Below are 140,765 nucleotides of genomic sequence, written 5' to 3'. Positions count from 1 at the left end.
AATAGCTGGAGATCTCCAATGCGTGTGCCAAGATAGAAGAAGGATAACAAAAAATTATGATGGGCGTTTGAGTAGGAAGATTCTTATCAACACTGCTTCGTGAGTTGTAAATAATTAAACTTATACATTTATTACATATATAGAGAGAGAAAGAGATATAAAATATATTTAGTGACACCAGTTTTTTACGAATTTTAAATTTGGATCATATAATTACGTATAAATGATCATCAATAGTAAAAAATAATTAACGATCACATGTAATTAAAACAACTATTTATTATAATAATAAATAAGTCTTCAAACACACATATTAAAGTATTTCATATTTTTTTAAAAATTACTATGGTTATTTTCCGTACACTACTATAATTAGAAATATAAAATCTTGATTCACGAATGTTCTGAGATATTAATGAAACTTTAAGAAATATTATTTGAAAATTAATGTATTTAACATATGCAATATTTAAAAAATCGTTTTTCTTTTAATTAAAATATTAAATTTTATTTCCCTAATGTTTCACTGTACTTGTTAAGAAGTTATTAATGAAACACAGTCAGTAGTGAATATATAATATGTAATTAATATATAAGAGCCTTATCATCTAAGTGTTAAAAATAATAATTAAAAATTGTATTTTTAATAAATTTAAAATTTTTAAAAAACATTTTAAACAAATACTAATGAATTTTTTATATTATAAAATAAGATGTGCATTTTGCTATGTGAGCATTGAAAGTTACTAAAAAACAACGTGTAGGAATAGTTTATAGAGAGAGAGAGGAGTATGGCAATGGCGGCGGGGAATCTATGTAGGCCGCGTGCCTATAAAGGAGAGGAAAAGAAGCCATTGAAGTGGTCCTTTGGAGTGGAGCGCGTGTTCACAACTTCCCACGTGTTCGTCTTTTTAAATTATTATTTTTTTAAAATAAAAAAGGATTCCTGGAACGAAGCACTGACAGCCGCAACCATTGAAATAGCTTCCGTATACATTAGTCGACGTATGACCTATAAAATCATAATCTACGGGAATGTCACTGTTTCTATTTCTCTGTTGTTGTTTTTTTTTTTTTTTTTTATGAAAACTAATCGGCTTTTTTATTTTTTTTAAATATATCCTCTATTTTGAATTTATTTTTTCACATTAACACCTATTTCATTTACAATACAGACGGAAAAACTCACAAGATTATGTCATATGTTATATTAATCTAATTTTTAAAACTTAATTTAAAAAAAAGAAAGTAAATGTATTTAAAAAATATAACTAACGATTAATTTTTTTTTCTCTTTCTTCCTATCATCAATAAAATTTATTTTTAATATTATTGCTTATTTTGTAATTTTGTATGATTGAATTTAATTTTTAACTACATAAATTTAAAAACACATCAAACTAAACCGAATAGATACATATAAAAAATGGATAAAAAGTATTAATTATTTTTGAATAAATAAATTATTTTAATAATATTAAATGTATAAATGACTCTGTTAATTAATAGTAGTTATTTTTTAGATACACTCATTTTTCTTTTTTTAAATTAAGTTTTTATTGTTAAATTAGTATTACACATTATTTAATTCTATGAGTTTTGTCTATTATGAGACGAAACTTACTAAATGATAACACGTAGCACAATTGCGTATTTTTATCTTTTTTAAAAATAAAATTTAATTTAATTTTTTTTTAAAATTTAATTTTGCCTACATAATAGATAAAACAAGTGTTGATATGATAAAAAAGATCGAAATAGGGGATATATTTTAAAAAATATATTATTTAAAAAACATTAAAAAATAAAAAAGCCAAACTAAACAATAACCAAAAAAGTTACTATCCAAGGTGCCGTTCATTCGTAATTGAATTGTTAGTTAAATACACCCTTTGATTCCTGAAATAATTTTTATGTATTACTAATTTAATTCACTTATTTTCAAATAAATTATTTCATGTATAAATAATGAAAATAGTTAAAATTAATTTGATGATAAGTTATATATATATGATGTTTTAGAAACATAATTTTTACGGCTATGGTATGCAAAATTTTGTCTAGCAAAAATCATTTATCAGATCTAACTGGTAGATATTTATAGTATCAATTGAAGCTTTGTTTTCGTCATAAAAACATATATATTAAAAAAATATAATAATTTTAGTTGTCAAATTATTTTATAATTTAAAAATTACATAGAATGTTGGACATAATTTTTAATTATCAACTATTTCATTATAAAAAAATGCTATTAAGTTTGATAACTTGTCCCAATTTTAAAAGAAATATTAAAAAGGAATTTATAAAATTAAATAAGTGTTATGTATTTGTAAATAAATTAAAAAAAAGATCCTTGATTTGAGGAAAGCATATGAGAGCAGAAATTGTATAACTGGACTCCGCAAAGATAGAATAAGGGTGCGGGCGGAGCAAGACTTGTCTAATATGTTTTTCTTCAGCCACGCTTGGTTTCTTGAATTTTCCTGAAATTCAAACTGAAAGCAAAAATCAATCTTTCGTTGGTGGGACCATATGAAGTGACTTCCAACATCCAAGTCAAGGGCCCCACTGGGACCCATCAAAACCCACGTCGGCACCCTGTCATTCAATTGGTGCCACCTCCTTAGCTTCACACTAGTTACCTATTTTCCCCGTCACATTTCACCCACAACACTGTTCAATAAAACCTCTCCTCACTCTCTGTTCCTTCTGCAATTAATTCATGTTAAGGCACTAATATGTGTGCATTCTCAATCTGCACTTGGTTATATTACGTGGTAAGTTTACTGTTCAAACTTTTTTAAATACACAGATGACTCAATTTTAAGATATTATTTAAGTGATATTAAATCGCTTATTATTTAAATTAACTTCTGTTAGATCTATCAATTTTATTTTCTTTAAGTATATCTAAAAGCATCTAAATTAAGGTCTTACTTTTGAGAAAATTAAACTTCTTGACACTTAAACTAATAAAGGACCATTTGAACTTCCTCGATGTTACGGGGTTGCTGAAACTTAACAAATTACCTTCTTTAGAACAACTTTCCCTCACGTTCCGTTTCGGGTTCTCCTGAGAGACCAAGAAAATTAAGAACGTGGAACCGAGTGGAACCACATGCTGCCCCTGGTCGAAGCCAACTAGACTATGGATAAGGAACGTGCCTGAATTAATTTGAACCACAAATTTTGTATTAAAACATTTGTACTATACGAGAAATTGATAACTTTTTTTCTGAATCTGACACTTAAAGAAGTTTATTTTTATTGAAAATTATATTGTTTTTAATTTATTAAAGTTTATAATATCTTGTATTTTTTTATTAAATTTTATTGTTTATAAGTACTTATTATATGTCAGAAAAATCGAATAAATGATAATATGAAATTTAAATACATATCTATTTCACAATGATAATATATTTCAAGTTGAAATTATTTTAAAAACTTCAAAACAAATAACACATTATGTAAAATATTTCTTAAAAGGCCGCTGGTCGGGCATTCATCAAAACATGGGCAAAAAAGTATGGTGGGAAATGCTATTATGTGGAATAATGGTGTTTACTTAAAAAATTATATATTATTGTCATACCTTTTTTTTATGATTGAATAACTAAGAAAGTTTCATGTTTCAACACACATTTTTAATCTTTTTTCTAAGCATTAAAGTGTTAAGATAATGCGCTAATATAATTTTTGTATTTGGTCTTCATCCTTTTCTCGTTTGTACTACTCCATTAAGTTGGTATGTCCATGGTACATCATTTTCATTGATCATTTATTGCGTGAAGCATTGTGATGAAAGTGGGGTGGAAAAACATGGTTGCAAGGGTTTTTTTTAAAAGGCCTGTCCCTACAGCCACAAGTTGGATGCGTGCAAAGGTTAATTTAATATTGGCGATCTTGATTCCAGCTTCGAATGTCATTGCCTCAAAATATACAGAAACTATTTCCATTCCGTAACCAAAAATGTTCATGCTTGCTTTGTCCTCCTGCTTAAAGTAAAAACACGTTTTGCATTTACTTCATTCTTATCCAAGACAGATCCACCTTTTTTTTCTTGTTGATTAAAGTTTGAAGCTAGGAATAGGATTTGGGTAGGTTTAGGGTTTAGTTACATAAATGGAAGTTTTTAATTCCGAGCATACTCTGCTAATTTAAATCAAAACACTCATTTGACTGCGTATGCAGATGAGATTTAGACTTAGCTTAAAGTTTTAACAAATTCTTAAAAAGAAAAAGAAATGATGGTACGTTTTATAGATTTTGTTAACTTGTTTAAGCATTTATTCATGTATTTATTATATTAAGGTTAGAAAAGTACAAATTTAAACTCTATATATATATACTTATCATGACACTTTCCTGTCCCAATTTACCACCGTAAATAGCGAACTATGATTGTACGCGTGTTGACTGGGAATCTGCATGGAACACATTCTTTTGATGGGGTGTATTCCGTTAATTTTCCTAAATTATGGCAAAAACTGAACCATTTTAATTTAGTTGATGATTGGCTATGGATTAATTAGTTCGTGTTCCTTCTACCTACTTTAGCGTTAAATTAATGAGTGGACCTTCGAAGGCTAATTGCTAGAATGAATTTTTATATACACACGTATGCAATCGTGATTATCAATGAAATGTGTTCCAGTTCCGATCCTTTGCGGTTTCCTTGTAGTATATATTGTTTATTTTATTAATTTTTAATTCAATAAATAATGCAAAATTCCACAACAATTCAACCACAAAAGATAAAAAAATTAATTATTATTATTATTCTGTGTGTTGAGAACTTGAGATAATTGGTCGAGCTAGAATGTATCGTGATTTTAATTTGAAGAGATTTAAAGATTACTTGCTACGACACTAATCATTAGAGATTAGATCAGTGTACTGGTGCTTTGACTAGAAACAAGACCAATGGAAACTATCGCCCATAACTTCAACACAAAACACGCGTCAAGCGATGAATATATATAATTATTATACTTTTAATTATAAAAATTATAAAATAAATTTAAGATGAATTAATTATTAATTTTTTTTATATTTTTTTTCATTAATATCATTAAATATATGTTATCGATTATACTATTTAATATTATAGGTATCTTTAAATATAATATAACTGATTTAATTATTTCTAAAATTTAATATTAGAGTGAGTGTCATTGATTAAATCTGTAGTTTATTAAAGAAAGGGGGAAAAACTTTAAGGTACCTTATTTCCTAACACGTGAATGAGCATTAGAAGTTTTCTCTCTTTATTTTATTCTTGTCGATCAGTATTGTATAGGAAATTTTTTTAGATAATCTAGAATTATGTTGTTTCGGCTATTTACATTATAATTTGTTCTTATAAATTATAAAACTATACGTATGTCATCACGTGATTGGCTTGAGATATATGATGTTAGATCATGAATAAATTTCTTGATGAATAGATTGTTTGAATTATTTATTTATATAACTATACAGTGTAAAAATATTATCTATTTAGCGAATGAGATAAGATTATAAGATAATTATATAGAATATAATATAATAAAATTTTTATTTTATATTTCATATTTGTTGAATAAAAATTATATTAAATATTAGACAAGATAATTTTATAAAATAAACATTTTGAGTGAACGAGGTATTGTATCACTGCTTGCTTACGGCATTAGGTGCAGTGTATTCAGCAGAAATAATTTATTTATTAAATCATGTCGGCTGTGGTTTATTATATGCCTTCGGCTCCGTCGTCGTTTTTAAAAACAAAACTATCCTTCTTGTTGTTTAGGAGTATATGGCCTCGATTGGGTTTCTTATTTAGTTTCGTGTGGCTTGGGAAATTAATTACTAACTCCAGTATTTTTTATAAAAAATAAAAAATTAAATTTTTACAATAAAAATAATAATTAAGTTATTTATATTTTTTATAAATATAAAATTTATTTTAAAAATACCTATCATGTTAAATGTTGTAGTTAGTAATATGTACAATTAATAATATTAATAAAATAAAAATATAAAAAAATTAATAATTAATACTTCTTAAATCTATTATTTATTTTTTATAATAAAAATTAAAAAAATACTCTATTTTATTATAAAAAGAATCAAAGAAAGTATTATTTTATAATATTATATATTTTTATTATGTTAATTTATTTTTTTATTATTTATATATAATTTTATATTAAAAAAAATTAATTAATTATATTTAATCTTTAAAATTTTTAAATCATTAACGTCGAGAGACATTGTTGTACTGTATTTTTTTTATTTATTGAAAATTATATTTCTTAAGAATGTTACAAATTTATTGGATATGTTTTAGATATTATTAAAAACGTTATACACTATATTCCAAAAACATTTTGATTTTATGTATAGTTTAAACTCTTAATATATTATTTTTTTACTTTTTATAATATTGATATATATATATATATATATATATATATATATATATATATATATATATATATATATGACTATTGGCAAGAGTGAGAAAAAATTGAATAATCGAGTAGCAATATTAAAATTAAGCTCTTTATTTTAATCAATAGTCATTATTAATACCTTTCACCTTTCCTAATAATAAATTTATCTTACTTGAAATACATTTATATGTATATAGGGTTAGGATCTTCTTATACTAGTGTAAGAGTTTTTAATTCTTACACTTAATCTGAACATTTCATTTAACTTAAATTTAACATGTTATAATTTATTACTTTATTAACTTTTAAATTTAAGTTAAATAAAATGCTTGGATTAAGTGTAAAAATTTTTATACTTATACTAGTGTAAGAAAATCTTTCCTTATATATATTAAGCAGTGACTTAGATAACTATTTAATATAATAGTAAGTTAATAATTAAAGTTTTGAAAAAATTGACAAGATAAAAATATAACATGAAATAGGTTTAATTTAAAAATTTTATAAGATATAATTATATTTTTTATGACTACAAATTTTGAGTGTAAATATAATGCCCAACCCGAGTCTTAACAAAATAGAATGCCAGAAAGGAAGAAACAAAGGCAGTAACGAAAGGTCGTCTTCTCTTTGCGTTTTTAGTCAACGGATCAAAGAAGGCCTATATACACTACAAGGCCCAAATTCCGGAAGTATACAACAATACCACAGTAGGCCCAACATTAGAGGCCCATGCTGAGCCGAGAAATTCGTTAAATTAGAGGAAATGTTTTTGTCCATAAAACACGTGCGACAAACAGCGATTACACGTGGGAAGTCAAAATGAAAAATATCGCGATATTTGAGACGGAAAAGACATTTTAGCTTAGAAATAAGAACGGGAAGAAGAGTGGCCAATAAGAAGCGTGCACGTGTAGTTACGCGGCGTGCACCGTATGACTTGAGTTCCACGTGATTTAATTGCTTTTTTGGCTAAAAAATGTGGAAATTGGGCGCTTTTGTAAGTTGTCTGATCCATTCAAATATCTACAGTTCCTCAATACTTGATTAGACGTTTTTACCCTCATTCCTTCACAACTTGCCTATCCTAACACGTCATCACCTTTTTCTTTTCCCAATTTACCCTTTGTTCTATTATCTGAAGATTGAGGACGGTACTTACTTGCCCTTCTTAAATGCTCTGAAAATTATAATACTAATAAGAATAGCCATTTTGTGGGGAAAGGAATTCAAAGATAAGGACATAGAAAACACTTCCAACCAAAATAAATACCATCAAATATGTATAATAGAAAGGAATCACCTTGAAGAGTTGTTGCTTCAAGCCTCCAACACGTTGCACGCTTCACAATCAATTATAACCAGACACAAATTCTATATAAATATATTTTTCTTATAACATGATATTGGAATTTTTTTTATTTGTTGCTTTTGAATTATATTTTTTCTTTTTTTTATTTTATAAATTATATTCTAATTAACAACGAAAGAGAAATAATGGTATATAAAATGTTAAAATAATTAATATACTTTAAATAATAGATGAAAAAATAAAGAAAATAAGGGTGCCCATAAAATCCCTGTCATTTTTTTTTAATCTGGTTTTTCATTACAGTTTATTATAACTGTTATTTATTATTCGTTGCAGTTGGGACTTGATACGTTGAACCTGGCGTATTTTATTGCAGGATTGAACTCATCTACCTACCAGGCAACAAGGGTAATAGAGTAAAATCAAACATTACCCAAAAATACAAAAGAGCTTCACATGGCGGGTCAGTAATGTAATTTCACTTTTTCTTCAATTTCTTAAGCTACCCTTTCTCTCCTGCGAACTTTCCCTTCTGAGATCTTATAAAAGGAGTTATGAGCTTCATTCTTCATTTCTTCAAATCTCAAAACACTTTCTTCTCTCGTTCAAACCATTTGATCTCATCATCATCGGCATCCTCTACTCAAACTGTAAGTAACGCTAAATCACTGTAAATATCAATCATCACTCTCTTTAGTTATCAACTTAGAATCTTCCTTTTCTAGATTTATAATTATTTTTTTTCATTTCCACCCGTATATATTATTATTGCCCTATACATAAAAGAGTCGTAAATAAATTGAAGTCGTGATTTTAAGTAGTGCAAAAATAGTTTCATTTTCTGGGCTGTGGTTATTTGATCCTGCAAATGACTACTGGTAGTTCTATTGGAATCTCTACCATGAAGCCTTGTTGTAGAATCCTAAGTTGTTCTAAAAATCCATCGATTTTTGGGTTTTCTCCAACCAAGTTTAATGATTCAAGGGTCCTGGGCATGTTGCCCAGATTACGCCACCCCAATTCAACCCATCGCCATAGATATTATACATGTAATACTCAGATTGTAGGATACATACGTGTGATCAAGCCGAATCGGGGCGATTTTAGTGATTCCGATTCAAATTGGGCTCTTTCTAGGAACTTTAGCTCTAGTTTTGGTGTCAATATTGGTAGTGTTAGGCCTAGGGTTGTATCCTTGATACCGAATGTGGCTTCGGATATTAGAAATCACTCCACATCGGTTGATTCTCATGTTCATGACACAAGCTTTGAGAAGATTTATATTCAAAGCGGCTTGAATGCGAAGCCATTGGTAATTGAAAGAATTGAGACTGATCAAAGTAAATTGGAGGAAGTCTCTGAGGAAAGATGTGACGGGTCAAATGTAAATGTAGATAATTTGAAGGATTTGAGTGAGAGTAAGGTTCAGAAGGAGTTGTCTGAGATTGAAAAGGAAGCTTGGAAGTTGCTTCAAGATGCTGTTGTCACTTACTGTGGGAATCCGGTTGGGACTGTTGCAGCTAATGATCCTGCGGACAAACAACCGCTGAATTATGATCAAGTCTTTATCCGTGATTTTGTTCCATCAGCGCTTGCCTTTCTGCTCAATGGCGAAGGGGAAATTGTCAAGAATTTTCTACTTCACACATTGCAATTGCAGGTATGCTATGCCCTTACCATCAATTAGTTTGTTACTGCATACCTTTATTTGCTTTTCTTCTACAAAATAGTTTCTTCTATAGTTTTATAACATTCTGATCTAGCTTTTGAAAGTAAATGCCCTCATTTCAAATTTAGAACTGTTGGAGACTTGCTTCTGTCAGTTATGCTAATTTATGTACTGCATTGTCAGTTGAAATGGTGTAGTTTAGCTTTGTTGCCACATAATAAATGACAAATGCTCTTGCCTGCCTAGTAATTCGATAGTTTGATAGATTTTACGGATAGATTGTTTCTCCTATTTGAATGAAAGAAAGACTTAATGTGCCTGGTTATCTTTGTTTCTTTTCTCATTTTAATTTGTCCTATGTTAGATGTCACTGCAAAAATGTCTAAATGCTTCTCATCCAATGAACGTATGTCGTTATTTCATCTTAACTTAAGGAAACAAAAAATCCTAACAAGTGCCTCATTAGCTATGCTTTGCTAATGTATATCTCTCAAACAAAACATGTGACCGATGAGTGGAGGGGAAGGAGTATTCTTTAAGGTATTGCAACAAATAATGTTGATGAAGCTGTTTCAGGACTTGAATTAATGGCTCTTGGTGCCCTTATTCCTCATTCAATATTTTTAATTCAAGTTGCTTATGTTTGCCAGAGTTGGGAGAAGACTGTTGACTGCTACAGCCCAGGGCAAGGGTTGATGCCAGCAAGCTTCAAAGTTAGAACTGTGCCTCTTGATGGAAGCAATGAAGCATTTGAGGAAGTTTTGGATCCTGATTTTGGTGAATCAGCCATTGGTCGCGTTGCACCTGTTGATTCAGGTAAGTTATTTATTGTTGTGGAAGCTAATACATTGTTCTATTACATGAATTGTTACCTACATTCTTACTCTCGCAAGATTCTCGTTCACTTTACTTCTTAATTTTTAAATCCTGCTTTGGGCCAAAATTTTAAAGCTTACGATGAATACTTTGCTAACAGGATTATGGTGGATTATATTGTTGAGAGCTTATGGGAAATTAACTGGTGACTATGCTTTGCAAGATAGAGTGGATGTCCAGACAGGGATAAGGCTAATCCTTAAGTTATGTTTAACTGATGGATTTGACATGTTTCCTTCTCTATTAGTCACTGATGGTTCCTGCATGATTGATAGAAGGATGGGCATCCATGGTCACCCTCTTGAGATCCAAGTAAGCTGATTGATCATTATCACTTTATATGTTAGGAATTTGGAATTATCAGTTATTATACTCTTCCAAATGTGTGGGTATTGAAAGGGGAATTCTTTCAATGATAATATGCTTTCCTGCTCTGCATTTGGAGCAGCATTTTCTTTTAGTTTGATTGCTTGTGCAAGAACAAGTCATGTCACTGTTATTCAAGAAAACTTTATTATCTGCCATAGAAGAAACTCTGATTGAGAGTTCTAAAATGTATAAATTTTCCTTTGTTCAGTGTTTAATTTTTATATTATAAGTTAAAACTGATTTATTGTTTTAGAGCTTTCATCACAATTGTGCATTGCTGAATGCTTTCTAATTACTCCATCTTCTTTATACAATTAATTTAAAATGAATTTGGGCTGGTTGAGGCTTCATTGACTGTCTTTAATAACCTTTTTCCCATGTCTCATGGGTGAAGTTTTGCCTATGCATTTGCTATCACTTAGCTTTGTGCTACGTGGTTGATAAGACAAAAGGTGATTTTGGAATTGTTGGTTAGGCATCCTTGTTCAATATTTAGACCAGAGATTCAGAATTGAACTTTAGTTGTCTGCTTAGTGCAATAGCATTGAACAATTGACAATGCATGTAATATTGTCAGAAGAGACTTGGAATGATAACTAAAGCTAGTGGTGTCCTAAAATGGATTAACATTATCTTCATGGATTGGATTCTATCCCGTTTCCCTCTTCTTACATGTTGGATCCTGGGTTTTTGAATATATGATTCTTCGCTTATAAATTTCTGTGTGTGGATTTGAATTGCGTATCTGCAGGCACTATTTTACTCAGCTTTACGCTGCTCTCGTGAGATGCTGATAGTCAATGATGCAACTAAGAACCTGGTGGCTGCTGTTACTAATCGCCTGAGTGCACTCTCCTTTCACATGAGAGAGTATTATTGGGTTGATATGAAGAAGATTAATGAAATTTATCGGTACAAGACAGAAGAGTATTCCACTGATGCTGTCAACAAGTTTAACATCTACCCGGAGCAAATTCCTTCATGGCTAGTAGACTGGATTTCTGAGGAAGGTGGATACTTCATAGGCAATTTGCAACCTGCTCATATGGACTTTAGGTTTTTCACACTCGGAAACCTTTGGTCCATTGTTTCTTCTTTAGGCACCACAAGACAGAACACTGGTATTTTGAATTTAATAGAGGCTAAATGGGATGATATCATTGGTCAAATGCCTCTCAAGATATGTTATCCAGCGCTGGAGGGTGAGGAATGGCGCATAATCACTGGCTGTGATCCCAAAAACACGTAAGGCTCTTTTAAATTTCTTGTTCTTTTTGAAATAGTTGTCATTTTTGCAAAGAGTAATGCAACAGCCACAACCCTTTTGATACAAAAAATCACAATTGTGTCATGCACATCATTGAAACATACGAAAAAGGTTTTGGCTACTGCAGTACTCTTTGTCAAAAGATCTGTTTGCAATGTGCTCCCTTGTCTCTGGTTGGAAGTGACATGCAATAACAATTCCCGGTAAACTGCTTGCAGCCCGTGGTCATATCACAATGGCGGATCTTGGCCAGCACTTCTCTGGCAGGTGAGTTTGATATTTCTTTGGATCATATCATTTTTATGATTAATTATTGTTATTTTTTAATAAAATCAAGTTCCCTTTTTAATATATATATTTTTTAGATTGATAAAGCAATCGAAAGACTATTATATATATCTCCCTCTGCTGAAGAGAAAACGAACCTCATGTCTTCGTCATATTTCTATCTTCTCTTTTATTAGTTATATGCTTATTTTGTCTAAACCCAAGAAGCAATTACTTGCTTTACATTTTTGTGAGTCTTTGGATTTTTTATGAACAAGGCCCCTAATGAGCTGACCCTTGGTATATTTGAACTTCAGTTCACACTAGCATGCATCAAGATGGGAAGGCCTGATTTGGCACAAAAAGCTGTTGATTCAGCAGAAAATAGGATTTCCGTAGATAGATGGCCAGAATATTACGACACGCGAAATGGAAGGTTTATTGGCAAGCAATCACGGTTGATGCAGACATGGACTATTGCTGGTTTCTTGACCTCAAAGATGCTTCTAGAGAATCCAGAGAAGGCCTCCTTGTTGTTCTGGGAAGAGGATTTTGAACTTCTACAGAACTGTGTCTGCATGCTAAGCAAAACTGGTAGAAGGAAGTGTTCCCGTTTTGCTGCAAGGTCTCAAGTTCTTGTTTAATGAGAAGAAGATTCTCCCAATGGTGTCTTGTTCAGTCTCCGAGTAGTGTCACAGTGGCAACTGCAGGGAGGAATATAATTATTGGTGAACTAATTTATTACAATAAATGAGTGACTGACACCATTTAATATGGTGGTGGATGCCACTTTTCAGAACTAATCTGTGAACTAGTTGTCCTATTGTTTGGTGACAACGGCTAACTGTATAACGTAGTTCTGTTGCATTATTCATTTATGCGGGGTAGTTCACTCCACGGAGATAGCTACATGCCCCCTGTTGGCTTTCTACTTGAACTGCATGTGCTATGTTCCCTTCACTGTGTATCAGATTTGAACAGTACCCACATTAACTCTATATATTTTTAAATTTTCTTCAGTGCTTTAGTTAGCAATATATTTTTGTTTTATTTACTTTAATTGGATGTGGTGGATACCTGCATGCCTTTGGATGATCCTCTAGCGAGGAGGTTCCAGATAATTTATTAAAGTTTAATAATTGGCTGGGTCAATTTTTATGAAGAGAAATGACTCATGACGAGCAATGTGAGTAAATGAAATGAAGAGACTAATGTGTCTCATGAAAGTAATCTTAATAACTAGTGACTTTTCTTTAACAAAAATTAATTGGATTAACAACTCCAACAGTGTAAAGGGTATGAAAGAATGGAAGGAAAGGGGAAGAGAAATAGGTTTTCGTTTCAAAAAGGATTACCTCATTTGATTCCGAAGTTTGGTAGGTAGAGAAGGAAAAATGAAGCAACTAAAATTCCTTCATTCCTATTTTTGTTTTTCTTCGAAATTTTTAAGGAAGATTTAAAAAGGAGACAAAATTTTGAGGCTTTGTTTACTTATGCATTCTTTTTATTATTATCTGTAAGGACTATAAGGATGTAATAGGATAGTATTTGTTATATATTTTTTTTCCTCCTTTCACTAATCAAGAAAAAGAACCATCCCTTCTTTTTCCCTTTAACCAAATCAAATAATGGAGCTATCTTTTCTTTCTCCTGTCTCCTTTTTCAACCAAATATAGTGTAACCTTTTTAAGTGACTAATTTGAGTTATATTAAAATTGTTTAAGTTGCTATCCAATAACTTTATAGGAATGAATTTGGTTTCATTTAGTGTATGAATCCCAATATTTACTTACTGTTTAAAATGTGCTTGTGAGAAGTATTTTAAACATGTGTGCTAAAATAACATTAATCATGAGAGCTCTATTTCTTTGCGTATGGAGTGTCTGATATGTGCTTGTTTTCCTTCAATGAATGTTTGTTCTCGTAATCAAATAGGGTAAATATAAAGTAAAAATGTAAACACATCAAAATGAAATCAGTACCTAAATTAATCCTCGAAAGAAACAATAGAGATGCTTACTATTTTAGTTCCTCAAAATTATAAATGTAAAACATTTTAGTAAATAGGACTAAAATAGCCTACATTTATAATTTTTCAGACAGTTAATATTTGAGCTTCATGAGGGAGAGAGATAGAGAGATTATGAGGGATATATATATATATAAGGAATGGATTGATAATTGAACAACAGAAGTGGTAACTGTCCAATAGTACCCATTGTACATGCATCAACAGTAACTTTTCTTAGCCTTGTCAAGTTAACTTGCACCCTATGCAAAAATTGTTAGCACATGAAGGCAAGCATACCACCTCCCAAGGACACCAAAACATAAAAAAGGGGAACAACCATCATCACATATTGGTATTACTACAAACTCTACTTTTTGGTGATTACTCTATTTCTTTGCACTTTCTGAAAAGTTCAATGCGGCTGTCTCCAAGCCTTAGAGAGTATGTGGCCTTCTTGTAATCGGCCCAAGTAAATGATCTGAAGAGAGAGGGCCTCTGGGGTGTAACCATAATTGGTGGAGCAACAATGCAAGCATGCAGTGGTGGAGCCCCAAAATATGCCATTGACATTCTTGATGTGTATGAGTTTGTCATAGCCCTATGTCTCACGCTCACAAATCTTCCATTTGTCATGACCTTAAGACCAACAACACCCACAAAATCAATCACTTCCCTTTTTTGTTCCAACTCTTGTACCAAAGTTCAATGCTAAGTTGTTATCATGCCTCTATTAATTAATTGTTCAACCCATCCCCAGTTCTAAGATTCATTGAATTCTCGTTCTTTCACACACCAAGACAAAATCAATTGCCATTAAACACCAAACTTGATAAATTTATATTTTCTGTTAAATTTTATTGATTTGATCATTAAATCAAATAATACCATCTTACTAATAATATTAACTAAATTTTACATAATTTAATAACAATGAACTACTTATATTTTACATAACATAATATATGATGCAAGAAAATATTAATTTTAAATCTTGTGAAATATCAATCACTTGTAATAAAAGATGTGACGATAAATTCACTTTAAATTTATATAAATTTCATAAATTTATTTTACTCCATAAACATTTTTAATATGAATTGATGACTTTAATAGTGCTGTGACCATATTAGTTTTGAAATAGTAAAATGATATTAAATTTGAGAGAAAAATAGGCGAATATCCCATTATAGGATAAAGCAAGAATCTTTTTTAAATCATTTGTTCCCAAAAAATTTAAGCCAACAGGGGAGTACAATTATCTGATTCATTCAGAACTGAAATGAACTTTTCTGAAATTCAATCCAAAGGCTGCAGTGAAAAAAAAAACAGTCATTCCCATGTCATTTCACTTCACTTCAGTTCCTATCAAAGTTGAGCTTTCTCAGATTTTTTCCCTCTTTCTGCGTAGCACACACAACAGGCCCCCCCACCCACCCCCTTTCAGCTACTTAGCAAAACGAATCAGGCTTGTCCATTGGTGTGGGGGTTTCAAAAATAATAATTTTTTCCATTTATTTTTTTTATCATGTTATTTATAATAATTTTACTTTTTTATTATATTCATTTCCCATTTCATGAAAAAGGGTATAAAAATATCATCACCCTCAACATAAAAATAAACCAAAACATTATAATATACAAGAAAAAACGTAATGATTATAATAAGAACAACATACATACCTCTAGTACATCACCCACGTTAACGTAGAAAGCTGAGGGGTCAGGGTTGACTGGGACCCAGACCCCATCTTGAAGAGAGATTTGAAGGCCACCCACATCGTTGGATCTAAGAATGGTTAAGATCTGAGGGTCAGAATGCTCTCCAAAGGCAACCTTGGTGTAGTTAAAGGGCATGTTGTTGTCCTTGCAATGTGCGTTAATAATAGGCATAGGTGGGTAGTGATTGAGCCTAAGGAGAGAGTCACTGTCGGCATCCCTTATGAATCTGCTGAAAACCCAAGTGTCGGGGACCCCCAGGCCCTCTGCAATTAACTCCAAAATCTCACATGCTAACTTCTTCACTGCCTCAGCGTAAGCACTTAAGGTAGAGCTGCCATGTGCCATCACACAGTAACATATGCTAAATATAACATTTGCTATGCTTCAAACCAAATGCAGTGCTCACAGAAGGAAACCACCTATGGCTAGTGGTGTTTTTCTCCACCAAATATTGACAATTAAGGAACATATAAACTATGACACAACACACTGTACTACTCCCATTTAGCTATTAGCTATTAGCTATTAGCTATAAGCTAGAGCTAGCTGTGAACACATACGTACATATACTCACCCTCTGCTAGTGCCCCTACTCAATCTGGCCCTTTTTCTGTCACACACTAATCGCTGCATCTGCTTCTGCTAATATCGTTTCTAACTTTGGATATTTTGTATGCAAATTAATTACTGCCACTCTTTTTGAAAATTCTTTCCTCGGTTTGTTACTTTATGTGTTTAAAAATACAAACATGCATTTAATACAGATTCATAACTATTTAAACACATCTAAATATATATATATATATATGTTTAATTTCACACACGCTTCTAGTTTTTACTGAATTAAACGTGAGATGTCAATTGAGTTTGTTATTTGCATCATTCAAAATTAACATTATATGTGACGTTGCATTTTTATATATATAAATATTCTAAACATATCTAAAAGAAGAGAGTTTTAATAACATAAACATTTTTCATGTCAATTTGATGATTCAATCTTTGTCCGAAAGACTTTCCTATCAAAATTCAAACATAGTAATTCTTGTGCTTGGACGATAAAAATAAAAAATTGAATTAATCACACTCTCCAATACATTTTTAACATACATTATAATTTATTAAAAATACAAAATATCATATAATTTGATGATTTTCTCTTTTGTTTAAATAAAAAAAATTAAAAGCATGAATTTAATTAAACGTAGCAGTTCAGACTGATGAGTGTTGACATTGACCAGAACTTTCAAGAGGATCTGACATACCGTCCCACCTCTTGGGACTACCTTTCCCCCCACCACAGTCCCATGTGCGACGTGGTTCGTTTCAAATGTCACGTTTCCTAAACTAATTTCTATGGTTCCCATGTCTTTCATTAGAAAAATGTTGGAATGTTTATATTTTAGAGTGATATAGAATGTATATCAAAACCAAAAGGGCAGTAGAAATATTCAAAACACAACCTTCAGGTCTTTGCAAAAATGTTTTATTTTTCAATTAGCGGTTATTTTCATAATTATACAAAAATGTTAAAATGATATTTTACTTTTTTACACTTTTCCCCTCAACTTGCAAACTAATGAACATGTGGAGGCTGCATGCTCAGTAATTCATTAAAAACGATTCAAGAATAATGATGTTTCTAATTCATATTCTTGGAAGCCTTTTTTTTAATCTTTAAATTTCATTATTTATTTTATCTCATACTCCTTTGTCGGACATTTTTTTTATATATGGTTTTTTTTTCAAAATTCAAAAAAATAAAATTTTACAAAATTACAAAATTTTTTAAAAAAAATTATCATCAGCAATTTTTGGCTTAAAAAATGTCATTGACAACTTTTGATATACGTTTTAAATATTTAATTATTTATTAAAAAATTATCATTGACAACTTTTGAAATTTTATCATTTTTTTACATTTTTTATTTTTAAATTTTTATACTGCATCAAAAATCACTAATGGCAATTTTTGAACTTTATATTTATGTAATTTCGCAAAAAAAAATCATATTTTTTTAATTTAAAAAAAACATATAAAAAAAGTAGCTTTTTATGAAAAGTATTGTTAAAATCTGAAGTGATAACACCGTTACTCTAGTTTTAATACTCAGTGTGTGTAGTGAACTTAATAAAACTGAACTTAATAAAACAATTGATGTGAAACTTATAAAGCTCGGTTCATGTATATGTAGTTTTCAATTAAAAAGTCAATGCATCATATATCATTGTTCTAAAACTATATTTTACTGTTCTTTAACCTAAGAAGTAACTAAGAGGGAAAATAAATAGTAATATAACATTTTTTAATTCAAGAAATATGATATTATTGTTCACATAACTACACTAACTTTTCTTACATTTGATGTTATATTTTACACCTGTTTTACTTAAAAATTACACCTATGAATGATTTTATTCTCACTCTTTTAAAATATTTTTTATATAAATAGTTTTTATTCGTTAATTAAATTAATATTAATACTTAAATAAAGAATAATAATAGAAACACTTTTACGTATTAATATATCTCTTTATTATTACATAGATCGTATATATACATGATCACACTTATGAAAGTAATAAAGTTTGGACGAAAGAGAGATTAATATACCCCCAAGTTGAACAGAAGTCAGTATTATCATTATCATTTGTATAGGTTGTCATAAAAAAGTATAAAGAATGTTTTTTGTATATTTAATGGAGATATCTTTTAATTTTAAAAATACGCACATGCAAAAAAATTAATTCAGTCTCATATATGATGTCAATTTCTTTAATGTTCAAATAATAAAATTAAAAAAATATTATTAACAGTTTTCCAGGCATTTCATTCCTAAGGTTATATACTATTCCGCAGATGCAAAAACAAATAGGGAGAAGATAAACTCGTAGCCTAATACAGATTGATCACTAGCAATGTACCATTGTTTAAAGAATGGTTGGCACAGTTCTATCCATTTCCTTGCAAAGGGAAAACGTGGAAACTTTCAAGCGTTTTTATTCTCTCTCCGTTCTTTGCTGGACGGTGAGATACAACTCATAGCTAGGAAGCTTGTTCCAACCTGGTATATATTTATGCATAAATATACGCTGGCAATAACTAACTAGCTTGGTCCGTGACAAAGAAATATCGTGTGTGTGTATATATATATATATATATATATATATATATATATATGTTCACTCGGCAACCTTCAATATGTTTACTCATTTTACTACTTGTATACTGCAGTTCTTGCCTGTCCTATGCCCACCCCCTCACAAAACATAAGCACCCACTATCTCCCTCTCTTTCTGTTTCCATTATTAAGATTCAGGGGCTTGTCTTGATCCAAATCATAATTTAAAGGATAAAATTTAGATGAATGCTCCTCTACAGATCTTCTTCAAACATCCTTGAAAAGGGCATATTTAAGTTTTTTTTTATACTGTAGAAATATTTATTTTTCATTTAAAGCTTTCTGTATAAAATGATTAAATTATTTAAATTACTAAAAATTAATATCATGTATAACATTGTATGTTATTATTTTTATTTCTCAGTTATTTTAAAAAATAACTAGTTAAACAATGAGAACACACCATTACTCAACCAATAAATCTTTCTTTTATGGTCCTACTTGTGGTATTTTTTATTCAAAATCTAACATTTCACCTCAATAATGACAGTCAAATCCAATTATTGAAATTTAAACAACAGTTACGAAGTTAAATATATATTTTAATTAAAAAATAACACTAACGGTGTACCCCCTCCGGTCTAAACTTTGTCATGGGACATTGTTAAATAGTGAATATATAAATGTTAATAGTAAACCAAGCATGCAATGCAATGCAATAAATGTTATTCGGACAGTGACAGATAGAAAAGTACTCATGAGTGCTCATACCTGAAGTCAGAGGATATACTTTTGGATATCTGAGCAATGGAGTGAGTGGTAGCATTGAGAAGAAGGTACTCAACCTCACCCACGTCTCCATTGAACCCTATGTTCTTGGAGCCATATGCAGGTGCAGCCAGTTTCTTCTGTGTCACCGGTTTCCCAAAGAAACTAAACCCTGCCTCTTCAGTTTTGGCTATAGTTTCATTGCTGATACCATGGTTGATCACCTTGAAGAAACCATACTCTTCACATGCTTTCACAATGAGTTTTGTTACCTCCGACCTTTCAGCCTTAAGGTCCACAGTGGGAAGCTCATTGGGTATGATCCTTTCGTTCTTGATTGGGTTTGGGGAAGCCAACACCATCTCTATTCCTATCAGGAATCACAGCAAAGAGTGGATGGGAAAAAATGAAAAAACTTGGGTTGGTTTTGAAGTGTTTTTTTCCCCTTATGTAATAGTATAGAATTTGGAGCTAGATATGTGTTGATACTGAGTTGGTGAATGGTGGGTTATATGAAGAACTTAAGAAAACTAGCGAGAGAGAGCAGTGGAGAAAAGTGTATGCGAAAGATGAAGAAGTGAAGCAATTAGTGTGAATTATGACTTCCAATGATGGGGTATTTATGCAGCAAGAATTGGAGAGAATCTACACGGAGGAAGGAGATTAAAATATTAAATAATAATAACAATAATAATAAAGAGGAGAAGGATATATAAGTTAAACTTTCTTTTTATTTTCTTTTTGTTGTTGAACGGGGGATTGGTGAATTTTGTACTTCAAAATGAAGTACAAGTAGAAAAATTCCCACATAAGAAGGTTGACTTTCTTCACACTATCTTGACTCACGCGAGCCTTTTCTCTTTAGTTAGTATTATCTGACTAATTCTTCTCTTTCATTTACCTTTATTATTGTCTTTCTGACTTACTTCACTTTCACTTGTCCTTCTTTTCCGCACCTACTTTCACGTGCTGCATGATTTTGTTTGCTCAATAAAAATAAATAAAAACATGTTTTGATTCTTTAATTTGATTTAATTTCTTAGATTCTAGTCTTTTATTTTTTATCAAGTTATTGATTTTAGTAATGATACGAACTGTTATCATTGATACAAGAAACAAAATAAATGAAAATAATTAAGAAGATTACAAAATAAAGTAAAACATTAAAATACTAATTTTACTAAAATTTTATCTGATTTCAAATTTTTAACGCATTCCTTATGATAAATTATCAAATTATTTAACACATAAAAAGCTCTCTTCCGTATGAATATAAAGGCAAATACAAAAAAATATGAAATAATCATGTTTCGGCAATAAACGTTTGTCTAATAATCGACCACCTGGAACCCAAATCTTAATGGATAAGAAATTGAATATAATCAAAAGAAAAGCAAAAATAAATTAATAAGTGTCTTCTAGAATCACGCACCTGTTTCTTCCATTCACATTAATTCGTTAACTTCTGTGCTTTTAGAAAACCATGGTGTTTTAGCATTAGCAAATCATCTACACATGCTTTAAATAGGTTTGCTGTTTATGGTCACCCTAATATATATACCCAGGCCAGCTTACAATCCCACATGTCCCTGTCAGGTCTTAGTGTAATTGAGGAGCGAGTACTCACACATCTTCAAAAGGGTCAGGGGAATACCATTTTCAAATTGAAATGTTACACATCATCTTGAAACAATTTAATAGTTTGTTTATACTTCGTTTTCTTCATTACCCTATTTGTACCCCAAATCTGTAAAGCAACTGCATCTTTGCAGATGCAAATATCTTAGCATTTATGATTGGTTCTTCCTCTTTGAATGTTTCTCTCATGGAATTGCCAATTGAGCGTAATGTGACCAGGTGATAGTGAAATATGTATGCAAAGGCCCCTTTTTCAAGTATTGTTAGCAGAGTCATTCTGTCAAAGCTCTTAATATTATCTGTTTAAGCTGATTTATTTTTTAGTCAAAATTTTAAATCAAAACACTTTAATAGAAATTGTTTTCTCAAAATTAATCTTTTCCGAGTACAAATATCATTCTCTTGTTAATGTCAATCTATCTACATTTCGTATGATTAGTGAAACAATTATAATTATGGAAGATAAGCAGTAGTCTTTTTTCCTTTTTCTTCCTTTGACTTATAGCATTGTTGGATTGTATACTAGTTATGTAATATATTAAGCATACTGATGCGATAATATAAAAGAAAAGTACATATGTGATATTGATTATTTGAATTACTTAAATTTAAACTGTATGTTATTTTTTTTATTTGTATGTACATATTCTAAAAATATATTCAAAATATAAAAAAAAAAAGGTATATTTCTTCTATATTACATCAAACATTTTCCTACGTACATAATACACATCGTATACAAGTGATAGATATATTAACTCATCGTATCCCGTAAGTGGAAAAGTTATTTTTAGGATTTAATTTTGGGCATGATCCCCCAGCTCACATATTATAAACAAATATACAATATTTTTAGGACATGTATCTGCTTATTTTTGAATAATCAAGAAACATCATTTTAAATATTATATTAGTTTGGTTGTTCAATCTCAAAAAGAAACATTAGTATGATTCATAGATAAAAGGTTCCATAAAAGAGTGTCACAATCTGTACTTAGAAAGAGAAGTTCGATGCACTGTTTACAAGTGAAATTAAGTATTAATTTCTTATTTTAAGAACAATATTAATGTCACGTATGTCTCTCTACGTGGATAAAATAAGTGTTTGCTCGATCAAATTTTGATATTTCAAAAGGTTTTTGAGGTGTACAGTTAGGTTTATCGAAGAGAACAATAATTGACCAACTGTTACATATAAAAATGCGCTGCAACAACATTATAAAACTAATTATATTAATTAGGAGCATCTAGTCTCCAACATAGACTAAACATACCATACCTTTTGCAAATTTTATTCTAATTTGTTGGTTGACTGTTTAAGAGGTAGGTTTGCTTTTTTCCATGCAGTAGATTATCCCATTCTTCAATGCTAAATGCTATTCGGTTTGGAATACTACAAAACAAAATTGGCATGAGCTTCATACTATTTCCCCAGCATTGGAGAGAAAGTTCGACCTAGCTTCGTGTTCCATGTTCAGGTTAGTGGGTCTGAACTTGGAACTAGATTTAATGCTTATCTTATTTTACGAGTCCGTGTCACATTCTAGTTCCAATTTTCAACTTTCAATTCAACGCCCCACGATTCTTTTTCATAAAGAAATGGTTTATTTTATTTCACTATGGTTGAGTAGGTCTTTTCCCAAGTACATTGCTATTTTGTTAGGGTCTTCCTCCTAGATTATGCTTAAATAATAGGGGTCCAGATGGATCCTCCTTACCCGTCAATTTTTAATACATGCAATGAAGAGTTTTCATTTTTATATGTTTATATAATATTTTTTCTTTTTATATAATATCACTAATCATATTTTTTTAGTTCACTTTATTCTTTTCATATTCCTTACGTAATGAGAATATACCCGTGAATATGTAATACTATATTTTCGTATAAATTATCATTTCACACACATAATTGATCTTCAAAAGGTAAGGATTTACACGAGATGAATAAGAATGTTTTTTCCTATTCAAATTTAACCTGATTAATGCCTAATAATACTGAGATAGAACCGTGTTAATTAAATAATATATCTTAATACTATGCACAGCTAAGTCATATAACTAATTAAGTATAAAATTAAAATTAATATATATTTTAAATAAATAGTATTAATATAAATATAATATTATACGCATAAAAATATTGTTTATCAAATCTTAAAGTATTATTACCAAAAAATAATTACTTAAAGAATAATTTTTTTTGAAAGAAACAGAATATTGGATTAAAAAATCCCACTATAACTTAAACACGTTCTTAAAATATGTCAAAACTGGGTTTGAAAACTTTAACTTCAAAAAATTAATATCAAATCGATGTGAACTGATGGGACAGACTTAGTCTTATATAACCCATTAAAAGAAAGAGAATACACACAATACAAAAGAAAAAATGTATACAGAATTCCTCCCATTTTTTCGTCTTTTGTAATGCCAATATCTTCTAACTTATTTTTGAAATATAAAAAATACTGATAAATTGATATTTTAATATGAAATTAAGAGTTGGAGTAAAAAAATGATAAAATTTAATATTTTTTATGGGTAAATTTTGAGTTTAAAAAAAAAAGAGATTTGAGAAGTTTCAAGCAAGGAAAAATAATAATAAAACTTGTTTAAAAAAATTATTTTGTTCATATAATTTAAACCGTTTATTATTAAACACATTAGTCAATAAAAATGATGATTTAATGGACCGCTAGTAAGCAAAATATTCGTGGTCCAACTTAGGTTATATGTATGATATAATTTTATGCTCATATGTTTGGCTTTCTAATTATCCATGCATGGTGGAAATTACAGATGCATGTATCTGATGCTAGTTTTGACTATGATGTACATATAAAAAAGGGGAACAGGCTCGAACCCTGACCCATTAGTTATTTTAAAATTTTGATTTCGAAATACATTACGGTTGGAAGGCTCATTAATTAACAATAATATTGTTTGGGTGTGGAGATGACCATCCTAGCTATTTTTGGCGTAATAAGAGCCTTTTTTGAATTAAAAATATCAATATCAATTAGTTGGTTGACAGTTGGAATTTTAAATTTAATTAATAAGTACTGTTAATAGTATCGTTCTTTATTATCTCACCTATTTATGAATCAATGTAATGATAATAAATAACAATTTATTAAAATATTAGAGTACATTCCCCTAACCCTCCCCCTCTCCTCTTTATTCATGTTCCGTACAGTTTTCTTATGAAGGACCATGCAACAATCAATCTGAGAGAAATGATATTTTACTGGATCAAACACATTTTCTAGATATAAACTATTCTTTTTTATTTGCTATATGGTTTTTTAAAATCTAATGCTGTATACCCATTTTTTTTTCTGCTTCGGGGATTGGGCCCTTACTGTTTGAAAGTTGAAACTGATATAGAAAGTTGCTTGGGCCCGTTAGGAATTTGTTTTAAGTTTAGGAAACACTCTTCCTCGGATAAAAAAAAAGAGAAAAGAAAGAAAATCACTCTTCCTTTGTTCATTCAACTTTTAATCTTTTACGGCAATTTTTTTTAATTTTTATTCGGAGTGATAATAAACGGGGTGCATTTAAATAAGTGAATTAAGTACTTATCAATATATTCTTATTACTATAGTTTATAAGGTTATAAATTTCTGACTTAATTATAGTTTTGGTCTTATGTGTGATTTTGGTATTCATAATTTTAAGCTGACATTTAGTTCTTTTAATTTTTCAAATGCTCAGATTAAAATTTTCATTCTAAAATCAAGACTTTTATTATATTTTATACATTATTTTTATATTTTAATTTAAATATTATATATATATATATTACTTATTGTATAAATTAATCAAATATCATAATTTTAATAATAAATATAATTTTAGAGTGGAAAACTTAGTTCGCACATTTGAAAAATTAGAAAAATTAAATTATGCAAATAAAACTAAGGAGATCAAAATTGTACATATGTTGAAGTACAGGACTAAAAATTAAACTAAGCCTAAATTTGTGATTTTCAAGAAATTACATTAATATTTTGAAACATCTTTTGGCTTGCTCATCTAAATTGTACTCGTGTGTTAAATGGTCGTGATTAATTTCGATCCTTTCACTAAAGAAGTATGCATAGGAATTGTTTGTGCTAGTTTCAAAGTTGCCCAACATCTTTTCAAACGTTTTCTGAATTCATCCCCAGAAAATTTTAACCCGGTGTATATTACTCCTTACTAATACAAAGATATAATATTAATTCCTAAAAATCACAAATTTTGGTCATATTAGTCCTCAACTATGGAAATTATAGTCTTCGAGAAAAACTAATAAGACGGACATTTGTGATTTTTGAGGAAATGAGATTTTTACATGAAAACCATGGTTAGATGTGTATATGGAGAGATAGACAACAGGGGCAGTAAAATGAAACTTTAATAGTATCGGGTCACACCTCAAACCTGTCTCAAGATTTTGTCTTCTTTAGGCAGCAGTGACCTATCTTGACAGCCATCTCACAGCATGTGTTCGGATGAAAAAGTCTAAGAACAAAACTAACCATAGAGCGTGTACAGAAGTGGAAGCTGTGCTTGTGATTGAATTTGAATTTTCTGATTGCAGCATAGGACAAGTTGCAGAACACTTATACAACAGTTCTATTATTTTTTAAAAACTGTTCAATATTCAATCGAAATTGAGCCATTGAAATTGCAATTATATGCACAGCTCAATTTTTCGTTGAACAAACTAAACAGAATACCGTTACTTCATATCCTTATGAATACTATATTGAATTTGATTTCAAAGTTTGCAAGGCTCCACCAAATCAATCGCTGAGTTTCATACAGCTGAGGTAAAGATTGTGTTCACAAGGACTTTGAAATGAAGCATATATTCAGACCAAGATGAGCCATTTGGAAATTTAATTTCAATGTCAAAACCTAGTTGACTTTACATAGAATAAAACAACAAGCTACCATTTTTTATAGATTTTTGCAACAACCACGGTAGTACAACAATTATATATGAGCTAGACTAAACTAAGCATTAGTCGCAGACGGGACTTCAAATTATTCCTTTTGGCGTTTGGGCAGGGGAAATGACACTCTTTGATGGGGATTCTGCTGCACGTCCATCTTCTCTTCCTGAGATGGGTTTGGATTGGTAGCTTCTTCATCCTCTGTTTCTTCTATAGGTTCTGGGGGCCTTTTGTTTGGCATTGCAAACTGGTAGTTGGGACTGATTAATGTGTCCTGATCATGTGGAAGTGGGATATCAGGTCCTGCTATAGTCTTTGGCAATGGTATCTTGTTGCGGTTTTGAGCCAATTCGAGAAGCACCTGCCAAGTGATTACATTCAACATATTATCTTCCAGGATGATATATTATTGCTTATAGTAACAGTGCAGATGCTATTCGATCACCAAAGAGACAGAGATCCTTTCACGCAAGCAAATATTATCTCTATTGCAGCTCATGATATGGTAGCTAATGAAATGGATCTCAGCAACAGATTTCTACTTTCCAGATAATTTTCAATTAAGTGATAGTCCCACCCCACCAAATGGCAACCTAAGCCATAATTCCCAAAAAACTGATAATTAAAAATTAACACAAGATTACATGCTGCAAGGTAGCAAAAGAACTGCAGTACAGAGAAGTGGGGACATAGAAAGCTAGAGCTCACATGAGAGAAAAGAAGACAAGAATAATTTGCACGTAATTTATTATGTAATCCAGTATGATAATTTAAAAACAAATTAATTGTTTAAAACTATGTAGCACTGGTGCTAGTACCATGGTTGTCGAGCCTGTGATTTAACTCAGAATAGTACATGTTTGCAATTCTAGGTAAAGAAAATCAGTTAACCCTCTTGAAAACTTGTTTTTGCACAAATTTGGGTAGACTTGAGTAAATTTCTAGTTTCACATAAACTCAGTCAGAGTTGCAGTCTACAACATACCCAATAAGCTGCCCCAAAACTTCTGCAAAAAGACTGTGTTTTAGATGCTAGGGCCTTCATTCTAATTTTCCATCATGCATAAGCTGCTCCAGCCTCAAACGAACACTCTCTCACTCTGACAGATCACAAGCTGCCCAGTGCAAACAAAGTTCCTCCATGAAGCAAAATTTCAGTTTGAACCCAGTTCCAGCAACTTCTCCATCTCACAGGCTCACAGAAACTTTCCACTGTCAGGCTCCATCTCCATCTCTACTTTATCATTCTTCCTTAATTATTGTGCAACTCTGTTATTGTTGAATAACGTTTTCAACATTCTAGAAGATTGGAACACACCCACAGTCCCATACCCACTTGGTGCTTTATTTTACCATACAAAATTACAAATGAACTTGCAAGCTTCATTTGTATTAGTTTAAGTAAACTCTTAAGAGCACACGAGTATAGCTATAGCCTAAGAACACTCCACAAGTTTACATATATTCTCAAATTTGACAACCTTGATTAGTACCTTAACTGCATCTGATACAACCTAATTGAACAATTTCAACTCCTTTGGTGGGTTTTACAAATTGCAGTATAGTCTATCTTAGATAAATACAAGCCAAACCTCTCTCATAAACTTCCGCAAGTTGCTTCAAACTATCAACAACAACCAATCATATCACCACTACATGTTTTGTTTTTTTAACTACAAACAAGGTAGAAAATAGAAGCATTATGAAAAAGGCACTGCCTGGAGCAATTTATATCAGAAAAATTACAACCAACCTAAATTCAATAATAAAGAACATAAAACGCAATTAATTTTCCTTTTTTTTTTCAGGACACAAAACAAAACCTAACCATAGGATAAAAAAAAGTCGAATTATTAATATTACCTCACGAGGGGGTGGTTGCGAGAAGCTGAAGTTAACCTTCGATTGAATAGCCAGCTTAACATCGTCACAGTCAATTGCAGACTTTCCCGCATGCTCTGAATACACTTGCGCATCCGTTAACACATCAACGACGTAGCGATACCACAGTTCGAGAAACTTATGTAGAACGCGAGGTTCGTAGTCGTCCACGCCCATTGATTTCAACAAAGACTTGACGATCTTCGCATCCCTTGGCATCGATAACTCGTCATCTTTATCTGCCATGACTGTCCACTGCAAACAAAAGCGTTTATTATTGATTGGAAACGGTTGGAAGAATTTGCAACAGTGAATTATATAGTGTGAAGATGAAGAGGGATAAATTCAGAGCGTACCTGTAAAGTGGCCGGAGTTGCCGTCAACGGTGTTAATTCAAAACCAACAGTGCGACGGAGAAGATGGTGTTTCGGATTGATAGAGGCAAGGGCACAAACACTCTTGCTTTTTATATGGGCCAGGGCCCACGATTATAATGTACTGTAATAGGCCCAAATCAGTCAGCCCTTGTTGACCAAAAAAGAAATCAGCCCTCGATTAGTTGAAAGAAAAAGGCTTCAATTCATTGACCCAATTTAATAATTAATAATTTAATATGATGTAAGATACCCTGGATCAATATGATGTCATTCATACAATTTTTTTTTTATTATTAAATTCGGGGCACAAAATAAACGGTTATAATTTTTTTTTCATAAACTTAACGTAAATTTTCCATTAAATTTGATTTACCAACAATAAAACAAGGTCCCTTGACATTATTAAGGTCAACGTATGTAACATATTTGCAACGTTTAAGTAAGTGATACTACTACATATTTAGTATCTTAACCCAAGGTCCAAGCCAAATCTGCGAAATAATGTATAAAAAACTAAATTACAAATTTAAAAAAAGGTGAAGTTACTGAACCGTACTATCCAAACTCCAACACACTACATGGATAAAGCTCTCGCTCTCAGTGACGATAATCAGAAGACGCCAGTGAAGGAAGCGTTAGCGTGTTAAGTAGATTTCGCTGAATGAAGTGAAGTGGAAGTGGAGATTACGTGCACACTCAATGTTCTGTTTGTTCGTTATGGCTCGAAGAGTTGGTTTTGTTTAGCACTTGGCATTTTTTGCGTTTACGATGACGTTGGTCGGACTTTTCGTTGCCGCCACGAAGCTCGCCGGAGCTCTGGTGACTCTCACCGTAGCCGCCAACGCCTTTTCATTCTCTCGTTTCCGCAACAAAAACCTTCGCCCTTTCCGTTCTCCCATTGACGAGTCCTCTCCCACTGTCGCACTCTTCAACGTCACAGGTAATTTTCTTACAAAATACAATTAGATTCTTTCTCTTTTGTTTCCCATGTTCAAAAAAGCTATCTTTTTCTCTTTTTAATGCAGAAGGAGAAGATGGGTTTTTCTTTGGTTTGGCGACAGCGCCAGCACATGTTGAGGATAGGCTTGACGATGCTTGGATTCAATTTGCTGAACAGAAGAGTGGTGAAGGTGATGGTGAAGAGGGGAAGCAGAGGGTGGATGCTGTGATGGGTTCTGCTGGTGGCGACGGTGGGTCCCACCAGGGTGCGTCATCACAAGTTAACAAGGGGAAGAAGCCTCTTAAGGTTGCGATGGAGGCCATGATTAGAGGCTTTGAGAAGTACATGGAAGTAGAAGGCCAAGAAGGAGAAGAAGAAACCCGTCCTAATGTAACTGCGTGGCATAATGTTCCTTACCCGTAAGCCCTCACATTTTTTATTTTTTTCTTTTAATGTTAATTACTGTTGTTTGGGATGGAAGGTTTTACATTTCTTGTAAATATTCTTTTTTGTAATTTTTAGAATGAAAGGAATAAAATCACGAAACCAAACCTTCCAATAATTTGTTTTTTATTGTTATAAAGTTCACATTATACAAGTCTCTTTATTCAAAATTGAAAATTTTACCCTCCTGTTCCTTTCACTCCTACAACCCACTGTAGTTTTGTAGCAAAATAGAATATTGAAAAATTCCTGGTTTTCAGGGAGGAGAGGTTAAGGTTTTGGTCTGAACCTGATACAGAACTAAAATTGGCCAAGGATACTGGTGTTACTGTTTTCCGAATGGGAATAGATTGGTCAAGAATCATGCCAGTGGAGCCAGTCAACAACCTTAAAGAATCTGTAAGTTGGATGCTGACCTTTCATAATGATGATGAGTTATAGACTTATAGTGCCATTCATCTATAAGCTTTAGTCAATAGCTTCTGTAATGGAGCATATATATATATATATATATATATATATATATATTGAATTTTGGACGGTTTATGTTGAACCTAATCCACCAATTCAACTATAAGTAAGTCATCTATCATTCTTTCTTAGGTTAACTATGCTGCGTTGGAGCGTTATAAGTGGCTCATCAATAGGGTTCGATCAAATGGAATGAAGGTGATGCTCACTCTTTTTCATCACTCACTACCACCCTGGGCTGGTGAGTATGGAGGTTGGAAGCTGGAAAAGACAGTGGATTATTTCATGGACTTTACCAGGTTAATTTTTCCTTCAGTGGTTGTTGTGTGTGTGCCATTTTTACTCTACCTGCTGTGGATGACTCTCAAGTCAGATTAACTGCTGCCATGTGCCAGCCTATCTATAGTTGTAAATGAATGAAGTGTATACATTATGTCTGATAAATATTTATTTTCTTGATTGTGTTGGATGCTTGTGGTTTACTTGAGGACATTTATAGTAGTAACAAAATAAAGTTCTTTCATATGTCAATCTTTTTCCCATCATCATGGCATTTTGCCAAACAGTAGTCCAATTATGGGACTGGATCAATTACTGCAAAATTACATCTTTATCTCGTGTTTGTTCTCTTGAAGACTAGTATATTAACCGGTCATGGCATACCCGTTTCCATTATGTTAAGCTTTTACAAATATATGTCAACAAACAAATACTTCATTCAATGATTTAAATAGAATAATATTGTTTAAAACAGGATTGACCTAAATAGGTTGAGTTCGATGAATATTTCCATAGGATAACAGCAATTTGTTAGTGCAGATTAAGCAATGTGAAGTTTAAATCACACAAGATAGTGAAGCAAGATGTCAGGCTTAAATAGTGGGTGCTGAACCAAATATGCCAAGTAGACTATGGAAATCTTTAGGTTCATTCTAAACAAATTAATGGAACTACATGTTCATGGCTCTGGCCCCCATTACACTTTTTGAAGCTAAAATGTGGTATTTTTTTTGCTTGTCAAAAGAACAATTAAGCAATGCTAAATACTAAGAAAATCATTTAAAGTTAAAAAAAAAAACTGATAGATCAGTGATGAAATGCCTTCCTTTGTGAATTCTCCATCTTGACTCCATTATGATACTATAGTTTCTGATTTTTCTGTCACATTTAACCATCCTTCTGTCTCTTTACCGATGGATACTAACTCATGTGTGAGTATTTTAAAAATACATTTGGGAAAGTATAGAGGTTGTAATTCTTCCTTCTATATATGATTTTCCTTTTCATCCTTGTCTCAAATTAATGTCTAGGCCTATGGAGTTACTCATATTATGATAGTATATTCATGAAATTATTTCTCATATCCTCCCATTCCATGCAGGCTTGTTGTAAACAGTGTATCAGATTTAGTAGACTATTGGGTAACTTTTAATGAGCCCCATGTATTCTGCATGCTAACTTATTGTGCTGGAGCTTGGCCTGGTGGTCACCCTGATATGCTTGAGGCTGCTACTTCTGCACTTCCAACTGGTGTTTTCCAGCAGGCCATGCATTGGATGTCTGTTGCACACTCAAAGGCATATGACTACATCCATGAACTAAGGTGCTTATTTCTCAAAGAAGCTTCAGAATTTGTTGCAATTTTATGTTGGGCATATAGATCATCAGAGCTTTACCAAAATATATATATCATCAGGGACTTGCTCATAGAACTTGAAAATATTTGTACATTCAACAACGTTTTTATAATAATATCTGTCCTCTTTTCCGAGGGTTATCTTTTCTAGGTTTTGGTTAACGGTAAGCTTCAGTCTACATCCATTCTCTGTTTGAGTTTTTGGCTGCTGTATCTTTCTAGCATAACCAATTCTTTCATGCCTTCTCCTCCCTTCACATTTAGTTGGCTAAACATTTAGAGCTTATCACTTTACTTAGTTTCTTTTCTAATTTTATGTTGGTAATTGTCTGAACTATAATAACTTTTTGGCAGTAACTCATTAAATCCAATAGTCGGTGTAGCACATCATGTGTCATTTATGCGACCCTATGGTCTGTTTGATATTGCTGCTGTTTCCCTGGCTAATTCATTGACTCTCTTCCCATACATTGATGGAATATCTGACAAGCTGGACTTTATAGGCATAAACTACTACGGACAGGTTAGCTTTAATAATCTTGATAGTTCACCATCCATGATATCTTGCATATACTCACATGACAATTCTGACATTTATTTCAGGAAGTGGTTTCGGGTGCAGGCCTGAAGCTGGTGGAAAACGATGAGTACAGTGAATCTGGTCGTGGGGTATATCCCGATGGCTTATACCGCATGTTGCTTCAGTTCCATGAAAGATATAAACATCTAAACATCCCCTTCATCATTACTGAAAACGGGGTTTCAGATGAGACAGATTTGATCCGCCGTCCATATCTCTTGGAGCATGTGCTTGCTGTTTATGCTGCCATGACCATGGTTTTGACTATGAATTAATTTTTATCTGCTTAAAATTAAGCTATTCCTTTGTAAACACCAATTTTGTGTTAAACCTTCTTGTAATTGTTCTACAGGGTGTGCCTGTGCTTGGTTATCTGTTCTGGACTATTTCTGATAATTGGGAGTGGGCTGATGGATATGGTCCCAAGTTTGGGCTTGTTGCAGTTGACCGGGCAAATAATCTTGCACGGATCCCTCGCCCTTCATACCATCTATTTTCTAAAGTTTGAACTCCCTCTCTGCACTTGTTTTCCCATGACATTTGTTTTCTTTAATTTTACGTGACACTTCCTATGGGTCTTGGTTGCAGATTGTGACAAGTGGTAAAGTTACTCGTGAAGATCGTGACAGAGCATGGGATGAACTCCAAAGAGCTGCCAAAGAGAAGAAAACAAGGCCATTTTATCGTGCTGTAGATAAACGTCGTTTAATGTATGCAGGTAATTATTTACTCATAATTTCCCCTGGATTTTTAACATTTTGTTTTTAGCTATATCAGCAATGTGCAAAATCGATGATGATATTCCTAGTTCCTATTTTAACTAGAATTCTAAACATTCTTCAATGAATTTAGTTCTGAATGATTCCTTATTGAAGCCCTGTGTGACTGTGTCAGAATTCTATTTTGGGTACCCTATGGATGGAGCAATACTTGACTGCTACGTCTGCTGCAGTCAAGCACTGCCGCTTGCTTTAAGAATGGAATGACTTCCTTTCTATACAACACAACACATTTCCCCCTTTTCAACACAACCAGCACCATTGATGGAATTTTAGCCAAAAACAGTTCCAGGATCTTGTAAGTTAAATGACAATGCAGGGAAAACGTTGTCATCCTCCACATATGAGGATAGAGTTTCAGATGCTTTTACTGTCTTTCAAACCTTTAGAGTGAAGCTTAGTAAGATCTTACCTCCTTGTCAATACAACTGATGTCTTAGCACTGTGTAAACATATTACAAGAAAAATCATTAGTTAGTGCCTTGGACAGCAGTTGCATAGTTAGTAGTACTTTAGTCAAGACCAACCCACAGAATATGAATTCCATTTTTAAGGTCTTTGAATTAAAAGTTCAGAGAGGCTCTGCAAATATTGTCTTTATTATTTTGAGATTAGCTTTAAACCTCAAGTAGATTGCATAAGCTTAAAACTAAGAAAGCCAATCCTGCCCCCTCAATACTGTTTCTAGTCCAAGCAGAACTTATAGAAGTCGTTTGGCTTCTGATTCCTGACCCGAGTGCCTCCCACTGAATTTGGCAGGGGCCAGACCAGGCAAATATACAACACCGTGTGTCAAGGTATACATGGAATAAATTAAAAATGAAAAAAAGAAAATGCTGGGCAAAGTTACCCCATTTGAAACATTTAAAAGATATTTGCAATGGTATGAACATGGTCAGACTTTTTCTTGTCGTGGTTATATGGATTAATGTCTAATAAGTTTTCTTACTTCTCATAACAATTAACAGGTGGACTTGATGAACCTATACAGCGACCTTATATTGAACGAGATTGGCGGTTTGGTCATTATCAGATGGATGGACCCCAAGATCCTTTGAGCCGCTTCTCAAGATTCATTATTCGACCATTCTCCTTTAGAAGGACAACGAAACCACAAAAGAAGAATGCCAAATTAATTCTTCAGCCTCTTGAAACTTAGCAATTGATAACTTGAAATTTTCAATTTCAACAAGAAGATATATTATTAATGTCTCACTGGAAGTATTATGATACCTTCTCGTTGTAAAGCTTATTTATCTCGTTTTTACCAAAATTTCAACGTGTTAAGATTATCACTCCCTGTTAGTAGAATTCCATGCATTGCACCCTGCACATGCACATAGAATGCAAGTCGTTGATTTGTTTTTCGCAGGAACCATGATCTCTTCTTTGCTACGACGTAAGATAAATTAATAGAATGCTCAAATTCACTATAGATGTTCTAAAATGTGCAGCCAAAACGCCAAATGTAAGTTTTCTAATATTAATTAATAAAAAATTACTAAAATAAATTTGAAATAACTAATTATAAATGTAAAGTAAGATGGATAAAACTTAAAAAGATTATGCAACATACAACCCAGAAGCTAAGCTGACTGCAGAACAATTAAACAATCCAATGGAAAAACAAACCCAAAAATCTAAGTTCGAAAAATATGCATAAAAAGCTTTAAAATAAGTTAAAAAGAGTTGTAAGTTATTCTTATAAACTAAAATAAGATTTTAGATTCCGTCAATGTCACTTTTAAAAGAATGTGTTTTTCTTATATATAAAAAAGAATGTATATGATATCAACGTGAAATTAAAGGTGTTAATTTGGGTCCATTTGGGCTACCCATTATGAACCAACAAAATTTTAAATGAAACTGGGCTGGATCAAATTTAATTATGAATTAAATATCTTTTAATCACTGGAATCCCACAAAATTGACGACAACCCAGTAAAGTAAGCTTAGTACACGTGCATAAATATCTTTTGACAAAAAATAAGTACACAAATGTCTTTTACCTTTTATAATAACAATTAAAAAGTAATAATTTTTTAACAGGAAACGACTAGGACTGATTAGTCAACGCATTGATTAAATATTTCATATACTTTAAATTATATGTTTCTCAAGATAATACATACATTTTAAAAAATTAATTTTTAATGCATACTTCAAGATATATAACAAGAAATAAATAAATAATAATATTTTATTAAACGTTATAACATTTAAAGTTATTGTGTGATTTTCAATACATTAGATCATGTAAATTTTATAAAAAAACATAATTATTTATAAGTTCTTATATGTTATTAGATACATGTTGAAAAAACTGCTAAAACTTAGTTATTATGAACAAATAATTTTAGCCCAAATATTTTTATTAAAAAGCTAGAATATAATTGTGAATTAATTAAACTATTAGACAATATACTAATAAGTAAAATTAATAATTAAAAGATATTCTCTTCAAGTGATTTTTTTAAAGTAAATTAAAACTTCCCAAATGACAAATAATTTAAAAGAGATGAAGTAACAATATAAATATTTATGTCCCGTTTTAATGCATCCATTAATAATTAATTTAATCTATTAACTCAAATTTTACCTGACAAATAATAGAAATACTTAACCTTTGGAAAAACTTTCCTGAAGAATTTAGCTAAAAAAACAAGTGAATCAATCCAACGATACAGTGAAATTTTGGTTAGAATAAACTTGTCTATCCACTCATTTCATAAAGATAAGTGTAAAAAAGTTAATGTGATATGATATAATTGATCGAGAAAGGGCCCCTCACGATGACTCAGAAAGGGTAGTGACAAATAAACTTAGCAGTTCTGATAAAATAATAGTTCATCATCGTAGTGCCCACTTATTCTAGTGGATTTTTGTGTGGGTACGGCCGATTCCAAGTGTATATTACCCATTTCTGACAATTCCAAGAGATCTTATTCACTATGGTTACTTAGCACTATAAAAGTGAGACTAATCAATACCATGTTTGGGCCAAAGTTGTCAATTTTAAGTGAAGATATGGGTGTTATTCTGTGTCTCCAGCTCCTATGTTTCTTTCTTTTAACTAGTTCCTTCATTAAAGCATCTGATATAAATGTGGGAACCTATGAATCTGATAGAATAACTAACCTTCCTGGCCAACCTTCAAGCCCTTCAGTTTCACACTTTTCAGGTTACATCACTGTCAATGAAGACTATGGGAGGGCCCTTTTCTACTGGTTCTTTGAAGCTCAATCTGAACCGTCCAAGAAGCCTCTCCTTCTGTGGCTCAATGGAGGTATGTGATTAGTTATTATCAAAGCTTGTCATATGTCAAGCACCATCTCATATTATTATATAGTTTTTATTATATGATTTTATTAGTTCCCTGTAAGATTATAATGATCCAGTTATGCTTATAATATTTCTTTTTATCTTTCTGGGTTTGCTTCTAAAGGACCTGGATGCTCCTCCATTGGGTATGGTGCAGCTGTTGAGGTTGGACCTCTTATAGTCAACAAAAATGGGGAAGGGTTGCATTTCAACCCCTACTCTTGGAATCAAGGTTTATATATTGTTTCATTCTTTAGACTATTTAGTGTGTTGTTTGACTATCTCTTGTTACATACATCCAATTATTACTATGCTACTAAGTATTGCCCAAAGAACAAAAATAAGGGGTGAAAAAAATCAATGCTTTATTTTGCTCACTTGAAAATTTTACACCCCTTGCAGAGGCAAATTTGCTATTTGTGGAGTCCCCAGTTGGAGTTGGATTTTCTTACACTAACACATCTTCTGATCTTACCAGATTAGAGGATAATTTTGTGGGTGAGTTTCTTTTTTCCCTTTACAGAAGATATTTTTTCTGATTTTCTTGATTAACTAAACTCTCCAAATTTTGACTGACTACTTGAATTAGCCGAGGATGCTTACAATTTCTTGGTGAATTGGCTTCAAAGATTCCCACAGTTCAAATCCCGGGACTTTTATATTTCAGGAGAAAGCTATGCTGGTTAGTGTTTAACTTCACTATGAATATGATATCTCTGTCACGTACACTACTATTATAACAACATTTTCCTTGTCCGTATTTTCAAGGCCACTATATCCCTCAGCTTGCAGAGTTAGTCTTTGATCGAAACCAAGACAGAACCAAATACCCCTTTATTAATCTTAAAGGTTTTATTGTAAGTAAATCCTCCGTAACCAAACAAATATATCTGTCACGTACACTCCTATATATAATATTATATATATTTATATCTCCAGGCTGGGAACCCAGAAACTGATGATTACTATGACTATAAAGGCCTGTTGGAATATGCATGGAGCCACGCAGTAATATCTGACCAACAATACGATAAAACAAAGCAAGTATGTGATTTTAAAAAATCGGAATGGTCTAAAGAATGCAATCAGGCCATGAATCTAGTCTTTCAAGATTACTCAGAAATTGATATATACAACATTTATGCCCCTTCATGTCGTCTAAACAACACAGCCTCAAAAGCTGATAATAGTAACAGTAACGGCCCTGAATCATTTACAAAGGTATATATATTAAATGTCACAAATTTATAGATTCTAAATATATAATTCTTGTTCAACACTCTTACGTTAAAGGAAAATTTGCTTCTTGCAGGTGAGAAATGATTATAGAAAAAAGAGAATGAGAATTTTTGGGGGCTATGACCCTTGTTATTCCACATATGCAGAAGAATATTTCAATAGGGTAGATGTTAAGTCATCTTTTCATGCAGATACTAAAAGAGGCACTAACGTAACATGGAAGGTTTGCAAGTAAGCACTAGAATAGTAGAGTTTGTTCCCTTCATTGATCTTCTCTAAGTTTTACTGCTGAATATTAAATATTAATTTCTGTCTCATTTCTTAGTGATTCCATATTGCGGACTTACAACTTCTCTGTTTTTTCGATCCTACCTATCTACACCAAACTCGTCAAGGGTGGCCTTAAGATATGGATTTACAGGTATTTCTTAGCTGTATTCTCTGTTTTCCTCTTTTCTTTGCCTTTAAAAAAGCAATAATGTTAAATTACTACTAAAGAAAGGGAAAAAAAAAAGATTATTACGCAGTCACTAGATATATTAACAGAGAATTGTGTACAACTCACTCCCAATAATTAGCTTTATATATAAACAATGTGCAATGAATGAATGACAGGAGGGAATTATTTGCTTTCGGTGAAAGGGTCACGTACTCATGAGTCATGTGTGTTGTATGCAGGGATTACACTAGACGCCCTTTATCGTGATACCCTTTTTCGAATAATCATTTTAATATCATGACTCGTATTAATTAGTAATTAATATGTATGTTTGTGGTACAGTGGAGATGCTGATGGCAGAGTACCAGTGATAGGAACACGATATTGCGTTGAGGCTCTTGGATTACCTCTCCAATCTAGTTGGCAAACTTGGTACCATGATAATCAGGTTGGCACCCAATATTAACCTCTTCGATTTTCCACAATTTGATGAGTTATATCTTATGATTTTAATTTGTATGTTAATAAAATTAACAATGTAGGTTGGAGGAAGGATAGTTGAATATGAAGGGTTGACATATGTTACTGTGAGAGGAGCTGGTCACTTGGTGCCACTCAACAAACCCAGTGAGGCTCTCTCACTTATTCATTCTTTCCTAACAGGCGAGCATCTTCCTAGTCGTGGATAATCAATCACCAGTGCTATGTTCTTGGGCCACCATTTTGGGTTAGCAATTTTTCTAAATATAAATAACTAAAACCCACTGCGTCAATATTAATGAATGAAAAACAATGCAAAAAATCTGTGTCCATGAAATGGACTAGTTTGTTTCTCATACATATCGTTGTTTAGCAATATTTACAATAATATAGTAAAATGCGTTGATCTTATGATATATCCCACGAATAAATATCAGTCTCATATTTGTAGGTATATCAATCTTCATTGTATATATTTGTGGTAACGAGTATTTGTGAATTGTGAATATCCATTATCTTATTAAAAATATAAAGAAAACTCGAGAAATAGCATTCATGGAAAAATCTTAGAAATATTCTATTAGAAGTTGATGAGATTAAACTTCATTTGTTGAATATTTTAATTAAATGTTTATTCAATATTTTTAAAAAATAATAAATTGTGTCATAAATTTAATTATAAAATTTATTAAAATAAATTTAAAAAAACTTATTTTTATAAGTTATACTGAGAAGTTTATTGAAATAAGTTTTAAAAAAATTATAAAAATCATAAGCTATTTTCATAAAGTATACCTGACCCCTTTTAAACAAACTCTTAATTAGTTAAATATTAAATCAAGGTTAAAACAAGAACAAAGACTTGTTTGCTTTATAATTGAAAAACGAATTCTGAGATTATTTATGTACATACATATTTCAATTATATTTAATAATTTAAAATTAATTTTGTTAAAATCAATTGTACTTAACCTTAAATCAAACGACCACTAAAAACTTTAATGAAAATCATATTTGTGTATAATTTTTGTCACATTTGATTCTAATTTTTTTGGCAAAGCGATTTTCTCACTTAATTATATAGTTTCCATAGTCAAGTTAAAAGTTGCTCCTCTTATAAAGTTCTAATATAACTGCTAATGAAGAAAACATTATATTAAGTTGTTAACGCTTAAGAAGCTTAGCAGCATTAATTTGCTGTTTCGAATCTCCATTTTGTGATAAAGCGAGATGCATTTTTAGGCCCTTTACCTTTGTCAGAGAAATACATATAAAGCGAGATTGATTGAACCACAAGCTTTACCTTGTGATTAACGTATCGTCTCCATCATATGTAAATGTTCCTTTCAAACACAAACACGATTCTAAAGTCTAGATGATGACCCTTTCCCCCGTCTCACGTATGCCATGCAAAAGAAAGGCACGCACTTCTATTCCAATATGATTCCGTGAAGAATTTGGAAAGAGACAATAAGCACTTATTGGCATATTCTGAACGAAACAAACATTGCATAGCATATTCTCTTTCTGGTACCTCATCTTTCCCAGAGGTCCACTAATTTTGTGAAACTACGACCAATAAATCATTAAAAAAATATATACAAGTACATCAATTAATTAATTCCATCAGCGTAATCAGACCCTGATGAATAATCCATCATATGCAAATAGATTTTTTTTTCATTTATTATTATTGTTATTTTATTTATGAGCTAATTACAATTTGATCATCCTCCACCACTTCTCTTCCTTTGCTTCTTCCTTTCCTTCTCTCCCTGCCTTGAACAATGACACTGGAAAAGACATAGACAAGCCAACTATAGACTTGAAGGTAATCACAGGTCCTTCTGGTTGACCCTTAACATAAATCTCATTCAAGGTGAACCAAACCAAAAAGTCCCTTGCTTTGACCCCAGTGAGATTCTTGATCTTGTTTGGCTCAACATAAGCAGTGACCACTGAATCATAGCATACAAGAATGTTATCAAACCTGTGCTCTCTCTTCTTCTGGAGCTTCAGCCAAACAAAGCCTATGTCCTTGACATACCCACATTCTTCAATGTCTTGTATGTTTAGTAACCCATCTGGTAGACCAATTTCTGCCAGCAACAAAGAGAATTTTTCCCTGCAAACTTGGTCTCCATAATACACCTCTGCTTTGGACTTCAATTCCTCTGTTACCAGAGGCATTGCTTGTGCTTTGTGCATGGTATCAAGCGAAGGTGGTGATGTTTTTGAAAGACCTCTATTTAAACTGTGAGAGAAGTTGTATTTCAATATTAAATAGAACGGGTGGTGCTTATAGAAGCTTATAAATAATGGGTCTATATAGTGGTTATTGAAGGAGCTTGGGCATAAAAAAGTGGATATATAAATTTTGAGGCCTTCACCACTTTGGCCTAAATCAAGTTTTTTAATACCTGAAATATGCGACCAATACGATCGCGTATTAGGTGTCACTAATATTTTATGATAAGACCAAACAGTTTACGCTTCATTTCTTACCGAACGGTCTTGAGATATATGGGCCGAGGAATATTTCTAAATTCGCATATCTTCTTAATAATAGTTTTATAATTTCTTAATACAAAATATATTTTTATCCTTTTTATATTTTTTAAGTTTTTTAATATTTTATTTTTATTAATGATTTTTTTGTTAAGTATTTAAACTATTATTTAAATTATAAATATCTTGTAATTTGGGGGTATGTAAACAGTTAATCCATTTTAACAGACCCAAATTCATTGGTTTTTTGGGATGATTAAATATCTTTTTACTTTTTTTTGTGCTATTGTTTCACCCAAAACATCACCTGCTATCTACAAAAATAAAATAAAATAAAATTGCTTTATATGTATTTCTCTGAAATGCCAAACTCGGAAGTTTGTTATTGATTTGTAAGAAAGATAAAAAGGAAGACGTTTAAAAAGTAAATACTAAAAAAATAAGCAAAATAGAAAGAATATATAAATAGAATATTAAAAAAAATTCAATTCAATGGTTTAATTTATGCTCTTATGTATCTTCTCATGTTAGTGAAGAACTTCAAATTACGTGATTTTTAGAAAATAACTATTGATTGGTTTATTTTAATCAAATATGTAAATTTAATATGAAAATTTAGACTTTTATCTTAATTTAGTCGTCTTACAAGAATAATATAACGTCATGTTTAAATTATTATTTGTTTAAAACATAGTTAAAAATGGAACAAAAATTAAAACCGTGTCTTAAATAAAATATAATATTAGTAAATTGTTAAGACTAAATTAATGCTTTTGATTTATATTCAATTTAATTGTTATAAAAATATGAAAAGCTAGGAGCACTTAGTTGTTGTAGTTAAAGTGACGTGAGAAATCACAGATTAAAAGGTTATCATAGCTAAATACACCCTTCTTTATTATTATTATTATTATTATTATTATTATTATTATTTCATAATATGTTTACATTATTTTTATACTTGCTATTGTTTTTATATAAAATTATTCACAAGTTGCAACTCCAGAATTTAAGGTGTATTGAATAATCATGTTTTAAGTTTGTTTTGATAAATTTCATCATATAATTTATTAAGTTGAGTTAAAATTTGTAAATTAATTTTATAAATTAATTAAACATTGATTGAAGCACTTAAATAGTAAAATTAGTTTAAATAAATTTCGTATGAGTTATTTTAATCACATCATTTAATGAATGCTTCCTTGCATCGGAATTCTAGCACGCCCATGTCTCCAAAGTTGAAGCTGAGTACAATCCAAGTACAATATTGTATTTTTCTTATTTCATGTGGACAAGAAAAGAAAAATACAATATTGTGTTTCTCAATTAAACTGGGAAACTTTATTTAAGATTAATACCTTATATTTTTAATGCTCATAACCTTCTTATTTAAGATTAAAAATAATAAAATAACATTATAGAATATTTATATTTGATATTCTAATTATTTTTTTACAAAATATAACAATATTTCATTACAATAATAATAAAAATAATCTAGAATATTTGCGTTTAATAAAAATGTAATTATATTTCATATTTTTTTGTTGCAGTAATTATATTTAGGAAAAAAATTATTACTAGAAGTTGGGCCCAGGCCCATAGATACGAGAAAAGACAATATTCCCAACGTTGCCTTTATAAATATGACACAAATGTGACACAACAACGCACTTTTCTATTTGTCGCACTTTCTCACACGAAGTTTCGTTGCCGGGCCTTCCTTATTGGCTGTCATTGATGAAAGGCCTTTATCACTGCCACTAAGATGTGATCTTTCATGTAATCTTGGCTCCAATCAATCATTTTTGTAAACTGGCTCTCAGGCCTTTATCACTGCTACGTCTCTTCCTCTTATTTTTAATCTTGTTCTTTGAAAATTTGTTTTTCATCGATTTTGCGTGTTTAAAGTTTAAAACGGGTTTCTTGTTTTGAGGCAATTTATCACTTCTACTACGCCTCTTCTTTTCATTCTTGATTATTCAAGAAGCTGTTGAACAGGGTATACAAATGCGTTTGAAGTTTAGGACCGGGTTTCTTGTTTTGAGGCAAATAAATTCTCCCTCGATTTTTAATCTTGTTCTTTGAATTTTTTTTTTTGATTAATTTCAAGTGATTTAAAACCGGATTTCTTGTCTTGAGTCAATTTATCACTGCTACGTCCCGTCTTTTCATTCTTGATTATTCAAGAACTCGTCGAACAGGGTATACAAACCCAATAAGGTTGATAACGTGCTTCTTTGAAATGAATTTTCGTTCATCATAAAGAAGATGTCATTGTTGACCCTATGTCCGAATGCAGATTCATCATAAAAAAGATGGTATTGTTGACCCTATGTCCGAATGCAGCATGAATCGTGTTCCTTATTCATTATATATAATTTGGATGGTTTGATGGCCCTAGGGCCTCTTTGAAATGAGTTTAAATTCATCGTATGAAAAAAAGATGTTTCGTTGAGCCTACTGACCCTATGTCGGAATCATGCAGGATGAATCATGTTACTTATTCATTATCCATAATCTGGATGGTTTGATGACCCTAAGGTCTCTTTGAAAATAGTTTTCATTCATTATCTGAGAAAAGATGTTATTGTTGACCCTAGTGACGGATTGCGGGATGAAATCGTATTTCCAATAAATGTCATTGATGAATTTAATAGAGTCTGTTGTGTTCGTCATTCGTGATTTTAAACCCATGATGATCCTAAATTTAACTCCAACATGAATTTTTGTTCTTAGTGGGAAAATTGGATGGTATGCACCTGATGGAATTGCCAAATTGCAGTATGACTTTATTGTTCATGGTGTAAATTTAGGATGGTACGACGGAGCCCTACTGACCCTGTAGCAAGATAAATTCTTTCTTTTTAGCAGAATTTTAATTGATTTCATGTGACCAATGTCTAAAACGTGTTTCCAGTTTTTGAGGCAATTTATGCTTTTTCTTTCGTAATGAGAATTCTCTGAACCCAGATTTTGGAATGTATTTTAGATTATTGCTAGATATATTGTTGGGTTACAATTTTTCTCATTCTTGATTGTTCCAGAAAGTGCTGACTTGTCTAATAGGGTACAGTGCCCTAGAAGTTTGATCTTGTTTGTGTAAAAGGAATAATGAAGATGCTGCTGTGAGATGAGTTTTTTAATCGTCTGACAAACAATGCTATTTTTGAACCTTAATGACAATAAATTGGACTGCAAGATCAAATACTTGTTCCAAGAGATGCCTACTTGACCCTATATATAAAACTTGGATGGTATGATACTCTAAATGCAATTTCAATATGATTTTTTTGTTCACAGTGTGAAAATTGTGATGGCATGAACCTAAATGGAGTTGTCCAATGGCAGTTTGAATTTTTCATCCACAGTACTATTCTGAAATGATATGTTGGAGCCTTAATGACCCTACTGCAAGATAAATTCTTTTTATTAAAATTTTAAATGCATGTTGGATGCCTTGATGATCATTAAAGGAAAGTTAAGTGTGAAATCTTATTCATGATGCAAAACCTGAGTGCTATGCGGCAGAAATTTCAAAGATGAATTTTATTGGTACTGTAAAACTGAGACATGCACCCTAAATAGAACTGCAATATAAATTCATTATTCATTGTGGACATAATATTATGTTTGATCCTAAATGCATTTCCAATATAAAACCTTGATGGTATCCAAAATGCAATTCCAATATGAATTTGCATTCTAGATTTTTGTCCAAGTTAAGTATATTTAACATAGCCCTATGAAATTTCGTGTTATAAAACGTGCACGGTTTGATGACACTAAATGCAATTCCAATATGAATCTTTATTCTTAGCGGGAAATTTGGGATGGTATGTACCTAAATGGAATTGCCAAATTGCAGTGAGTTTTTATTCGTAGTGTAAATTTGGGATGGTATGTTGTACCCTTAATGACCTAATGCAAGATAAATTCTCTTTTACCAAATGTTAAATGCCGATAGATGCCTTGATGATCATTAAAGGAATTTTCTGTGTGAAATCTTATTTATGATGTAAAACCTGAATGCTATGCCGGAGCTATTTCAAAATGAACTGTTAAACTAAACTTGGGGATGATATGCAGCTTATAAAGAACTGCAACGTGAATTCTTTGTGGCATGATTGACCCTAAAATGATCCTTGATTGGGTAGGAGATGGTTCTTTTGTTCAGTGGTTTTGTATTGAAGTGGGGATGCCTGGAAGACTCTCAAGAAAACTTGGATACAGATTCTTTATTGATGATAACAATCTGGATGATATTGATCCTCTGTTGCTCCAAATGCATTCTTCAAGTTCACAATGCAAATTTGAGGCAATTGCCACATTTGGTGGATATATGATTATTTGGTTTATGATAACTTTAAAGTGAACCAAGTGTGGTTTCTGGACATTATTGCAGTTTCATTACACCTAAAAAATTTATTCACTTATTGTTCTACCTGAAGGTTTTCATAATACAGCTTCTGCATACAAGTCAAGGTGCAGATGCTGAGAATGTGTGGTGTGGCAGATAATTGTAGTGATGCTTATGATATCCCTTCCTTCAATGTCCTATCACAAGAGCAATTGCTGTCGCTGAAGGAGAATTTAATTAGATTTCCACAGTAGTGCCCAATAAATATTTCTGTGAATGCTTCTATATGCTTATTATGGATATTACATTGCTTATTTAAATAAAAAATACCTTCAAACTTGTTTTCCTGATTTACATGAATAATCTGTTGTTGATCAACAGGGTTGAAAGGCAATTGGTGTCGTTATGCCTTTTTGGGATAAACACAGTTCAAGACAAGACAAGGTTATGATATCCAATTGCAACTTGGCTAAGTATACAGCACTGCAGTTCATCTCATTGTTGGCTATATTATTGTTATTATTATTTGCGGAAGAGATAAAAATTTTAAATTAGAATTATTCTGACAGATGGATGCTGATGAGAACTTGTAGGTACCTGGGCAATGAGCCCTCTGTCATAGGTTACCGTGCAATGAGGCCTCTGTTCTGTGACACGGACGGAAGAGACTCCATATTTCACAAGATTTTCGGTGATTCCTGGTTCGTCAATTACCAGAATTCACATTCATGGAAAGACTTACGCTTTTTTGGGTGCTGTCAATGCTTTGTTGGATGACAATTCAACAAATGACCATCAAGGCCTCACCCTCATGTTTACGAGTGAATCCTTGCTCGCATAAATGGAATAAGCATCAAGTTCTATTGCTGATACCCTTTTATGGCTATATGAACTTCATCATCAATTTTTTTTTTCCTGCACAGGAGCAAATTAAGCATTCTCTAATGTCAATAATTTTCCTCCATGTTCCTGTCATGCTTAACCTTGTTATCTGTTCTTTTGATGAGTAAATTTTTTTAGAGTTATATAATGAGAAAATGATAGATCTGTTGAATCCAAATCAAGGAAACCTACAGGTCCATTGGGAATGTAAGCACGCGTTGTATTTATAATTTAATCAACCCTGTATTGTTTACTATCACTAAAATACTGTTTTTATGCATTTGAGAGTGAGCAGGCAATTGTTTGAGTAGAGTTCTCATTGTACTGGTATGGAACACAAGCAAATTGTAATACCTGGACCTGTCAAATTCTGTGTTTGAGTAGAGTCCATTGAGTAGAGTTTTTGCCCAAGTTGCTTATCTTGAATGCCTGTCAAATTCATTATGCGTCTATGAAATGAATTATTTATTCATAATTTGAAATATGATGATAAATCAGTCACCGGGATCAAATCGTATTTCCAATATATGTAATTGATGAATTTAATGCAGTCTGTCGTCTTCGTTATTCATGATATAAAACCCACCAGACAGTACTGATGATCCTAAATGTAATTCCAATATGAATTTTTGTTCTTAATGGGAAAAATTAGATGGTATGCACCTAATGGAATTGACCAATTGCAGTACGACTTTATTGTTCATGGTGTAAATTTGGGATGGTAGATGGAGCCCTACTGACCCTGTTGCAAGATAACTGTTTCTTTTTTCACAGAATTTTAATTGATTTCATGGGACCAATGTTTACAATTTTTCTCATTCTTGATTGTTCACGAGAGTGCTGACTTGTCAATAGGTACATATGCCCTAGAAGTTTGATCTTGTTTGTGTAAATGGAATAATGAAGATGCCGCTGTGAGATGAGTTTTTTAATCATCATCTGGCAAAAATGCTATTTTGGAACCTTAATGACAATAAATTTGACTACAAGATCAAATGTTACTTGACCCCCTAGTGGACACTACAGTGTAAACTCTTTGTTATATAAAACTTGGATGGTATGATACTCAAAATGCAATTTCAGTATGATTTTTTTGTTCATAATGTGAAAATTGTGATGGTATGAGAACCTAAATGGAGTTGTCCAACAGCAGTTTGGATTTTTCATTCACAGTATTATTCTGAAATGATATGTTGGAGCCTTAATGACCCTAATGCAGATAAATTATTTTTATTAAAATTTTAAATGCATATTGGATGCCTTGATGATCATTACATCAAAGGAAACTTAAGTGTGAAATCTTATTCATGATGCAAAGCCCAAGTGCTGTGCTGGAGAAATTTCAAAATGAATTTTATTGGTACTGTAAAACTGGGACATGCACCTTGATTAGAACTGCAATATAATTCATTATTCATTGCGTACATAATATTTTGTTTGACCCTAAATGCATTTCTAATATTAAACGTGGATGGTATAATTACCCCAAATGCAATTCAAATACAAATTTATGCTCTATATTTTTGCCTATATTTAACTCCTATCGAATTTATTGTGGGGTTACCCTTTGTCTCATCCATGGTTATTCAAGAATGCGCACAGGCTACTTGAATAGGGTATTCAAAACCAAGAAGGTTGATCTTGTAACCAGAAAAGTGCAGATGCCGCCGTGGAATGAATTCTTTATTCATCATCTGCAAAAGGATGGAATCATTGAGCTAATGACCCTGAATTGGACAGCTCGATGAAATCCTATTTCGAAGAGATGTCTATGAATCTAACGCACTCTACTGTGTTCCTTTTTTATATATAAAAACCTGGATGGTATAGTTATCCTAATTGCAATTCAAATATGAATTTGTATTCTAGATTTTTGTCAAGGTTCCTATATTTAACGGCTACTGAATTTATAGTTGGGTTACCCTTCTTCCCATTCTTGATTATTCAAGAATATGCAGGCCAGATGAATAGTGTATTCAAAACCAAGAAAGTTGATCTTGATTGTGTAATTGGAAAAGTGAAGATGCCTTTTTGAAATGAATTCTTTATTCGTCATGCGAAATAAGATGCTAATCAGATAGCTGGATGAATTCCTATTTCCAAGGGGTGGCTTGATGAATCTAATGGAATCTATAGTGTTCGTTATTCATGCTACAAATCCCAGACGGTATGATGATCCTAAATGTAATTCCAATTTGAATTTTTGTTCTTAATGGGAAAATTGGGATGGTACGCACCTAATGGAATTGCCAAATTGCAGCATGACTTTATTGTTCATGGTGTAAATTTGGGATGGTATAATGGAGCCTTAAAGACCCTGCTGCAAGATAAATCCCTTTTTACAAAATTTGATGCCTTGTCGATTATTAAAGGAAACTTAATTGTGAAATCTTATTCATGATGTAAAACCTATATGCTATGCTGTAAGAAATTTGAAAATGAATTTTACTGGTACTTTAAATCTGGCACATGCACCCTAAATAGAACTGCAATATAAATTCAATACTCATTGTATAAATGATATTGTGTTTGATCCCAAATGCATTTCCAATATAAAACCTGGACGGTATGATGACCCTAAATGCAATTCTAATATGAATTTGTGGTCTAGATTATTTTTTTTTCCAAGTTGAGTATATTAAACCTGCATGTTTTGATGACCCCAAATGCAATTTCAATATGCGTTTTTGTTCTTAACAGGAAATTTTTGGTTATTATGTACCTAAATGGAATTGACAAATTGCAGTGTTAGATTTTGTTCGTAGTGTAAATATGGGATGGTATGTTGTAGCCTTAACGACGCAAGATAAATTCTCTTTTACCAAATTTTAAATGCTGATAGATGCCTTGATTATCATTAAAGGAATTTTCAGTGTGAAATCATATTTATGATGTAAAAGCTGAATGCTATGCCGAGCTATTTCAAAATGAACTTCTATTACTAAGCTTGGGGAAGATATGCAGCGTGTATAGAACTGCAACGTGAATTCTTTGTGGCATAATTGACCCTAAAATGATCCTTAATTGAGTAGATGATTCTTTTGTTCAATGGTTTAATTTTGAAGTGGAATGCCTGGAGGACTCTCAAGGAAACTTGGATACGAATTCTTTATTGATGATAACAATCTGGATGGTATTGATCCTCTGTTGCTCCAAATGCATTTTTCAAGTTTGCAATGCAAGATTGAGGCAGTTGCCACATTTGGGGGATATATGATAATTTGGTTTGTGATAACTTTGAAGTGAACCAAGTGTCTTGCAGGTCTCTGAACATTATTGCTTTTGCATTACATCTAAAAAATTTATTCAATTATTGTTCTGTCGAAAGATTTTCATAATACAGCTTCTGCATACAAGTCAAGGTGCAGATGCTGAGAATGTGTGGCAGATAATGTTAGTGATGCTTATGATATCCCTTCATTCAATGTCCTATCACAAGAGCAATGGCTGAAGGAGAATTTAATTAGATTTCCACAGCAGGGGCCAATAAAGATTTCTGTGTATGCTTCTGTGTGCTTATGGATGTTACCTTGCTTATTTAAATAAAAAATTGCCTTCAAACTTGTTTTGCTGATTTACATGAATAAAATGTTGATCAACAAGGTTGAAAGGCAATTGGTGTCGTGAGTGTCAAGTTTGACGTGTAAAAGGAAGATTGCATTCTTGGCAATGCAGATTATGCTACCAGATGAGAATATGCCTTTTTCGTATGAACACAGTTCAAGACAAGGTTATGATGTCCAATTGCAACTTGGCTAAGTATCTGCAGTTCATCGTGTTCATTGTTGGTATTATTGTTATTATTATTTGCACAAGAGATCAAAATTTGTGATCTGCACCTGTTGTGATATTTCAAACTTGCAAAATCAAAACATTTGGTTACATTGAAACTTTGTTTTATTTTCTTCCTTCATTTGACATAGAATATTGTCTCAGGAACACTTGGCATATCCAATGCTTATAATGGGACCAAACTATTTATTAATCTTGATTTAACTGAAGCTGTTGGTTATAGGGAAAAGTATGTTTCCTTTTCTTTTTTAAATTTCCTTATTAGTGTTCTTTTTTGGGTAGGTTGTGGTCATAAAAGTTTCTTCTTTATGTTTTCTTATTTTTTATGGTTTAGATTAACGTCAGTGACAATGTGGTAAGTCAAGTCCTGAGTAAGATGTCAACGCATACATCAACTTGTTTGCAAGAAGATTAGTTTCAGACTGAAAGAATGGTTAATATCTAAAGTTGTGGCGGCAACAAATGTATGTAATTTATTTTATTTAAATACTTAACTATTGATCATCTATTAGGTTGATTCAATTTTTATTTTAAAGAGAGTTATTGTGTTAGAATAAAAAGCTGCTTTGAATGAATTAAATACATTATTTTTTATCTGCTATTAAATTTTTATATTATTTTTCTTTTGCTCGGTAAAATTAGATTTCATATATAACATTAGTAGAATTTTTTTCAAAGGTGAAATTGTTGATAAATAAATAGATAATTTTTTTCAATGAAAGTAAGAAGAATGGATTCATCGAGAGGTTCCTCCCTCGTTGTCTTGGGTATCAACAATTCTATGATTCAAATTCAAATTTTGACTGTCTAATTTTGTTGAATCATTCTAAATTACTGTCGTAATTCTTTTTCTCTAATTAATTTTTCCTTAACTTTCCTGTTTTTGTACATCTTCGATGACTACATACTTTCAATCCTTTTGTATTTCCTTCTATCCACTAACCATGGCACAGTGGATTAAAATCTCCATATTGACATAGTCATAAAAATTCATTCACAGTAAGCATGGTGTTCAATCATAGAAATTGCTTGATCCTATTGCCAGTTGTCTACCTTTGCATCACATATTGGGTTTTAAAGAATGGAGAACTTCATAAATGTGAGACCTGAAAAAAAAGAAAAGAATGGAGAGATATTTTCTATAGTAAGCCATTTTTTACTGAATTCTTACTTTTTTAATATTTAATTAGATTAAATTAACGACATAATTTAAAAGGATAATATGAAATAACAGATAAGAATAGTAAAAAGAAAAACATATTAGATGTGATGCTTCAAAAAACTTTTTAAAAATGGAAATAAACATGCCTAATGTTTTTCTTTTCCTAATTTCATTACCATATGTTATAAATCAGAAAGTATTAACTTGATCATAATGTTATCTTTAAAATTATTGATTTTTCAAAATATTGGAGTATTTAGTTGTTTTGTGTGTACAGATTAACGGTATATAACAAGCATGGTGGATTAAAATCTCCATATTGACTTGGTCAAAAAAAATTCAATCATATGTAAGCATGTTGTTCAATCATAGAAATTACTTGATCCTATTACCAATTGTCTACCTTTGCATCACATGTTGGGTTTTAAAAAATGATCCAAATTATGTTGGGTTTAAAAGCAATTCCGCAAAAGTTTTTATTGGGTCTTAGAAAACTTGATCTTTTGAATAAATGGAATAAAACGATGTGTATATAAAAAATTTTCAACAATAAACTTATTTATCGCATTTAAATATGCAATTTGAGTTAGATTCAGATTAAATCAGATAAAAAATTAAAAAAATATTTTTATTTATTTAAACAGAATGCTTTTAGAATAAAAGTTTTTTATATTATCAATTAGTTGTCAACTATTATATTATTAAAAAATATTGTTTATAATAATGATTTAAAAAATATACTTACCATAACCATCACAGTTTAAAAAATATTGTTCTGCATCGTTGTGCTTCCACCACTCCAACGATAACAATCACAGTGGATAAGCATCAGATCTAGGTAAGCTTTTCTCCAATTCTCATTCGCGAGTCCTTCGTCTTCATATCTTCATTGCGCAATTTTCTTCATCATTCCGTTAATAATATTTCTTTCTGCGAATCGTATTTTCTTTCTTTCGTAGTTCGATTTTTACCTGGTTTGATAGGGATTTTATGCTGACTAGTTGCTTTTTCTCAGTTAATTTGTAGTTTCAAATTCACTCTGAATGTGTTTATGAAGTTTAAGACTGTTCAGTTTGTGGTTATCGATTCGATTCAATTTGAGAAGCTGAACTGGTTTTGGCATTCTATCAGAAGTTCTGTAGCTTGTAATTAGCCGCCATTGACTTGGTTTCAAATTAAGAGGTTGAGTTATATTTCGCATAATCGCGTGTTGAATTAAATTAATAATTTCTCGTCAAATACTACCTCTAAATAAATTTTGCGTCTCGTGTTGAAGTTTGAACATCAATGTTTGTGCAAATAACATAAAATGTACATAGCATGATGTTAGATCTGGATTCTCAATGTTTAGCATTGAACTGCACGTTTTGAACGACTATATAATCTCAGTCCCCAACCTTAATCGTGGTTGGGGTTTGCAATAGCAACTGTGTTTAATTTAGAGTAAAAGGATATTTTGATCTTTGGAAATGTACTTCACTTGCGATTTAGTCCCTAATTCAAATTATTTGTATGGTTCAGTTTGTGAATCGTTCAAACTTGTTCCATCTGAGCCCCTACAAGGTATATAAAAAGTAGAATGTAAAATAACTTTGGAACAATTGAATTAGAAGTTATAACTTAATTTATATCAAGGAATAAATAGTGAGCAAGGTACATTTTGAGGGAGCAAAAGTGCATTTGAGAGGTCTAACAATTTTTATATGCGGTGTTCTGTCTTTTTTATTTGGTTTTTTTGCATAGTTTAGAAGTTTTACTTGAATACCACTTAGCTGAACTTTTACCTTTATGTGAGTGAGTGTTTGTGTGTGTGATACTTGTTAGTTGTTAATGACTCTACTTAGGTAATAAATTGGAATCCAAAACTTTGAGGTCCAATCGCATCAGCTCATACCCCCTTTGAAACTATTTGTTGTTAAGGCAGAACAACAGTTATGGACATTTCATGTCTATTTAAAAACCTAACAACATGATTTATTTATTTACTTAAAATCATTCGATTCTATTTCCCTTTACAGGATTATATCATCAAAGTAGATATTATGGGTAGGCCTTCTGAGTCAGGCTCATCAGAGAAGAAATCAAGCGATGGCATGAATGATTTACTGACTTTTAATGCTGAAAATATTCAAAACAACATGAAAATTATATATTACAGGTTTGTTTTGTCAACAGATATATTTAATACTATATTGAATACATTAAATTAGTTAGGAGCATTATATTTGGGATGGACATAGTGTCAGGGAGTCCCTTTCTTTATCTACCAGTTCCACACATCTACTTACAGAGAGAGAAGAGAATCCAAAATTATTTGAGGTATGGAGGTAGGGATTTGAGTATGAATGGCAGGAATGATTCTGAATGCAAATGGTCACCACTCACTAGTATGCATGATATATATATATATATATATATATATATATATATATATGCAGAGAATTCTTATAGAAGACTAGGGGAAGTAGCGGATTTTTTTTCATTTTAAAAGAAACTGTTTATTTAAGGTTCACCTTCAAAATATTTCCTTTGTCTCTGTTGCAGCCGAACATTTTTGTCTATAATTGGTGGAGTTGTTGCTGGAATTTTGGGGTTCACAAGCTTGAAAGGGTTTGTCTTTTACTTCTTTCTCATGGCACTTACTTCACTTGGGATTATAGCCAAAGCCAGATTTTCGATCCACTCATACTTTGACTCCTGGAATAGAGTATTACTGGATGGCTTCCTAGGTGGTCTAATGGTAGGTTCTCTTTTCCTTTTTCATATATATATTTTTTCCTTTGGACATGATTTGTGTATGACAGTGACATACATCTTTTGTTTGATAAAACAAGAAAGTTTGTTAGATAAGAAAAGTAGATACGTACACAAGCAGGGGAAAAAAAGATTAAGTCCCCAAAATGTGTTTGAACCTTGAGTGTTGCAGAAAATTAGGATGGGAAACTGATGCAGGGAAGCAAGACAAAATATGCTTGGAGAGAATATCCCCCACTCTGTGGCCTATGATCCCCTCCGAATCTAACTCTTCTTTAAGGATATTAGAGTAAAAGATTACCAACCTATTCAGCAATCCCAACCATACCAATTTGTCCGGCGTTGCCCAAAACAACACTTCAATTTCTATGGTCATCTAGAATTCAGCAACTACATTAACACAATGACTTTATTTGTTTGAGATTCAAAATAATAGCTTAAACGGTCATATAGGAGGATAGCATCTTCAATGCCTAAAAAATGAAGACTGAGTGATCTTCTCTGGACATTATTTTATTCTGTGGTCTTAATCTTAACAGTTGTTTGATTTGGTTATTACTTGTCAAATAAAGAAATTTGCTATTGATTTTGTTGTAAATTTATTTTTTGATTACCTAATCGTGTTTGTGTCTTCTTCATCACACAGTATTCTAACTTCCTTCTTTATCCCCTGCAGTCATTCGTGCTGTTTTGGACGTATCCTTCTCTTTTACATAACTAACTTGGTAAAGTATGACAGCTAATTCACTTTATTCAACGCCATAAATCCGTTGCAAATAAAATACTTATACCTATCTATGACTATCATTTAAGAGTAATTAAGTTTTTCCAAAATTTCAACGAAATTGCATCCATAAATGTATACAATTTGGGGCTAACTAGGATTTTGAATACAAATACTAAATTCAGGGGTAGTTAATAAATGGTGGAAATAATTTTGTGATGCTCTTGAGCAGCCATTGTCAAGCGAAAACCTCTTCTAAAGTATGAAAGTAAAGATATATTTACCTTTAAATTTTAGCAGGTTACGATGCACTTGCATTTATATCAACAATGAATACTTCGTAATTTTCTCACTCTTTTTTGGGTCCAAGTTATTTACTCACTTCAACAACTCCTTTTCCACTTAGACTTTACAGCTACGGCTGTCTGGACTTTAGTGGGCCTTTCTTTTTACACCCACATACATTATTTCCGAAAATTTAAATTTCTGAAATACTCTTGAAATTAAATGTCAGAAGTCATGGGAATGTATTAAATTTTAGAAGTGATTATAAATTATTTGAAATTTAATTTCTGAAATAACCAAAAAAGACTAAAACTTAAGGGAGTGCAAATAGAAAAAAAGGGTGGCGACAAGTAATTCCTAACTGTAGTTGCTCCAAATTAGTGAAATCCTACTAAAATACAGCATATTAAAATTTAACGTGTTAGATTTATCTCGTCCTGAATCCTTGCTTTTATTTTATGCTTCTTTGACAAAATAAAGATTTGCGTACGACATTGTTCATATATTTTGACGGAGAAGCGTCTATGCAGAAGACAATTGTTGGCTTCTGTTGCTGCTTGCCAGAGTGCATTTACTACATCTAGTTACTAGTTACTAGATACCAGTAATTATGTTTACTGTTTTAATCTTTGTAAGCTCTACTTATCTTAGTTTATGTATCATCTGAAATAATTTAATCTCTGGTGTGAACCAATGTGTTCTCTAATTGGTCTCTAAGACTCTTGAAGCTTGTTATGTGAGATAGGATGATAGATTGCAATTTTCTAAACTTATTTTGTTAGTATGCTTGATATTACTTAATTAAATTAAAGCCTTCCTTGCAGCTTTCTACGACGAAGCTTCTGGTTGATGTGCGATAATAGTTGTGCAAATATCAAGGAAAGATCGCTCCCCGGTACCACTAATCATTTTTTTTCCCAAGATTCCACCTTCCATTTTGTTATCATCTATCTAAAACTAGCTCCTTTAAACGAGTTTACTCAGAAAATATTTTTTTTATCATTAATTGATAATTTAAGAATGATTTTTTAAATTTGAGTCAAATTTCTGTTTCTTTTTATTTTATAATTACTGTTTCAAAACTTTCATAAATTCAAAAAAATAATTAAAATATACGTATAATATGCATATTGTTTATACTATTACTCAATATCAGTAAAAATTGTTAACATATAATAATTCTTTTGAAAGTCAACTGTAGTATTTTAATTAATTGAAAATGTAATTTTACATTAAAACTGCATTAAAATCAAATTCATCATCTGGATCTTCCATACATTTTGTACATTCTTACTATTTAAAATGAACATCTCTTTGACCCTCAATGTGCATGCATGTTTTAGATCACTTTGATGCCTAAATTTGCATTTATTAAACAACGAATATAACCAAGTCTCTTATGTTTCAAAAGACAGGATTAACATCCTTTGTTTTGTTAGAACCATAAGTATTTGGTGTATTATATGTATGGTTGTTCAGTCAGCAGCAATAACTTGTCCCATCTCCCGACATAAGGCAGGAACAAATGTAAGCTTGAATTTTCCACTAGCCAAAAAAAAAATTAGAAGTTAATAACCGCATGCATAATTCTAAAGCCTAGAAGCATGTTTAGTCTCCTTTCAAAAGAAAACCACTACTTGACCCAGTTGAACTGCTGAAGCAGTTTATCCATCAAATGGCAGTTTCTATAGTAACAGTTCCAATGGAGTACAGCAGCTAAAAATACCACGAACTAACTGACATAATGGTAGATGATATTACAAGCACGATTATTTTACAACACAACAAAATATTTCTTAACAAAAAACTGAGGTTGCATGATATTTTAAAGAGAAAAAAAGGATGCCATCCCCTCTTATCTATACAATAACTTGCAGCTATTAGCCTATTAGAATTTACTTTTTTTTTTTTTTTTTTGGGTGGAAGTGGGTTGGAGGGAGCAGAAGTTTACTTCTGTAACTTGGAAAAAAGTGATGAATGCAACTTTCAGTAAAGACTTGCCTAGACAAACCAAGTGTAGCAGCTGCCCAGTATCTTCAGTGTCCACAGGCAACTATCATAGAAGCTTGTAACAATATATACATGCTTAAATTCTCAAACCTGCATATTTATGACTATTTTAGATTTTGATAAATGTATAATGCAAAAAATACAAATATAAAACGATAAATTAAAAATGTTTTGCAAAAGTAGGTGCACCTCATTTATACTTTCAGCGTAGCTTCCTAATTTTCCATGAAATATTTCTACCCATTATATACTCAAATTGTCCCATACAACACCAGATGCGCCACAATTATTCATTTGGGCAAACATGCATATAGCTTTCTTTCTTACCAGACTCATTATAATCTATGTGACCATTATGTTTACATGTAAGGAATCCGAATGCCCATATCTTGCGTGTATTCATTCATACACGTTTGTACTTATGTGTTGTGTATGGAGGCAAGTAAGAACTTAAAAGAGTTGACACCAAATTGCTTCAATAGTATAATGTAAGGACAATTAACTGACTCAGACCAGATCAAGTTATCTTAATAACACTTACCAATATTGGAGGTATCCTAAGGAAGATGAAGGACAAAGAATATAAAACAACTGAGATTGTTGATGCTGTGATTAAATTATATGTAAGACGCTTGTTGTCTTTGCTGGGCACAAATGCAATTTTTAGTGTATTTGTCAGCTCAAAGAGCCTATAAGATATCTGCAAGAATGTTAAATTGAGAATCAATCGACATGAAAAATCTCAATTCCGTCTAGTTTTTTTTTTTGTTTTTCACTTACTGCAACATATATGACAGTAGTAAGGAGGAAGTTCAACATCGGGTAGCCTGGGATCAAGGAAAGCAACAATTTGGGTTGACCATCTGGAACACCTGACCTAAAATCAGCAAATGACATAAAAGGAAAGAATTAATTTATTCCCATAAAAAATAATTACACGCATACATAATTGACATCAAGCATGCAAGTTGTTTTGCACAGATGCAAGTTAAGCATTTTTCCCTTTTGACATTCAGTAACAATAAAAATTTAAAACTGAAAAGCTACCAAGTTTTAGTAAAATTTGACACCCCTCAGTAATCATCCAACAGGTGAAATCCTCATTCCCCCATTTATAGTGCAAAGCATATTTCTTGTTATCATGTAAGTACAAATTCGAAATCTTATGGTATGGTAAATTGATATAAATGAAATTATTCATAAGTTATATACACAACAAAGAAACTTTCAGAAATTCAACTCCCTGCCCCGAAAAAAAAAACAAGTGAAATGCTTTACAGCCCCTAAACCCAAAACTTAAATCATAACCCTCATCCTAGGAATCCAATATGCATCAGGAAACTAAGATTGTATTATATTTTATTTTTAAAAACAGAAAACTGTTTTTAAAACAGAAATAAACACCCTCTAACTACTTATGCACTAAACACCGCTCAACTTGTAAGGATGAAAATGCATGATATCTGCTAAAACATCAATAAATGCTAAAAAGCAGGATATCAGCTTGTGAGTACCTTAACCAGATATGGATCTGGGAGATGTAAGTCTCCAGTGTAATCTTCCCAAGCCATCTAACAGAAAGTAGAAGCATTAGAGAAATAATTCACAAATTGCCAGCCTTAAAACAAAGTAAAGGAAGTGACAAATACTTGACATTATTTAGCAATAAACTAACTCATTAAATATGAATGCATGTCCATGTGTGTTTTGAGTGTGTCTGTGTGTGAGAGAGAGGAACAGAGAGACAGAAAGAGAGATGAGTAAAATACAAAGAAAACTTACGCAAAAAGGGTCAATGTATAGCTACGAAAACTTTGTGTAACATTCCGCAGGCATATGTAAACCCTGTTAAATTAAAAAGTGGCACATTAATAACTAGAAAGGTCTTGAATATCTCTCATCAAGGCCCCAAAAAAGGAAGAAAAAAAGGATATATTAAGGAAAGTTGGACATACGTTATGGGAATCCACGAGGTATAAGGATGGTATTTATTGTATGTAAGCTTGTCCAGCTTGTATATGTATTCAAACCATAAATAACCCACCTAGAAATTAATTCAAATGCTCAGGGCCATAAAACAATACAAATCAAAGATATTCTAATATAATAATCCTGTTTAAAAGCATAATACCAGTGAAAATATCAGCACAACAGCTGCTTTAATTGATATTCTGCGCTTGATTTCTGCTTCCTCCAATTTCTCCATCCATCGTTCAACCTATATGATGCCATGTGACAGCCATTAAGATACTCAACTTAGGAAAAAGATAGAAAAGAGAGAGATCAGCCATATTCTCCCACTTCATAATTATCACTCAATCCCAGAGAGGATGGATCTAAATGTCAACTATTTCAAAAACATAAAATGAGAAACTTACAGTTGGGTGATAATAAGCATAAATCATTCCAATTATCCATATGTAGCGATCAAGCCCTGAGCGAAAATGCCATTCATGCAAGCGGGAAAAATGTGATTTTGAAGGATCTGGGTCCGTATAACCTGCACATTTAGAGAAACATTCCAGTGAACATGATCTGCAGTGCTTTCAGTTGTGAAGTCAAATATCATAAATGCTACTAACCGAGCACGAAAGTAAAAGGACTCCAAACCCATTCAAAGACTCCAGGAATCTCCCATATTAAGATAACAACCAAGAAGCAGGCAATGATTTTTACAGCAATGACCGACCCAATCTCATTGTACTTGTTGAGAATACCAAGTGCCCCATAAACCATAAGAGTGAAAAGAGTGTGCATAGGGCAGATGTAGTATAACATGTAACTGTTGTTAAGTACAATACAACAGAAAAATACAAAGAAATTAAGCCGCCACATCATCTGCTCAACCAGAAAAGGTAAGGAAGATGTTACTGTTAGTAGAGGCCAAATATTACAACTTTTTATAGTTATAGGAAATGGCATACCTGAGCGAATCTTGCTAGACTGAAATCTTTACGGACATAATAATATGAGAAGTTCCCAAATCCAGTCATCCAAACATATGCAGCAATGAATAAACGGATTGCATTGTAGATTTCAGATGCAGCAAAGTAATGGTACATCAAAAACAAAACCTGTTACAGATGTCAAATAATAGAAATATGGAATGTTATAATTTGAAGAATTTACAATATTAAATGTAAGTACAGTAAGAGTTCAGTAATCAGAAGATCTGATGAAAAATCTAGACCAAAACTGAATTGTGCTTCCTTAACATTAAATGTATTAATTCTGGGTCTGAACTAGCATAATTCAGGAGTTACAGAGACAGTCCATCATAAAATGATGAGACTAATTCAGTAATGTCAACCAAAAAAGTGACCAACCTGCATCCAGCCTTTCCATTCTTCAGTCTGGTGCCTATTTAAGTAAAGGATGGATTTCCCAGACAACGGTGACTTGTCATGATGTATCTTAAAGGAAGTCATTGCCGAAACTATGATGAGAAGAAAATACAGAAATATGAAGAGATCCCTGTTGTAACTCTGCAAAAACAGACAATTGTTGACCAAAAATAATATCACTAATGCATAGTACCATATGAAAAAGCAAAATTTGCAAAGAAATGCTACTGCTTTCATGCATAAAGCAGACACAATATGGATACTAAATTTTTCAAACCAACGAGTCAACAACCATTAACATAGGGTATTTGCTGAGGTGTTATTCCTGGGTCATTTTTCTCCGAGTCCCCCCCTGAATGATTGAGTTCAATCATTTGTCATTAATTCTTTCAGAAAAATGGTTCAACCTTGTTATGATTTTCCTTATTTCACATGAACCACCCCTCTATTTCAAAAACATGAAAATTCAGGGGAATGTGTGTAAGTTTTCAAAATAGAGGGAGCTTAAAAAAAAATCAGGAAAATACAGAAGATTGGAATTAGAGTGTTTATACTACTACCTTCCACTTTTCAGCTAATTATGTTTATTTTCATCATGCAAAAATAGAGTGATCAATTTTTATTTTCTTCTCCTGTTATATCTTTTCCCACATGACTTTAGTAAATGGGTTTCCAATATTTAGCAAGTATTGTGACAAAAATGCAAATAATTACTGCAATCTTTTCCTTGTAACTGTTCGAAAACCTAATATAGGAAAACCATGTGAGGTTGCCTATCATGGCTACAGAAACAAAAGAAATAAGAAATGCCTCAAAAGATGCAATTTCATCAAAACACTATGAAGATAACAGTCGGGATAAAGCTAAACAGCCATGCCAATGTGCTGCACTATCTCCTTGCTGAATCGACTACCCAATCACAAAATAATTGTCAGTTATTTAATGAAATGCAAAGAGGATGTAACCTGATGAAATTATCAACCTTTTTAGATGAGCCAAATAGATCCGTACGGTCGCAAAGATAAAAATAAGCCAAAAGGAGACCAAATTCAGACCTGTAACAGAGAAAGGGCAAAGGAAATGAAAGTCAACAGTTTGATCTGCATATACAAATAATTTTCTCGTATCATATAAATCACTTACATTGCTCTAAGTGTCAAACGGTTTTCAATAAGGAAAAACTCATCCATCAAAAGGAATCTGAGGAAATAATGAAAAGACCAAGTACGTTAGTCTAGGTTTAAGCAAAGACAGAACCATAGAAACATAATTTAAGCAAACGCAAACATATGCAGCATGAATCACTAACCGGATAATTGATGATGATGCAGTTAAGCTTTGAGCTTTTGGGGATCCTGACTGTACAGCTCCCTCTAATAAAGTCGCTGTGTCTTCATCTTTAACGACATTACTGCCCATTTCAACTAAGTTAATGTCCGAGTGCCTACTAGAAAAGAACAAGCTTTCATAAGAAATAGTGGCAACACCACTAAATTAGTATAAAGTAACATACTAAAATTTCTACAAGAACCGTCCAACAAGAATCCTCTCTCCCAAAAGACTTAACTCCACTTCTAAATTAGCTCATTCACAATCGGATTACGAAAATTTCTATTCTAAACTATAGAAGAAAAAAAAGAAAATAAAAGTTGCATAACAGTAGTGGACATAACAATATTAAAAAATTTATATATTGCAAACTATATGGATGTAAATCTATAGTGGCTAACTACTCAACTCAACACCTCAACGGTTAAACACGGCAACTATAACTGATTAACTATCTCAAAATTCGCTGCCGCTACACTGCCAGAAAATGCAAACATTCTACCAGCAAGCACAAATTAAAATTCACGCCGCAAAAGAATAATCAATCGAACTTACACTTTAGTGACATGAATTTTCCGATACTCCAATATCTCCGAATATATCCATGCCACAATGACCGGAATGATCCCGAGCAAGAACGAGACCTGCAACGATCAAAAACAGAAAAAATTAAAAATCAGTTACTCGCACCGAGCACAAACACAAACGCGTCAAATTCCACAGTTGAAATACGCAGAACTTAGTAAAACACGAATCGGTGCAAGATCTGAGAGCTCAAGAGCTCGAACAAAAAGGTACCTGACCGGGAGTTAAAGGACTGAAGAGAATCATTTTGAGAAAGCTCAAGAGGGAGAAGAACCACAAAGAACCACAACGCAATTCCGATGCAACGGAAGTCAGAGGAACTGAAGCAGCATTTGAAGAAGAGAGCAATTCGACGCTGATCCGCGACGAGATCTGGTGAAGAAGAAGAAGAATGAACCTAATTTTGCGAGAGAGAAAGAAAGTCACAATGTGAATGAAAATGAGGATAAATTTGTGTAATGAAAATGCTGGTTGTGACTGGGTTCGTATATAGAAAGAAGAATGCAGTGACGGTGAGAGATGCAAGTAGAACTCACTGTGCTTCTGTGTTGGAGGTGCAGAAAACCAGTGCCACCTAGAGAGAGACGCACGTCATAATTCTTATTGTTTCTTTTTCCGTTTTATAAAATATAAATAATGAAAATGCCATTTCCTCTAAAGAATTTATCATAATCGCGGCAGCGAGTGTGAGAGATGGTATAATTGGATGCATCTTTTTTTAAAAATAAACAAATTAAAGTGAAAAATAAATTAAATATTTCATAAGTTTAACTCATTAAAATTAAAGCAAATTTATATTTATATTTTCGCGTTTAGACTGTTGCATTGCAAAAGATAAAATAAAATAGAAGACGATTTTGACTTCTGCTCTTTTGTTTACTCACGCGCTTCGTTGTACTGTTAGAAAAAGTAGTACATGTAAGTAACGACCGACAATTTAATTTAATTTCTTTAATCTGGATTTAATTATTCTCTTATCTCGCAGTGGTTCAAGTTGAATTCCATTATTCTCCCCCTCATAACATATAATGGGATGGGAAAATCTAAAGGTTATTTTAGTCATTGGATGCTCGATGGTGCAACACACCTGCCCAACCGTGGAGATCGTGTCCTGCACCAGTTTCACCGACACTAGTCCTTCTGTTTTAAAATTATAAAATTAATTCTATAGGTTTAGTCCTATTAACGATACTAATTAACTAAAATAATTGATTTTTAATTTTTAAAAAGTAAGAGAGATTATAAGAAAATAGTTTATAGGAAAGTGAACAAAGAAAAAAATAAAAGAGAATATATATTAATTTCTGTTATTTTTAAAAATAAGTATAATTAATTAGTATTATTAATTATTGAAAATTAAAAAATTCCATCAGATAGAAATTTTGATTTTTTATATTTTTACAAATTTTATTTTAGTTATTTCAAATTTAAAAAATTACTAACAATATACTTTTTAAACAGTTTTTATTATTGATTAAAATTTACTAAAATTTTTGGATTATTTTGTGTATATTATTTAAAAGGTTAAAAATAAAAAATATATTAATAAATAACTTTCAATAAGTTGAATATATTATTTAGAATACTTTTTTATAAGCTAATTTTTAGAGGTCACAAACTCTCTTTAATTTTTTTATTAAATAATTTTCTAACTTATTAATAAAAATATTTATTTTGTAAATTAAATAATTTTAAAATTTATTTTATTTATAAAAAAGTAACCAATCGCCATTATCAAAAAAATTAATAATCAATCACAAAAATCGCGTTGGAAAACCTCTTCTGCTCTGCCCTTTTTCTGGAAGTTTCTAATAATTCTCTTCTGTGAAACAGAATGCAAACGATAACATCAAACGGCGTCCGCTCTTCTCAGTCCCCGTGAAAATTATATTCACAATGTTTTAAATCTTAATTGACTAACAGCATGCTTATTCCCTTTCCGCAAATGTGTATTGAGAAGATAGAATAAATTGTTTAATTCGCAAAGACTTGCTAAAATAAAAGCCTTACTAACTATCGTTGGAATATTAATCAAAGAACTACAACCAATTTTTTTTATTAAAAGTTGTATTAGACTATTTAAGATTACAAGGAACTTAAAATAATAACATTTTTAATAAAAAAATTATGATTTCCTAATCAATGTTCTAAGAATAATGATTAAAAATTACCAACAAAAATCCCCATTTTAAAGTATCTCAAAATCTGACAAACATATGCTAACCCAATCCAAATCCCACAACCGAAATGATGCATGTAAATAACTGTAAGTTAAAAATAAAATTCTACAATATATACTTGTCAAAAATAGCTAATAAATTTGCTGAACTTTTTTCTTAAAAAAATTGTTAGTTGAAAATTGTGAAAACCTCTAATTCTAAAATACAGTTGACGATAAACGAGGCATGTTTTCTGTAATTGAAATAAAGAGGCACAAGGGCCGAAAGACAAGCACCGACATGGCCTAAAAACCAAGTGCTAACAATTCCTCTCTGAGAAATATACTCGTCAAAAACCCAAGAATTTCACCTTAGTTGGTCGGTTCCTTCCGGTCGCAACTCCGTTAACCAGAGGCCATATTGAGCTTCCCTATCTTTTACTGTCACTACGCGTTATCTCCAGCTGTCCTGACATGAGATTCGACTAGTATTTGATTGTAAATTGTAATGAAATGCCATCAAATTTTCTTTTCCGATTAGTTTAATTCATCAGGCAATTAATTCAATTCAACTTTCCGTGGCCAAAATAAGAGCAACAAATAATAATAATAATAATAATAATAATAAAACATCAACAAAAAAAGACATGGCATCCCTTGATATATATATATATATATATACATTTGGCGGTGCCTTGGACGGACAAAAAAAGATTTGAGCAAGAAATGGTAAGCAACGCAATTAATCCATAATTTCATTCGGGTATATTGGCTTGCTTTCTGAACTGTCATAAATTATGAATGAGCTTTTCTTATGGCAGGTACGACTCACGGTACCTTTTCCAGATGTATGAATGGTTTCACCCTCCCTACAGTTGAAACTCATCAAGGCAAGACTAAAATACCTAGCACATAGTTTTAGCTAAAAAAGGGGGTATATTTTCTATTTGTAGTAGACCCAATATATCATGAACAATGGGGAATTCATTTTTTGGGTGCCTCAAAAAAAAAAAGTGTAATACTCGAGTGGATCCAGCATGCACAGGTCCAAGAGACACGAAGCACCCATCAACATGCAATAGCAACACACGAGTACAATAGTATTGTAGTAAAATGACCATGCAAAGCCAGAGGAAATCTGCCAACAATTTTAGAGTGTATCATATACTAATGCATAAAATCTACAGATCAACAAAGTACTTAGAAGATAAAAGTGTGCAAATTTTGTTCTACCAAATGTTTTCACCCATTATAGACTACGCATCAAGCAGACGAAAATAATAAGCCTAATAATGTTGCACCATTATATTACAAGAGAGAATGAAACAAAGTCCCTGAACCTACTTATCCTTTCTTTGAAATGTGTTTAAAAGACAGAGAGCGCTATGTTGACCTGTGGTTGACTAGTTTTGAGTCCTTAAGCAAAGAATGGACCTAACTCTATCGCTTAGAGGGTCTCTCATCCCCTTCTCCTCCATCATCATCATCTGAATCATCTTTATCTGACCTCTTTCTTTTTGGTGGATCCTCAGCCTTCTCATTATCCTCGTCATCATCACCTTCATCTTCCTCATCATCGTCAACACCTAATGGGCTGTCATGTTCCACCGTTCCCAAATCCTCCTACAAGTTGTGTGCCAAAGTAATTCAAACACAGGAAGACATAGCAAAATAGAAAATTAAATTTGAAGCTGGATAACAACACAAAAATGGAGGAATACAACAGATACAGATAACAAAAATTAATCAAATGCTTCTTCATTTTCATTCTCACTTAAAGACGACAGATAACCTCTTAAGTGCAACGTGTCCTTTAGCTCTTTTCGCTGAAACCTTAAATTTTATTCTACCTCACTGTTTCTCAACCCTCTCACCAAACCATAAAGCTTGAAATGCTGAGAAATCAAAGTAATATAAACCATGCCAATAAAAGACCCGATTATTCATACAATGCACATTCCAAGTGAACAGGATTTCATTGTTTGCCACATATGGTTGGCATCAATAAGACAACAAGAATCAGGGAGAGTTTTGTCACATTCATTGATCTTCCCTGTTTCGAACAACATTGATTTCCATGAAAAAAATTACGTACTCTAGAAAGAAAAAAAATAAGATAACAAGAACGTATCCGCAATGTATAAAAAAAGGGAATTATCAAAGATCAAACACTAATGTGTACTAAAAGAATTGAGCAATTTCATGATATTAATATATTAAATGTAAAATAGAGTAAATTTTATTGGATGTCTATAATCTTCAAGTAAATTCAAAAGCGATATATCAATTAATAATTAAGAAAATTCAGTTGAACTCTCCTATCTCCTTTTTAAACCAGTACCAACCGTACAGATGCACATAATTCTGAAACAGAATTTTGGTCAGACCAAATATCACGAGGGAAAAGGACATTTGAGCAAGGAGAATCTAAGCCCCTCTCATTACAATAGGAAGAAGAAAAAAGCATATGAGGATGTAACATCAAACAATTATCACTCTTACAAACAGGTTCTATAACCTATAGTTCAGAAAAATAAGAATTAAAGCAGAAAAAGACTCAGAAAGCCGCAAGGTCTTAAGAAATTCGTAAATGACTAAATGAACAAGTTAGAAAACAATCCCTAGGTCCGAGCATGAAACATAATCAAAATGAAAAAAAAAATGGAAATCGAACGAATCAGGTGAAAATTGATAAGTAAAAATCATAAACAATCTATAATCCATATCTTCAAAGCATCCAAAACAGTAAAAAATCCAGCAAATTAGGGATTTGATCAGCAAATCCGAGTAACTACCTCTTCCCCTTGCTTCTCCAACTCCTCCCTCTCTTCTTCTTCTTCTTCTTCTTCTTCATCGTCGTCGTCGTCGTTATCATCGTCGTCAGGATCACCCCCGAGCTCTCCGTCGCCTCTTTCTTCTTCTCCGTCTTCCTCGTCGTCCTCGGCGTCGCCGCCGCCGCCGCCAGGAGCATCATCTTCGCAATTGTGGTCTTCCTCGCCGTCATTGTCGAGTTCTTCGTCGTCGTCTACTTCATCTTCGGAGTCATATTCGTGGTCGTCGTCCTCCTCCTCGCTCAAAAAGATGACCTCGTTTTCCTCCACGTTCTCCTTCAATTGCTCCATGGCCTTCATCTAGGAATCCAAATATCACAGCACTTTCTCCGCGAGAATTCAAAATTCCGCGTTCCTCAATGGGGAAAATATCAATCGAAAATCGAGCACGGGAGAATAGAGTAGACAGCAAAGTTACCAGCCTCTTCCCTTCGCTTCCCCCAGGTGCTCTGCAACACTGATCTGAGCCGTTGATTTGTGAATTCACACAGATCAATGACGTGGCATTCAATCGAACGGTTGATGTAAAAGCATTTGCGTTTCAGCGGAGATAGCGTGACTGTGCCTTGCGGCGCTCGGTACCCCTATTTTTGCAGTCACGTGTGTCACGTGCCACTGAAGTGGGCGAATTAAGGGTTAGGTTTTTCTGTTCCGGATTCTTGATTTCTACCCGCGCCATGTTCAAATTTCAATTTGTGTTATCCATTTCTGCCTTACTTTAAAAACAACAATCATAATAACTCAATTAAATTGTTTTCATGTTTAGTTAAATCCAATTTTAATTTTAACATTCAATTTCCTATCGCCTTAGGTCTTAAATATGTGGATTTTATTTGTACGAATATACCTAATGCTGATGTAATTGTGTGCTTAGTAATACTTTTTCTTCTTTAAATTTTTTATGCTATAAAATTTATCTATATTTATAATAGAAAAAAAATCTCATTTATGTATTTATAGATGCTTACTTGTCTCATTCTACTAATTTAAGCTTAGTTTAAAGTTATTTTTAATGAGTTTAAATTTCAAAATGTAAGTTTAGTGTACATTTGAGGATTGGTTTGAATTATTATTCAGGTTGTCTTAATAAGTTTAATATCTTATATCTCTTTAAATTTTCTATACACTTTTTAAATATATATTAATAATAAATCACTTTACTTAAAAAATAGTATTTTATCTTGATATTATTTATTAGGTGAGATTTGGACTATAACTATTATATTTATCTTGATAATAAATCACTTTACTTAATAATAAATCACCACACGTATTATATTTATCTTGATATTATTTATTTTGGACTATAACTAATAAGATATAATTTTTATAGACAATGCTATGTGTCAAAACTTGTCAACGAGTCCCCCTTTTATATTAGGTGAGATTTGTATCACTGCCATGTAGCATAGCATAATATTTGTATTGCTCATTGGAGATGTAAAATTATTTGAGACATTAACACGTGTGGTGATCACACACATTATGGAAGCTTGACACGTATTATGATTTCATGAATCTCGTCTTGTAATACCGTTTTTTTTTTAACAAAAAACGAGCATTGAGAAATCACTCCAGAAAAATTAAATTTTAATAAAAAGTTTATAAAAAATAAAAAAAGCCTATGATCCCTTGGCCCACATACCGAATAGTACAACAATCAAAATCACGAATGAGTCTTGTTTTTTCACATCACGGCTCAATCAAAAACAACTCTTCATGAGTGTAACGGTTCTAATGAATGACACACGTAAACAGTTTTACTCTTCAACAACTTATCCCCTTCCGCATGTGAGCTTCTTTGTTACGAGCTGATTGATACTCCTATTTCAGTGGCTTGTATACAGTTTTCTAATATTGTAGGCAGAAAGCAACGCAAACCAGGGCCTAGCGCTGCCTAGGGCATTACACCAGACCCTCTTCGGCCAACTTCAGCACCAATCAACCCTAGACTCCACTATAACCAAATTAAAACCTAATTATCATTAAACTATTTTTAAATTGAATTATGTATAATTTAAACTTCTGATTCTGTTAAATAATTAAATATATCTATTTTTAAAAGTATGCAAAAAAAAACTTTTATTAATTTTCTTTTAATTTAAACTTTCATTATTTTTTGCACCCTCAGTTTTAAAGTATGTTTGGAAAGAAAATTTTGAAAAAGTAAGAAAGAGATTACATATTTCAAAATTTAAATTTAAATAATTATATATTATTGATAATAACAAATACATAATTAATATATTAAATTTATATCAATATATTAATTTATATGTTTTATTTTTAAAAAAATATTAATTTTAAATATATTTATTTAAAATATAAAATTTACTTTTTCCTCTTCCTTCTTTTAAAATTTCTCTTCTCAAACAACCTCTTAGATTTTTAACGATGAAAACAAAACAAGAAATAATTTAAAGAAATAAAAACAAAAGTACAATAAAATTTTAAAAGAAATGAGATTATTATTTAAATAAATCAATTGAATTTTTATTTTGAAAAAAAAAATTGATATTTTAATTGATTAATTTTACATAAAACATAATTTAATCAATTTATTTATAAAATTAAATAAATCATAATGATTTTTTAAAATTAGATAAAAAAATTCGGCTAAAGAGCAAATTTGCTAAAATGTATAAATATTTTAACTCAATTAACTTAAAAAAAACATAATTCAAGTTAAATGGATCAAGAACGTAATTAATCCCAAAATTTAAATGCCTCACCCCTTTTCAGTAAAAGACGGCAGAAAAACATTTTCCAATTACAGTGTACACAATGGACACAAAAATGGGGAAATTAATTTCGTGCGCGCACAAAAAAGATGAGTTATGTACGACAGGCAATCAGTACTCACAAGTCCAACATATGATTGCATGAAGGACCAAGAATAACAATACACTTCATAACATTTTTTTACCCCAAAAATATACATTCTTTCAAATACATTTTTTGTTAAAAAGAACTTTATTATTAACTAAAACTTATTAAAAACATGAATCTTACTTCTAATCTATTTATTTTTATTCATACTTCTATAATTTTAATAAATTTCAACTAATAATATATATATATATATATATATATATATATATATAAAATATGTTAAGAAGTCTCCTACTAACACTCTTCTTGCATGGGTTGCCATCATCATGTAAGAAACAAAAAACGGTTATGCAAAATCAGAGGAGATCTACCAACAATTTCAGGGTAAGAAATAGTAATGCACAAGATCTTCCGACCTAGAAAGTACTTAGAAGATAAAATTCAAGAGTGCAAAATTTGTTCTACCACATGTTTTAATAATCCACTGTTGACTATGCACCGACCTGACAAAACTAGCAAACCTAATAACACTTCACCATAAATATAAATATAAATATAAATACAACAGAGCAAGAAACAATTCCACGAACCTAATTATCCTTTCTGTGAAATTTGTTTAAGGACATAGAGTGAGATTTTGACCTATGGTTGAGTAGATAGATCCCCAACCAAAGAATGGATCAATTCATAATTCTATCGCTTAGAGGGTCTCTCATCGTCTTCTCCTCCATCATCATCATCTGAATCATCTTTATCTGACCTCTTTCGTTTAGGTGGAACCTCAGCCTTATCATCATCCTCATCATCTTCACCTTCATCTTCCTCCTCACCATTCTCCTCCGGTTCAAAATCACTCGATGCTTCCTCCTCCTCAGCAGTGCCTAAAGGGCGCACAAGGTATTCTGTTCCCAAATCCTCCTAAAAGTTTTTTGTGTCAGAGTAGTTCAAATGCCAAAAGACATAGTAGCAAAATAGAAATATACTTACAAGAGAATGACCTAAATACAATAATGGAGCAACACATTAGATGCAGATAACTAAAATGAATGTCCCCTGTCTTCATTTTCAAACTCGCTTGCGTAATGCAATTAAAGATGACCAATTATGTAAGACTGGTCGAGTTCTTTTGACAGAGACTCAAATTAATTATCAAACCCCACATCATAAGACAGAGTTGCTGAAAATCCAAGCAATCCAAACGATGCCAATAAAGGACCCAGTCCATTCATTATAACAAGTGAACAGGATTTTTGTTTGTTTACCCCAGATGGTTAGCATCAATGATACAACAAGAACAAATCACAAAGCAAGATAAAATATAAATGAACTATAAAAGATCAAACAAAGAAGAATACCAAACAATTGAGCATACATAAAAAAAGAGTAAAGTTTCTTGGGCTCAAAAAGTGAATTCAAAAGTGTGCTACTACTTAATGAATAAGAAGATTCAGATGAACTAAGATATGGCCTCTCCTCTCTCCTTTTTCAGTCGGTACTAATCGTACTGATGCACGTAAGTCTGAAACAGAAAGAAAAATAGATAGCTGTAACATCACTGAACATTTGTTCCCGCAAACAGATTTACTATTACTGTAACCTATTATGATCTAAAAAGGGGGGAAAGTCAGAGAAAGCTGCAAGGTCTTCAAAAATAATCATAAACGGTTAAATGAACATGCTAGAAAATACCCTAGCGTAGAACATATTAAAAATTTCATACAAAAAATAAAAAGCGAAATCAAACGAATCAAGTGAAATTCTATAAACAAAATATAACAAACAAAACAATCAAGAATCCATATTTGTGAAGCCTCCAAAACTGAAACAATTTCTGCAAATTAGGGATTTAACAAATCTGAGTAAACTACCTCTTCGTCGTGCTCCTCCTCCTCCTCCTCCTCTTCGTCGTCGTCGTCGTCATCGTCGTTATCATCGTCGTCAGGATCACCACCGCGCTCACCATCACCTCCTTGCTCTTCTTCGTCCTCGTCCTCATCTTCGTCGTCACCGCCGGCAGGAGCATCATCCTCGTCTTCATCGTCGTCGTCGTCTTCGTCGTCTTCGTCTTCGTCCTCGTCGTCGTCTTCATCATCTTCTCCATCTTCTACTTCATCCTCGGATTCATATTCATCGTCGTCTTCACTCAAAACCGTGACCTCGTTTTCCTCAATCTGCTCCTTCAATTCGTCGGTGGCCTTCATCTTCGAATCCAAATGACGCAGCACTTTCTCCTCCAGATTCCGAAAACGGGGAAAAAATCGATCGAAAATCGAGCACGGAGAATAGCGAAGACAGTGATGTTAGCATGCTCTTCGCCTCGTTCTCCCAGTTGCTCTGCAGCACTCATCTGAGCCGTCGATACATGAGTTCACACGGATCGATGACGTGGCAATCGATCGGACGGTCAATGTAAAAAGTTTTGCATACCAACGGAGACATTGTGATTGAGCATTGCGGCGCTCGCTGCTCACAATATTTCACAGTCACGTGTGTCACGTGCTGCTGAAGCGAGCGGATCCAGAATTAGGGTTTTCTTTTCTAGCCTCATCTCCGGAGCTTTGATTCCTCCGGATCCGGACCCGCCAACCCAAGTTTTCTGTTGCCAAAAATTAATTCGGGTGGACTAATTATTATTACTATTATTATTATTATTATAAATTTATATATAATATAAAAATATAATATCAATTCTTAGGATTGAATTAAAACGATTATTATTGAATAATTTATATTTTAAAAATATATTTATTATATTAAAAATGTTTTTAAATAAAAAAAACTACTTTAAAATAAATCTTGAAGATTAAATATTAACAAAAATATATTTTATGAAAATAATCTTATTTGAAATTTTTTTATAGAAAGTAATTACATTTGAGTTAAAAATATTTTTATCATAACAATTTTAATTCTCAAAGTACAAATTTTTTTACATGAAAGTATTGAACTCAAACGCATAGATAAATATGTGAATTTATTTAAAATGAAAAAAAATTAAAAAAAATACACACGTGTATAAGTCTCACATTTAAATATAAAAATTGTAATTTATGATAATCAGATTAAAATCACGATATAGTTATAAAAGATACACTTCTTAATTTTTAGTTATACAAATATTTAAAATAGTGTAAAGAGTTTAACCTACCGGGCTCATTTTAGACAAATTTAAAAAGTCAATGCTTAATTATATTTACTTGATTTATTTTTTAAAAATATGCAATTTAGCGTATGCTTTGATATATGTATTTAATTTCTTTTACTATTAAAAAATATAAAAGATATTACAATATTTACTCATATTATATCATAAGTTGTGCTCATTTTTGGAGAAAGTGTCGCGAAATTTAAAATGTTTGATAATTTTCTTGTGAATTCTGAATTTTATTGTTCTCATTCCTGATTATTTTACTGTATAATATACCAACAATTAAATATTATTCCATTAATTAATGTGAACTGATTTTCCTGTATAATATATGAAAATATTCCTTTATAAAATTATATATTAAATATATTTAAAATTTAATATATATGCTTGATTATCTTTCATGCCTTTTGATCTATACTTTTCGTATTAATGAATGATTGGTTAAAACAGTATATACTTAATTATGACTAATAAAAAGTGTTAAATTAAAAACTCATTTGAAAAAAGTATTATATAGACTAATCTTAAATTAATCATACACTGAATATTTTTTAGTCCAATATCTATACTTTATAAGTTTGGTTAGGAAAAACCTCACTGGCCAGTTCTAGCCTATTGTGAAAATTCAAGGGAGACATGTCACGTTCTCGTAATTCATGGACCGTAGAAGTCCTTTTTCCTAAAGCTAAGCAACATGTTTGCTTTATTGCATATTATATCACATAATCGATCATCCTAATCCTATCCCACATTCACTTACCAGAAGACTTTGAAAGAACTATACAGTCAGATAACATACAAGTAAATGCAAGGATATGACAGTTTCGTGTGTGCAGAAAACGCATAATGCATCAGAAGTGCAAGGAAAGAACCCCTCTGTGTGCACCAATTCCATTTTTGCAACCATTCTTCCTATGGCTGTATAGATCAAAAGTTATCGATCATGGAGTTGAGGGGGGAAATGCACCCCCTCCACTTTTTATAAACCCTTTTAATTTTAATAAACTACTATTAATAATATAATTTTTTAATATTTTGCATTCCGTAAATTTTATGTTTTTGCATTCTTTATAATTTTTGCACCGCTTTATCTTAGAGTTCTGATCAGCTATTGGCTGTCTACTTAATGATCCAAGCAAATATCAAATACAATATATATAATTTACTAAAGTTTCATTTGGGAGTTTGGAGAAAAAAAAAATTAAAAGAAAAAGGAAATTAAATTCTCTGATGTTTAATTTAAAGTAAAAGAGAGTTTAAATATATAAATGATATTATTGGCTTTTATATTTTTTTCAAAAATTATAAAAATTAAAAAAATTTCTTCTAAAAATTAATATTTTTAAAAATTAATATATTTTAAAACTATCAGTTTAAAAATTATATTTATATTTTATATAAATTTTTTAAAAAATATCACTCTAAAAATTAATATATTTTAAAAAATTAATTTATTGTTATTTTTTTTAAAAATAATTTTTTATTTTTTAAATTAACATCACACTTTTTTAAAAATATTTATTTTGTTCCTATTTCATTCATATAATAATTAATATGAAAAAATATTCTAATAGATTAAAAAATTTCTAAAATGGAAGAACTCACATGATTAAATTTAAAAGAATTTTGAGAGGTTTAGAAAAATTTTATGACTATTTTTTAAAAATTAATTAACTTTTAAACAGCAAATAAAATTCTTTAATCTATCTTTTTTTCTTTTAAATATAACTCTTAAACATATTTTAAATTTTTTGGATTGTCTAACTATTTTTTTTTGTTTGTTTAAAAACTTCAATGCAACTTAGTGTAAGGATTTCATATTTATGCATGTAATTAAAAACAAAGCCAAAAAATATGATGGCAATAATGGCATCTTGCTGTCTTCGCTCGAGCATGAGATACGCAACCATAAATTTTATGTTTCAGCACTTTCCTTTGTAATAAAATAGTGCTAATTGCATCTCATCGAGTACGAGCCAATCATCGTATGCAAATACAGCCGCAAACTAACACTGTGGACAATTTTAATTAAAAGAAATTGTATTTATATTGCACATTTGTATAATTTTTTATACAATAAGAAGATATATAAAAATTAAAGGAAAAATGTTATAAAAAGCATTAAATACCTTCACTTGTGCATATAAAAATTAAGATAGTGGAAGAGAAAACTCATGGAGTGAGTTTATTAATTTAATTTTTCAGCAAAGTTAGTAATAAATTGTATTGATTAATATATATATTATTTTAGACGTTGTTAAAATTACTTTTAATTAATAATTATAATTTATATTTTATTAGAATAGAATCAAATTCGCTTAAATCTACTTTTCATACAAATTAAATTAGGATCTTTGTCATTACTTGTGATACAATATGCATGTTGAGCTGCTATAAATTAAAAATTGCAAGGTCCTCATAGAACGGTGGGTATTGAAGCACTTAAAGCAAGCTTGAATGGAGAGAATAATTTTAAAAGATCATAGTTGCACATTCTTAATTTTAAGTTATACTAATCTAATTCATATAAAAGGTTGTTACTGCCTCTGTTTTTTTTACACTTTAATTACTGTAATTTTTTATTTTGTTATTATCTTACAAAATTAATAAATATTTAACATTTTATTTATAATTTTTTTATAATTATTATTTATTTGATAAAAGCATTAAACAAGAAATTTTTAATATAATAAAAATTTTAATAATAATTTTTTATAAAATTCAAACCTTACATCACAGATAAAAAAATAACAAATGTACTAGTTTAAAAAACCATTTATATATGTTGAAAAGAATAATATTAGTAGCATATTTATAAATATTATCTAAAATTTATTAAAAAATAAAAAATATAAGAAAAAATGTTAAATTATAAGTAAAAAATATATATAACATACTTTAGATTATTATGAATAAGAAAGAGTAAAATCTACGTTATCCTTATAGTTTTTAATAAAATTTATTGATAATTAAGAATATATTAAAAAAGATGTTAAAAAGTTTATTATTAATATTTTATGTTAAAAAACGTATATTAATCTTTATTAACCTTCTTTTAACATATTTATATTTAGAATTTATTTATTTTGTCAAAGTTAACTTTTAGTAATTACGCATTTTTACTTGATCTTTTAATAATTAATTGTCACTTTTTTTCTCTCTCTCTCTCTCTCTCTCCGTGATCTTTTCCTTCATTTTGTATTTAACATCCCATGGTTGATAAATTGTTAATAGCCCTCTTCCATTGGCGAAAAGTAAAGGGAGACGGGGTCTATTCATCTGATCCTATCTATAAATTGGCCTAGCACAGCATTCCATTCTTTAAAACAAAGTCGTCATATCATATAACTCATTACTTCTACTACCTACCATATATCATTGATCTCTTTCAACTATTAACAATGACAAACTTGAAGCCCCTAATTCTTAGCTTCTTTCTTCAAACAATTCTTCTTATGATTTCAACACCAGGAAGCCACTGCAGAACCTTGTTGCCAAATGATGAAAAAACGATAGAGAACACTTGCAAGAAAACACCCAACTACAGTGTTTGCCTTCAATCTCTAAAGGCAAACCCTGGAAGCTCTGGTGCTGATGTTAATGGGTTGGCTCAAATCATGGTCAAAGTGATGAAAGCAAAAGCAAACGATGGGTTAAAAAAAATCCATGAGCTACAAAGGTTGGGAGCAGGACCGACGCAAAGGAAAGCCTTGAGTTCTTGTGCTGACAAATACAAAGCAATTTTAATAGCTGATATTCCACAAGCCACTGAAGCTCTGCAAAAAGGTGACCCCAAATTTGCTGAAGATGGGGCAAATGATGCTGCTAATGAGGCTACTTACTGTGAGAGTGACTTCTCTGGGAAATCGCCCCTCACCAGTCAGAACAATGCTATGCATGCTGTTTCAGCTGTTACTGCAGCTATTGTTAGACAATTGCTCTAGTTGATCAAATCTATGCTTGGGTTAATTAATAAGTTGGTGTTATGTATGAATGCTATTAATCAGTACTTTAATGTAGTTATAAAATGTTGCATGAAAAGAAAGAGTAACGCCATATTTTCTTATAATATTTCTTTTAAAAATTTTGTCGGATTTATTACTGTCAATTTTTAGTGTTAGAATTTAAATATTTAAAGGGAGTAAATTTTTATTAAAATTTATTTGTTATATATATATTTCAAATATTTTTTTTTATTTTTAAATACTTAAATTCAGTTCTAAAATTTGAAGTAAATATTTTAAATATTTAATAAAATAAACAAAAAGTAAATATTCTTAATATTTTAAAAAATAAAATTTATAACAAGATTTAGAATTACGGGTATGTAAAATCCAATCCATTCTCGCGAATTTCCAAAACATTTAATTTGTATAGACACAAAATATACTTCCCTGTAGCTTATAGTTTTCATAAATAACAATGAAAATTTTATGTTCCAAAATGAAGTGGGCTATTATGATCCTTACAAAAATTTGGATTTTTCCCTTCATTCATTATAAGAGAAAGACAGGAAGCTACGTTTTAAGAAGAACTTTATCCTTTCGTGTATTATAAAAAAATAAAAATGAAGAGAGACCTATGTTTATCCTTTTTCAATTATTGGTAATTGGAAGCAGGTATGGATAGGCATAGGCCGCATAACCGATGTTTTGTTCTTCTCCTTTCCCCTCTCACTAATGCCTGTCTCATTCTTCTTTACAAATGGTGGGGTTGAAAGAAGTGATATTGTGATAAGATCAAGTGAACCAAAATAATCTTTGGATTGTTTTGTCCTTTTCTGGTGTTCGTTGCTTTTTAGGCTGCAGATTGCGTTTTATTAACATCTAAGCACAACTCTTCACCATAGCATCTATTGGCCAGTGATCATTTAGTCACACTAAAGCGACACGACCCCTGAAGAAGCTTTTACATGAGCCTTACTACTTGGGCATTAAATTTGGCTACATTATGCAGCCATTTCATTTTTAACTGTTTTTCCAATTTTCACCAGCCAAAATCATGTTAGACAACAATGTTTATAACTAAAGAATTAATTCTCACACTCTTATTTTTAATCCAAAAATTATATTTAAATAAAAATATATAATTCAAGCTAAGTTATATTCTCTGTTATAAAATCTGTATTCGATTAAATTCACGGCAAGCCATGTACACAAGTCACTCATAAAAGAATGTCCCTTGTGCAAGCTGTGAGGTTACGTGACTCGTCTTGTGAGTTGTGATTAGGAGAATGTCCATTTTTTGGACCAAAAATCAAATATAATATTAGCAATTAAGCATTCATTACTCACGTAGGCACGACAGCGAAGCTGGGACCAATCATGCTGTTAAACTGTCCATTCATATGTAAAAAGGAAGTTTTTTACTTGTAAACAAATAGGAATGGCTAATCATTATTTAATCAAAATTATTAAATATTTTTTTATATTTAAGATAATATATATTTAATATTTAATTTATAAAATGATAATACATATTAAAATTTTGTTAAGATATATGAAAGCTCAAACAAACAGCACCAACCATACAAGATAGTTTTGTAGAAGACTAACTAATCAGATCAATGACCAAATTAACTGTTAAAATAGTTAGTCTAATTCCTGAATTTGATAGTTATTAGTAAATTTACTTTCTAATACTTGACTCCAGATTGACTAGTATTCGTCAAAATGGCAGGTCCTAATATCAAAGATTGAAATGAACAATTATTTTTCAATTTTAAAAGCTAATTATTTTGTTCCTTATTTCAAAAACCAACTTTAACAATACTCGTAATTTTGAAAATTAGATAATATATGAACCTTTTTACTCATATTTCAAAATGCATGCATACCCCTCCAAAAAAATTTTGCAGTGTGTAATACTATGGTGGTTCCACCAAAACAACACTTACAAATTTGCAAAAAATAAAAATTCACTTGACTACATTTGAGTGATTGGAACCATATACCACTCAATAATCTCTCTCCCTACCTTACGAAAATGCTATAATTAACCAAAACAAATGCATATTTTCAGCTCCCTAAGCAAGATAAAGCTAACCCGGGGCCAGAAACAGAATCACTTTCTTGCACGGCACAATATCTGGCACAGCTTCTGAACTATAAAAAGTCTCAACAAAATTTTCAGTTCCCTACTTGTATTATATTATTTTCTTTCTCATTCTCTAAAACATGAGAAACTCGAAGCCGTTATCTCTCATCTTCTGCACTCTACTTTTCGCCACAATTTCAACCCCAGTAAGTAACCACAAAATTATCCCTCAAAAGGAGACCAATCTGATAGAAGAAACTTGCAAGCAAACACCCCATCATGACCTCTGCGTTCAATACCTCTTATCTGACCCGCGTAGTTCCAATGCAGATGTCACAGGGTTAGCACTAATCATGGTTAACGTAATCAAAGCCAAAGCAGACAATGCCTTGGACAAAATCCACCAACTGCTTCAGGAAGGATCTGAAACTGATCAAAAGGAAGCACTTATTTTGTGTGCTGGTCGATACAAAGCAATTCTGGAAGCTGATGTGCCGCAAGCTGTTGCAGCTTTGCAGAAAGGGGACCCAAAGTTTGCAGAAGATGGTGCAAATGATGCTGTTGTTGAAGCCACCTCTTGTGAGAATAGCTTCTCTGGGAAATCACCACTCACTTATCACAACAATGCTAGGCATGATGCTGCAGCCACAACTGCGGCTATTGTTAGACAATTGCTCTAGTTACTCAAAGGGATTTATTTATGCAATTTAATGTTTATATGTTATTATTTATGTGACGTTTAATAAAAGTGCTATTAAGTTAACGTGTCATTGAAATGTAAAATCGTGCACTCTCGTTGTATCGGGTTTCTGAAACACGTATTGTTGGCAGTGCTCTGTTCAAAATTTTCAACCCTATTTTCCCATGTCCTTTCTCTGTTTTTGTTTTCTATTTTTGCTATTCAATTATTGGAAAGTCGTTGGCAGCATTTAGGTATGTGATTTATGATAGGAGGGGAGTATTTAGCTATGGGCCTTTAGCATCCTTCTCTTGTCAAAATTAGAGTTTGATCTAGATAATTTTTAATGTTAACTTTTATGGTGTACATTGACAGGTTAATATTAAATTTATAAATAAAAAATAGCATCAAAAGTATGAAAAAGTAAATTTAATTGTTGGTTTTAAAAATTATTATTCAATTTAATCATGAGACTGGTATAACTGCGAGCTATGCACAAGATTATAAAATGAAAGCATGACAAAAAAAATAAAAATAAATAGTATCTAGAATTAAAAATAAACAAAAATTAATTAAACGAGCATAAAATATTTATCTATTTTAAAAATTAAAATTAAGTACAAATACATATCGTCAAGAATTTTATAATCAACAAGATTAAAATTAATTTTGTAAATACGTAAGTAAGAATGATATAAAATAAAATTATGCAATTAAAGAGTCCCAATAAATTTTAATTTCTCAGCTTTTCATTTAATAATAAAATAAAAAAAATATTTTTTTAGTAAATCAACTTTTCATATTAAATAAACAAACTAATTAATCACATTTTAAAATATTAAGAAATCATATATATATATATATATCAACAAGATGCGTTTACAAATTGAATGAACGATAAATGCAATTTATGCAACCAAACACTCGCATGAAATTCGGACTTATCACATCACTCAATAAACAGATAAAACACAAATTTTAATAAATCAGTTTTCAACACTAAATAAAAGAAAGAGACAATCTTATTGTAAAATATAAAAAAAAAACCAGATATGTTTGATTTAACTAGTACTTTTTTTTACACTCCATCGGTATTATTAAAATTAATATTTTTTAGATAAATAATTAAAACATATTATATGACTATTTTTAAATTTAATAAAATTCAAATATTTTTAAAAAGGAATAATTTTTTAATAATAATAAATATTTTATAATGTTAAATAATATTAAAAATAAGGAAAATTGAAAATACAAAATAATATTAAATTAAAATCAATATATAATTTAGAATTTGTTTGGCATAGTTAAAAACTTATCTTTAAAAATATTTTTGTTTGAAAATATTTCTAAACACATTCTTATTTAAAAATACAAGAAAAAATAATTTCATTCAAAGATTAATACTCATAAATAATATGACAAATTAATATATATAAATATACTACAAATAAAAAGATAATTAAAAAATAGTCAAAATTAAAATAAATTTAAATATTGTCATGTATAGTCAAATAGTTGCATGAAACTTCAACTTGTCTTAACATTGTACCCACCTCTCATTTAATAACTACCATTACAAAACAAATAAAAAAAACACTAAATTGATTTTTAATACTAAATAAACGAGAAAATAATATTATTTTAATATAAAAAATTATATATATATATATATCATGTAAAAACTATAATTTAAAAATAACAATAAATTAAATGCATGTAATAATGTTTTTCTTAAAATAATATAAAAAATACCATAATTTATTACATTAATTTTTCTTAACGTTTGTTGAACAATAAAATATAATAATTTAAGATATTGTAATATTTTATTTTATTCTAATAATTCAAATTCTTACTTTGCGAAGGTAATGAGTCAAGAATTTTTAGAATTTAATTTTTTTTCATTATTTTTGCTCATACTTTATAGTATTTTTAATATTTTATATAATTTCAATAATTTTTATTAAAAAATTTATATAAATTATCTTTTTGAAAATTAATTTATGTAAAATTTGTTTACTTATTTTATATGTTATAATTTTAATTTTTATACATACTTTTTTATTATAATTTATTCTAAAAGTAAAATTTAATGGTAAAAAAATGAAAAAATAATTAGAATCTAATATTAATACTGTAATAATATTTGTACACGTGAATATTTTTTAATTTTTGATCTATATTATTATTGAAAAGTTAATAAATTAATTTTTTTGAAATTATATTAATTTTAATAAAAAATATTTTTATCATTTAAATAGAATTTATATATTATTTTTATTTATTTATTTATTTCAAACATTAAATAAAATAATATTATTTTAATATATATTAAATATAATATGAAGTAAAAGTTTAACATTCTCTTTTATTATTGTCTCTTAATCTAACTCATGTTTTATATTTTTTATTCTATCATATTTACTGTGTCGTAAACGTTATCTTATATGGTCAAAGAGTCATACAAAACTCTTAACTTATGTCATCTCTCATACTTTTTCATTTAATATTCACAATTAAATTATTATAAAAAAGTTAAAATATTTAAGTAAATATTTACAGTAAAATTTTATTGAAATAAAATATTTATTACATTTTTATAACTTTAATATAATAAATATTTTTTTAATAATTTTTTTATATTCTTAAATTCAGTACTAAATTTAAGATTAAAAAAATTAAAAAAATACAATTCGAAAATAGCTATAAATTAAATAAATATTAAATACTATTTCACATGGTCAAAGAGTCAAACGAAACTCCAATTTATCACGTTATTAAACAAATTTCTCATTTAATATCCATTATTATAAAATAAATGAAACATGAAAAGTTTAGTAAATTATTTTTCGACATCAAGTAAATGAAAAATCAACGTTTCTTTAAAATATAAAAAAAGAACGTCAACTATATATGTTATATTAAATATATTAATTACACTAAATATAAAAAATATAAATTTAAAGAGTTATAGATTAAATCAACAGTAAATGCTATTTAATGTGGTCAAAGGATCATATAAAACTCTAACTTCTTAGTCAATCTAATTAATCTCTTATTTAATAACCACTATTAAAAAAATAAAACATAAAAAATTAATAAAATATCTTTTAGCACTAAATAATAAAATAATTAACATTATTCTAAAATATAAAAATCACATTATATATATATATATATATATATATAACAATTTTATTAACATTATTAAGGTTGATTTTAAATATCTATAGATAATGACTTTTTATTTAAAAATATAATATTTATTATTATTTTATTTTATTAAGATAATAAATAGTTTTTTTCTGTAAAAGTTTAATCTTATTTTTTCCATAAAAGTTTGATCAAGTTAACTTATAATTAATGTTAATTTCAGGACTAAATTGATTTTTACTTATTTTTCCCCTTAATTTTGTTAACTAATTGTGGGTTAGAAAATTATTTTGGTTTGTCGAACCTCTAGAAAGTAGAAATGGAAAGGCTCATCGAACCGACAAAATTTATGGATACTGGTTCGTCCTTTTGTTTCTGTCGTTTAATACCCGTTTAGGTTGGAATGACCTCACAGAGTTTAAGGACGTTTGGTTCAATTTCCAAGTAGGGGACCCTTTGGCAGCAGCTATTGGTGAGGGACGATCCTTCGTTTGGAACCTCGACAAGCTTTCCCATTTTGTCTTTTCCTGTGATCCCAACCACAAGATGCGAATCAAATTATATAAAATTGATTCGCTTTGGAGAGCCAAGTAATTGTCAAGTTAAAAAGAATTACCAACTAATATACAATTTTTAATCATTTAAACCAATTGTTTTAAGATTTAAAATGCATTCCATATTTAAAAGTAATTCTTAATAGGTCCTCTTTTGTCACTGATTTGATTCAGGCTACGAGCAGTGGGGAAAATGTTCAAGCATGTCGGCATAAAAGCAATTAAAAAGTGTTCAATGGCAATATAGAGGGTACAGAAAGAATGATGCTATGCTTGTTATTAATAACAAGACAGTTGATAACTGTGACTCTTTGAATTGAAGCTGTGCTAATTATGGTTGCTGTTAGTGTGTCTTTGTGCAAGGATATATCGATGGCAATGCCTTGATCTTTATAGAAAACAAGATAGGGGTAGCACATGTAATCATCAAGATCTTGTCTTCAATGAACGTAATCTCAGTTATGTCCTGTGCTCCCTCTTTTCTTTGATTCCCAAGGAAAGGGTTAATGAACTACATCATCTCGAAAGATCTCTAATTTGTCATCTTACAGGGGTGGCAGTGGGAACACAGAGGAAGATGTGGCACTGTTGGGAACAAAAAAGCCAGCTGAAACAAGATGTCCGTGATACAAGGAGGATTAACCTTAACATCAATGTGTTGACGCAATTGCATTGGCACTTGTAGCCCATGTTTACAAAAAGCAAACAAACAACACACCTGTGACAATTATTATATCTGAAAAGACCACAGGAAACTATCGAGTTTATTTATTTAATTTTTTTAAAACTTTTGTGAGATTTAATTTGTTTTTAATTTTTTATTTTAGTCTATAGTTTATCTAAATTCATTACTTTTGATCTCTGTTGATGGTATAGTTTCACTAAAAATTAAGATGTGATAAAATATTAATTAACCAGGCATCGTTAAAAGATAATTGAAACAATTTTTAAAAAATTAAAATTAAAATACACCCATGTAAAGGGTCCCATGAATTTTTATTTTTTTCAATTAGTAGCAAACAAATCTCAATTTTTCAACTCAATCAACGAGCAAATTAACCTCACTACCCTTAAATAGCAGCCAAGAAAGAACCTTGGTCATTCACTCCCCTACCAATCACAAGAGAAAATGAGGATGAGCTCACTCTCCGTGTCCTCTTTTGCAGTCCATATTCTTCTTCTATCCTGTGTTCTTTTCACACCTACTCAATCCTCTGATGGGAGTGAAAATGAGGATTTGATAGACCAAATATGCAAAAAGACACCCTTTTATGACCTCTGCAGTTCAATCTTACATTCAAATCCTTCAACCCCCAAAGATGATCCAAAGGGCATGGCACTCATAATGGTGAACGACATTCTGGCAAATGCTACTGACACACTGAGTTATATTGAAGAGTTGATCAAGCAAACCACAGACCGACAATTGGAGCAACAATTGGCGTTCTGTGCTGAGTCTTACGTTCCAATTGTGAAATACATTCTCCCACAAGCTGCTGATGCCATAAGACAAGGTCAATTTGGGTTTGCCAGTTACAACATATTTTATGCTGAGAAGGAAGTAACTTCTTGTGACAAGAAATTCTCTGGCTCAACTCAGTCACCAATAAGTGATAGAAATAGCATTATGCAGAAGCTCGTGGACGTGGCTGCAGCCATAGTTAAACTATTATTGAATGGCTGATTTTTTCCCCTCCCCTTTCTACCCTAATTATTATTAGTGCTCTAATTCTTGTTCCATAAATAATTGCTCTTAGTTAGATGCTTGGGTTTGTATACAAATTCTAATGTGATATAATTATGGGTACTTTAAAGCTGCTGTATACATATAAACCATACTTTTTCTTACAACTTTTGTTGTCTTTTATGAGCCTGGTTTCCCTTTAAATCAAAATAGATTATTCGACGATTATGTATTTAGTCTTTCAATCAACTTTTTCTAATAAAATAAAATTTGTTAATTTTAATCTTTATAACTGAATTTAAACACTAAAAATAAAAAAAATTAAAGATGAAACATGTTAATGTTATAATTCTGAAGTTTTTGTCCCTTCACCTAGTTATATTAGACAACCTACGGCACCTAGGACTACGAATATGTTTGTCATGGATTTGACCATGGGCCAAGATCTTGGTTTTCTACAGTGCTACCCTTTTATCCTCCTATTGTTGCGATACCATAGGATAGGATAGCATAGTCTCATAATTATGTTAGCAAAATGAAATTGGAGTAAGAAAAGTGGGTCTGGAACTGCAAACATTGCTGAATTGCGTTTCACTGATCCAGAACTTTCTTTCGTTACGGAATGGAAACTGAAGTGTTATGTTATAGACATCCAATTCCTATCTGATGAAGATTGGTTTGTCAACATTTTCTTAATTTTGTTTGTCGGATCAGTGATAGATTGAAGCAGTCACATGTGAGATCACATGCCTAGCTATTCCTTAACATGCACAATAGTCGGTAGAGTCCAAATTGGAATGATGGCTTCTCTGCCGAAACTTGCAAGAGCCACACCTGTCTTTCAAGTGCAAATATATGCATTGTTTTCATGGCTCGTAAGAGATGGAATGAAATGGGTTCACCATGATGGAATTTGTCCCTTCCCCTTTTCTTCAATTATCTTATTTTTCTTCTTACAAATGGAGTGAAAATTTATTATGTTTTGTCATAATGTATTTAAATAATATATCAGTGATTTAATTTTATTATATTTCACTCGTCATTTTCAAAACGCAACTAATGTCCCATGCCTTACTGTTTTTGTCTGAACAAGGAGAATTTCTCTTCAGAGAAAAGGATAAGTCCCTTTCATCGACCATGTGTTAGAATAGAAATATTGCACAATATAAATAAAATAAAATGTTTTGTGAAAACAAAATTGGGACAACAATTTTTTAAAAATTTTAGGATATATTTTTGAGGTGTGTGTATAAAACAATGATTCTTAACATATCATGTAGTATTAATTTTTAATATTTAAATAATATAATATTTAGAGATGAGTTTCAAAAGAAAATATATTAATATATTTATTTTAAAAATAAAAAATTTAATGATTTAATTTAAATTTGTTAAATGCATTTATCTTTAATTTATAGTTTAAAATTTTAATATTAATAGTTTATTTTAAATTTTATTATTATAAACTAATAATTGATACCTTTACAACTACATCAATATTAACATATTACTACATTTATTTTTACAATAATAAATATTAATAGTTTAATTCAAATCACTTGAATATATTTATCTTTAATTTACAGTTTTAAATTTTAATATTAATGGTTTACTTTAAATTTTATTATTAGAAACTGATAATTAATACTTTTACAACTACATTAATATTAATAAACTGATATATTTATTTTTACAATAATAAATATTAATAGTTTAATTCAAATTTGTTAAATATTTATAATTTTAAATTTTAATATTAATAGTTTACTTTATTATTAGAAACTAATAATTGATGCATTCATAGTTGTATTAATATTAACATATTAATACATTTATTTTTACAATAATAAATATTAATGGTTTAATTTAAATCAGTTGAATGCATTTATCTCTAATTTGTAGTTTTAAATTTTAATATTAATAGTTTACTTTGAGTTTTATAGAAAAATTTACTTTCATAACTGCATTAATATTAACATATTAATGCATTTAATCTTACAATAATAAATATGAATAGTTTAATTCAAATCACTTAAATGCATTTATCCTCTAATTTGTACTTTTAAATTTTAATATTAATGGTTTACTTAAAATTTTATTATTAAAAACTAATAATTAATACCTTCACAACTGCATTAATATTAATATATTAATGTATTTATTCTTGCAATAATAAATATTAATAGTTTAATTCAAATCAGCTAAATACATTTATCTTTAATTTACAGTTTTAAATTTTAATACTAATGTTTTACTTTAAATTTTATTATTAGAAACTGATAGTTGATACCTGATTAGTGAAGAATAATAGAATGAATAAATAATAGAATGAATGAATAAGAATTAAAGAGTTTATATATTCGAAAAGTCATGTAATAATAGAATAAATAAGAATTAATATAGGTTTGTATATTCGAAAAGGTGCAATATTTAAGTTAATTTTGAATTTTAATATTAATGGTTTATTATTTTTACAATATTTAAGGCATTTTTCAGTTTTAATATTAATTTTTATTTTAGATTTTATTATTAGAAACTAATAACTAATAGAATTAATATGAATTTATATATTTGAAAGGTTATGCATGTTACATTTTAAAATGTAACATGAATAATTAATCTTTATCTTTATATTCTTATATATATAAAAGTAGATGGATTTTGGAGAAAAATTTGCCTTCACAACTGCATTAGTATTAAAAAATTAATGCATTTATTCTTACAATAATAAATATTAATAGTTCAATTTAAGCCAGTTGAATGCATTTATCTCTAATTTGCAAATTTGAATATATTAATGGTTTACTTTGAGTTTTAGAGAAAAATTTACATTCACAATTGCATTAATATTAACATATTAGTGCATTTATTCTTACAATAATAAATATTAACGGTTTAATTTAAATCAGTTAAAGCATTTATCTATAATTTGCAGCTTTAAATTTTAATATTAATGATTTACTTTAAATTTTATTATTAGAAACTGATAATTAATACATTCACAATTGCATAAATATTAATATACTAATGCATTTATTCTTATAATAATAAACATTAATGGTTTAATTTAAATCAAATAAATGCATTTATCTCTAATTTGCAGTTTTAAATTTTAATATTAATGATTTATTTTAAATTTTATTATTAGAAACTGATAATTGATACTTGATTAATGAAGAATAATGGAATGATTGAATACAGATTAATGGGTTTATATATTCAAAAAGTCATGAAACAATAGAATAAATAAGAATTAACATGAGTTTATATATTTGAAAGGTGCAACGTGTAAGGTCTTTTTAAATTTTAATATTAATGGTTAATCATTCATGTAATGTTTAAAACAATTTTGAATTTTAATATTAATATTTATTTTAAATTTTATTATTAGAAATTGATAACTAATAGAATTAATATAGGTTTATAAATTTATAAGTTTATGCATGTTACATTTTAAAATGTAAAATAAATAATCAAATGCTTTTAATATTGTAAATACAGTTATATGGACAGACGTAAACTATTTAAAAGTAAGAAACAAAATCTATTTTATTTGATATATATATATATATATATATATATATATATATATATATATATAAAGAAAAATACATGTTATTTGTTTGAAATAATATTATTCCAAAATGGTACTTACTATTTCAATGTTTTCTGAAATACGACATGAGAAAGTTGATTTGAGGATAATGATTCAAATAATTCATTTGTGATTTTCTTTTGAGTTTATAAATAAAAGTCAAGTCAATAACATGTAGATGATTTTGGTCGATGAAAAGTTGAAGCTGTTTTAGATTTTTTTAGTTGAAGTGTATAACAACATATCTTAGTTTTGATTCCACGACGATGCAAATTTCACACTTCAAAATTTCTTAATACTATTATATCATTCGATCTTTTACACATGAGTTGAAGTTGAAGATTTGTGTTTCTATTATATTATTAAGAAATATAAATCAATCTTCTGGCGCGTGCAATGAAACTTAATTAGTAATTATATCCTTGAAGCTAAGATTATTTCTAGAAACAATATTAGTCAAAAGGTATTCATACCAAGATTATTTTTGACTCTTTCATATAGTAGGACACCTTTTAAGTTTCAAAAAAGACAATTTTCAATTGTTCTTTCTTTTGCAATAACAAAAAAAAAAAATCAATCAAGGTCAATCTCTTAAGTATGTTGGGAGGGATGACAATAAGTAAGGTATCCGATGAGCATCTACAAAATTTACCCAGAATATGTAGAGTATTTACTCGCTACATAGGTACGGATATAGGTGTGGGTAAAAACTTGCAAATTTTAATGGGGACGGGTGCGATATCGGTATCTAAGTACTCACCCCGTCCCATACCCGCATATATATATTTGTGTGTGTGTATGTTTTAATTTTGTTTTACAACTATGTATTGAATTTTTATATTATTATACTACTTATGTGAAGTTATATAAAATTAATATAAAATATATTTAATAATAAAGTAAACCAAAAAAATTATTTTGGTTAATATTTTTAATAGAAAAATTTATTTATTATTTTATATCATTTAATTAGGCTAATAAAATTTAATTATTACATAATTAATATGAGATTGACTTTTTAAAAAAAATATTATTTATATATGACACACATATAAAATAATTTTCACACAAATATTTTTGTTAATAAAATTATATTAATATTTAAATCATAAAATGAATGATAAATAATAAACATATTGTAAATATTTTATAAATTTTATAATCACCTACTATTACTGTAAATTTATTATTTATTGATAATATTTAAATTTTATTTTTATATTTTAATTTAAAATAATATTTTCTTATACAACATGTGCATTACATGCACAACTATTAAATCTAAATAATACTATTCTTACTATTTATTTACGTTCAAAGAAGTTTTTGAAAATATATAAAATATAAAAAATTATTGTTAATTCTTATTTATTAATTTTTTCTTCAGATAAAAAAGTATAATTTTTTTTATATACACATATTTCTTTATTATAAAATTTTATTGTGGCCATTTATTTTTTATTAAAATTCTTTCTTTTAAATTTATATACATTATAAATATTTAATTCATTAAAATAATTTTTCAAAAATTTATATTTTTGAGAAAATACTTTTTTATAGTACATGAGTTAAAAATACTAGTATTAATATATATATATATATATATATATATTGTTTTTTAAATTTATTATTATATTATTTTTTTAAAACGCAGGTATAAAGATGGGTACTATAGTACCTTACCTATTGCCATTCTTAAGATTTTCCTTCCAAAACTATTTTTTTCTCGTAGTCAATTATATCTAGTAGTCTTTAAAGTAACCATTCAAAAGAAATTAAAGATCTTTATACAAGATTGTGATTGAAAAAGTACAAAAACTCTTATAAATGTAGTGTACAAATAAATCTTTTAAAATTCAAATTAAGTTTATTATAAAAATAAAAACTTTATTTTTTAATTAATGCCAATATAATTTTTTTTATAAAGTTATATATTATAATTTTTTGTTTTAAATAATTAATATTTTTATTGATAATAATATTAGTATATACTAATTAATTTTAAACTTTAAAATAATTTAAAATTATCATACAAATTTTATAAAATATTTTTTATTTTATAATTAATAATTATAATATTATATTATTACATAATAACTTATCCGTTCGATGCACGGGTGACCTTACTAGTTTACATAAGAACAATAAGATAGGAGGGATGGAGAAACTAAATTTCAGAGGGTCACAGGAAAGGGGAAAAGTGAATTACATAAAGTGAATTACATAAACCAATATTGTTCATTTGAAATGACACTAATCAAAGTGAGTAACGATTTTCAGCTTTTGTTTTTAAAGAACAGTACTTTATAATAATGCTTAAAAATAATAATAACTATGTAATTGTTTTCACAAAAAGGTATAAGTGTTAAAAAAAATTAATACTTCTCTTAATAGTTTTAAAAAAATTTCTATTAATTTGTCAGTGGGTAATTAATTAAACAAAATTTCTCCTAATATATAGGTCACAGTGTGATTCTAACGAAAATATTTTTCTCCATTTAGTTAACTTTACCTCTTTTTCTCATGATTATAGCATTTACGTGGTACTTTTTAATCTAATTTGATCCACGTAAGCGTGCCGTCTCTCTAATGGTGATTTCTCCGTTTGGCGCTTTGTGTGTCAGCGTTTTTTGTTTTTACATTCAGCTTTCTTCCAACTTGCAAGGGGTATTATACAGTAAAACATATGGTTTTTGTGTTTGGTTAGCTTGGTTAGTGAGTTTGATACAATCTTCTTTCTTCCAAATGCGTGAGTTAATAAATTTGATGAATAATTAATTCTACAAGTACATAATTCACTTTGTTGCTATTGTATTATCACTTCCTCAATCAAATGAATTTCAGCTCCCTCTTGAATGCTCTTGTCATGTCTCCCAACAAATGTCAATTTCAACCTATGTTTCATGAATAATCATAGAAAGACACGCTACAAAATCATAGGAATGGCATTACTTTCTCCCTCACAATTGGAAAAAATTATATTCATACACTTAGTTAGTTGTATACACCTGATGAGAGCTAAAAAGGGAAAAAGTCAAAGATTACCATGGGTAATGTAAGAGAAGGATAGAGAGAAAATAGAGGTAGTGTAGAAGTGTAAGAATATCACAAATCATACTTCATACACAATGATCAGGTGATTACAGATGGTTGCAGAGCTTCAAAAGCAAAATCTCCTTCAACGAGTGTATGCAACAGGCAGTTGCTGAGGAACACCACTATAACCAACACAACTAAGGCAATTTAACTCACCCTATCATTGAACAATTTACATACATACAGAGGATAATAAATTGCCCAACACAAAGTCACGTTAAAATGAAATACATTAATATATGAAAGACAAGAAAAAGAGCTTTCTAAAGAAGAAGATGGGGCACAATACCATATGACACTGACAATGGCATTCTTCTTGTCATTTTTTCTGCATTATTAACCTGAATCTCTTCTCAGTCTTACACCAGTGACTTTCCTTACAATTCTGCAAGGTACCATCAAGTAAAAATAATGATATTACAAGGTTGCCACACTAGTGTTAAATTCTTTATGAATGATATAGAAAAAGAAAGAAATGTGCTGAGAAAAGAGGTTCGATGAACAATGTGCATCTCAACTTACTTGTGAGATTCTAAACCGGGTGAATTTGAGTCAGTGGAAGATGGATTGAGTTGGTGTTGAACATCAATGAGACCACCCTCTGCTCCTCCTGCAGCCACAGGAGATCCTTGGAAACTTACCACTGAACTTTTTCCGGATGACATACCTGTAAAGAGAACATCTTGAAAGTGAAGACCACTTGGAGTGCATTGTTCTCATGAATTCGATTCCCATATTGCATATTAGGTAACTTTATACCAAAAACATTGGATGATTGATTCATAATATAAAGGGAATTTGTAGACCATAAAATAAAAGACAGAGTGTTCTCAAATACGGGTGAAACATAATCAGATAACTGGAAATAGAGTAATCAGAACATTTTGATGGCCATCTTGTATGCTAGAAAAGTGTATACACAAGAAATAGGTGATTTATTATAATGCCAATTGTTTTACACATCAAAGAGGAAATAAAGGGCAAATGCAGCTGTTTGATTCCAATTATCCATCAAGGGAATGGAAAACGGTGATCATGATTCTCTCAGTTGTTAGTTGGGAAAGTTGAATCATTATTTAAATCTAAATAACCAGATTGAACCACGAGGAGTCAAATATAAAGAGAAAATATTTGGGCTGGTTGGCAGCACCAAATACTGAGTGAACATACATACATGATATTAGAAAAATGGAAGGGACTGAGTAGTCTTGAAAACTTTGATTAACAGTAAAATTCCTTGATATCGTCTTTAAATAATAAATAATAATTGGACTGTGTTCATTATTTGAAAGTACTGTGTTTTAAAGTTTTTTTTTTTTTTTTGTTTGTATTTTCCTTTTTCCTTTTCCCTATTCATAGTAAAATTGTTCCATAGCTTGACTTTCCAACCTATAATTGAATAAAGAACCATAACTATCATTAAATTATGAACAGAAATTTAACATGGTGAAATTCATGGGATAATACTTAACAAATATAAACTTCAATTATCTCTAGACTCTAGTTTATAAATACTGATGTGAAGAACTATATTCAATATGTAGGCTTTACAAAAAAGATGATTTTTGATGAATTCACCAAACATAATACTGAAGTAATAATCATGCAATTTGGTGGCCTAGCTCAGAAAATAAGACCAATATGCATAGGAGGCAATGAAATTGCAGAATCCAAAGGTAGCAAAAGAATACCCAACCCAACCATGAACCATTAACAACACTTCCATCAATTATATCATTTGAGCAGAAGATTAGAAAAGAATATGCATATGCACATTAAAAGTTACTTTTATTACAAATATTACCTTGGAGTATTATCACAATACAGAAGACGACAGTGAAAACCATGGCAAACATGCTGCTACTAGAAGAAGAAGAAGCTTTAGCAGCTTTCATCTTCTTCAAGGCTTTCATGCGCTCTATCCTTGCACGCTTTAACACGGCAAGTTCAGTAATCTCCCTGATTAGCTTTTGGTCAGCTGCATCCAATGATGGAGCTCGTGGTGGCCTTGGAGGTTTTGGAGCTTTTTTATTACTGGACTTTTTACGTTTCTCCTTTACTATGGTATTCTCTTCATATTCCACTGAGTCTTGCCCCAACAACTTGTTTGTCACTTTCACCATGTCCATTGAAACTACAGTTAAATTTGACTCATCATAGTATACACAAGCCACTTGTTTTGTATTACCTGGACTAGATACATTCCTTGAATCATCTTCAATTACTACCAACCCACTTTCAAGATCAACTTCATCACCCTCATCCTTGACACTTCTATGATCCATCTCAAAGACACAAAACTAATCCAACTTCTCCTTGCTTGTTACCCTACCCTACAAAATTAGAACAACCCAAAAATGTCTTATAAATTGCCTCCAGGAACTAAATCTTTGAACTCAATCCATAAACCAAAATCACTTTCTTCAAAAAAGAATGTAATCCCAGGATTGGACTGGCCCTGTACGATAACAAGAAACAAAATTCAATCAGTAACACAAAACTAAAATTCTTAAAATGGTCTTCTTCTAATTAGTAAAACCGCTTGGTACTAAGAATTAGTAAATACCCAATAGCATATATAGTTACATAGCAGCCACATATGATGAACCATGAAATAAAGATAACTGGGCACCCATGAAATTGGAGAAAGACATAAACTTTGAAACTAGCTTGAGGTAGCCATTGTGATAATAAAAAGGAACATTGAAGTGGAAAGTGAATAGCTTGAGGGAAAGAGAAGGAACCCAAGATCCGATGAGAGACAAAGAACATAAAAGATGGATTTCACAGCGTTACCGGGAAACTACCTCACTGCAAATCTAATTAAAATTTAAAATCTCTTTCTTTTTTTGCACTGCCAATGCCAAATCCATGTGGTGTCTTAAAAAAGAACAGCATATTTATAGTACAGAGCGAAAAAACTAGGAAAGGAAGGAGCAAAGCAGAGCCGCGCCGACAGTTGGCAACACTGCATTTTCACTCCTTTAACTCATTATTTTTGTTTTAATTTTCTCTTTTTTCTGAACCTTTTTCAAATTTGTCACGTGTGTTTGTTTTTCCATCATTAACACTATTTTTATTTTCAGTAATGCTATTTTGCAAGAAATAATTGTTACAAAAGTGAGCTGAAAAGTGATAACAAATTAACGATGGTTTCATGTAAAAAGATGCTTACGATAATTACATGTTCTATCTATGTTTTTAACCAATCGAATTCATATTGTATATCTTATATGAACGATGTTTTCTTTTACTGTTTTTTCTTATCTAAACGATGGTACTTATTTTTATTTTTCGATATTTCTTCACCGACACTTTTTTTTTGGATATTTAATTATGGAGTTGTGAATATTAATGAACAAGGGATAGGCAAATAAATGAATGTGCTCCCCAATTATATTTGATATCAAATCTTTTTTCTTTTTTTATTTTATTCTTAAGTCAGTTTCATTTATTTATGGTACTAAAATGATATGATTCTTTTACATAATCTTATCGTATAGAAGTTTCACAAAAAAGATTCATCCTCAACATAAACTAATACTCTTTATATATAAAAAGAAATCGGCATTATAAGGTATTCTAAAATTTAGAAGGAAAAAGAAAAGCATTCATTATATCAGATTTACTCATATGTTTTATTGATTATTTAATTTTAGAATGGGAAGAACTTATATTTGAAAAACGTGTTTTACGCCCCCACCCTCCCACGCGTCTTCATCAATTAGTAAATAATTATTCATAAAGATTGACATAATAAATATTAATTCATAAACAACCCAATGTTATTCTAATGCACTGAAGTATCAGTGAATGGTTCAAGTCTATTTCTGTTGACAATGAATTGATCTATTTATTAAAGTATCTTAATTATTGATTCGGCAACCGTAATATGGGGTGCCTTTACTCTTTACTCTTTTGGTTGCAGGATCAGACATAAGTGGTAGAATGTGCACTAACTTTCCATGTAGTACAAGAGTTTAACGTAGCCAATCATTTTTCCTTGTGTATTTTTATTAGTTTTAATTTTTAGAATAGATTTAAGTATTTTAAAATAATAATTTTTAATTGTTTAAAGAATATTGTAAAATTTGAGGTTAATGTTTTTTATTTTGATTTCTTAAGAAATTGGTTCCGCCGATTCATGAATCATGAACCGAAAGTCCGAACCACATGACAAATGGGTGGGTAGGACCAGTTCACCAAACTAAGTGAGAGGTGTCCCAGAAATATTATGATTCCTCACAATAATGGTTACCACTATTCAATGCTCAGAACTATGCTTTGCTGGGGACATTTGTTTCTTTCCACTCTCTACGTTCTTTTCTCTGCTCAATGAACACAATTTTACCCCTTAGAATATCAACTCCTCCTACTTCCTCATCAATCACAATTTATTTTTCAATTCATTTGTAATTTCAGAACCGGTTGAAAGATTTCAAATGTAACTTGTACACATAACTTTTTAGTTTATTTTAACAAATTTTGTAACTAAAGTAATTTTAAAAATATATGTGAAAAGATTATTTAATAAATCATTAATTGTTATTTATCTGAATTCTAAATACAACTTTAATCTAATTGGACCTTTATTGAACAGGTTCATTATTTAAATACAAAATTATTATTTCAAAATTAAAAGAGTATCTCAGTTCAATTATACAGTTTTGCATGTAGAGTATAAAGAAATGTATCTATATTGCACTTATATGGTTTCTTTTAAATGTAGTAGTGATCATTCATTGATTTGTAGCTGGAAATATTGTCCCCTTTTATTCCTTCAGAAAAGCTTATAAAGCAACTTTGTATTTTAAAAGGATCAATTATGATGAGATTGACATTTGTCTACCACTACTATTGATTTCATCAAATGGACATTTGAACAATAAACATTGCTCCTCTATGAAAGATGGTTTGCAGAATAATTATATAAGCAATTCATTGACTCAACAAGATAAATTTCAAGCAAGTGAAAAACAGAAGGAATAAAAGCGATAGCAATATGAAGAAAATTAATAGATGACGAACTTGGTTGACCCTCGCTCACCCCTCCTCTTTCTAAAGTGCGAAGGAAACATCAATTCCGAACTATCTCTCTATATCGTATGCTGTTTTTTGTTCTCTTGAAAGATATCCTTTGTCACCACCAAGAACTGAAATATGAAAGGGATTTTTATATTTATTTTTTCCAAATCTTTTTTTCAAAATTTTTCTCTCTTTAAAATTTTTCAGCACATTCTTAGTTGCTCCTTTTTCCTGTCAATCTATTCTTCACTCGTTTTATATCTCTTAATCAAGTGTAAAACAACTATTCCCAATATATAAAAGAACCAAAATTATATTATTTTAAAAAAATAATTTAAAGAAAATTTATTTATAAAATGAAAAAAAAGGAATTGCCGTTAATGTATGCAAAGATTGAATTTGATGTCTATCGTTAATAATCGTTTGACTTGGTGGCATGAAACTCTTTTGCATAACCACATGCAGTTTGTGCCCACATCTAATAACTATGTTATAAAAGCACGTAAGCCACCACATTAACACATTCCTAACATTACCACTAAAATTGCCATAGCCCTACAAGGCTTCTTAAAGAGGTTTCAAAGAACTATTTATCGACCACCACACTAATCTTATTCTGCCATCCATTTAAATTCCCGAGTTCTCTCAATATTAAAATCCCTTATTAAGGTAGATTAAACTTTATTTATTTATTTTTCATTCATTTAGATTTTTTTTATCTCCTTTTCATTTAGATTTTTATTTTTATAATTTCTATTATTGTACACATGTCCTTACCATTTCATTTCATTAGTTAGAAATGTGATCCAAACTCGATGTAACAGTGAGTAGTGAGTGACTATTGGGACAATGGCCAATATGTTTAAGAAACATGCGGAGGGGTTGAAATAGATTAAGGGAGCATTTTGAAGAAATTATATAGAGGTTATAAAAATAATTTATAATTTTAGAAGCTCTTTTTAATTTATTTTAATAATTTTTTTAGTATAAGTTTTAGGAATAAATTATTTTTAATTCATTTCAAAAGAAATTTATGAGATAAATAATCACATTAAAATAACTCATTAGAAAAATGATTAAGTTGTATTTCTAAACATTTTTTAAAGAGAAAAAAAAAGATATAATTTATCCAAAAATTCAGCCGGCAGTAGCTGTCGATCAAAAATAGATCTTTTAAGCCAAACCGCTAAAAACTTAATATTCATTTCTCAAATTTAATAAATCGTTCGCGTAAAATTCTTTATATTATCTAATCATAGCAACTGAGTTTCAACACAGTTTTCATGATAACGCGTCAAGTATCTTTCCATTACAAAAGATGACTTCAATGCTGTTCGGCAAAATCATTATTAGTTTTCTACTTTTCATTGGATTGACTAACATATCGAAAACAACTTACAATAAAATTAAGGTACCATTTAATCTTACTCCAAATGAAATTGCATTTGGTCTGTATTAAGATCTTACATTAAAGAAAAAACTGTTTAAGCCATAATCAAGGAAGCAGATCAAAGAACTATCCTAAAACTTGAAGATGGCAGCACCGCTTGATGGCTTGGAAGCAAATACATAAAGGCCAAGATCATTCTTCTTAATAACGCCCTTGTCTATTCTAGACTGGTAGAAACATTCCTGCAATAGATAAAGAATTCATCATTGATAACTTGTTATTTTCAAATTTCCAATGATTAAATATGATTTTTTTATATATATACATGATTACATAGGGTTGTTAAATATTAGTATATGATAGCAAACCTTCAAATTAAGGATAAATTGTGGGACCGTGCTCTCTTTCACCAAAGCAACAGCACAGCCACCCCATCCAGCTCCAGTAAGCCTTGCTCCAAGAGCACCATTGTCACGACAAATTTTTACAAGTTCTTCTAATTCTGGACAGCTGATTTCATAAATAATGGAAAATAAAATATCAATTTTATGTGATGAGAAAGGAAAATACAGTTTACATTAATTATTCTTCATTCTGTTACTCTAAGGATTGAAAAGCTCGCATGACAAATCATGCTTTATAAACGAATTCTAGCGAGAATCCAACAATTGAAAATGCACACATTTGTATGTCAATACCTGCATTCATATAAAACGCTGCAGCTACGATGGCTCTCGTTCATAAGGTCACCAAGTTTCTTTAGTATCTCGTCGTCACTGAAAAAATTTAGTTCAAATAAACGAAACGTATAACCTACTTATGAAAGAATCACAAAATATGCAAACTAATGGATTAGTCCTCGAAGCATATTCCACTACTAAGAATCATATTAGAAGATTTTCAGAGTGGTCCTCATCCAATTTACATATCCAAGCTAGGTATGTATTGTAGCTAGATGTGGAAGAATAATGTTTCAATGTCTTACAGTCACATTCAAACGGAAAGCTCATAAGCCAAGCATATAATGGCAATATATTTCAAGAAGCACAGTAGCAAAGCCACGTGTTTCTGAGTTAAATGTCTTCATGTGAAAAATGAAATAGCGGCATGCCCCTGCACCCGATAAAATATAAATGTTCAACCAGACTTTCAAGTTTCATTCATCTTTAAATGAAATTTCCTTGGGTGATTGGCTTTTATCTTTATACACACAAACTATTACTCAATCAATTCTTCTAGAAGCTATCCTGGCTTTCAAGCAATAAAGAAATGTTCATGACAATTACATTGCAAACAAACAGCATAAATGCATAGCAATATATGATAGATCCAAAAGGCTCACCTTAGATTTGAGGCTACGACATCCTTAAAAGCATGTACCCTCTTGGCTTCTGAATACACATGAGCAGCTCTCTAGAAATAAATGTGTCAAAATTAAATAACACTATTAATACTAAGGGAAATGCACGTTGGAAATGGTGAAATCCAAAAGCACAGGAAACTTTTAGATTTGAGTATGTCATTCATGAAATCTTTTCCAACTAAATGATATAAATCAATAGATACTAACACTATCCGATCAGCAATTGTTAAGGAAATTCAGAAACAAAACGCATAAAGAATACCATTGAAAACAGCAAGCTAAGCAAATTACTATAAAAGTTTATATTCAAAACGTAACATTTATAACTCCACTACTGGGCTAAAATCCAGTTCCAGAGAAATGAACACTAAATCAGCAGTAGTTTCTAACTGGTACAGAAGTACAGAATGAAAAAGAACAACTAAAACCACTTAAAATTAAAAATGAAAAATTTTGAGCCAAACTGAAAATAAATAATATATTCAGATCCTAATATGGTTATTCAAATGGGAGTAACTTTACTAATGGGGGTTAAAAAAATAACCTGATGTAATTTGTATTCCTTTGCAACTTTTAGGACTTCTAAATAAGCTGCATTATTGCTCAAAAATGAAGTTAGCTTTTCCCCAATAACTTCTTCTATTTCTTCAGCTGTATATGCTTCTTCCTTCAAATACTCCTGTACCAAAATTAAAGTTTTTAAAACAGAAAAAAAGGCTTGAAATTTTTATGAATGTGGAAAAATAAAAATATTAAAAAATATATTAATTCATATAAATTGAAGGCTAATTTTAAGGATAAACATGTACCCGGTAAAATTACCTTTACAGCAAGGACAGGATCAGATGAGTTATGAATACCAGCAAACGATACACATAAACCTTCAACATCAGACAGTGTGTTCACTTTTGATATTGCCTCTTTTGGATCCATTCCTAGCTTTATTGCAAGCACAATCTGTAAAATTTCACCATAGTACTTTGAGTTAATAAATATAATTGACAAACCAAAAGGACATTGCTCCAGAAATTGTGATTACAAATTAACACTAATAGGGTTGAGATGTACTCACAGAAGCCAAACGGCATTCAACAACCCTGTTATTATAATTTGTGGCAGCGGTAACAGCCTTCTGAGACTCTGCCAAAGAATGAGCTATCACAAAAGTCCCACCAACAGGAAGTTGCACATCTGTTGCACGAATTGGGTTGAAATCAATCAGCTCTGCAAACCCAGTTTTGGCCATGACAGAGATTGCCTGTCAAGTAAAAAAAAAGGCAAGTCCAGAAAAATGTCAGAATGTCCCATGAAGAGTAACACTCATTTGATTCACCCATTCAATAAAAAGCTATAATATACCATCTGGGTTTACTGGACCCCAAAACAACTCATTGTGAACATCTAGTGCTGTATAGACTATAGAACTTGGGCAAAATTCATACTATGTAGAATTGGAAAATGAAACCAAATAAGAGATAGTGGGAATATCTTTGACATGGTTTAATTCTGAATGATGGATTACAACAACACCATATGTGTACACAGATGCTCAATTGTTCAACTAAGACCTTATACTTTCACAGTTAGTTAAAAACAAAATTGGTCAATCAGCTCTTGCTGTATTGTAGTAGTTATGAAGGCCATCTCATAGAGAGGTGATGTGATGGAAAAGACCATACTTGGATATCATTGGGACGCAGGTATGCAAGAATTAAAATAGAAAATATCTGTAATGAAAGAAGTGCAAAACCTGATCCATTCCACCAGCTTGTGTCCCAACATGTTTTTCGCATTCACATGTAACTTGTGCAATTTCTTTCTGTCAACAATATTTGATAATGTATGTCAGAAGCAGAATAAAAAGTAAATATGAAATCAAAAAACAATAAAATATTTTCCAAAACAAATGCATTCATTCAATAAAACAAATATCTTAAAGGTAGACCTTTGGGAAGTTCACATCAAAAGCAGCCATAATAGCAATCGTGGAAGAACAAACAAATGCCGCTGAGCTTGATAGTCCAGAACCTGTAAAGAAAATAAATATTGCCATTTTAATTTAGCCCTATTGACAAACATAACCATCATCTCTAATAGAGAACCAAAGATAATGATCAACATTCACTTAAGAGGTAAATTCGCATAGCATTAGCTGCACAATTCTAATTCAAAACTAATGCACACACCTGTTGGCACTGTTCCATCAACAAGAACATCAAGTCCAACAGGTGCTCCAACATCCACTCCTTTCAGTTTTGCGTAGTCATAGAAACCTTTGTACCTACAGAAATTGTAGTGTAAGTTAAAAAAACAATGCAACCAGTCTTCCTCGTTCACCCAAAAAAGAAAAAAACAGATCTCTCTATAAGCTTCTTCATTCATATATACCATATCATTTTAAATTTCACACTCTAGATTATAAATACATCATTAAAATTTTAAATAAACCCCGCAAGCATTTCTTTTTATAATTTAAAATTGAAAAGTAGCAAGTATGCACATTAATCTAGGACTACTAGTTCAAACGACATACAAATACAGTCTGCATTATCTTGGTAGTGTAAGCAAGATTCGTTAAAGAGAACAAAGCACACAGCTACATACACGATACATCTTACTACGCTTGCAATTATACCTAGAATAAACTGAGAAAATTACGAGAGAAATATGAAAATAAACTCACCCACAAATAAAATAATGGCCCCATCTGTGATTCTTCAAGTCAATTTCCTGCATTGATGAACAAACTGTTACATTAACAAAAAAGAATAGTCTTAGATACTTATTCAAAACACAAACACACGTAGACACGGATTTGAAGATCCACCTGGTCAGGATCAGCTGGATAAGTACAAACGGAATATTTTTCATCATTTACGTTAGCGATCCGAAGAACTTTTTCTGCTTCATTTTTCCTAATCGCCACTATCGTATCTTGCCGAATAGCCATAGGCAACACCGAATATCCCTCATAGTCAATGTGCTCCCCAATCAAGTTCACTCTCCCTGCACCGCAAAATCAAATAATAATAATAATTAATTTATCATTATCATCGTTCAACACCGCAAAACAATTACATGATTTGCCATTTCTATCATTAAAATCAACAATCCAAGTATCTAACCATAGCATACACATTCTCATACTAAAACTTTCAATTAAGATAAAAATAAAACCATATAGTAATATGAAATTCAAAGAGACAGGGAGAGAGAGACCTGGTGAACGAGCGAAGACTTGAGGAGGATGAGAGAAGATTTCGAGGAATTTGGATTTGAAGTTATCGAAACGAAGCTGAGCTTCTTCGAGCGCAGAACCTCCTCCATACACAGGCTCCAGGTTGTCGTAAATCGGGATCGGAAGTTCTTCGTGCTTCGCCATTTCCCACTTTCACAATTCACCTATGCAATCTCTTTCTCGAAGCTCGTTCTCTCACGGAAACCGTAACGAAAACAGAGTTTTATTATATATCCTTTAATTTTGTAATTATTATCGCAATAAAAAGAGGAATGTTTTCAACTTTATTGGGAGTGTTGATGATGTGATTGTGCTTACACCAGATTCAACTTTATTTCGATTCTGAACTATGATGATCAACTTATGCGTGGCCGTAACTTGTCTCATCTGAGTTTATACAATTTCCTTTTAACCTTTAAATTTTTATTTGCATAGTTTATTTAGATTTTAATTATATATACTTGATTGACATTACCTGATCCGCTTAATCAGGAACTGTCAAAAAAGATTCTCGAATTACTTGGCAATACATTTCAGCTAAAAACTCGTTTAACTTTAAGATATATCCATTATCAATCTTAATAAAAAAAATCAATCCTTTGATCTTTTGAATTTTAAATAAAAGTTTTAGATATAAAAAAGAAAAGAAAGTAACATGATTAAAAAGTTAAATTCCAAAATTAATATTATTAAATTAAAAAGTAACAATTAAAAAAATTACTCTTACAATACTCTTAAATTTGAAAGTAGATTAAATACTTTATCTAAATTATATTGATATATTAAAAAATATTTATATATTTTTTAAATACATTACTAACTTTATCATTAAAATAAATAGTTATAATTATTTTCTATATACAAAAACATAAAATATTTTCTTATTTTTTAAAATACCGTAAAATTTACCTTTAAAAAATATCGGCGTAACTAATTGAAACAAAAGATTTTAATTTTAAATTTTGAGCATAAAAATTTATTAAAATCAATAAATAAATTTTATCCATTTTAAACATTATTTTTATAAATTCAAATTATACCTTCTAATCCAGTTTACTAAAATCTGTTACTTGCGTTGTATCAATACAAATGGATCGGATTTTGTAAGTTATAATTTAAAATGTATCGTTTTGATTGTACTATTTTGCAAAATATTAATGCAAATAACTATGAACGAAATTTAATTCCATGACTAAATAATTAATGCAGATGTTTAAAATCTAGGGCCAAATAATGTTAATGCAACACACGTGACCTATTACACCACAACTACATATTAATTATAATATTCTTAGTCTTTTAATTATTATAAATACTCACAGCATAAAGTTTAATCAATCCGACCGAGAATTTACTAATTAAACTAATAATTTAACTACTTAATACCCCGACTAAATCAATTATCATGCCAATAATTATTAGCACTTACCTCAACTCTGTTAGAGTGTTCAAAATTTGTGGGTTTTCATTTAGAAGTAAAGATGGCACGTGTTGACCGCAGATCATTACTGAGTTTTATCTTGATTCGTGATCTACAAAATAATTAATCAATTATACATTATCACTTTATAAATCTTCCAAAGCTTTCATGTGGGGGCCATAAAAGAGTTTCAAGATTGCCTCAATTATTGTTTGAATAATTCATGCACAGTATTTGTCACTGTTTTTAAATTCCTCCGTTATTATAATGAAAAGTTGTGTGATTAGTATACGGCGTTATCATTATTTTTTCGATAATTACAACTCTATTTTAACTATTTTAAATTAATATAATTATTATAAAAATTATTCTATTATAAATAAATAAATATAATAAATATTTTTAAAGAATTATTATTATTAATTATCAAAATTTAAAACTAAACATTTTTGTTTCGAGTCCATTAAAGCATTATCGTTTTGTTTCTGTACATATCCAGGCAGAAGCAGAACAGTGAATCGGCCACGCCAGCTACATTTGAGGCTTTTGGATATACATTGGTATAAAGCCAAATGTAAAGCGGTCGATAATTTAATGATTTTTTTTTTGGGCGAGTTAAATTTAGAAGTTTGCAAAATAAATAAATAAAAAAATCTATCAATCGAACAACTTAATCAATTGGTAAATGATTTGTAGTCTTAAAAGGAAATTTTTATCCCTTATAATAATTTCATTCGACTCAAATGATACCGTCTTTAAAAAAAGATAATTGTAGTTTAAATAAAAATAAATAAATATCTCTTATAGATTAACCACTTATCCCATCAAAACACTTGTATACATTAGCAAAAAAAATGCATTTGTATACAAAAATTTTGCTTTATATTTTTTTCTTAGGTAGATATGATTGTAATATTTTTTTCATTAATACAGTCAACTATGTCTATCCCATGACTCTTATTCCATCGCTAAGACTCGGTCAACCTTAATAATTCTTAATTAAGTAAAAAAAAAATTATACCCTTATCTAATTAACAAATTAATGAGATAAATAGAACTTCGAATTTTGGAGATCAATTAAAGTTCTAAAATTTTAACCAATTATTTAATAAACAAACTTATTAGACCTTCATGTTTTTCTTTATTAATTATCTTGCACGATTAATAATAATAATAATAATAATAATAACAATAATAATAATTATTATTATTATTATTACTACTACTACATGATCATTGACTAATAGTGAAATTATAATGAATTATTAACGTAACAAAATAATTCATGTAAAGATAAAAGCATAAAATAGAAAAGATATATATAAGTGAAATCAAATGACTCATTTATAAATGATATATACGATTATCATAATTCATGACAGATGGAGAACCCACATAAAGATTTGAAATACAGAATAACTAGTACAGATACAATAATCTGGCCCAATTTCATTATATGGAGTTATCTAAAAAACTATTCCCAATTATATATTTCTAAAAAGTTCATACACGCGTATGGATGTGGCAAAGCCTCTCAGAACCATTTATCGCACGAGACAAAATTACTTGAGATCTCTGGCAAAGCAAATATTCAAGTCATTAATAGTTATTATCAGTCCAAAAACAAGTTGCAGCAAAACCAAGTAATCTGGGCAATTAGTGCAAAAATATAAACGAACAGAACCTAGAGCGATTGGTGCTGACAGCATATGTGAAATAAACTGGTTGATTAATTAGGTGTCAAGGTTGTATACATGTACCAAATGAAAGTCAAGGTCCTATACAAAGATCCAACTCTGATGCAGTCCAACTTGCGAGAAATCACATCATAAGCCGAACCTATCAACCTCCTCATCTTCATCCTGATCTATAGCATCTTCCTCTTCGGTATATATCCCCAAATCATCATCATCATCATCCATTTCCTCATCCTCTTCAACTTCATCTTCCTCATCCATCATGCTTTTACTTTTACTTGTTTCTTCGTCCTTCAAACCAGTGCTCAAGACTACAGTTTCTCCACCAGATTTCTCCATGTCCCTCCTCAGTTTATCCATGTTCTCCCTCCTGCGGTTTTCTTCTAAGCGTTGCTTCTCTTCACGTCTTTTGTCAAGATCAGCCCTAAACATTGAATAATACAATGAAGTTAATTGCTTAGTCATTTTGAATATCCCGCTATTCTAAATCAATAGTAACATAATACTGAAGCTAACAAATAAAAAATCTGTCGAGCTCAGACAATACTTGTAGTTTTCCATGTATTCCTCTGCACTGGATTCAACAGCCTTAAAGAAGGCTTCAATTCCTGCACCAGAAACTGCTGACACTCCAACTGATTTTAAATTGTTGTAGAATTCATCTAGCACAAGAGAAAGGCTCTGAGTTAAAGTTGACGTGTACGAGTGATCTGAACTAACTGCTGCTTGGAATACTTCAAAGTCCTCCATCCACTAGATACACAATAAATTTAACAAAAAGAATAAATAGAAAAATGGTGCAAGCTATGGAAATATGACAGACCATATACATTCAGCAGACAGGGAAAATAGTGGAGAAAAATAAAACCATCAATGAACAGAAATCAGGCTACAAATAGAGTATCCCTAAGGCTCATTATATTTCTGTGCGCTGAAGCAACGAGATTCAGCTTAAATATGCAAAGGAAGAAGCCCATAATGGCAAAAGGTTAAATCTTTCGATACAAGAAAATTTCCAAAATGAAAGGGAAAATTAATAATAATCTCCATTAATATTTCTGTCCATTTCACTCAAATCTCTCAATTTATAATACGTATTGGCCTTAATTTCAATTTCTTCAATTGAAAGCAAATGGTAAGCATCACTAAAAATAAGCCCTTTTGGTTAGTGTTTACTGTTTAGGGATGCTAGTGAAGTCATTGACATTCAATAGAAAAGAGATACCAATAAACATGCCAAAGTGATAAAACCTTCAAAAGAGAACAATCATATCCAACTCTTTATAGGACAATGATTCCATGGACTTGAATGTCATCTTTTCTGGTCTTGAGAGATCTTCTAATGTGAAGTCAATTCTCATCATAGATACAGTCCACATGTCATTATTTTTCACTCTTAAAGTAGCTAATCAAACCAACACATCATTTGTAATAAAAGTAAACACATTAAAATTCACCAGAAATAAACAATACCTCCAAGGCAAACTGATGTTGTGCTACATCAACCTTGTTGAATGCCAAGATAAGAGGCAACCTTGTCTTATAGAGGATACTACAAGCATAAAGCATGTTGCTCATGAAAGTGGTGGGATTTTCCGAACGAGGTGTATCAACTACATAGGTGACTACAGTGGGAAATGTGGATGCAAAAGCTTCTGTAATGATAGCACCAGAAGCAGACCAGGTGAATATCTCAATCTGACCAGGGGTATCCACAAGAACGTAGTCAAGTTGATCTGCTCGTCTCTCAATAACAGAAATTACCTGAAAACAAGGTGCGAAAATGAGCCGCTGATCACATACACAACACGATCCCAACCAAAAACATAAAATATAATATCAAAAACATAAGATCAAACCAGGTCAAGGAAAGCTCCTCAGTCCTCACCACAAAAATAAAAAATATAGTGGGGATCATACATTGCCATCATTAGTAAGAGTAAGACATGTCACAGATCACAATAGTTTCCGAGTTAAATAAGCAAACCTTACCTCATCAAACTTGGTAGCAAACAAGTTCAACGAAGTCAAGATTCCGCCATTAGGGCCAAGGTTGAATTGCTTCATGACTTCTTTGTACTTAACAGTGTCTCTTATATCAATGTTAGCGGCATATGGGAGTGTCAAGACAGCGGGGTCGAGATTCATCACGTAGCCCCTAATGTTTGACAAATGCGTATGGCAAACCAACCTATGAAGGAGTGTTGTTTTCCCGCTCCCTAAACACTCAAACGAGGCTTATTCTGAGTCTTTATTCGTCAAGCAAAGAATCAAAATGAAAAATCCAAGTTCCTAAGTCCAATTTCCAACACTTAGCAAATTACCTGCCATTCCTACAACTATAATGATAACCGGTTTTCTTCTGAAGTTAGGCGATCCATTCCCAGACGACGATCCTTCAATATGCAGTTTGTTCATATTCTCTGCCAGCTCCTCCTTTTCTTTGTCTTTTGCCTTCAGAACCAAACCAAAGAATAAGCATAGAAGATTCAAAACTTCAAACTAAATTCACACAATCGAAAGAAAAACACTGCTAGGGTTAATCCTTTATAGAATAACAACAATTTAACCATCCCGTGAGCCTACTACAGCATAGTCGTGTGAAGTCAACAACACGACCTAACTGTGAACTTCCCGTTAAGCCGTTGATTTGGTTTTCTCTTTCACTTTATCTCGTTCATTAAATCGAACAGAACAACAAAAAAAAAAGAGAGAGAGTAGAAAGAGAGAAGCGTGTTTGGAGAGGGTACTTACTTGAGCACCGGAATCCATTTGCATAGGCCCCGCCACATTCTTGGAACCGCTATCCGAATCCATTTCCGATAGAAGAAGCTTTTTCTGCGACGGTTGTGTGGGAAAAGTGTGAGCTCAACTACGGTGAGAACAGAGAGAGGCTTTGTATTGTTGAAGCAGCAATTGCCAATTACCTAAGCGAGGGTTTTGTGTGCGTTGTTATAGCGAACGGTGCCGTTCAAGGTGGGAAAAATAAATCACAATCCATGTCGAATCGGGTCGAGTCTAGCCATACGGTTTTACCCGACGATGAGTTTGGTCGGATTCGTGACCCCCATAATGTGAACGGCTTTGCGTTTTGACCTTGGGCGCTAACATTAAAATATATTTGGTGAATATTAAGATATAAATTGAAAGTGAAAATTTAAGACTTTTTCTTTTTTTTAACTCCAAGGGTTTATTTGGTAGTATAAAATCTTATTATATCTTTAAACATTGAGACACTTTGTGTTATTTTACTTGAAAAAACATCAATAAGCATCTTTAAGATTATCACTAAATAACATTTTGTTACGTTGTCGAAATAATATGACTTTTACATCACTGTCATAAGTTGAAAAAATTAATAACTAGGAATGGTCTTGAAGTAGGATGAGCGTGAGTGATATTTTTCCGTGTCTATCGTTTTATCAATAAATATTTGTAAATACTAAAAAACTGAAATTTCTAAAAAATATATAATATAATATAACATCATATTATATGATTTGATTAACTGTATATATCATTTGTTTTCAATTTAATCTTTAGAGTTAAAAAATTAATAGTTAAATCCGTATACATGTTTATTATTTTTAATTTAATTTTTATCATAAATTGTCTTCTAACGTTGTATTGGATTACATGACTCGTATATATATATAAAGACTTGTATATATTACTGGTGTGTAGAAAGATTAAATAGGACTTAATTCTTGTTTAAATGACATATTTTTTTTAAGCAAATAAGGTAGAAAGATAAATATATTTTAATTATTAAATTAAGTCAATTAATGTTTGCTTGAGTAAAAATAGACCACAAATGAAAATTTTAATTAAATGAAGAACAAATTGAAATTAACTAAAACACGTATAAATTTGATTGCAGATTTTTTACATAATGTTAAATTAAAAATGGAAGATATACGTGGAGATTAAATCATATTTTTATCTCTTTTAATAGTTATCACATAAATAAAATTAAATATAAATTTTATAAGCAAGACGTTTAAAAATAAATGTATATACACATCGGCTTAGACTAATTTTTTCAATTGCGAACTTAATATAAACGTGAGTCAAGTTTATAAATAGGTTAAATTTAAACTAAAATATTATATATATAATTTTATATTGATAATGTATTAAATTTAAACTAAAAATTGACAATATAAAATGTCTTCTTTTATCAATCTATAACTATTGTTTGGGTTTCTTTCTATCAGAGATTGGGTTGGTTTATGGTTGATCCTTAGAGAATGGGATGATTGTTAATTTCTGAAAAGATTTTTTACTTTTAAATTACCGAAATCTGTCTCAATATGCTATTCAGTTTTTTGTTGGAGAAGTTTTGAATGAACCTGTAGCTTCTTTTGTTTTTCAAGGTAGATAGAATTGGGATAAAATTCACCAGGTCCTTCCTCCTGCTATCATGTTTTCAATCAAATCAGTCTATTCTCTTATTGTTGGTCAATACTTAAGTGGACAAACTAGTAATCATATTTTTAAACTTGTTTGGGATTGGGAGGGTCTCCCAAAAATTAATATTTTTCTTTGAAAAGTTGCTCATGGTAAGCTTTTGACTAATGAAAAAAGATATAGTCGCAAAATGTCTTCTTCTCCTTTGTATACTAGGTGTTATGAAACTCCCGAGACAGCTGTTCATATTCTCAGAGATTGTAATTGTGCCTCTCAAATATGGAACAAATTTATTCTTCCTGATCAATGGTCTTATTTTTTTAGTCTTGGTTTTGATAACTGGCTGAAGTTTAATTTATCCAGTAGCCAGTTTACCTTATTTTCATCATGGAGTAAATTGTTTTGTATAATCAATTGGAATCTTTGGTGTAATAGAAACTGTGATTTTTCAAAATTCTCCCTTATCCTATGATGCTTTGTTAAACAAAATAATTAATGCTTTTGACTATATGGTTCTTTGTGACAAGGGCAACCAAAAATCATATTGGTGATGGTTTGGAACCTAGAAGTCTTGTTAAGTGGATTCCTCCTCTAAGGGACTAATTCAAATTGAACCCTGATGGAGCTTTTCTTTTTTCTAGTGGTAGTTCTAGCTGCGGGGGTTTGCTGTGTGACCATAAGGGAACCTTTCTGGCTGAGTTTTATAAGGTGCTCCCTCTTTGTTCTCCTATTGCTGCAGAATTTTGAGAAATTTATTGGGGTCTTGAGAGTGTTGTTTCTTGGAATATCAATGTAATATGTGTTGAATGTTATTCTAAAGATGCTATTTTCTTAGTAACTAATGTTTAAAGTAGTGATCATTCGTTATTTTTTATCATTGATAAAATTAGGAACATTTTTAGGAGATTTAAGTTTGTTAGGCTAAACCATATTTTAAGAGAAGTCAACCATTATGCTGATTGGTTGGCTAAACATGAGTCTGGATGATATATCTTGTTTTACTAGGCTCTCTCTTTCCTTGATTCCCTTCTAATACTGGATTCTTTAAGAGTTTCTTGACTTAAAGTGTTTACTTAGACTTTTGTGTTTTTTTGAACTTTTTGTCCTGTTTAGTATAAAAAAAAATATTACTGTTAAATATTATAAATATAGCTAATATTCAAAGTATTATTTGAGTTTAATGAAATAAATTATCCCATCCTCTTTAAATTCCACTAGATCATCATTGTTAAAAAATTATAATAAAAAATATACAACTCGATTACAATAATTTATATTACCACTATATTAATTCACTTCAGAATAAAACTATACATGCCATTGCCCAAAAAATAAAAGAAAAGAGCTTTAAACAATAACAGTGGTGGTGCTTTCACCCTTGTCCTGCAGTACAAACATATATACGGTCATGCTTAAGAAAAAATACGTGCCTATATAGCTCACGAGATGCAGAGCCGTGAAAATATACGAAAACCCAAAAATTAATCATCCCAAGTTCTTGACAATAAAAATTAAGTCGAATTTGGATGGTTTGGCTGAAGCAAAATGTTAACAATTGATACAGCAATAGCACATAGATTTTGCACGTATCGGTTAGTATCCCTCAAAGCAAAAGTAGTGGGATTTCTTCAACTTGTTATTGCACGATTGAGCTTGGATACCCGCAGCATAAGCCTTCTGTTTTACAACCTTATAATCACCTTTATCCATAGCATTTAGAGCCTCTTGTAAATCTATTTTTACTATAATCTTGTATGAAGCAATGCAACCTTCTAATGACTTTTTTTGCTCAAGGTCCTTGGTTTGCACATAAACCTTTTGCATGCTTTTTAGTGTAACAGATGCATTGGCATTGACAATTTCAAGGGTTAAGCGAGCAAATCCAGCAACATCTGCTTTTGATCTATGATGAATTGCTGATCGTAAAGTCATAACGCAAAGGTGATAATGAGGTGATTGACGACATATTTGCTCCAATAGACTAGTGTGTGAGAGGGTGGATTGAATTGATGGGGTGAAAAAAGCTAACCAAGTGGCCAGTTGAAAAATAATTATAGTTGAAAAACTTGAAATCATCATGTTCCTCAGATTTGCCTCAAGAACACCGAAGAAGACAATCCAATCGAATCAATCAATGATTATGCAATGTTCGATAATGGGCTTTATCATGGGAATGACACCATCGGTTTAAATTTCGTATCATTTTTAGGAAACATCTTGAAGCTTTCCTTTCTATTCTTTATTCGGGTGAGAGTGTGGTTCAAAATAATTATAGATAGTTTCATGTACGTATTATGGTCCCAAAAAATAAAATGAAAATGCAATTTTATTTTCATGGACTTTCTGTTTTGAGTCAATAAAAGGCTGTGTATACAATTAATTTTCTCTCTAAAAACATGCAATGCAGTTTTTTTTATTATTATTAACAACATGTATATATTTTTTTCAAATGAATTCCCGTGTAAGAAGAAAAAAGAACGAATATTCAATGTAAGGAGAAAAAATTAATAAATAAAAGTAAAGATAAAGGCACAGAAGAACCTCAATAAATTTCGACACTTAAATCACACTGTAACCAAGTGCCAAATCCAATTTTATTTACATTCTGAGCAAGTTACGAGCAAAATTGATCTGTATATAAATGATTTTCTTAAATAATATAATTCAAAGCAAGTTATGTACTATAATTTATTATAAATAAAATTTATTTTAATGATTGCCATGGAAAATTAGCAGCAATACTTGATACTTAATCCTCTTAACGTACGGTAATTAGACCGTTTGTAATTTATAGATACCTAATAAGTTTTTCAGATACTATACAAATATTTTTAACTTCAAATAAATGTTAAAATCTATAAATAAAAATATAAGAAAAATATTATTGTTAAATAACGCATTATATTTTTTTTATAAAAATAAAGAAATTACGTAAGTTTTATCTTGATATTTATTACATTAGGATGGACGGGCTTAATTGTTACATTTTATCGTATTTAGATGGTAGCTCAACTCACTTAATGCTGATCGTATCATAATCTGTTTAAAAACGAAGGGTGGTGGAACAATATAAGAATATGAAAAATTCCATCAGTAATGCAATATAAAGTTTTAAATGTTTTTTAAGTAATTTTTACGATTCTTTAAAAAATATACATTATATATTTTTATATGTAAAATAATTATTAATTTTATATTAAATATATATAATAGATAGTAATAATAAATAATTTATTTTAAAAATATAAATATTTTTTAATTTTTAAAATATTAAATAAATTACAATCATAAAATTTAAAAAATATATAATATCTTTTTAAGTTTAATAATATCATTATAAATACATTTTTTAAATAAAGAATATAGTTTCCAATAGGAATTTAAAAAGAAAAAATTAAGGATGGGGAAAATGGTGAAACGACATGTGATTGACAAATGACAATAAAAGGGCCAAAGATAAGAAGAGGTGGGTGGGCTGGCCCAGTAGTAAATATGGCTCCTCTTTCTCTCACACAAACACAAAATCAAACACGGGTCAAGTCGTCTCGTCCTTCCTTTCTTCGTCTTCGTCTCATTCGTTATTTATTAATTAATAATTATTAATTAAGAATTTATGATTGTTTGTATGTCTAGCAATTAGCATAGCATCGTAGCCAGAAAGTGCGTCATTCCACCGGAGCAAAGCAAAACATCACAACACTCACTAGCACTCCCCACTCAGTGTTTCAAGGTTAGGGTTTCACAGTGTTAGCAAAACTGGATAGGCACAGAGGAGAACGCTATGGCAGCAACAACAACAACAATGAGTTTCACAACAACAATAACTATCGTCAGCCCAATAGGGGTCACTCTCGCTTCTCGGATTCTCCCATGAACTACCACAACAATCGCCGGAGCCCCGCCGCCTTCCGCTCCGGCGCCGCCCCTCACAACCGTGCCTTCGATAGTCCTCCGCGTCGTTCTCCTCCCAGGGTTGGAGGCTTTCGCGCAGAGGGCCCTGGGGAATTCGGATTCGACGGTCACCAGCCACTGCCACTGTCTGGTCAGAAACGAGGGTTTCCTTTCTCCGGACGCGGTGGTTCGCCCGGTGAGTTATTGTTCTTGTGTTTACCTGGTTTGTTTGGTTTGCTATGTTGTTGTTAGTGAATCGCGAATGATGAATATAGGGTTTTCCTCTTTTCATTTGAAACGCACTTCAATTGCTGCTGCTGATGTTTTGTGCTATTTGTGACTTGTTGGAATGACTATTGCTTTTAGGGTTGCTTGAGCATGGACATTTTTAATTCGGGGTTTGCTTTCAATTTTTGCATTGGAGGCTTTGGCGTTGCCATGGGGATTTTGTTGAGCATATAACTTTTTTGTGCGTAGGAATAAGGGTTTAGGAGTGCTAATTTATTAGGTTAACATTCAGGTATTTTACAATGCTGGTCCTGGCATTTGCTTCTGTAGGAAGTGTTTATTTTTGTAGGTGGGGAGATAGAGCAGCATTGTTTGTTGGTTATGTTACTTTATAATTTTCTTCAAAGGGAGCCGGAGAATATGTCGTGATTGACTTGTGTTAGTCTAAAGTTGCAACTAGTGGGTGGGATAAGGCTTGGTGATGGTTGTATGTTTCGTCTTGCAATCTTTGGTTTTTTCAGTTTCTGTTGTGGTTTCACTTATAGCAACTGTAAAATAGAAATGAATAACATTTTCCCCTTTCAGATCGTTTTGATGGTGGAAATTTTGCCAAACTTTTTGTTGGATCTGTTCCTCGAACCGCCACTGAAGAAGATGTAAGTTCAATTGTCTAATGATTTATATTTATTCCATAACGTGAAAGGATATGAACTGTAGTGTAATCTGGCATTTAGTGACTGAGTATATTGTTACAATTGTTTGATGCCAGATTCGCCCTTTGTTTGAGGAGCATGGAAATGTGATTGAGGTTGCCCTCATCAAAGATAGAAAGACAGGACAGCATCAAGGTATTTCTGATTCTTATATTCTGAGATTATTTTGATTCATATACATTTTATTTCAGGTCCTTAGAGAGGCTGATGGTAGAGAAAATAAGCTCATCATCATCTCAGTTTCTTTTTGCAACAAGTTCAGACTTGTTGGTTGCGTACACCCTTTTTTCCCCGTCTTGTCGTGCCTGAAGGAGCTACAACATGTAAACCTGTATGCTGCACTTTGTATAGCAGATGGGATCTTGGAAGACCAAAAAGATCCTGCTCTTGCAATTGTAGCTGCAGCAGTGGGGGCATTACCCAACAGTTGATTGTAGTCGGAGTGTTGGTTGCCATAGCTGTAGATTTTTTATGTCAAAAATTTTGAAGTCTATTATTGTACAAAGGGAACAGAAGAAAAACTTGGATTGTTACATTTTGATGGTGTTAATCATAATGTATTTCAAGAGGTTTAATGTTTCTCATGTTTTGGTGAAATAAGTGTTTGTTGAATGAATGGCTTGGAATGACATATACTGGTTTCGATTTGATGAAATGGTATGGGTCTAAAGTTGAGTTAAAAAACATGGATGATGATTGATAGTAGTAGCGATGTTTGTTGGAATTCATACTTCATTAGATACCTTATGAATGGCAGACCTGTTGGTGACACAATTGATGGCTGATCATTTGTGATTCCTTATGTAAAATCTAGGCAAGTCATTTTAGTGCTATTGCCATGCTTATTTAATGGATTTGATGTTCCTATACAATTTGGTTTTGTAATGGTGCTTGTTGAAAAGAGTGATTTTACTTCTGTGATGTGATCATAGATAGGTCTGTGGTTACGTATAATGGTGCAGCCCTCTCAAATATATTTTAGAAGCCATGTTCTTTTGAAATTGTAAATGCAGTGGTTTGGGAAAGCAACAGTGATGGTCATATTTATAATTTAATGTGAAGTTGAGGCATTGGATAGGTATTTCCATGTTTTACTGGATCTACTGCCAACTGCTCCATCTTACTTTTAGTGGCTATCCAAAAGCTCATCATGGAAAAATGGATTCTCCATGACTGAAATATTGTGTAGTGTTGTGCTTCTACCCTTTTTATGCACATGGGGTGAGTATATCTGTTGCAGTTTTGTGGATGTATACAACATGGCGGCTTTAGTCAAGCCTCTACCCACTTGTAGTTTTACCATGAGTAACTATTGTTAATTGTCAGTTTTTCTCTTCTTTGTGGAAGTAGAAACCCACAGAGGAAATGATGTCAAACTCTGCTAGGGGACGTGAAATGTGGGGTTTATTCGCTTAAAGACAGCAGTTATTGATTATGTTCTAGTTATTTATTGATAATTGCAACTGTGGCTGTAGTAACTTGTTAGCTACCCCATTGTATCATAAACCAGTGTGGTACTGGTCATTGACATAGAAATTCAAGCAGCTTTTGGTTTCATGCCATTCTTTGTTTGTGTGGATGAATTGCACACGACAGAATTCTTCATAATACAATAAGATCCTACCTCTCGTGGTGTGAATCATCTGAATAGAATGTGTATGCAACTTATATGTGGAACCAAAGTTTTAGTTCCTGAAATTCTAATGCATTAAATCAATTTGGTCTACTACTGGCAGCTGTGTTTAGAAATGTTTGTGAGAAACATAGAATCAAGTATGCTCTAATAAGATTATTGTGGAACTATATGCAATCTCTTGATATTTGGATTTTTGGGCCATCCAACTTTGATGCTTTATGAACAACAACCAGGTGTTCCAATATAATCTGGTTGCTTTTTTGTCCCTTTATGTATTTTTTTAGCTTCTTGCTGCTCCCAAATAGTTGTTACAATGCACACAAGAAGAATCAATCTCATTTGTTTGATGAATGATGAATAGAGACTATGAGAGGCATTACTTTTTACAGTTACTGTGTCACCCATTGTATGGGTTTGTAATGTTAAAGTATTTTTAAACAAGAAAAGTCTTGACATAGAATACATTCTGACAATTGAGTTTTTTGCTCTGTCCTTTCTCTGCCTGTGGATCTAGTTTTATTGATATCTATCTATGGGAGGGGGGGGGTGTTATTTTAATGGAACTGCCATAAAACATCTTTGTTATGCAGGTTGTTGTTTTATAAAATATGCTACCTCAGAAGAAGCTGATCAGGCAATTAGAGCATTGCACAATCAACATACTCTTCCTGGAGTGAGTTGTTGTGCTTCTGAATTCTAAATAAGAAAAAATGATTAGTAATTTTCTGACACGTGTTATTATTTAGGGTGTTGGTCCAGTCCAAGTGCGGTATGCTGATGGTGAACGGGAACGCCTTGGTAACTACTTGTATTTACTGACTCTGATAGGCTAAAATATTTATCAGAGTTGTAATTCTTCCCTCTTTAGAAATTAAAATGTATTGGGAATTATCTGTTAATCTTGTGCGTGTAGGAACCTAATAAAATTAGATGAAATGTTTGAAACATCTTTTTCACATGTGTAAGCTTGTGTCTTAGTTTATCATTTAAAGTTTAGGTGAAGTTTATCATTTAAAGTTTAGGTGCACTATACTTGTCCCTTTTATTAAATTTATTCATATGCTCTAAACCTCCTGTCTATGGTAGTAGTCAACTTATTATTTTTCCAAAATATATTTAAAGCTGATAGTAAAGTTTACATTTCAGTTAGAACAGCTAATTCGTTGATGAGAAAAAAAAAGAGAGCTTACAATACCATTTCCATCTGAACATGCTCTGAAGCTGGTTTTTTTTTTTTTTTTTTGAAAATTGGGTTGTTCTAGGTTAAAAATTTGTGCCTGGATGTGCTTTTGTATTTAGGAGTGCATGATTGTTGTTAGTCATCTGACTATCTGAACTGACTTTCATGTTTGTGAAAATTAATTTATATGATAGGTGCAGTTGAGTACAAATTATTTGTGGGCTCCCTGAACAAACAGGCGACAGTAAAAGAAGTTGAGGAAGTATGTTGCTTGCTGCAATCAGACTTTACACTAGAGACTGTTATTTTCTGTGGGACAAAAAAAGTTTTATGTTGTCTTGCAAAAGGGAAACTTTGCCATGGGAACTGATGTCTGTGATACCTCTAAATATTGAATTTCTCTGCAGTATTATGTTATGCTTGCGATTATTATTAACTCGGAACTAATTGATGGTGTCTCTTGCATCAGATTTTCTCAAACTATGGGCGGGTTGAAGATGTTTATCTTATGCGTGATGACAAGAAGCAAAGCCGTGGTATGTTTCCTACCTTTATGAGATATAAGCTGCAAACTGGGTTGGGGTGGGTGGAACCTCAGGGGTGAGAGGCTGGTTTCTGTGGTTCTCCGGTTTCAGTTGTTCTTGAGGAAATTATGAATTGGTTGGTACACTGAAAGCTATTGTTTTTACCTGTTTCCTTCAATGTTTGGAGGCATCATAATTTTTCATTCTAGTCTTTCTTTCTTTCTTTTATGTATGTGTGCTTGTGTTTGATGGCAAATTGGCAATACTGAATGGATAATATTTTGCCTTATTTTGGTTGAAGGATGTGGTTTTGTTAAATACTCGCATAGAGACATGGCACTGGCAGCTATTAATGCGCTTAATGGAATCTATACAATGAGAGTAAGAAAGACATTTTTTCTTCTTTCAATAATTATCCTTATAAAAGCTTTCTAGTTATTACCTTGTATTTTGCTGCATAGGGTTGTGAGCAACCACTAATTGTCCGGTTTGCTGATCCTAAGAGACCTCGTCAAGGAGATTCCAGGTTTGCCCTTGTTAATTGATAAACCTGAAGCATAAAAGTCCATTGTAATGTTAATTAATTAAATAAAGCATGGAGCTACGAACTGTTTAAAGAAATTGACTTGTGACCACTGATATGAATATGGAACCAACCCTGGGCAAGAAGTATTTTTCAGTTGGCAATTTGAATTTGAACAATAGCTCTCTTATATTAGCTTTCTTTGGTCTGGTTAGCTCACGTTTTAAGATGGCACGTTTCTAATGGAGGAGAGATCAAAAACAAATTTAGTATTGGTTGTAAACGTTGTCAAAAGGGCATTTTTCCTTGATCCTGATCTTTTATACCTTCAACAAGTTGTTTATTCTTTGCTTTAATCTATATATTTTTTGTTCCTTTGGGGTGAAAGGAAGGAATTTCTTTCATTTTGAACTTAAATTGCATAAAGAACTTCTACCTATTAATATTCTTGACATATGTACACAATGAAAATCAGCTGCTGTGTGGTCACAAAAATACACAATTTGCTGATACCAAACTGTTCTGACAATTTACCTTTTTTGTCATGTTATGATTCAAATGAATGTTATGCATCTATCAACAACTAATTTTTGAAATTATGTTTGGCTTTTATTAGGGGTCTTGCATTTGGAGGTCCAGGATTTGGTCCTAGATTTGATGCACCTGGCACAAGGTATGTTCCCATCTTCATTTCTTCCTTCTACCTTTTGAATGGTTCCTCTATTCAATTTTTGTCATGGTACTAGGACTTATTACAATGGTTTCTTCTGTAATTCCTTTTTGCAGACTTCCATCCAATATTACTGATCCTATCGGTGATCGTATGCCTCCCCATAATACTTGGCGTCCAATGCATCCCCCGAATATGGGACCATCTTCTAATGCTGGTCTTCATGGAATGGGACCACCATTGCTTCCAAGATCTGGTGACATGGCTTTGCCTATAAATGCAGTAAGTATAAATTTGATTTACGCTAAATCAATGTGAAATGCCTCCCCTGCCCCCCCTTTTCATTTTAATGTGTTTCTGAATTTTCATTCACTGTGGTACTACTGATTTCCTTACTGCTAATTGTTAGCACTCAGTAGACTACCATGAAGTTTGGCCAAGTAGGGATGAACATCATTATTTTTGGTTGTTAACTAATTTAATAGAATGAGTGATAAAAAACAATAAATTTGAATTTGTGTAGACATTGATGTAATCCTGCACACGCACATTATTCATTGAAGTCCTTCAATTTAAATCTTTCTGTGGCCATCTTCTTGATTTTTTGCAATATTCTTGGCAGTTAAGTCATTTCCTGTCTTTTTAAAATACTAAAACTGCACTGTCTTATTGCCTTTTTTCTTTTTTGGTAATAATTGGAATCAATTGAGTTAAAAAGTCCACTGGTTCAAAGGATGGGAGCCTCACACGTTAGGCAGCCCTTTTTTTATTTAATAGAATTGACTCAGTTATCAGCTGCTTCAAGACACTCTTCTTCATGACAAAGGGAAGGGGTCAATTTTTTTTGTAATTTACCAGAAATGATTCTTCGGTACTTTTTCCTTTTTGTGAAGGTACCGGTTGATCTTAGCAATTAGTGTTTGACCTACATCAGTGTAAAGTACACCAATTCATACACAGTCAATAATTTTTAAATTTTATATAAAATGTGATTTGTATCATTGGGATAAGTTGATCTCTCTCCTGTCCCCTTAGTTCCCTCTCTCTCTCTCTCTCTCTCTCTATATATATATATATATATATATATATATATATATAAGGCATTTTAAGTGAGAGGTGTTAATAATGGCCATTGGCAAGAGAGAGAAGAAAGTAGATAGTGGGGTAGCAACATCAAATCTAAACTCTTTATTTTGATCCAATGGTCATTATTAATGCCTCTCACCTCTCATAATAATAAACTCCTCCCATTTAAAATACTCCCTATATATATATTAGATTCCACTAAACTCCTCCCATTTAAAATACTCCCTATATATATATATATATATATATATTAGATTCCACTAAATTGGGGATGGGACCTATTAAATAGGGATGAGAACAGCATCCATTAATGGGAGTCACTTGTACGTAACTGAATAATAGTGTGTTGGAAAGGAAAGAGTGTGTTGTTAGCATTAATCTTATAAGATATTTGAATTTGAATTAAATCAAACCCATGAAAAGTTATTGCTCCCTAATTGCTGGTTATATGCAATTGTTTTATGTGGTAATATTCCTCCTTAGTTTTAATTAATTTATTTTTCAAGTATTTTGCCGTCCATGACATCCATTGATTATACTGTGCTTAAACAACTATAGGGTGGTCCTATGACTGGCTTGGGAGGCCCCCTTGATGGCCGTTTTCAAATTCACTCTCTGTCATCAATGCCACAGCAGGTATATATTGACTATTGATATTCTCAGCATAAAATTGAACTTAATTAATAATATGAGAAATGCTAGCAATGTACTCTTTCAAACACATTAGTATTAGTTGAAAATTATTGGGAATTACAAAATCATGTAGGTCTCTACCCCTACTTAATCCTCCTTATGATTGGATGATTCCCAATAAATTTCAGCCAATAGTTGGCATTTTTTTAAAAAAAGGGTTATAGGATATGTAGTTAGCATTCCTCATTAATAATTAAGCTTCACTGCCTTTCTGTTAACTTCAAACATATTACTAAATTTATGACTTTCAGAATTTCAACCAGCCTATGCCACAAATTCCACCAGTCAATCAACAAAGATCACCATTGCAGAAACCTATTCAATCATCTCAGGAATTGCCACCTTCGCACCAGTTGTATCCTCAAGCACCGATGCCCTATCCACAAACGTCAACACTTTCATCTCTTAGGCAGCATGGTCAGCCACAACTTCCCCTCTCTGCTGGTCCTCTTACTTCTCAGCCAGTACATGGAATAAGTGGGCAATTTCCAACTTCTCAGCCCCAAACTCAGCAGAGTACTTTCTCTGCTGCAATTCCTCAGACCCCTCTTGATACCAACATGCAATCAAGTACTGCATTGACTACTCCAAATCAACAGCAAGTTCCTCCCTCTGTGCAGCAGCAGCCACTTCAACCTCTTCAGCAGTCCCCTTCTCAATTAGCTCAGATGTTGTCACAACAAACACAGACTTTACAGGCAAGTTTTCATTCATCTCAGCAGGCATTCTCCCAGCTTCAACAACAGTTACAGATGATGCAACCTTCTAGTCAAGCATTAGCACTGCAGCAAAATGCAGAAGCTACTAAAAAGCAGGTATTTTTAGTTAAAAGTTTTGCCTCAAATTAGCTGTTTCCATTCTATCAGTCATTCAACATCTTGTCTATTGTGAGGTTACGATTGAACATTGGTATTCTTGCTTAATTTGCTTTGATCAGACTGATCTCTAAAGCATGGTTCAAATAAGTTATACAACAAGAAATTTTCTTGATATTTTCAAATTTTCCATGAGTTGTATTCTTTGAATTGAATTTTTGATTTGACAATACTTAGGTTTTCTCGTGTCTACTCGAACTGGTTGTAGACATTTAAGCTGTTTAATTTTCTAGTGGTGCTAGCTAGGATGTAGAATGTATTATTTTTCATCAGTGGATGCTTTCATAATAATGATTATGTGCTAAATTTTTATTCTTGTAGTCTCAATGGGCTAGAACTGTGGCTCAGGCAGCAGTCAGCACTCATGCAGCTGTACCTGCTGCAGATGTGCCTTCATCCACACCTGCCAGTGCTACTAGTACCTTACCAGCAATAAGTCAGAACATGGTTCTTGCTAAATGTAATTGGACAGAGCATATATCTCCTGAGGGCTTCAAGTACTACTATAACAGTGTCACTGGTGAAAGTCGGGTAAGAATTATTTTAGTTGCCATTATTCAGTATTTTTATTTTATTTGTAGAACTAATGTTTGGTGGAACCTGTAGTGGGAGAAACCTGAGGAGTTGACATTATATGAACAGCAAAAGCAACAGCAAAGGTCTTCAGTGCAGCAATCTCAAACTCAGTCACAACCTTCATTACTACCTGCCCAGCAAGTTGCACAAATCCAACAGGTTCAGCCTCAAAGTCATCTACAAGGGCAGGTTCTCCATCATCAACAAATACAGCAGCCTTTGTCTTCTTCAGTAAGCATCTCTTTTGCATATGGACATCCTTCCTTTTGGCATCAAGATTATTTTATGTTACTGACTTTCCTTTTTACTGTTTTAATTCCAGGCATATGGAGTTGCAGGTCATCAAAGTGCTCAGGTAAATGCTAAATCCTTGTCAAAACTTGCTTAACAACTGTAAAAGTGCTGTATGATGTGCCTCATGGTCATGGTTTATACATGTAGCCCCTGTTGCTCTTTGAATTGTCAATGTTAAGTGGCTCATTTTTGTTTGTGTACATCTGAAAGTTGTTTGGCTTTTCAGGAAATTGGTTATAAACAGTTACATGCATCGGTTATTTCTGCTGGTGATCCTGGACGGTATTCTCAGGTAGTTATTAAGTTACACTTCACACCTTTCATTTATTTTATTATTCTCCTTCGGTCTAATATTATTTCCTAAATCCATTTCAGGGTATTCATTCTACACAAGAGTTGATTTGGAAAAATTAAACTGCAGGTTCCAGTTTAAACTCACTCGAATATTCCCTCCCTGAATACTCTGCGCACAAACTACACAAGTTGTATTTTTTTGTTGTCATCTTGCTTTTTTTTTCTGTCTTCTGTAACGGGATAAAAGATATTGGTTCAGAGTAATGCATATGAATTGTTTTGTACTTTGAATCTAGATAGTATATCACATGTTATCATTACTTTGGGTTTGTTGTGGATGTTTGAAAGAGATGAACTTGTCAGACTATGTGTTTCTACTTTCCTCCATTTACTATTTTTATAATTTCACTGCTAACATATGGTATCCTTTTTCACCTCCAGGAGTTTAAACTTTGATGGGTTGAGCCTGAGGTGACACAGATGTTGCAGCTTTTAAATGGCTGAGGAACAGAATCTGTTGTCTAATGCTTAAAGGTAGGGGACCACCACCTTCATTTTGATCCTAGGTGACATGTAACACTTTATTTGCATTCACGAGTTATTATGGTCCTCATTGTTGAGGTTTGACTATCACTTGCTCGCTCAGCACTAAGGATGTCGGATTCAATATACATGGCAAGGAAATGACGTACCCAGATCGTCCTGTAACATAAACTTTGTTTTTAATATAAATTTTTAAGTAAACCATTAATATTAGAGATAAAACTTGTTAGGTGCTTGTGTTGTTAGGTTTCCTAATAGAAACATAACGGTTATTATATTTTATACTTCAACATTGAGGACTTGGAGGAGGATTGGCAATAAATAACGACCTATGTTTTTATTGAAATAAAAAAAAAAAAAAAAAAAAGGCATCTAAAGAACTTGCCGGTTTTGTTCTAATTTTAGTATTTAGTACGACCTGCTGAAAATCTGTGACAGCGGTGATAATGCCTTTTGCGTACTAGTGGCCCTTATCGGTGCTAACAAGAATTTAACTAAAGTTCGATTCAAGTAATAACTAATACTTTTCCCCTAGTGCAACATAATTCTTCATAATAATTCACTAGCATTTAACTAATGCTTTTACGTAGGATAATAACAACCTGAGAATTATAATTATTTATACTTAAAATAAAAGGTTAAAATTTGTTAATAGTTCGGCAGTCCCTACGAATCTGGCCTTTACTTTGTGTAAGTGATCCCAAGCTTCCCATTTTCAACATTGAATACTTGAAGTCCTCAAAGAAAGCGAATGGGTTGTCTACATAGGTTTCAACAATCTGTCGTGTCTGATCATTCCCATTAACGAGAGTCTGATCTGATGGGAGCAATCCCTCCCCGGAAAGAAGATTAACGAAGTATTGATTATCAAACGTAGCTGGCGTAGCCAGGTCAAGGTGTGCAACTGTGTTGCTATTGTCTTGTCCTGAGCATAACTGTTGCAATGAAGTGATGAAATCAATATTAGCATTAGGACTATCTGAGTCGCTACTTCTCTGTAAACGAGAGCTAAATGTTTTGCAGCGTGCTTTTCCTATTGTGTGAGCACCTGAAAATAAGGGGAAAAGGGTAAAAAAATTGCAATTATAATATTGTTTCCAACTCATGGGAAAGATCTCTATTAGCATGTCAATAACAAATTGTAAAGATGATTAACCTGAGAGAGCGACCATATCTTTAAGTGTAAGGCCTACACTCTGGAACTTAGCGACGAGAACATCCACAGTGGAGTTTGGGCCTGGGATGTTATTATTTGCTCCTTCCTTACTAGCAGTCATACCATCTTTCCTTCCCATTTTCACCTCCCAAATTGGACCTCCGGACTGTTCATTATGCTTCATCATAGTCAGAATAATTGGAAATAATACATATATAAGGAGTCAATTTACACTATACAAACTATAAATGAACGGTCCTTATTATGTCAGTAATTATATATTTGAAAAATATTATTTAAATTTTCTTTTGATCTTAATTATTTAAATAAGATCTAATGATATATATTCATTATCCTCATTTCTTACTATAATCAAGTATTTTTATTTGAGTATATATAAGAAATTACTCAGTGAGAATATTATTATTGTTAGAACAATGAATTTATTAAAATCTTTTCAAATGGTCAAGATTAAATGAATAACACAATATTTTTAAGTGATCACTACTAATTAATTTTTAGTATTGAGCATAAATATATAGTTATATGATCTAGATTTATATTAAAATAGAAATTATTTTCACTAGATATATTTCTTCTACACATATAGCGAAAATAGTTTTCATTCTTCTAAGTATGTAATAATTATAAATTTAGACTGTATAATCATATACATGAATGTTGAATATTAAATGTTAGTTGTTACAAAATTACTTAAAAAAACATCGTTTTTATTTATCACAATAATTAAATGTTCTAATTTGAGTAATTTCACACATGTATATATGTCTAGAGATGGGGAAAGAGAGATTGGGTAGGAGAGGAATGAGGGTCTGGACAAGAAGGCAGCAGTGACAGACCAGAAGAACTGAATCTCGGGCAGCAGCTGCCAGTATGTCAGCACAAGAGACAGTCTGTGGACAGACTAATTCTAGTTCTGATTTTATTTTGTCGATTACTTCAAATCCTCTGAGTGAATTCAAGTTTGGACCTGCACTTTTCTCACCTACAAACTCCTCTGTGTCATCTAGCAATACTGAAGCATCACAACCCTGAAAATGGCCACCAAAAATATAATACAAATCATGAGATTTTCACAACAAATTAAATAAGATATAATTAATATGTGCAGGCAACTAATGTCTTGCATTGACAAAGCAGTCATGAAAATGTAGCCTAAGCAGTGAAGCTGCCATTCTCGAGTCTTCAGACACTGCTTGCTCCACCCAAGAGAAGATTATGGCCTCAGCTTCAGGGCAAGTGTATTGGTATATGCCTGTCCCTAATGGGCACCCACTATCATCTCCATAGGCTTCATTCAAGGTATTTGCAGATGTTGGAGTGAGCTTGAGTACAACTAGACACAATAATACCAATTGCATGGCCATATTTAGGTATAGTAACTATTCCTTGTGATAGTATCTTGTGAATAATATGGAATGTTTATTGAATTGGAATGCTGAACGCTTCTCTTCTATATATAGGAACTTAGTGGTAGGACGCAGTCAAGGATAAGAAGTGGTTAGCAAGTGTGATCACCTAATGCCATGTGCCTTTGCATTCCGTTTAGATTCTTTCCTCTGCTACAGGTATCAAGTGAAGTGGCAGTAAAGTTCAGTTACTATTATATGACCCAGTCCTCATTCAAGATTAAAAGTTTCAGTTCACCGTGTCTCTGTTATTTAAACTAAATTACTGATCTCTCTACTTTGATAGTTGTTAATTTTCGACAATGTCAATTGAGAAATATCCTTAATTCATAAAAAAGAAAAGGCATTCAAAGTAGCTTCAGTACATTTTTCTCTCTTTCATTTTTTGTTTTTGAAGTTTGTGGCTGAAATGAAAATATCACTATTGTATGATGATGCTATTGGCAGCAAGACAATTCGATCATTAGCTCCAAATCCACTTGGATTAAGGGAGAACATAGAGGAAAAGATCTCTCCTTATGTCTTGCCGTGTTTTATGGCCAGAAATTCTATAGAAAGAAACAAAGTTACGTTGGAAAGTTAAATCAAGTACACCAGGCATATAACACATGATGCTGATTCATTAATCTTGGAATAATGATGGTCGTACACTCAAAAAGAAGAGAATGAAAGAGAAAAAAAAGAAAAAAAAAGTAATAAATTATGTGAAAAGAGAGAAAGAAAGATATAAGCCTTGGTTGGTTAACGGATAAGTTTTTTAAGAAAAAAATTAATATTAAAAATAAGTAAAACTTTTCTTATAAGTTAAAAATAATTTATTTTTTTTAAATTTTAAAAAAGAAAATAAAAATAAAATTTAAAAATATAAATTAATTTTAACTTATAAAACATAATAGAAAGAATTTTATTCATTTTTTAAATTATTTTAAGCTCACTCAATAAATATAATTATTATTAATTTTGAATTACGAACACCTTTTAATGAAAAAGAGCTAAGTTACACTCATTTTACACTTGTACATGTAATTGCAAGTAATAGTATATGATAAAAAAAAGAAAGAGAGAAGATTTAATAGGACATGTGATAATAAAAATAAGAAAAAAAATAAAAAAGATAAAATAACTGTAAATAAAGTGGTAAAAATCATCATTCTTAATGTTGTATTGAAATTTGTCACCAAAAAATTATTATATTGAAGAAGAGTTTGATGAATTTCTTATTATATTCTATTTCAATGACCCACACAGCTCATTTTAGGAAGATATGAATGTTTGTGATAGGACATGTCATGACAAACAAAAATGAGAAAATTCTTTACTTAAAATAAATGTTAAAAAAAATAAAAAAATGATAGATTATTATGAAATTGTCAAATAATTCCTTAATCCACTTTTTATATAATAAAATATAATTTTTTTTATTCGATTTAATCCGAACTTGATTGAGTTGCGCACTTAAACGTTGTGAATGAGTTTATTGCACTTGAATGTGATGGGTGAGTCTACCACTAAATTTTTTTTGTATATATAAAAACTTAAATTCGAGAGCTTACTTAAGTGATATTGAGTCACTTATCACTCCGACCAATTTTAAAAGTGAAGATATTTCATATTATATTCATTCTTTTAAAGACACGTAATTTTATTATTATTTAATAATAATTTTTTAAAAACTTATTTTTATTGTTTTCTTTTTTCTTTATATGTTAGTTTTTTCTAAATGTTATATTTTAAAATAACTATTTTTAAAAATTACTTGATGTGAAAATTTTATATCTGAAATTTTATTTATTTATAAATTATTTTAATTTGTTAAAAATTTAACCTTTTCTTCCTGAATAAGGGCTATTTTTATTGTTCATGCATTTGTATTAATTGTGTATATTTCCTTTATTATTTTTATTTTTTCTTGTAATTTATATTTGAAAATTTTATACAAATTAATAAAACACGAGTACAATGCACACGAAATGCTTGTTAATTAGTTTCATAGTTACTGTAAAACTCTAATTTTAAAATTAATTTTTTTTATTCAATCTTTCTTCCCTTCAAAACTCCTTAAATTATTTAAATATGAATTCAATATTAAAAGCCCGATCATAGTCGAAGTCATTAAGCTTACCCAAAACAAGTACATCTAATAATAAATAACCAGAAGGATAGATTCAGAGCTTTAAATAGTGCATTTCTTAATGAAGATTTGAAGAATAATTAGACAGTAAATAATTAGACGTCGTAAATAAAGAGTAATACCCGAAGATGTTATGACCATCACACATGTTAATTCCGTCCTTAATATACACTGAAGATGTTAATTCTTTATATCTAAAACATCTTCTATGTAATGACATATCAAAGATTTTATGCACCAAAATATTCTAATGATTCAGAATCATCGATCTTTGTCTAATTTCTTGCTAGAAACTGATGGGTGATCCGTTCCCCCCCCCCCCCCCTCTTGTTTGGGCCTTTTTATTTCAGAATCATAGTTAGATAAAGTGACTATGAAGCTTGAAAAGTTGAAGAGTTTTCCATCAAGAAGTTAACCAACACTTTGGTTGCCACATTTTAACACGCACTGCTTTTGTCCGACATATTCCTAAACTTGCAAAACAAGTAAGGAATAAAGAAATTGTTGAAAGAAAAACTCACCGGAGTTTTCCACCGATTCTGAAACTTATCTTAATGGGTGTGTCATTTAATAAAAGATAAGGCTACTCAATTATATACATCAATTTAGAATGTAAAGTAAATATTGTTTCCACGCAAACTAAATGCGTTAATTGCATATATGGTGTGGCATTTAATTAGTGGCTACAGAATGAGTAACTCTTTCTACTGGACTTTGGATTCAGATGCCTCCAACGAATCATATGGGTTGTATGCAAATGACTTGACCTCTCACTTCCTTGATTCGATTTCTCTGAAGCATCAAATTAATTGGCACTCCAACAGTTGGATTACAAGTAGATACGACTTTTCTGTTGCCTTTTGCAATTCGATAACATAAAGTTTAATGGCTGGAAAGTTTAGGAATACCAAAAAAAAGTCATGCTCCATATGGCTATAATTTATATCGGATAACATTTTCTTCATTGCTTCGAGTAGAGAATATTCACTAACCAGCGACAGGGTGGGAAAATGTGTAAAGCTTCATCACATCGAATTTCTTTTCATTTTATTTAAGTGGTTACTTTCTATTTTCTTCTTCCTTATCTATTTGTGTTCATATGACTACTTGCATGCCAATTACGAAAAGGTTTTACATTGTAGTTGCTTTAACGTTACATTGAGATAAGTAATATTGTACGAAGAAAAACGTTTAATTGTACAAAATTTTTAATGTACGAAAATGAAGAAAATTGTCATACTATACCATGGCATATTCGTCAAGTGGTTAACATTACATTACTGTTGTATGAAATTGGGAGTAATCAAATGAACCAGATCGATATAATCGTAATTGTGGTCACGATGTGATTGCAAAAATCTTTAAAATTGAAACAATAATTGCGGTTATGAACTACGATTTAACACCCTACAAATTTGCTTTTTCAATAAAACTCTCCTGTTCGGCTGGTAGTGTCTGTGGAATGCTTTCCTATATTACCAAACCTCATGTTGAGGCAAGTATCGAGTATAAATGAAACACAGAAGGATCCTTTACTTACAAGAATCCATATCCTCCTAATTCCTGCTGAGTGCTTCAGCTAGTTTATCTTAATAACGCAGCATTCTCAAACTTCCAGCAAGTTTAAATTCAACTGTTTCATATTTTAATTCACTTCAAATCAACCTGATGAAAATCACAACGAAGAGTATCACAAATTAACCCTTTGAGGTATCAGGAATTGGAAACTAAACCTCTAAAACAGCCAATTACAATGGTAAGGGAAAAAATAAAAATTCGGAAACTTTTAACAAACTCGAATAACATGAACTTAAATCAATCATGGCTTCTTTCCAAATTCATCGTGTTATTGGGTGGTTACAAAAAACCGAGTCCATTACCGTATATGTCTATATTCTTTTCATTCATTCATTCATTTTAAAGAATATCAGTTCAATATAATATTTTTAAACAACGATCCCCCTTTATCTTGAAAATATAATATCATTCCAATTTAACTCTAAACAATCTCTTGACAAAATTGAATCTGAAACAGTACAGAAAATTAGATGAGCCAACATAAGTTGATCTTATTTATTCGACAAAAAATAATTTTCTTTTAAGTTGATAAAAACTATGGCATTAGAACTATCTATATATATTATAACAATTATATGACTTTTTTGTCAAACACAATCTGGAAGAAACTCCAATTTTTCTTTTTGAATTAGCACCAAGGTGTTGAACGTCAATTAATCTAATTCCCGTGTCCCTTAAACAATGTGCCCTTTTTTCTTGTCCGTTCGACCAAGGCTATTCACACATACCTTGTATCTTGAGAAGTGATACAAAGCAACTAAACTAGCGGTAGAATTCAATTTCCATAATTTATATAATGCTAGCTGGATGACTAATTGGCATATACAATATTCTTAGGTGTGATTATAAATCGAGTGAGAATCAAGTAGCTTGGGCATTTCATGTGAGCTGAAAATTTCCAAATGGGAAAGGGATAGTGGCATGGCCAATGGCTTCTTCTACTATTACAACACTTCTATTTTGTTATACTAGGGCATAAGAACCTTACATATATTAGTACTTTTCTCCACACCAATATCTCACATCATTCATCTTTAGCCAAATTGCCATCAACAAGAAACGAACCATGCTCTAGCTATTTCTCTCCCAGGAAACACACATCATCATTGAATGGCTGAAGCCCATCTTTGTATCTAGCTTATAGGGGAAGATGATGAGAAAAGCCATCATACAAAAAGCTAAACGGTACTACTCAAGTAATAATGTTACAACTTTTTCCATACCTCATGCATGGTGTCAAGTCATGGGACAATCATAACACTCTCTGATCCAAAGTTTTCATCTTTTTTTTTTTTTTCTTAAATTTCTCTCATCGTATATAGGTAGAGTTTCCAGTTCCTTTTGCTAATAAACTTACGTTCTTGACTTCTCTTTTCCCATAAAGTCTCTGCCATAAGTATCTGATTGGGAAAAGATGCAGCTAGCTAAAAGATTTCTCCACATGCAAGTAATTGTACAAATTTATGAAAAAGTAAAACCCTAACCCTAAAAATGTTGGCTTTCCACCATGAATAATCAGTTAGAGAACTGAAGAAGAATTAATAATGCAGTGGACACGAGAAAAATGAGACAAAAAAAAAGTTTTTTAAAGGATAAAAATAGCTCATCATCGAATAAATATCTAGTTACAAAGAATAATCCATAGAAGGAAAGAGAGAAGAAAAAGTTAAAGTAGCAAAATCAGAATCTAAAGCCCCCTCCATCTAACCATAAAAAGTGAGAACCTCCAAAATGTTTCATATGAACACAAAGTAACTAAAAGCGATGCTTCTCTACGTTAACCTCTAAAGCACAAAACACCCCAGAGGCCTTCATCATATGATCAGTTAGAGAACCATACATATATCATACCAAGATAATAAAAATAATATACAGGAAATTAATTAATAATTAAAACTAACTAATAGCTATCATAAGTACCATCATTAAACCCAATATATGAATATATCATCATGATCATCATCACCTACTCGTGATCTTGCTTCTCCTCCTTCCTCATCTGCGTAGGCACAATGTCTTGAAGAAGCCCATTGTCCCTTAACAAAGCCTGAGGACCCATCAACCTAGACGGCACAAAGCATCGAAGATTCTCTTGATCCTGAAGGAAGCCACTAAACAACGATGTATTGGCAAAATTACTAGAAGCCGAGTTAACAATGTTCAAAGGCGATGATGAGGTGGAGTTGTATAACAAAGCTGCTGCTGCTACTGCTTGTTGTTGCACATTTTGGTCCCGAAAGTGTTGGTGTTGTTGTGGCAGCAAATAGTGGGGTGAACCCCCGAGTCCACTAGTGGGTCCGAACCCACCCGTTTCGTGCATGAACCCGAGGCTAGCCCGTGACGTGGCAGGACAAGGGTGGGTGTGTTGCCCTTCATAGGTGGTGACCACCACCGACGGGTCGTCGGAGGAACGCTCCACGCGCTTCTTCACGCCGCAACCCGTGGTGGTGCAACGATAGTAGCTCCTGTTTTTGCGTGCCACGCAAGAAAAAAATAATTAATTTTAATTGCAAATCGAGAGTACTAAGATTTTATAAAATGGAGTGTTTATTTATTTTATGGTACCTTGGATGTGGGCTGTTTTTTACGGCTTTTTGACCGTACTTTCGCCACCTATAGCCATCGTCTAGATGATCCACTTCGCTCTTTGTCATGAACGCAAATCTTGGCTCTCTTTGTTTCTTTTGGTTCTTCTTCTTTGGCTTCAGCCTAATTGGAATACCGGAATAGAATTTTAGCAAAACCAATAATTAACATGCTTTTTTTTTTCTTTGCTTTTTTGTTTTGGGTTCATTAATAATACCAACAAATAAAAAAATCAAAAGTAAAAAAAAAAAAAAAAAAAACCCAGAGAGAAATGACACTAACAACAATAATAACGGAAGTTCAATGAACATACACTTCCTTAATCTCCATCAAATGTCACTAATCACCACCCTCTGTCTATTTGCAACTGTAACCGACTTTATCCTCATTTTTTTATTATTTGACACAAACACATTGAATACCATAGATAATTCTCTTTTTTTAAGGAAACAAAAAAAAAAAAAGGTTAATTACTACTTACTGTTTCTTAGTTTTGTCTTGATCTTGATCCTCTCCTTTGCCTGCATCTCCGTCTTCGTCCTCTGCTTCATGTTCATTCCCCGTTGCTTTGTTGGCGACGAGAGCTTCATTGGAGGAGGACGAAATCGAAGAGGAGTTGGGGGACGCCGGAGTGTTCAAGACTTCGGAGCCGTCGGGGACATTGGAGCTCGCCGGCGACGGAAGAGGGTGGGTGGTTTGGGTGGCGGAAGCTGACGTGGCGGTGAAGTTTGGGAGCCAATCGAATAAAGAAGGGCTATAATCTTGAGCAACCAACAAGTCCATGAAGCCACCAAAGTTGGAAGCTTTTTGATCATCACATGAAGATGGTGGTGGTGGCATCATGTCAAAGATGCTAGACAAAGCGGGTGAGAAAGGGAAGCTGAAGCTCGTGCTCATGCTCATGCTCATGTTCGGAATCTCATCGGAAAATGCGACAGAATTTGCCATGGTGGATGATGACTTTGGTGGTTTTGCCTCCTTCTCTCTCTTCTCCTCCATTGCTTTTAATGAATTGTAGGTGCTATATATCAACAAAAACTTTTGCACATATTCTTTATTTTTCTCTCTTTTATTTAAATCCCCTCAAAAACTCCAAAAAGTAACCCTCTTCATTATTTTTGCTTTTTAGTAGTTTTATTATTATCATCATATATATCACTAAAAAAAAGAAAGTGATAGTTTGGGGGTATTTATTTTGTTTAATTAATTGGTATATTTTTATTTTGAGTGTGTGAAAGGACTTTTGATTTGGTTGAGTTGGGGCTGGGATTTTGGAAAACAGGTTGGCTAGGGGAGGTTTCCCACCTTGGCGGTGACCGACATGTGCCGGTTTCCGATTACACGATGGATGGCAATAGCATTTACTGCAAAAGAGGACCATTGGTGGGTCCCACTCGACGCGGCTATTTGACTGGCAACCGGTTTGAGTGTGAACGGGGGGAGTGTACACGTGGGATGTAAGTAAAGGAGTTTCCGCTCTGATCGTTGCCATGTGATGGTCCTGTCTTCTGCCTCGTTTTCTATTTTCCTTTTTCGCGGCTTTTTCCTTTTAACTTCTCTTCCTCCCATTTTCACCCTTTTCTTCAGTGTAACGTTCCTTCTGTCGTACTTCAATTCACTGTTCCAAGTTTAGGTTTCCGTTTTCTAATCTGATCAAAAACCTCTAAATTAGACTTGCTAGTAACCATTATACACACTGAATGCTATTAAGTTATGCCTCCTAAACTCTTTTTTATATTGCTTTTTTCGTCTATAAATATAACATTTCGGATCTTTCGGTAAATTATCTCATCAACACTCTTTCTAATCCAATACTACCTGTCTCCTGTGTCTCTAACTTAATTTGTTTAACTCAATAAAATTCAATTAATTGAGTAACAAATATTATGTAATTTATTTCTTTTATTGAATATCATCGTGTGAATAAAAAATATTTTAAAAAATAAAGATAAAATTAGAAAACATCAATAAACTAACTTAAAATAAATTAAATACTGCTTGAATTAATTTTTTATAAATTAATTTTTAAAAGTTATAATTTTTTTTCATTTTTGTTCATCAAATAATTATCCTAGCTTATAGATTAAAAAAATATTAACTTTCAAATAAAATATAAGTTTATGTTATTGAACAGTTTTACTAACTTAACGATACTCAGTTGAAACTTCTCCTTGACTCCGTCTATACTTGGATTGACGATTCCATAACTTGACAGAAATTTTCAGTTTCATGTTAATAATTTACATTTTTGAATTAATAAAAATTAGTTCTGATTGAAAAAATATACAGGTGCACGTATTAATACATATGGCAATTGGTGACCCTTACAGCAAAAAGTGTTTGGGAAATTACACAAATAATGAAAATGAATAATAATAATTAAATAAAATACTTTATATTTCTAATCACACGTGAATCATCCAACTTTAACATAATCTCGAGTTAAGTAATTTTAACCGACTTAAATTCATCATCATGTTCTAAATTTTTAAAACAATGTGATATAAAGAAACTATAAATTAAATGCAGATAACACCAATTAAAAGACTAATTTTACATATAAATCAAAGTGCGGAAAAATATTAAATTTAAGTGTATATATTATATACGCACCTTTTATTAATAACGAATATATATTAATATAAAAAAATTAAGTATTTATATTATTGAAATGATGTGCCAATAATATTTATTAGTTTTCTATAATTGCAAATAAATATATAATTAAAAAATTAATTATATTAGCACAAAATTTGATAACGTAGATTATAACATTTATTTCAATAAATTATTTTTTATTAATTAAAAACTATATTAACGGGAGCAAATTTAACGATGTATGTTTTTATATCACTGCATAATTCTTTTTATGGTGTTTTACTCTTTTTTTTTCCTTTAATATTTTGCAATTTTATTATTTTTTATAATTATTATTTTATAAAACTAATAAATAACTTTTTTGTAAATTTATCCTCATTAGTGAATGTATTTTTAGCTGAAGAATTGTTTTTAAAAAAATAAGGCATGTAATAAACAATTAAGTAATAGTTTATGTAAAAGTTAGAATACTGATTTCTTAAAAAAGAAAAAACAAAACAAAAAAACTTCACGCGTGAGAAAAAAAAACTAGAGAGATTGCCAACTATTAACGAAGGCACTGAATCCGAGTTGACATGTAGCAAAACTAGCTACTCAAACTTGACATGTTTAGACAGTGAGATAAATAGAATTTTATGTAAGAAATAATATAATTATATTTTAAAATATTTTATTAATTATTTATTTTATTTTAATTTAATTATTATTATTATTCATATTTTTAGTTATATGTAACGTTTATGTGAATAATTAAAATATTTTAAATTTTTTTAAAAAATCACAAAATGAATACACAGGCTTTTTATTATATTATTTTTTTAGATTATGAATTGAGAAAAGTTTACTAATTTTTGAGAGTTTTATTTATTTAAATATAAAGAGTCTGTTGTATTTTAAAAAAAATTTTATTACACCAAAATAATATTTAAGAATAATATTCTACACACTTCAAACTATACTATTAGTCAGCTTGTGAATAATTTGAACAACATTTTAGATACAAAATTAAAATGCTAATAGCTCGGACAATAGTAAAAATATTAAAATTAAATAAAAAATGTATTAAGAGTTTTTATCTTTTAAATATTAATTTTAGTTTAATAACAACTTCAACATTTGGCTAAATATACAGACCAAATTGTAACACATGATATGGGGTGATTAAGTCAACAAATGGTAAAGAAAGTCTTAATTGTCATGATTTAGACTGATAACTCAAAATTCAAATACAGTGAGCTTAATCCTTCAATTTCAAAAGTAAAAACGGTTACTAGGTCAGCCTATTTGTATCTTAAATATTCTGCCCAATTTGTAGCTTCATTTCATAATATAAAATGTACCATGTATTAGATCAGTTCATTTCAAAAGTATAAACACTTATTTTTACCACTTTTATGAATTTTTTTCTTACAAAAAAAATCTCTATTTATTTTTAAAAAATTACACCAAACTTACCTAGAGAGATAAAGATAAGACATACGACCGTGATATGACATACTAAGAAAATATCATATATATATATATATATATATATATATATATATAAAGTAAATATAAGATATAAATATATAAAAATGTTATTGTAAGAAATTAGAATGAATCGTTGGACTAAGTCAATGAAGGAACATTTTAATTGTCAGAAAAAATTGATTAAAATAAAGAGGCATTCCGGTGAACAAGAGTCTCCGTGCAGACAACGCTTACGTTTGAACGTTAAAATCCAGCAACTAGCAGAAGCAGAGTGAAAAAAAGCTAAAGCTGGAGATGGAAATAAATACTTTAATTAAAAAGTATTAAAAAAGGAATGAAAAATAAAAGTTGAAGGGAAAAACAAATTAAGAAGGAACACGTACAATGTTTTCGGTTGTGACTTGCTATGACCGTCGTCGCCTCTAAGAAGCTTCGCCACGTGCCTTCCATGCCTGACTTTCTTTTTCGCCAACCCAAAGCTTTGCATTTCTTGACATCATTTCCACGTCACCCATTCCTCACAAAATCCACCTATAACTTATTCAATTATTATCAAGTATGACACACTTTTATTACTTTTATTCAAATTCACCATTTATTTTAACAATATATCTAAATAGTTTTTTTAAAAGTTATTTCCATTAAATTCAACATCAAAAATTTTATATAAATTCTTATTTAGCAAATATTAAATGTAATTTTTTTATGGAAATAGAGTTAAAAAAAGCATTCATTAATGCATTTTAATTATTAATTTTATTAAAATTGTAAAGATATGAATAAAAATTGTTAAATTATTCTATATAGTTTTTTACAAAATTAATCAATTATAATATATATTATTAATATTTTTATAAAAAAACTCTCATTATTTGATGAGTCAAAGCAAATGTTATTTAATAATAAAAATAATATATTACTACATCTTTTACATTTCTCCCACTTTACAGATTTATTATTAATATTATTACAACGCGGGGCAAGAGCTCTGACGAAGCAATTGTTGAGACAGCCATAAATGCTCTTAATACAATTTAATGCGCCTTCGAGTTAGGTGGATTATTACTTTTTTATTTAATTATATTTTCATATTACAGTTAAAATAATGCATATTTGTATTAGTTTTTTTATTAATATAATATTGTATTTAATAAAAAAATATTGATACTTTTAAAATATTATAAAGTTTAATATAATTTAATGCACAAATACTATTAAATACTGTAATTTTAAATACTTGTTATTTTTTATTATACACAATGCTATACAAGTTAAAAACTATATTTAATATATATTTTTATTAATTTGAATGTTTAGAACTGAATTTATCTATTAAAAAAATGAATTATATTAAAAATATACTAAATATTATTATTATTAAACAATTAAACTCAATTCTCAAAATTAAACTTAACAAAACCCATGTAGATAATTAAGCAATAGTATATGAAGATTTCAACTCCTTTCAGTAATAATACTAAATTTTATTTAAATTGAAAACAATTTCAGTGCTATAGATTTTCATCAGACAATAATGTTTTTATACATTATTCAAATAATTATTTTTAACTATTTTAACAAAAACGACAACAATGCTCCTTAAAAGGTACCTTTTAAGGAAAAATCTTTTTCTACTTTCTATTATTAATTTTAGTTACATTACAAGTATTTTCTATATATAAAAAAGTTGTTCTAAAATCAATAACACTTTTTTATATAAGAAATTTAAATTCTTAACAATTTTTGTATTAACAAAAATTGAATATCAGAAATTTGACGTTGTATACATGCTTAATTTTGTTTTCCTAGGTATTAAGTTCGAGCAAAGAAAATATTATATTCATTTTATTGATTTTTAAATAAATAAACTAATTTAAGGGAAAAAAAAAGATATTATATTAAATGTCTGTTGTGAGTAAGCAACGTGACCTCAGAATGCAAGGTAGTGGAGCCCAATTGCCAGGGGCGGGCCCACTGCCAGTGCGGGTACACGTGGATGCATCGGGTATCGTGTAGATCCTACGTGTTGCATCGGACGGCTAGCTTTGACTGAAACAGGACTTGAAAGCAAATGCACTTTACGCGGTTTTGGTATATTCCATGATTGCTTCTAACACACTCCTCCCAAACCATATGCTATAATGACCAACCGTTGCTTGCTAAGCCTCTTTGTTTTTTTGCATTACCCAATCCAATTACCTTATTGTTCATTTTTAACCTTACCTCTTTGTATTTTTCTTCTTTTTATTCATCTTTTCCCTCTTTTTCTGCTTATTCCATATTTTATAAAACTTTTCAACGTTTATGCCCGTAAACCATCACTTTTTTTGGCTGTCTAAAGTACTAACGATCACTTTATTATAAATCATGATGAATGCTGATGATTCCTTTGTTTCTTTAAATTTGTGAATGGCTTGTCCATAAAAAGCATTGTGTTTCTAGGGATAATATAAGATAAGGAAGCGTGTATTTATCATCGACACATAATTACTGCGTTTAATTTCCAACTACTTCTGTTCTTAGAGAATTTCCTTTTATTTTCACTGAAAGATTCTTAATTTCTTTCTGTTCAAAATATATGCTAAGATACACTATTAAAAACATTACAGCTAATTCATATTATTTCCAATATCACGTACAACTATATAGTAAATCATACAATCAATACATTCATATTTCCCCCCTCAAATAATAGCAACTTCAATTCAAACAAATAATATCAATGTTTATGAACCAACGCAGCACACTGCACCAAACTTGGTATTAAACAGTTTAGCATATTGGCCCACCGCACCCTTATTGTCTTCATGCCTCTCTTTTATCCAATAATAGTCTCATTGCACTGTCTTGGAGTACTCAGTTAGCACAATAATCATTAGTTAATTAAATGACTTTTGTTTCAAAATGTCCTTAACTCTTGAAGATGTGCTTCAGGCAATTGTTTTCAATCAAACTAGCAGGAATTCACAATGATGAGTTATTGCATAGATATTATCTTGGATGATTAATTAGTTCTTGGGCAGTAACATTAAAGAGGTGGGATCGA

General features: G+C 31.0%; 19 protein-coding genes across 33 annotated transcripts; 8 read left to right on the top strand and 11 right to left on the bottom strand.

The window, feature by feature from the left end:
- The first annotated feature begins 8,330 nt into the window (after positions 1 to 8,330).
- On the top strand, positions 8,331 to 13,236 carry LOC113874956 (neutral/alkaline invertase 1, mitochondrial). Of its 3 annotated transcripts, XM_027513293.1 has the most exons (7): positions 8,336 to 8,822; positions 8,979 to 9,415; positions 10,075 to 10,240; positions 10,401 to 10,612; positions 11,421 to 11,914; positions 12,155 to 12,203; positions 12,521 to 13,236. In XM_027513293.1, exons 1-7 carry the CDS (start codon positions 8,624 to 8,626, stop codon positions 12,845 to 12,847), a joined length of 1,884 nt encoding a protein of 627 aa, XP_027369094.1. In that variant the 5' UTR covers positions 8,336 to 8,623; the 3' UTR covers positions 12,848 to 13,236. The 3 variants fall into 3 exon arrangements, with proteins under 3 accessions (XP_027369093.1, XP_027369094.1, XP_027369095.1); XM_027513292.1 differs by having other exon boundaries at positions 8,331 to 9,415; XM_027513294.1 differs by lacking the exon at positions 8,336 to 8,822 and having other exon boundaries at positions 9,174 to 9,449; positions 10,063 to 10,240.
- A 1,359-nt stretch (positions 13,237 to 14,595) lies between these two features.
- On the bottom strand, positions 14,596 to 20,341 carry LOC113874701 (gibberellin 2-beta-dioxygenase 2-like). The gene is made up of 3 exons (XM_027512915.1): positions 19,827 to 20,341; positions 15,895 to 16,264; positions 14,596 to 14,850 (listed from the first exon to the last, which is right to left on the bottom strand). The coding sequence occupies exons 1-3, from the start codon at positions 20,183 to 20,185 to the stop codon at positions 14,596 to 14,598; spliced, it is 984 nt and encodes a 327-aa protein (XP_027368716.1). The 5' UTR covers positions 20,186 to 20,341.
- A 5,506-nt stretch (positions 20,342 to 25,847) lies between these two features.
- Positions 25,848 to 28,764, bottom strand: LOC113874958 (transcription initiation factor TFIID subunit 9). Of its 2 annotated transcripts, none has more exons than XM_027513296.1 (3): positions 28,645 to 28,721; positions 28,271 to 28,543; positions 25,848 to 26,768 (listed from the first exon to the last, which is right to left on the bottom strand). In XM_027513296.1, exons 2-3 carry the CDS (start codon positions 28,532 to 28,534, stop codon positions 26,499 to 26,501), a joined length of 534 nt encoding a protein of 177 aa, XP_027369097.1. In that variant the 5' UTR covers positions 28,535 to 28,543; positions 28,645 to 28,721; the 3' UTR covers positions 25,848 to 26,498. The 2 variants fall into 2 exon arrangements, with proteins under 2 accessions (XP_027369097.1, XP_027369096.1); XM_027513295.1 differs by having other exon boundaries at positions 26,306 to 26,768; positions 28,271 to 28,536; positions 28,645 to 28,764.
- Positions 28,765 to 29,203: 439 nt separating this feature from the next.
- On the top strand, positions 29,204 to 34,885 carry LOC113845831 (beta-glucosidase-like SFR2, chloroplastic). 2 transcript variants are annotated; one of them, XM_027473461.1, is made up of 10 exons: positions 29,204 to 29,605; positions 29,691 to 30,024; positions 30,310 to 30,448; positions 30,653 to 30,819; positions 31,902 to 32,123; positions 32,511 to 32,679; positions 32,760 to 32,993; positions 33,089 to 33,238; positions 33,325 to 33,454; positions 34,484 to 34,885. In XM_027473461.1, exons 1-10 carry the CDS (start codon positions 29,434 to 29,436, stop codon positions 34,672 to 34,674), a joined length of 1,908 nt encoding a protein of 635 aa, XP_027329262.1. In that variant the 5' UTR covers positions 29,204 to 29,433; the 3' UTR covers positions 34,675 to 34,885. The 2 variants fall into 2 exon arrangements, with proteins under 2 accessions (XP_027329262.1, XP_027329263.1); XM_027473462.1 differs by having other exon boundaries at positions 29,229 to 29,605; positions 33,325 to 33,446; positions 34,484 to 34,626.
- A 1,657-nt stretch (positions 34,886 to 36,542) lies between these two features.
- LOC113874700 (serine carboxypeptidase-like 26) lies at positions 36,543 to 39,203 on the top strand. The gene is made up of 10 exons (XM_027512914.1): positions 36,543 to 36,801; positions 36,961 to 37,068; positions 37,239 to 37,334; positions 37,426 to 37,518; positions 37,605 to 37,693; positions 37,776 to 38,057; positions 38,149 to 38,306; positions 38,401 to 38,496; positions 38,857 to 38,962; positions 39,057 to 39,203. The coding sequence occupies exons 1-10, from the start codon at positions 36,543 to 36,545 to the stop codon at positions 39,201 to 39,203; spliced, it is 1,434 nt and encodes a 477-aa protein (XP_027368715.1).
- A 1,507-nt stretch (positions 39,204 to 40,710) lies between these two features.
- On the bottom strand, positions 40,711 to 41,202 carry LOC113874699. The gene has a single exon (XM_027512913.1). The coding sequence runs from the start codon at positions 41,200 to 41,202 to the stop codon at positions 40,711 to 40,713; it is 492 nt and encodes a 163-aa protein (XP_027368714.1).
- Positions 41,203 to 52,468: 11,266 nt separating this feature from the next.
- On the top strand, positions 52,469 to 55,972 carry LOC113846573 (ER membrane protein complex subunit 6-like). The gene is made up of 5 exons (XM_027475011.1): positions 52,469 to 52,536; positions 53,717 to 53,856; positions 54,243 to 54,438; positions 55,129 to 55,148; positions 55,942 to 55,972. Exons 2-5 carry the CDS (start codon positions 53,741 to 53,743, stop codon positions 55,970 to 55,972), a joined length of 363 nt encoding a protein of 120 aa, XP_027330812.1. The 5' UTR covers positions 52,469 to 52,536; positions 53,717 to 53,740.
- A 1,121-nt stretch (positions 55,973 to 57,093) lies between these two features.
- On the bottom strand, positions 57,094 to 63,172 carry LOC113846572 (protein REDUCED WALL ACETYLATION 2). Of its 2 annotated transcripts, none has more exons than XM_027475010.1 (17): positions 62,943 to 63,172; positions 62,700 to 62,788; positions 62,125 to 62,259; positions 61,959 to 62,015; positions 61,798 to 61,870; positions 60,798 to 60,956; positions 60,396 to 60,545; positions 60,054 to 60,309; positions 59,850 to 59,971; positions 59,603 to 59,689; positions 59,427 to 59,515; positions 59,254 to 59,316; positions 58,986 to 59,042; positions 58,252 to 58,348; positions 58,013 to 58,171; positions 57,422 to 57,561; positions 57,094 to 57,359 (listed from the first exon to the last, which is right to left on the bottom strand). In XM_027475010.1, exons 1-16 carry the CDS (start codon positions 62,973 to 62,975, stop codon positions 57,556 to 57,558), a joined length of 1,632 nt encoding a protein of 543 aa, XP_027330811.1. In that variant the 5' UTR covers positions 62,976 to 63,172; the 3' UTR covers positions 57,094 to 57,359; positions 57,422 to 57,555. The 2 variants fall into 2 exon arrangements, with proteins under 2 accessions (XP_027330811.1, XP_027330810.1); XM_027475009.1 differs by having other exon boundaries at positions 62,125 to 62,262; positions 62,943 to 63,122.
- Positions 63,173 to 66,033: 2,861 nt separating this feature from the next.
- LOC113847941 (acidic leucine-rich nuclear phosphoprotein 32 family member B-like) lies at positions 66,034 to 68,425 on the bottom strand. Its single transcript, XM_027477276.1, has 2 exons — positions 67,683 to 68,425; positions 66,034 to 66,510 (listed from the first exon to the last, which is right to left on the bottom strand). The coding sequence occupies exons 1-2, from the start codon at positions 68,016 to 68,018 to the stop codon at positions 66,328 to 66,330; spliced, it is 519 nt and encodes a 172-aa protein (XP_027333077.1). The 5' UTR covers positions 68,019 to 68,425; the 3' UTR covers positions 66,034 to 66,327.
- A 2,531-nt stretch (positions 68,426 to 70,956) lies between these two features.
- LOC113847123 (prostatic spermine-binding protein-like) lies at positions 70,957 to 73,032 on the bottom strand. 2 transcript variants are annotated; one of them, XM_027476009.1, is made up of 2 exons: positions 72,419 to 73,032; positions 70,957 to 71,465 (listed from the first exon to the last, which is right to left on the bottom strand). In XM_027476009.1, the coding sequence occupies exons 1-2, from the start codon at positions 72,749 to 72,751 to the stop codon at positions 71,244 to 71,246; spliced, it is 555 nt and encodes a 184-aa protein (XP_027331810.1). In that variant the 5' UTR covers positions 72,752 to 73,032; the 3' UTR covers positions 70,957 to 71,243. The 2 variants fall into 2 exon arrangements, with proteins under 2 accessions (XP_027331810.1, XP_027331809.1); XM_027476008.1 differs by having other exon boundaries at positions 70,966 to 71,468; positions 72,419 to 73,027.
- Positions 73,033 to 77,044: 4,012 nt separating this feature from the next.
- LOC113848046 (cell wall / vacuolar inhibitor of fructosidase 1-like) lies at positions 77,045 to 77,645 on the top strand. The gene has a single exon (XM_027477408.1). It carries the CDS (start codon positions 77,103 to 77,105, stop codon positions 77,643 to 77,645), a length of 543 nt encoding a protein of 180 aa, XP_027333209.1. The 5' UTR covers positions 77,045 to 77,102.
- Positions 77,646 to 79,856: 2,211 nt separating this feature from the next.
- LOC113848055 (cell wall / vacuolar inhibitor of fructosidase 1-like) lies at positions 79,857 to 80,417 on the top strand. The gene has a single exon (XM_027477421.1). It carries the CDS (start codon positions 79,878 to 79,880, stop codon positions 80,415 to 80,417), a length of 540 nt encoding a protein of 179 aa, XP_027333222.1. The 5' UTR covers positions 79,857 to 79,877.
- Positions 80,418 to 85,200: 4,783 nt separating this feature from the next.
- LOC113847895 (cell wall / vacuolar inhibitor of fructosidase 1-like) lies at positions 85,201 to 85,941 on the top strand. The gene has a single exon (XM_027477222.1). The coding sequence runs from the start codon at positions 85,256 to 85,258 to the stop codon at positions 85,808 to 85,810; it is 555 nt and encodes a 184-aa protein (XP_027333023.1). The 5' UTR covers positions 85,201 to 85,255; the 3' UTR covers positions 85,811 to 85,941.
- A 6,274-nt stretch (positions 85,942 to 92,215) lies between these two features.
- LOC113847120 lies at positions 92,216 to 95,088 on the bottom strand. 3 transcript variants are annotated; one of them, XM_027476004.1, is made up of 5 exons: positions 95,068 to 95,088; positions 94,306 to 94,959; positions 93,024 to 93,168; positions 92,791 to 92,886; positions 92,216 to 92,299 (listed from the first exon to the last, which is right to left on the bottom strand). In XM_027476004.1, exons 2-4 carry the CDS (start codon positions 94,784 to 94,786, stop codon positions 92,838 to 92,840), a joined length of 675 nt encoding a protein of 224 aa, XP_027331805.1. In that variant the 5' UTR covers positions 94,787 to 94,959; positions 95,068 to 95,088; the 3' UTR covers positions 92,216 to 92,299; positions 92,791 to 92,837. The 3 variants fall into 3 exon arrangements, with proteins under 3 accessions (XP_027331805.1, XP_027331804.1, XP_027331806.1); XM_027476005.1 differs by lacking the exon at positions 92,216 to 92,299 and adding an exon at positions 92,409 to 92,610; XM_027476003.1 differs by lacking the exon at positions 92,216 to 92,299 and having other exon boundaries at positions 92,342 to 92,886.
- A 3,726-nt stretch (positions 95,089 to 98,814) lies between these two features.
- On the bottom strand, positions 98,815 to 103,886 carry LOC113846676 (galactokinase-like). The gene is made up of 13 exons (XM_027475196.1): positions 103,499 to 103,886; positions 103,107 to 103,285; positions 102,963 to 103,009; positions 102,466 to 102,560; positions 102,225 to 102,307; positions 102,030 to 102,098; positions 101,352 to 101,537; positions 101,102 to 101,236; positions 100,824 to 100,958; positions 100,259 to 100,329; positions 99,615 to 99,692; positions 99,285 to 99,426; positions 98,815 to 99,158 (listed from the first exon to the last, which is right to left on the bottom strand). The coding sequence occupies exons 1-13, from the start codon at positions 103,659 to 103,661 to the stop codon at positions 99,048 to 99,050; spliced, it is 1,494 nt and encodes a 497-aa protein (XP_027330997.1). The 5' UTR covers positions 103,662 to 103,886; the 3' UTR covers positions 98,815 to 99,047.
- Positions 103,887 to 106,261: 2,375 nt separating this feature from the next.
- Positions 106,262 to 109,560, bottom strand: LOC113847098 (GPN-loop GTPase QQT2). 2 transcript variants are annotated; one of them, XR_003501757.1, is made up of 7 exons: positions 109,389 to 109,560; positions 108,959 to 109,088; positions 108,627 to 108,853; positions 108,108 to 108,398; positions 107,182 to 107,387; positions 106,698 to 107,058; positions 106,263 to 106,512 (listed from the first exon to the last, which is right to left on the bottom strand). XR_003501757.1 is itself a non-coding variant. In XM_027475967.1 (6 exons), the coding sequence occupies exons 1-6, from the start codon at positions 109,449 to 109,451 to the stop codon at positions 106,764 to 106,766; spliced, it is 1,212 nt and encodes a 403-aa protein (XP_027331768.1). In that variant the 5' UTR covers positions 109,452 to 109,560; the 3' UTR covers positions 106,262 to 106,763. The 2 variants fall into 2 exon arrangements, 1 of the variants encoding a protein (XP_027331768.1); XM_027475967.1 differs by having other exon boundaries at positions 106,262 to 107,058.
- Positions 109,561 to 114,516: 4,956 nt separating this feature from the next.
- LOC113848250 (flowering time control protein FCA) lies at positions 114,517 to 127,699 on the top strand. Of its 6 annotated transcripts, XR_003501809.1 has the most exons (21): positions 114,576 to 115,131; positions 115,749 to 115,819; positions 115,933 to 116,011; positions 118,103 to 118,185; positions 118,259 to 118,310; positions 118,887 to 118,954; positions 119,162 to 119,228; positions 119,518 to 119,597; positions 119,678 to 119,742; positions 120,356 to 120,412; positions 120,526 to 120,691; positions 122,054 to 122,131; positions 122,440 to 123,003; positions 123,385 to 123,594; positions 123,670 to 123,870; positions 123,962 to 123,994; positions 124,160 to 124,225; positions 124,309 to 124,354; positions 124,669 to 124,761; positions 127,059 to 127,320; positions 127,411 to 127,699. XR_003501809.1 is itself a non-coding variant. In XM_027477688.1 (19 exons), the coding sequence occupies exons 1-18, from the start codon at positions 114,915 to 114,917 to the stop codon at positions 124,345 to 124,347; spliced, it is 2,196 nt and encodes a 731-aa protein (XP_027333489.1). In that variant the 5' UTR covers positions 114,517 to 114,914; the 3' UTR covers positions 124,348 to 124,354; positions 124,669 to 125,166. The 6 variants fall into 6 exon arrangements, 4 of the variants coding, with proteins under 4 accessions (XP_027333489.1, XP_027333491.1, XP_027333490.1 ...); XM_027477688.1 differs by lacking the exons at positions 127,059 to 127,320; positions 127,411 to 127,699 and having other exon boundaries at positions 114,517 to 115,131; positions 124,669 to 125,166; XM_027477690.1 differs by lacking the exons at positions 127,059 to 127,320; positions 127,411 to 127,699 and having other exon boundaries at positions 114,537 to 115,131; positions 122,452 to 123,003; positions 124,669 to 125,056.
- Positions 125,409 to 127,314, bottom strand: LOC113874698 (peroxidase 40). The gene is made up of 4 exons (XM_027512912.1): positions 127,075 to 127,314; positions 126,787 to 126,978; positions 125,927 to 126,092; positions 125,409 to 125,818 (listed from the first exon to the last, which is right to left on the bottom strand). The coding sequence occupies exons 1-4, from the start codon at positions 127,312 to 127,314 to the stop codon at positions 125,409 to 125,411; spliced, it is 1,008 nt and encodes a 335-aa protein (XP_027368713.1).
- Positions 127,700 to 129,065: 1,366 nt separating the features above from the next.
- LOC113848251 (probable WRKY transcription factor 48) lies at positions 129,066 to 136,722 on the bottom strand. Its single transcript, XM_027477693.1, has 3 exons — positions 134,133 to 136,722; positions 133,631 to 133,774; positions 129,066 to 133,530 (listed from the first exon to the last, which is right to left on the bottom strand). Exons 1-3 carry the CDS (start codon positions 134,648 to 134,650, stop codon positions 133,032 to 133,034), a joined length of 1,161 nt encoding a protein of 386 aa, XP_027333494.1. The 5' UTR covers positions 134,651 to 136,722; the 3' UTR covers positions 129,066 to 133,031.
- Between the last annotated feature and the right edge of the window lie 4,043 nt (positions 136,723 to 140,765).

Source organism: Abrus precatorius, unplaced genomic scaffold (assembly GCF_003935025.1).
Source record: "Abrus precatorius isolate BTA unplaced genomic scaffold, Abrus_2018 Scaffold8, whole genome shotgun sequence".
NCBI classification, from domain to species: domain Eukaryota; kingdom Viridiplantae; phylum Streptophyta; class Magnoliopsida; order Fabales; family Fabaceae; genus Abrus; species Abrus precatorius.
This window is presented reverse-complemented; position numbering and strand designations above follow the sequence as displayed.

Coding starts and splice junctions, on each gene's coding strand:
- LOC113874956 (XM_027513292.1), top strand. CDS start 8,624: ATGACTACTGGTAGTTCTATTGGAATCTCTACCATGAAGCCTTGTTGT. Junction 9,416..10,074: donor TTCACACATTGCAATTGCAG/GTATGCTATGCC, acceptor TATGTTTGCCAG/AGTTGGGAGAAGACTGTTGA. Junction 12,204..12,520: donor GGCCAGCACTTCTCTGGCAG/GTGAGTTTGATA, acceptor TTTGAACTTCAG/TTCACACTAGCATGCATCAA.
- LOC113874701 (XM_027512915.1), bottom strand. CDS start 20,185: ATGGTGTTGGCTTCCCCAAACCCAATCAAGAACGAAAGGATCATACCC. Junction 16,265..19,826: donor AGTATATCCTCTGACTTCAG/GTATGAGCACTC, acceptor GGCACATGGCAG/CTCTACCTTAAGTGCTTACG. Junction 14,851..15,894: donor ACGTGGGTGATGTACTAGAG/GTATGTATGTTG, acceptor GTTGGTCTTAAG/GTCATGACAAATGGAAGATT.
- LOC113874958 (XM_027513295.1), bottom strand. CDS start 28,534: ATGGCAGATAAAGATGACGAGTTATCGATGCCAAGGGATGCGAAGATC. Junction 26,769..28,270: donor CGCAACCACCCCCTCGTGAG/GTAATATTAATA, acceptor ATCACTTGGCAG/GTGCTTCTCGAATTGGCTCA.
- LOC113845831 (XM_027473461.1), top strand. CDS start 29,434: ATGACGTTGGTCGGACTTTTCGTTGCCGCCACGAAGCTCGCCGGAGCT. Junction 30,820..31,901: donor TATTTCATGGACTTTACCAG/GTTAATTTTTCC, acceptor CATTCCATGCAG/GCTTGTTGTAAACAGTGTAT. Junction 33,239..33,324: donor CATACCATCTATTTTCTAAA/GTTTGAACTCCC, acceptor TCTTGGTTGCAG/ATTGTGACAAGTGGTAAAGT.
- LOC113874700 (XM_027512914.1), top strand. CDS start 36,543: ATGGGTGTTATTCTGTGTCTCCAGCTCCTATGTTTCTTTCTTTTAACT. Junction 36,802..36,960: donor CCTTCTGTGGCTCAATGGAG/GTATGTGATTAG, acceptor TTGCTTCTAAAG/GACCTGGATGCTCCTCCATT. Junction 37,069..37,238: donor CCCCTACTCTTGGAATCAAG/GTTTATATATTG, acceptor CACCCCTTGCAG/AGGCAAATTTGCTATTTGTG.
- LOC113874699 (XM_027512913.1), bottom strand. CDS start 41,202: ATGCACAAAGCACAAGCAATGCCTCTGGTAACAGAGGAATTGAAGTCC.
- LOC113846573 (XM_027475011.1), top strand. CDS start 53,741: ATGGGTAGGCCTTCTGAGTCAGGCTCATCAGAGAAGAAATCAAGCGAT. Junction 53,857..54,242: donor ATGAAAATTATATATTACAG/GTTTGTTTTGTC, acceptor TCTCTGTTGCAG/CCGAACATTTTTGTCTATAA. Junction 55,149..55,941: donor TCATTCGTGCTGTTTTGGAC/GTATCCTTCTCT, acceptor GACAAAATAAAG/ATTTGCGTACGACATTGTTC.
- LOC113846572 (XM_027475009.1), bottom strand. CDS start 62,975: ATGATTCTCTTCAGTCCTTTAACTCCCGGTCAG. Junction 62,016..62,124: donor GCATCATCATCAATTATCCG/GTTAGTGATTCA, acceptor TTATTTCCTCAG/ATTCCTTTTGATGGATGAGT. Junction 61,871..61,958: donor CGTTTGACACTTAGAGCAAT/GTAAGTGATTTA, acceptor TCTCTGTTACAG/GTCTGAATTTGGTCTCCTTT.
- LOC113847941 (XM_027477276.1), bottom strand. CDS start 68,018: ATGAAGGCCATGGAGCAATTGAAGGAGAACGTGGAGGAAAACGAGGTC. Junction 66,511..67,682: donor TGGAGAAGCAAGGGGAAGAG/GTAGTTACTCGG, acceptor CACAACTTGTAG/GAGGATTTGGGAACGGTGGA.
- LOC113847123 (XM_027476008.1), bottom strand. CDS start 72,751: ATGAAGGCCACCGACGAATTGAAGGAGCAGATTGAGGAAAACGAGGTC. Junction 71,469..72,418: donor AGGAGGAGCACGACGAAGAG/GTAGTTTACTCA, acceptor AAAAACTTTTAG/GAGGATTTGGGAACAGAATA.
- LOC113848046 (XM_027477408.1), top strand. CDS start 77,103: ATGACAAACTTGAAGCCCCTAATTCTTAGCTTCTTTCTTCAAACAATT.
- LOC113848055 (XM_027477421.1), top strand. CDS start 79,878: ATGAGAAACTCGAAGCCGTTATCTCTCATCTTCTGCACTCTACTTTTC.
- LOC113847895 (XM_027477222.1), top strand. CDS start 85,256: ATGAGGATGAGCTCACTCTCCGTGTCCTCTTTTGCAGTCCATATTCTT.
- LOC113847120 (XM_027476004.1), bottom strand. CDS start 94,786: ATGGATCATAGAAGTGTCAAGGATGAGGGTGATGAAGTTGATCTTGAA. Junction 93,169..94,305: donor TATTGTGATAATACTCCAAG/GTAATATTTGTA, acceptor TTCTCTTTACAG/GTATGTCATCCGGAAAAAGT. Junction 92,887..93,023: donor CCCGGTTTAGAATCTCACAA/GTAAGTTGAGAT, acceptor GGTACCTTGCAG/AATTGTAAGGAAAGTCACTG.
- LOC113846676 (XM_027475196.1), bottom strand. CDS start 103,661: ATGGCGAAGCACGAAGAACTTCCGATCCCGATTTACGACAACCTGGAG. Junction 103,010..103,106: donor ATCCAGCTGATCCTGACCAG/GTGGATCTTCAA, acceptor TCATCAATGCAG/GAAATTGACTTGAAGAATCA. Junction 101,237..101,351: donor TTGAATGCCGTTTGGCTTCT/GTGAGTACATCT, acceptor GAAATTTTACAG/ATTGTGCTTGCAATAAAGCT.
- LOC113847098 (XM_027475967.1), bottom strand. CDS start 109,451: ATGGATTCGGATAGCGGTTCCAAGAATGTGGCGGGGCCTATGCAAATG. Junction 108,854..108,958: donor TATAGTTGTAGGAATGGCAG/GTAATTTGCTAA, acceptor TTGAGTGTTTAG/GGAGCGGGAAAACAACACTC. Junction 107,388..108,107: donor AACATCAGTTTGCCTTGGAG/GTATTGTTTATT, acceptor TTGTGTATCTAG/TGGATGGAGGACTTTGAAGT.
- LOC113848250 (XM_027477688.1), top strand. CDS start 114,915: ATGAACTACCACAACAATCGCCGGAGCCCCGCCGCCTTCCGCTCCGGC. Junction 115,132..115,748: donor CGGACGCGGTGGTTCGCCCG/GTGAGTTATTGT, acceptor TTCCCCTTTCAG/ATCGTTTTGATGGTGGAAAT. Junction 122,132..122,439: donor TGTCATCAATGCCACAGCAG/GTATATATTGAC, acceptor TATGACTTTCAG/AATTTCAACCAGCCTATGCC.
- LOC113874698 (XM_027512912.1), bottom strand. CDS start 127,314: ATGGCCATGCAATTGGTATTATTGTGTCTAGTTGTACTCAAGCTCACT. Junction 126,979..127,074: donor TTCATGACTGCTTTGTCAAT/GCAAGACATTAG, acceptor GGCCATTTTCAG/GGTTGTGATGCTTCAGTATT. Junction 125,819..125,926: donor AGATATGGTCGCTCTCTCAG/GTTAATCATCTT, acceptor CCTTATTTTCAG/GTGCTCACACAATAGGAAAA.
- LOC113848251 (XM_027477693.1), bottom strand. CDS start 134,650: ATGGAGGAGAAGAGAGAGAAGGAGGCAAAACCACCAAAGTCATCATCC. Junction 133,775..134,132: donor CAAGACAAAACTAAGAAACA/GTAAGTAGTAAT, acceptor TATTCCAATTAG/GCTGAAGCCAAAGAAGAAGA. Junction 133,531..133,630: donor AAAAACAGCCCACATCCAAG/GTACCATAAAAT, acceptor ACGCAAAAACAG/GAGCTACTATCGTTGCACCA.